Source organism: Eulemur rufifrons, chromosome 7, assembly GCF_041146395.1.
Source record: "Eulemur rufifrons isolate Redbay chromosome 7, OSU_ERuf_1, whole genome shotgun sequence".
NCBI lineage: Eukaryota > Metazoa > Chordata > Mammalia > Primates > Lemuridae > Eulemur > Eulemur rufifrons.
This window is the reverse complement of record NC_090989.1, coordinates 198,147,694-198,291,872: the sequence shown is the minus strand read 5'-3', so window position 1 is coordinate 198,291,872 and position 144,179 is coordinate 198,147,694. Positions and strand designations below refer to the sequence as shown.

At 40.7% G+C, this 144,179-nt stretch overlaps 1 protein-coding gene across 2 annotated transcripts; it reads right to left on the bottom strand.

Moving 5' to 3' along the window:
• Nucleotides 1–44,526: 44,526 nt before the first annotated feature.
• On the bottom strand, nt 44,527–105,946 carry PTPDC1 (protein tyrosine phosphatase domain containing 1). 2 transcript variants are annotated; one of them, XM_069473997.1, is made up of 10 exons: nt 105,741–105,946; nt 78,417–78,504; nt 59,025–59,196; nt 56,931–57,011; nt 56,586–56,704; nt 55,020–55,157; nt 52,015–53,222; nt 48,920–49,105; nt 47,229–47,339; nt 44,527–44,762 (listed from the first exon to the last, which is right to left on the bottom strand). In XM_069473997.1, exons 2-10 carry the CDS (start codon nt 78,496–78,498, stop codon nt 44,646–44,648), a joined length of 2,214 nt encoding a protein of 737 aa, XP_069330098.1. In that variant the 5' UTR covers nt 78,499–78,504; nt 105,741–105,946; the 3' UTR covers nt 44,527–44,645. The 2 variants fall into 2 exon arrangements, with proteins under 2 accessions (XP_069330098.1, XP_069330099.1); XM_069473998.1 differs by lacking the exon at nt 105,741–105,946 and adding an exon at nt 105,711–105,740.
• Nucleotides 105,947–144,179: the final 38,233 nt, after the last annotated feature.

Sequence of the window (144,179 nt, the reverse complement as noted above, 5' to 3'; positions counted from 1 at the left end):
GGAGATCTGGGAAGTGTCTGCGCTGGTGCGGACAGGAGTGAGCGGATGCAGCCGGCGAGGAGGGCTGCTGGGAGCCACGGTGCCCGGAGCTGAGGAGAAAACGAGGAGGAGCGGGTTGGGGGTGGGAGTGGGGAATGTGGACTTGTGTCGTGTTTGAGCTGTCTGAGGACGTGCCGTGGGGATCTCACGCGGAAGCTGTACGGGACCGGAGCTGGAGCTGCGGGCCTTGAGCACGTGGGCGCGTTGAGAGGCAGGCCCGGGGCGGGACGGCTTCCGGGGCGAGGTGTCCAGCTCTGCCAGGGGGCAGGAACGCTGAGAAGTGGCCAGGTTAGCTGTAGAAGGTGAAAAGGACAGAAGAGTCGGGCTCCTCGAGGTCAGGTGGCCATTTTAATCCATTCAAACCCCGCAAGTCGGTCCTGGACGCCGACCGCTACACAGAGTCTGGAAACGGGGTTTCCCGAGGTGGCACGTGTGGGCAGGAAAGAAAGAAGTCAATGCAGAGAAGACCAGTGGCCTTGCTGCATCCTTCACCCACTTGGGTCTTTTAAGATTTTAAATATTTCTTTGTATTTCTTTTGTGTTTTTAATACTAGCTTGGCTGTTTTTTAGCTTCCAAGAAAATTTACAGTTCCGTACTATATAGGAAATATTACAATGCTACAAGTTGTGGATTATTTTACTCTTGTAAAACGATCTATTTTCTGATAAGTAAATGTAAAGTGATCTTCCTCTCTCCCTCTCCCTCTCTCTCCCTCTCTCTACCGTCCAGACCGGGCTCAGGGTCGCTCTGTCGCCCAGGCTGAGAACGATCCTCCCACCTCTGCCTCCTGAGTGACTGGGATTACAGGCTCTCACCACCGCGCCCGGCTAGATGATCCATTTTCTGATAAATGTTTTAGGGCTTTATATAAAGAACAGAGCCACAAATACAAAAATTTTAACATAGACTACAAAAACTTAGTCGTTAGCTTGAATGAGTCATTTAAATTTCTGTTTTTATGATAAAGAATAGATGGCACAGTGAAATTATTTTTGAATAGATTAACTCCCATGGAGAAGTTCACGAAAGAACAAGCTTGTTTATTTCCCCCAGACTTGGGGAGTAAATGTGGTTTTCCTCCATACTCCTCAGTGTATAAGCCGGGTGAGATTAATAATGGTGCCCAAAGCAGAGCCCTCCAGTTCAGAGTATACCATTGGGGCATTTCTCCAAACTATTAGTTTTTGCTCTTCACCACCATTGAACTTTAGCTTAAAACGTTCTCATTCCTTCAATAGAACAAGATACTAATGGTTGACGAATATCTACTGGTCAGACCAAAGCATTTGTAAGCAACAGGAGGAATAAAATTCATTGAGCTGGAACTCTGTCTTGCTCACTGTTGTACCCCCAGTCATCACCACAGAGTCTAGCACTGGACAGGCACCCAAGAAAGATAAATGATGAGTGAGGAAAGTATATACTTTGTTTTCTTATAATACCATGCTTGTTAGAGATCAATACGCCCAATTTTTCAATATCCTTTAAGTTTTTAAAACAACTTTATTGAGTATAATTGATGTACAAAACAGTGTACAATTTGATAAGTTTCGAAACTTAATGTTTTGAAACCAACACCACAGTCAAGACAATGAACATATCTATCCCTCCCAAAAGTTTCTCACATCTCTTCATAACTTCCTCCCTTCCACCATCTCATACATCCCCTCCCCAAGCAATCACTGACCTTCTTTCTCTGATTGTGTATGAGTTTGCATTTTCTAGAATTTTATGTAAATGGATCCTGCTGTTTTTTTGTCTTGTTCTTTCGCTCAGCAATTGTCAGTTGTCTCCAGTTTTTGTCTACTATTTTAAAAAGTTACTTTGAACATTTGTGTATAAATCTTTGTATGCATATCTGTTTCCTATTCTGAAATGTTTTAAAACCTAGGAGTAGAATGATGGACTTAACTTTTTTAAAAAACTGTCAAACTGTTTGCCAAAGTGTTTGCACCATTTTACATTACCAACAGCAGTATATGACCTCCAGTTCCTCCACATCCTTGCCAACACTTGGTATAGGTTAGCCTTTCTAGTAAGGTGGAGTGGTAGCTCATTGTGACTTTATTTGCATTTCCCTAATGACAATCTTTTCATATGCTTGTTTGCCATCTCTGTATAATACTTTGCCCATTCTTTTGAGTTGTTTTCTTATTGTTGAGTTTTGAGAGTTCTTTCTATATTCATCTTTTGTACGTGCTTTGCAAATATTTTCTCCTATATTTTCTTACTTCAGTTTTATTGTTTTAGGTGTTAGGTATAGGTCTGTGATCTATTTAGAGTTAATTTTTACAATATAGTGAGGAGCGGATGCAGATTAATTTCTTTTTCTTTCTTTCTTTCTTTCTTTTTTTTTGCCTATGGATATTCAATTGTTCCAGCACTATTCGCTGAAAAGGTTATTATTCTTTCTCCCCTGCAGTGCCTTTTGCAGCTTTGTCAAATCTCAGCTGTCCATACGTGTGTGGATTTATTTCTAGGTTCTTTATTCTGTTCCACTGTTCTTTTTGTGTATCTTTATGCCATTATCATTTTGTTGTTTTTTATTGTTGTTTTGTTTTTTGTTTTGAGACAGAGTCTCACTCTGTTGCCCAGGCTGGAGTGTAGTGGCCTCATCATAGCTCACTGTAGCATCAAACTCCTGAGCTCAAGTGATCCTCCTGCCTCTGCCTTCTGAGTAGCTGGGACTACAGGTGTGCGCCACCACACTGGCTAATTTTCACGGGATCTTGCTCTTGCTCAGGCTGATCTTGAACTCCTGGCCTCAAATGATCCTCCTTCCTTGGCCTCCCATTATCATTTTGTTTTGATTGCTGTAACTTTATAGTAATTTTTGAAATAAGGTTGTTAGCACTTCAACTTTGTTCTTCTTTTTCAAAATTGTTTTGCCTGTTTTAGAATCCTTGCCTTTCCATCTGAGATTTAGAATCACTTTGTCAATTTAAAAAAAAAAAAAAAGTTTGCTGGGTTGTTAATTGCTTTAAATCTATAAAACAATCTGAGGAAAACTGACATCTCAACAATATTAAGTTTTCCTATGTATGAACAATGTATATCTTGGTTTATTTAGTTCCTCTTTAATTTCACTCAACAATATTTAATAGTTTTCAGGGTACAAATATTACACACCTTTTGTATGACTTATCCATAAAGCATTTCATATTTTTGATGCCATTATATATATATATATATATATATATTTTTTTTTTTTTTTTAGAAATGGGGTCTCACTCTGTCACCTAGGCGAGTGCAGTGGCACGGTCATAGCTCACTGCAACCTCTAACTCCTTCTGCCTCAGCCTCCCAAGTAGCTGGGACTTGCTGCAACACTTGCACACCACCATGCCTGGCTAATTTTTCTTATATTTTGTAGAGATTGGGTCTCACTATGTTGCACAGGCTGGCCTTGAACTCCTGGGCTCAAGCAATCCTCCTGCCTTGGCCTCCCAAAGTGCCAAGATTACAAGTGTCAGCCACTGTGCCTGGCCTATAATGATATTTTTAATTGTTTGTTGATAATATATAGAAATCCAATTGATTTTTGTATCTTCATTTCATAGCCTTCAACATTGCTAAACTCACTTATTAGTTCTGGTAACTTGTAGGTTCCATCAGATTTTTTCAGAGATGATGATATTATCTATGTATAAAGACACTTTTACTCTTCCTTTCCTATTTGGATACTTTTATTTCTAGATGCTTTTATTTCTTTTTCTTGCCTAATTGCACTGGCTAGACCTCCAGTATAATGTTGAACAGCAGTGATAAGAACAGATATTTCTGTCTTGTTTCTCATTTTAGAAGGAAAACATTCAGTGTTTCAAGATTAAGTATGATGTTATTTGTAGATTTTCTTGCTTTATATAGGTTTTATCCTGTTCTATTCTGTGTTATAATGGGAAATATATATTTGGTCTTAACCCCCAGTTTCTGGCATAGAGTGCCTAAAAACTTGGAATTTCTTGAGTGATAGGAGTTGTAGGAGCATCTTTTGTTATTCATAATAAGTTCCTTCCAACCATACCTGAGTTTATGCTAATGAAGTGACTCTTGGTGGGTCATCGATAGCTTCCAGATGAGGGCTTGTCACCAGAAAGAACAAACTATGATTAGCAGGTTGGAACCTTCAGCCCTATCACCCAACTTCTGGGGAGAGGAGAGAGGCTAGAAATTGAGTCAATCACCAATGGCCAAGGATTTGATCAATTATGCCTGTGTAATGAAGCCTTCATACAAACCACTAAATAATAGAGTTTGGGGAGCTTCTGGTTTGGCAAACACATTGATAAGCTGGGAAGGTGGCTGCAATGGACTGAATGTTTATGTCCCCCCAAAATTCATATGTTGAAACCTAGCCCCTGAGGTGATGGTATTAGAAGGTCATTAGCAGAGCTGTCATTATGAGGATTAGTATCCATATAAAAGAGACCCTGGAGAGCTAGCCTGTCCCTTCTACAATGTGAGGACAAAGTAGGAAGGCACTAAGAGGAAGTGGGCCCTCACCAGACACCAAATCTGTCAGAGCCTTAATCTTAGACTTCCCAGCCTCCAGAACTGTAAGAAATAAATTTCCGTTGTTAATAAGCTACCCAGTTTATGATATTTTGTTATAGTAGCCCAAAGAGTCTAAGGCAGAAAATTGGTACTGAGAATCAGGTACTATTATAACAAATACCTAAAAATGTAGAAGTGGCTTTGAAACTGGCTAATGAGTAGAGGCTGAGAGAGTTTTGAAGTTCATGATAGAAAAAGCATACATTGCTGTGAAAGGACCATGAAAGGCAATTCTAGTGAGGGCTCAGAAAGAAAAGAGGAGAGCTATAGAGAAAGCCTTAATCTTCTTAGAGAATATGTAAGTGGACATGAACATAATGTTGGTAGAAATATAAATGTTAAAGGTCATTCTGATGAGGTCTCAGGTAGAACTGAGGAACATGTTATTGGAAACTGGAGGAAAGGTGACCCTTATTATAAAGTGGCAAAAAACTTGGCTGAATTGTGTTTGTGTCCTACGTTTTGTGGAAGGTAGAACTTGTGGGTGATGGAACTGAATATTTAGCTGAAGCTATTTCTAAGGAAATTGTTGAGGGTCTGGCCTGGTTTCCCCGTGACTGCTTATAGTAAAATTTGAGAAGAGAGAAATGACTTAAAGATCGAATTGTTAATCGAAAGGGAGACAGAGCTTAAAGATTGGGAAAATTCTCCGCCTATCCATATTGTAAAAACTGAGAAAGTATGTTCAGGTGAGAACACCAAGGGTGTGGCCAAATGACCATCTGAGAAAGAGATTAGTCAGTCACCTAACAGAAGCCAGGAACTTTGTCCAAGACAATGGAAGAATGACCCTGAGGGCAATTTAGAAATCATCAGGGCTGCCACTCCATCAGGATGCCACCAGAGAGAGCAGAGTCACCACAGAGAGCCCTCATTAGAGCAATGCAGCTGTGGAGGTGGGGCTGCCCCCATGACCCTAGACTGGTAGAGCCAGTGGTTCAGGATTCTAGCCTGGGGCAGCCACAGGTGCACCACCCAGAAACAGAGCTGCCATGGGGGCAGGGCTGCCACCCTATTGTGTCCAGAAGGCAGGACCCACCCCAGTGAACCTGGAGGGCTAAGCAAAGAGCCAAAGGAGATTGATTATTATTGATCTCTAAGATTTAATACTGTTTGCCTTGTTGTGTTTCAGACTTACTCAGGACCTGTTACCCCTTTCTTCTTTGCTCTTTCTCACCATTGTATTTTAGAATCACTTAACATGTTTGATTTCACAGGTTCCCAGCTAGAGAGCAGTTTCTCTCAGATGAATCAAATTTTGAATCTCACCCATACCAGATTTAGATAATATTTAGATGAGACTCTGGACTTTAGACTTTTGAATTGATACTGGAATCAGTTAAGATTTTGGGGGCTATTGGAATGAAATTAATGCGTTTTATTTGTGAAAAGGACATGAATTTTGGGGGCAATGGATGAAATGCAATGGACTATATGTTTATGTTACCCCAAAATTCATATGTTGAAACCTAGCCTCCAAGATGATCATACTAGGAGGGGAGACCTTTGGGAGATAGGTCATAAGGATGGTACCTCATTATTGGTGCTCTTATAAAAGAGATCCCCAGAAAGCTAGCTTGCCCCTTCCACCATGTGAGGACACATCAGGAAGGCACTATCTTTGAGGCAGTGAACCCTTCCTAGACACTGAATGTGCCAGTGCCTTGATCTTAGACTCAGAGCCTCCAGAACTGTGAGAAATAAATTTCTGTTGTTGGAAAGCTTCCCGGTTTATGGTATGTTGTTATAGCAGCCCAAAATGACTAAGACAGTGGCATACCTGGAGAGGGCATGGAAGATTTGTGCCACATTTTATTTTTTCTTTTTGAGACAGGGTCTCACTCTTTTGCCCCAGTGAGAGTACAGTGGCCTCATCATAGCTCATTGCCACCTCAAACTTCTGGGTTCAAATGATCCTCCTGCCTCAGCCTCCCAAGAAGCTGGGACTACAGACACCTGCCACCACATCTGGCTAATTTTTCTATTTTTTTATAGAGACACTATGTTGCTCTTGCTCAGGTTGGTCTCAAACTCTAACTCAGGCTAGTCTCAAAATCCCAAAGTGCTAGGATTACAGGCATAAGCCATCCCTCTCCATACCTTGCCCTGTGCATTTCTTACATTTGGCTGTTTCTGAGTTTTATCCTTAATAATAAACCAGTGAATGCAAGTAAAATGTTTTCCTGTGTTCTGTGAGCTGTTCTAGTGAATTATTGAACCTGAGGAGGGGCTGGTGGGAACCCTCCTCCTGAGTTTATAGCTGCTCAGTCAGAAGTATAGGTGGCAACCTGATACTTGTGACTGGCATCTGAAATTGTGGCAGTCTCACGGGACAGCTCTTTAGCCAGGGGTGGGGAACATGCAGCCTTAAGGCCACATATGGCCTTTTAGGTGCTTAAGTGTGGCCTTTTGACTGAATCCAAATTTTACAGAACAAATACCTTTATTTTTATTAATACATTTCGTTTGTCTTTTATATTTTTATTTTATTTTTAAAATGAACATATTTAAAATACCCAAGAATTAAATAGGTTTCAATGAAATAATCCTCCCAGAATGACCAGCACAATTGGAACACTAGTAAGCCAGAAGGGCTAAATTGACAGCTGCCATGCTTGTGATTTAGTTCTAACTTCCCCTGCCTGACTGGTGCCACTACCGCATGAGGCTGGTTGGTGGGAGTTTATATGTGTCAAGTACGCCCGTCTGTTAACAGTTTTTGACAAGAGTGCACTGTGTTTCTGTTTGAAGTGGAATTTGTAAATAGTTGCACAGCTTGATACTATGTTTTATATAGTTTTGTCTGCTTAACAGCCCATGATGTCAAAGAAGATCAATAGAATTCTGAAGGTAGAAAACAGATTTTTTAATGAGGATTGGGAATTTACAACATTATCTTGTTTCTGCTAAAGGTAAGATGATTTGCTTGTTTTATGATGCTGCAATATCAACATTAAAGAAACTCAATGTTTATCAGCATTATAACACTCCCAAGGACAACAAATATTTTAAATTAGAGGGAGAGGTGTAAAAGGTTGTATTGCAGAAAGTTAAAGATGAAAAGCATCAGCAAAGACAATTCCTTCAAGCAGCAATAAGACCTAGAAATAATGCCTCTGAAACAACTTACAAAGTAGCTTATATACTCAGAATAAAGGGAAGCCACTGAGTGATGTAGAAATTGTGAAGGAATGCATTGTTGAAGTTGTAGGTTGCGTAGACCCCCAATAACATCTCAAAGTACAAACAACTGCCTCTTTCAAGGAGAACTGTAACTGCTCAGCAGCATGAATTAGCCTTCAACTTAACAGACCAACTTCATGCAATATTTCAAAAGGAAAATATATATTATTCAGTCACTTTGGATGAATCAACTGATACTACTGACTCAGCACAGGTTTTATACTTCATTTGGGTCAAAATAAAAGATTTTCTTTGCGAGGAAGAGATACTTGCTTTGGGCACTTTTGAAAACAGAACACAGAGAATAGCTATCTTCAACAACTTTCAAGATAAATGTCATGAAGTTGGACTGAATTTGGTAAATTTAGTGAGTGTATATAAAGACGGTACACCTTCCATGGCAGGAAAACATGAAGGGTTTATTGCACACATAAAGTATTAACAGATACAGATGCTATCGTTTCTTTTCATTGTACCTTGCATCAGAAAACTCTGTGCTAAAGCTACTATTTTAAGTGACACTTTGCAACAAGATATAAGTATTGTTAACTATATTCCTGTAAATGAAACATGACATTGTCAGTTTTGTAACATGCTAAAGTTAAACAATGAGGTATCCAGTGTGGATTTGTCCTATCATTTTATTTTATTTTATTTTTTTTATTTTATTTTTTTTTTTTTGAGACAGAGTCTCACTCTGTTGCCCAGGCTAGAGTGAGTGCCGTGGCGTCAGCCTAGCTCACAGCAACCTCAAACTCCTGGGCTCAAGCGATCCTCCTGTCTCAGCCTCCCGAGTAGCTGGGACTACAGGCATGCACCACCATGCCCGGCTAATTTTTTCTATATATATTTTTAGCTGTCCATATAATTTCTTTCTATTTTTAGAGGTGGGGTCTCGCTCTTGCTCAGGCTGGTCTCGAACTCCTGAGCTCAAACGATCCGCCCACCTCGGCCTCCCAGAGTGCTAGGATTACAGGCGTGAGGCACCGCGCCCGGCCTGTCCTATCATTTTAAAGTGTGTTGGCTATTGCATAGACAGGTATTAGCCAAAATTTTATCTCTGTGAGAACAGAAAGTTAAATTTTATGAAGAACAGAATCAGCAATGTGAATTATTGAAAGAAGATTTCTAAAGCACGCAGCATTTCTGTGTGGTATCATGGCAAATGAAAATGACTTGAATTTTTTTTGCAAGGTAAAACTAAGTCTATACATGATATTTGTCAAAAAAATCTAAGCATTTCAAAAAAAGCTATCTTTTTCCAAAACACTTCTTCTTCAAAAGGAAATTTCAGATGAACATTTTCCCCAGTTAGCAAAGGTCGTTGATGAACAGGATGATATATGAAAATCATTTGAAGAATACACAGATGTTATAGACCTATTAATTGGAGAATGCAATGAAAGATTCACTGACTTTGAGAATCATGACATCACACTCAAATTAGCATTTCAGCCTCACCTAGTTGATATCACCAAGGCACCTAAAGAACTAGACATGGAATTGATTGAGGTCTCAGTAGATGACATTTCAAAGTCATTGTTTGATGCTACGAAAGATACAATTGAAATATGGAAAAACATAGTAGAATACCCACGGCTTTGGCAACATGCCCTAAAAATGCTTTCTGTGAATCTACATTCTCCTACCTAATTCAATTCAAGATGCCCTTAAAGTCACAAATGAGTGATACCCATCTTGAGAATCAACTGAAACTGTGGACCTTCATGCTGCAACCAAATATTCAAATGCTTTCCAACAAAATGCAGACAAAACAATGTCATTAAAATGTTAGTTAACTTTAAAATTGACAAATAGCTTTCATTTTTGAAATTATTAAGTATACAGTAGATTTTTACAGAATAATGTACATTTTTAAGTATATCTAATTAAAGTTTCTTGAATGTGGCCTTATTTGATTACGGCTAAATTCATGTGGCCTTCCAACATGAAAAGTTTCCCCACCCTGCCTTAAGCTATGGGGTCTATGCTTTAACTCCAGATAGTGTCAGAATGGAATTGAACTGTTGAACACCCAGTTGGTTTTGGAGAATCAGAGAATTTGAGATATTCCTAGATTTCTGAGTTTTTTCAAAAATTTTTTTGTATCTATTGAGATGATCATATGATTTTTCTTTTTTAGTTTATTAGGGTAGATTAAACTGATTGTTTTTTGAATGTTAAACCAACCGTATATTCCTGGGATAAATCACTCTTGGTCATGCTATATTAGCCTTCTTGTATATTTTTGGATTTGATTTGCAAACATTTTAAAAGATTTCTTGCATCAGTGTTCCTAAGGGATATTGGTTATAATTTTCTTTGCCTGGTTTTTGTTTCAGAGTAATGCTGATCTTGTAGAATGAGTTGGGAAGTAATACTATATCTTCAGTTTTCTGGGAATTTGTATATATTTGATACTGTTTCTTCCTTAAATGTTTGATAGAATTCACCAGTGAAGCTACCTGGGCCTGGTGCTTTCATTGTGGGAAAATTTTTAACTAAAAATTTAATTTCTTTAATTCTGGTACTGTAATATATTTTTTCTTGGAAGAACTTTGATAGTTTGCATCATTCACAGAATTTAATCTAAGTTGCCAAGTTGCTGGCATAAAGTTGTTTACAATAGTCTCTTATTATCTATTATGTCTTCTTGATTAATTGTCCCCTTTATCAAGATGAAATGAGCTTCTTTACTCCTGGTAACTTATTGGGTCTGAAATCTACTTTGTGTGATGTTACTAGGGCAACTTTAGCTTTCTTTTGATTCATGTTAGTGTGGCATGTCTTTTTCTATTCTTTTACATTTAACGTATTTGTGTACTTATATTTAAAGTTCATTTATGATAGGCAGCATGTAGTTAGGTCTTGATTTTTTTATTCGTTCTGATGATACTCTTTTAATTGGAGTGTTTAAATCATTTTTATTTAGTGTAGTTATTGATATGACTAAGTTTAAGTTTTATCATGCTATTTGTTTCTATTTGTCCAATATGGTTTTTGTTCCTTTTTTCTACCTTCTTTAGGATTAATCAAGTATTTTTTTATGATTTCATTTTATTTCCTTTGCTGGCTTACTAGCTGTAGGTTTTTCTTTGGCTGTGTTAGTTGCTGCTTTCGGGCTCACAGTGCGCATTTCTAGCCCAGCCCAGCCCGCCACGTGGCAGGACACCACTCCACGAGCAGTGGGAACTTCCCTCTTGCTCCTCTTGGCCTTTGTGCTGCTGTCGTCATGCATTTACACGCATTGTACGTTTCACATAAGCTATAAACCCTACACTATAATTTTTAAGCAATTACTTTTTAAAGAGGTTTAAATAATAGTTTAAAAGTCACATCGTTATGTTTATGGCTTCCATTTCTGGTGCTTTTCGTTCTGTTGTGTAGATCCAGATGTTCCTTCTGCCTGAGGGACTTCCTTTAATGTTTTATAGTTCAGGTCTGCTAGTGGCAAATACTCTCAGCTTTTGTTTGTCGGAAAATGTCTTTATTTCATTTTCATTTTTCAAAGATATTTTCACTGGATGTAGAATTCTAGGTTGGCTTTTTTTCTGATTCATACTTTTAAAATTTTTGCTCCATTGTCTTCTTGGTTGGATTGTTGCTAAGGAGAAATCTGATGCTATCCTTATCTTTGTTCCTTTGTATCTAAGATGCCTTTCCCTCTACCTCTGGCTTCTTTTAAGATTTTCTCTTCCCACTGCTTCATTTGACCAGCCTAAAAAAAAAAATTTTTTTTTTCTCTTTATCATTACTTTTCAGCAATTTCACTATGATGTTCTTTGGCATAATTTTCACCTTGCTTTTTGTTCTTGAGGTATGCCGTAATGATGGGTATGAATTTATAGTTTCATCAATTTTGGAAAAATTTTGGCTATTAGTCCTTTAAATAAGAACTGCCCCTTCTCCACCCTATCGTTCCCTTTAGGGGCTCCCTGTACTCATATATTGGGTCATTTGAAGTTGTTCCACAGCTCACCAATGCTCTTTTTCAAAAATTCTTTTTCTCTTTTGTTTTATCATGTAAAATTTCTATTGTTATATCTTCAAGTTCACAAATCTTTTCTTCTACAATGTCTAACCTGCTGTTAATCCCATCTAGTATATTTTTCATGACATTGTAGTTTTCATCTCTAGAAATTCAATTTAAATATTTTTTATATCTTCTGTATCTCTAACTTTTTGAAACATAGAATACAATTATAACTTTTAGTGTCTTTGCTAACTCTAACATCTGCTTCAGTTCTGATTTTATGTTGATTTTGTGACTATTGTCCTCATAATTGATCATATTTTTCTGTTTCTTTGCCTGCCTGGTAACCTTTGATTAGATGCCAGACATTGTGAATTTGCCTTTGTTGTGTGCTGGATATTTTTGTATTCCTATAAATCTTAAATTTTATTCTGGGATGCAGTTGAGTTACTTGGAAATAGTTTTATTCTTTCAGGTCTTGCTTTTATTATTTGTTAGGTGGGTCCAAAGTGATGGTCAGTTTAAGGCTAATTATTCCCCACTATTGAGGCAAGATCTTCGGAGTACTCTTCCCCATGATTTGTGAGTTCTTCCAGTCTTGTTAGTGGGAATAGGCATTGTTCCTTGTCCTGTCTGAGCTTCAGGCATTGTTGCACCAATCTCTTATATGGTTCCTTCCCTGACCTTGGGGAGTTTCTTTATAAACATTTGCTGATCAGTGCACTGCTGAATATTCAAGGAGACCCTCTGCAGGTCTCCGAGTTCTGTCTCTGTGCAGCCCTCTCCTCTGTGGACTCTGTCCTGTGTACTCTAACTGCCCTGGTCTCCCCAGACGCTCGGCTTTATCTTCTGAACCCAGGGACTCTGACACGTTTTGCTTGGGTTCCCTTTTTCTGTGCCATGGCCTGGACACTCTCTCAAGGTGGCAAGGGGGAGCAATTGTACACTTAACTTGTTTGTTTTCTTTCTCTCAGGAATTGTTGAGGTCTTGTGTCTTTAAAACTATTGTTTCATATGTTTTACATTTATTTTATCATTGTTGTTTCAGAAGTGAGGGTAAATCCAGTCCCCTGTTACTCCATCTTCGCCACAAGAGAAAGTAATAAACCTAATTTTAACAAACATTGTTTGGTATTAAGAAGATCTATGAACGTCAACCGTGGTAGACACAGAGGCATTCTGTCCTAACTTCAAGGAAGGACTTGCGCTGCTGCGCTGAGTATCATTAGCCTCCGGCTGTCAGGGCCTTTTGGGCTGCCCTCAGCCGTGCCCTTCCTAGCTAGAGCAGCCCACAGGACTGAGCGAGACGGATCGATAACGGCCTGGCCACTCCAGCCCAGCATGGGGCACTCTGATGGGCAGTGCTGGCTCCAGAGTCCCCACCAGCATGGGCTGCTGCGTGTCGGCCTGTATGGTAGTTCAGCTTCCTCTCTGCTTCATCCTCCTTCTTCCTTTTACAGGTGTTGATTTACATAACTTGCACCCCAAAATCTGTCTCAGCTTCTGCTTCTAGAGAACCCAACTTGTGGTACCAACTGATAGGTGGCTAGTGTGGTCCAGATAATAGTGTTGTACTCCAGGTATCAGTCCCCAGGGGCCTCTGCCCACCATTCTACTGAAATCACTTCTCTACAAGAACTGAATTTGCTCACCACTAGAATTTGTTTCTAAATAAGTATCTAGTTTTTGGCATGTGTCTGTGAGACTTAAAAAATTTTGTTCTTTTCACAAAATGTATCCAGAGGTTAATTTTTTAAATCTATGTTGCAGGGGGAATAAAGTCATGAAATGAGGAAAATAAGCTACAGGAGCTGGGATATATCTTATTTATCTTAGAGGGTGAATGATGTGGCCAATAACTTGCCATTTTTGGAAACCCCAAGAACGGTCAGAACCCACCCATTGCTGCAAGTGCACACTTCGCAACTGGACATGTTTTGGGACAAACTCAAGGAGAACCTGTCTAGGAAAATGCAATGTGTGATTTCTCCCTTGCATTCAAACACTGCCTGTGTCAGCCTGGTGCCCTGAAGAGGAATTACCAAAGCCAGAATGAAATATTGTCCTGTTTGTGTGAGGAAATGGCAGGAACCACACGAGCCCTACCCTCAATGTTTGGGCAGTGCTCTCAGATCTCCTCGGCACCCGCCAAACATCCTCAGCAAAGCCAGCTTTCCTCTCTGTGTAGGCATCAGCAATCTTGGCCACCTGGGGACTTGTGGTCCCCAAAGAGCTTGCAGATTCCTCATATTGGCTCTTCATCGCTTAGGCACATCTGAGTGAGAAAAGAAAAGTCAGTGCAACTTATTTCCCTTTCTGTCCAACCTTACGCACTTGGGGTCGCCATACCCAGGCTGATGACATTCCGAACATATTCTTAAGCAGGTATTAAAAGTCCGCTGCACAGGACACCCTGGTATATGGAGGACAGAGGTGAAGGCAGTACTAGGATGCTCTGGTGGTAATCTAGTAAACATGTATTGTTATTTCATAGAATCTTCATAACAACTCTTTGCTTTAGACAGTATTATGCCTGTATTATGGGCAAGGAAACTCAGAAAGCTCCAAGATAGCAAGTAACTTGCCAGAAAGAGTCAGAAAGGTCTTTCTGACTTCAAGGTCAAAGCTTTTTCCACGTGGCCATGCCATCTGCCCCACAGGGCTGTTGGAAGGATCAAATACAGTGATGCACATACAATGCCTGCTGTGGTGCCCGGCACTTAGAAGACATTAAACACGTGGTGGCCATTGATTCTATTACAAGGATTTCCACAAATGAAGTTGAGCCCCACTATAGGGCTCCAAATAAGCTGGGCATATTTTCAGAAAGAAGGGATCAAGGAGAAGCCATCCCCTTGCCTGTTCCCTCTGAGTGTTCGTTCTTTCCTCTGCCTCCCCTTCCCCACCAAGCTGATGAGCAGCCTCAAATGAGTGCTCTCCTCTTGGAAGGGAAGGCAACCAGCCTTTCTCTCTGGATGACCCAGGGCGGCTGAATTCTCATAAATCTGAGTATGATGTCACTTCACTGTAACTATCCCAGCCCCTTCTACCTGTGGCCCCTGAATCCTGCTGGGAGTTGCATGGCTAAATACCACCCCCCACTGCCATACACACACCCCTACCTCTGGGCTCCATCACTAAGAAGGAAGGATAAAGTCAACACTGATGTGTGAATTATTTGGAAAGTAATCCTCTACTATACTCCTGAGTAAATATCTGGTTTCAACTATGTAAGTTTGCTGAGTAATTTGACAGATTGCACAGCTAGGCAAAATAAAATAAAAAGTATAATTTAATACCAGAGTCATGATTTCTCCATGCTGTTCATACATTTGAGCAAGCTGCTTTTGCTCCTTGGTGTGAAGTGTCTCAAGTGCTTCCTTAAACTTTTCCAATATGTTTTCAGCCAGAACGTTCCTCTGTAACCCATTTGTTCCCCTCCCCTTCAAATACATGACCTGAAACATAGAGATAGCATGAATTTGTGACAAATTCCCCTGGCCAACTATCACTCATATTGGGGGACAGTTGAGACATTTCCCTTCCTGAGCACACAAACACCATCCAGGAGGAGCAGAGAACTCATGTCCCACCCTCGGGAAGGCTTGACAAGACCTTCAAAAGGAAATGACTGAGAGGTCCCTCAATCCCTGCAAAATTACACCTCCAGGCTGGTGCTAGTGTAGACCTGTTGTCAACATCTGTCATGGAAGTCACTACAAACTCCATCAGGTGAAACAGGAACCTGCATTCTTTCACTCTATGGATTTTGCTTAGTACCTGGTGTCTTCCCTAGAAACTTAGCCTATTGGGGAAGGCAAATGCTTACAGTCAATGATGGTACAGTTGAAGGTGCCAGGGGAGCACAGAGAAGGAAAGGCTAAGTCTCTTGGGAGTGACAGAAGAGATTGGGGCCTGGAGTCTCTAGAAGATGACACCTGAACTGGCATTGAAGATCCAGTTGTATTAACCATGTCTTTTATTGTTTATATTTTGATGCTTTGACATCTGGGGCCTTGCTGACTCTGGAAGGACAGCCCCTCCCAGGGTTAGCCAACTTCTAGAGGTGGTAAAGACTATGCCTTTCAAATGCAAACCAATCAAGCCAGATCCCACACACCCAACCACCTCACACTCCGGGCCACCATCTACCTGCCCTTGTCACCCCAGGGCCAGGTACTGGACAACAACGAGGTACAGCCCCTAAGCCCCATAGCCCGCTGAAATGATTCAAACCAGCCCATCCTAAGCCTGCTTATCTTGCCTCACCCGTTCCTTCCTGCGGAAACCATAATAAAGGCTCCTGATCATGGTTCTCCTCCCCCCCAGCCCGCCCACCTCCTGATCAACCCTGGTGCTTCCTGCTTCCTCCTGTGCCCCCACCCCCGCAGCACGCTCTCTCCTCTTGGCAACTGTAACCAGCTTCCTTTCCAATGGAGACCATCTCCTGATCCATTGGCCTCAATAGAAGCAGTGCAGGAGAGTGATTTCTTTTCTACCTGCTCAGAATTTCCCTGGTCCCTTGGAAATAAGAAAAAAACTTCACTCGAGAGGTAGAGGACCTGGGTTTGAATCCCAGCCTAGCACTCACTACAAAGTGCCACTGTTGTGGAAATCTCCTCCAGAATTCAGTGGAATTCCGTGGAAGACAACTTGGTCAGCACCTGGGACTGAGCCTTTTTTCCTTTTCAAAGAAAATCAAGGAACATCGAACAGGTCCCAGATGGCCTACCTTCAGAGCAGCACATGTCTGTGTTTTTCTGCTCTCCTCTCTCAAATCTCCTGCTCTACTCAGTCAAGTGAAGTTTTTCCCACTTACCTAAGCCGCAGGTGCAGCTGGTAGCCCAGCCAGCACTGTCCCTCGGCCCACTGCTCTGTGTCCTGCCAGGGTGGGGCACACCCAGCTATGCCTGCTCAACGCCATCTTCCTCTTGGGACCACACCTGCATGACCCACCCACCCCCAAATCCAAGCTCAACAAAAGACCTCTAGGGAACTCCCTGTGCCCTCTGCAGGCGCCTCCTGGGCTCTCCGAGTCTGAGGGCCTCTGTGTCTGTGTAGGGGGAGGAGGAAAGTCAGAGAGCAGGGCAAGGGACAGGGCAGCCTCGCCTTACAAAGGGAGGAGGCCGGGGTTCTGTTATCTCTAGTCATCGGAAGGAGAAAGTGAAGTTTATGTGCATGACTTAAAATCACTGCAGAGAAACTAACGGGCTGAGGGAGGCACCTGAGAGTGAGATGCTCCATCGGCAGAGAGGACCGAGTGCCAGTATGGCGAAAACTGATGGGGGAAGAAGTCAGCAAGGCGAGTGCATTATCCAGCACTGTCGGGGCAGCCACAGGGAGAACCACGCAGGAAAAGTGCCAGGAGACTGCCCCTGGCAGGCGGGGAGGAGCAGGAGCAGAGAGCGCTGGTTTTCAGTACAAACTCTTTTTTGCAGTTTACCCTTTTAAGCTGGTGTATGGATTTCTTTCATAGGCTTTTAAAATAAATTCACAGATAAGTGAAAATTTCAGGTTGAGAAATAAAATTATCCACCCAAGCATCTGGTGTCTTTGAACTGCTGCCCCTCGCTCTGCCATCTCCTCACTGGCACCCGCCTGCCCTCCTCGCCCCCGCCAGCGCCCTCTGGATCCTCTTCCTGCAACCTACTCATTGTGTACTTTCTCCCTTCCAAAGGGCCTGGAGAAACAGCAATCACAGTTCCCACATTCCAGCTGGGAAAAGAAATGCTATGCAAGTCGTGACACAAGAAGTTCCTATGAGAAGATGCCATGTATATCATGGTGCCCTTTCAGAAGTCATGCTATGACTCTCCAGGTTAAACATTTTTTCTGGCTCCCCATTGCTTATAGGAGAAAGTGCAACGCCCTTTGCCTGATGTGCAAGGCCTCCTTGAATCTGCCCTCTCCTCCCCTCTGGTAGGCACCCTAATCCCCAGGTGTCTCCCCAGGACCCTGCACTCCAGCCTTCCTTACCTACTGGCTGGTCCTGCAAGCACCTCCTATCCCGGACCTCTTCCTTGGCCCTTAGTATCTGCTACTCTCTCTTCCTGAGTTGCCTTCCCATCCTCGTCTGCCCTGCTCTGTAGTTTCTACCCAGCAGTCTCCCACTCTGAAGCTTTCCTGTCCCCGTGCACGCCTCAGACATGCACTGTGGGACATCTCACCTTGAAGCCTGGAAGTTAAGTCCTCATCAGTTCTGTTTCCCTGGTGTCCTACCACAATGACAAGGCGCCTAGCAAGTGCTAATAAATGCAGCCCTATGCCAGTGGATACAGGATGAGTGAAAGTTAGCATAATCTCTCAGCCATTCTCGGAGAACATTCTCTCCAAACTTAAGCCACAGTGCACGTCCTCCTGTAGCTCCTCCCCATTGGTGCTGCTGTGTCTTCTAAGCCTAAAGGAGATGGCTGCTCCCACCATCCCCCTACAACTCTTTAGGCCTTCATTCTGGGGACCAGCATCCCTAGTTCTTCCATGGGCCAGGGCCTGAGGAGTGCTGACCAGGAAGAAGTCTGCTACCTCATGTAGCAGAAGGGCCCTGAATCTCCTTACTTGCCCACACACTGGACAACAGAACTGCCCCTGGACAGAAGCTGCGGGAGCAGGAGAGCAGCAGCAGGGGGCGAGCAGCTCCGTGCACACGGGGCAGCACCGTGCTGCACCCAGCGCCTCCATGGCTTTCAGGCTGCTGCCCGCCAGGCTTCTAGAACAAGCCAGGAATTTGCTCCAGGAGCCAGGTCACAATAGAGCCATGACCAGCCTGGCGTTCCTCAGCGGGGAAGAAGCAAGGAAGCTCTCTGGGCGCCTCAGTGCATGTCGGGGAGCCAGCTGGCCAAATCCGGCCACAGCTCCTTTCTGTACAGCTCGCGAGCCAAGAATGCCTTTTTACATTTTTAAGAGACTCTAAAAAACAAAAAGCAAAAACAACAAAAACAGGGATATGCCACAGAGACCATTTACAGTCCACAAAGTCTCAAATATTTACTTTCCTGCTTTTTACTGAGTTTGTAGTCCCCTGTGATCTAGAAGATAAACATAACTGGAGTCCTGCCTCCTCCTGGGCACAGCTGGCTCAGCCTTGGGACTCAGAGGCTGGGGGATCAGGGGAGCAGGGACAGCAGGCTGGGCCACCCCACCATGCCACCTCACGACGTCCCCACTGGACCATCTGGGCAGGTGGCCTCTGGCCCCTCCTGCTCTTTACACACAGCATGTTGAACGAGGTCATCTAGGACCCCTGTGCACATCTCTGTGCACATGGCGGCATGTCACATAACCTCTCCTGGCCCCCAGAGTGTATGTCTTCCCAGAGCCATCTGGGAGTTCCTCAGGTAGTCTAACCAAGAGCACAGATTGAGCACTTACATTGTCATGTGTCCCTCTCATTTCATCTCCACAGCCCTAAGAGGCTCGAGGGATCAGCTTTCACTTGAGCCAAGGGAACCAAGGCACAGAGAGGCAGAATGCCTTGTGCAAGGCGCGACGTGTGCTGTTCCATGTGGCTCTTCTTGCTCCTACCAGGCTGTTACCTCCCAGATGAGATCATCCTATAGATGTGAAGGTTCTGGGTCAAATGTGTGGCTGTGTCACACTGCTGCAAGTGCTGACAAGACCATAGATGGCAGGGAGGAAGGAGCAAAAACCTGAGCCTGATACACTCAGCTCACATTCTAAACATACGCATCCAGCATCAAATGCGTTCAGCAAACAAGAAGGGCTGTGGGGGGGCTTAGGGTACTACTGCAGGTGCTCAGTGTTGACGACAGTGACGGCCACTCTGAGGGCTGATCACATGAGCCATGAGAGATAAGAAGCTGCAAGAATTTAGAGAATACATGATCATTTGCAACTAAGGACAAATAGGATTATGGAAGGCGTAGCAGACACTGTGTGTCACTCACTCCACTAGAGATGATCCCTTCTGTCTTGCTGAGTGAAACCCGACTGCTCTCTGGACTCCCAAGTGCCCCATCCTGAGACGAGTCCCTAGCTGGGACAAGACCATCCACACCCTCCATCACTACCCACCCTCGGCCAGACACCATCCCAGTCACTGAACATTTAAGACAGGCTTGGCTACCTGGCCCAGTTCTCACCAATGAGATGTCAGGGAAATTTTGCTAGAAGGTTTACTAGAAATGTTTCTCTCTGTAATAAAAAGGAACATCTCCCATCCTTTTTTTCACATGCTCCCTCTGCTTCCTCCTGCCTTGAATGTATTTGTGCCAAGATGTAATCTACAACAGCCATCTTACAATCAAGAAGCAAAGCCCCAAAGATCAGCAGAGATGCAGACTCAGACTGTTGACATTGCCATCAGTGAGCTGATGAAAGAATCCTGGAACTGCCTCACTTGGAACTTCTTGTAAGTAAAGATAAACGTCTTCATTACTGAAGCCACTGTCAGCTGGGTGTTCTGTTGCTTACTCTTGCCTTGTGCACAAGCCTTTCTGGAGGACTTGGCATTTGACCGGAGGCTTGAAGGATGGATCATGTTCGGATATGCATGGGTTGAGAAGAGGCGTATTTCAGAAAAGGAACTGTTTTGAGCCAAGGTGTGGAGATGGAAAACACAAAATATGTGATGGAGAGAATGAGTAGTTTGGTTTAACAATAGTGTTAATAGTTTACTGGCACTGAGGAAATGCAGCGTGTGTTTGATGGTTTGCAGGAAAGAGAGATGGGAGGCTGGGGGCTGGGCTGAGGGCTGGCAGCAGCTCTGGAGGTGGGACCTGCAAAGGGGAGCAGGCGGGGGCCACAGATGGCTCTTTGCCACAGCGAAGACCCAGCCCCTTCACGGGAGCAGAGTCTCCCTGGGGAGTCCTGCAGAGGAGGAACCCAGGTTCAGATCTACCTCGTGGTAGACCCTCCTTGTCACCCACTAGCCAACAACTGTATGGTCAGTCTGGTCTTAGGACACGGAGCAGCCTAGGGTTCCAGTCCTGTGGGAGTTCAAACAAGAAGCAGCTACTGTCAGTTAAGCCACTGAGATTTAGAAATTGATCTGTTGTTGTGGCATAGCCTAGCTCGGACTTCTTAAACTACGGTAAAGGGCCAGTTCTTTTTAAAAATTTCTAATATAGCACAAGTCAGTACTTTCATAAAATAAAAATAAATTACTGGGAAAATGAAAAAAAGAAGCCATCCAAAATACAAACTGAACTTTTTAATTATTCTGTTCATCAGACACGGTCAGACTGGCATAGAGTTCCAGACCCTCACTCTCACTCTCCGCACACCGTGTTCCAAGTGGGGGCCACCCTTGGAGCTGCCTGGTGGCCCGGCCGCCCCACTTGCTCCCAGGTCAGGCCCATGTGTGTGGTGCCCACTGACTGGCGAGTGGAGTGAGACTCGCAGGCTGTGCTCTAGGCTGTGTCAGCCCTGGGGACACTTCCCGCTCATTTGCTCCAAGGTGAGGTACTGCACGTTTTAAGTGGCGGTGTCCAGCAGGGAACTGGACATCTGTGACTGAAGACCTAGAGACAACTTAGGGGTCCCTTATTGACCTATTACTGTTACAGATGCCGGGAGTTGCGCTCAGGCTTCCGCATGTATCGTTCTATTTTATCAGTGAGATAACTATGCAAAGCAGGCACTATGTGCCACTGCTTTTTCCTTCATTTTTAAAAATTTTACAATTAGTAAAATATACATAACTAAATTTGCCATCTTAGCCATTTTTAAGCATCCAGTTCAGTGGCATTCAGTACATTCTCATTATTGTGCAACCATCACCACCATATACATCTCCAGAACTCTTTTTAACACTCCAGACTGAAACTTTGTCCCCATTAAACAAAACCCTGGCAACCACCATTCTTGGAACCGAAACAGAGAGGGTGCAGGAGCGCCAGGCCTTCATCCCGGTGGGTGCCACGTGCTCAGCTCTGGGTGGCGAGTGTGGCTCAGGAGCCACAGTGGCTGGAAGGGGTGAGCACAGTGGGGTGACCGCTCCCGAGCAAGAGTGAGGGTCGTGGGCAGCACCGACACTCGTGGGCAAGAGAAGGAACAGAACCCAGAAAAGGGTCCGGAGCAGCAGGAGGTGCCGGGGCAGGAGAGCGGGTACTCGGAGGGGGCGGAGGTTTGGAGGTTCAGACCTCACCCATGACCTTCAAGAGAGAGCAGAACCCAGCGGGGGCTCGCGGCGTGGGGCCGGGCGCTGGGATTCCAGGGGGAGGGCAGAGGGCGAGGGAGCCACCAGCGGGTGGGAGGCTACTCAGGGCACCCCCACTTTGCTCCTGTGTAGAGGCTGCCCCGACTTACACGGAGGTGGGCCCCTTTCTGACTCTGTCTAACCTGCGCTGCTCCCGCCTGCACTTCCTGATCGTAATGTAGTTTTCTCTACTCGCCCCCTTCTGGGAGCAGATTCTCCTCCTCCTCCGACCCCTTGGACACCTCTAGACGCTCTGTTGGTCTGGGAATGAAATCTCAATCGGAAGCCACCCCTGCCTTCCAGGAACCTGCAGTGTGGGGCCGGAGCGCGCTCATGACCCCAAACCCCACCTCAGGGACGGAGCACTCCTTGAGGAGGAGGATTTGCCACGTTCCCTAAAGCCCAAAGAGAGGGTCACTGGCCTGGGGTCTAGGGAAGCTGTGCAAAGTGAAGGTCCTCCGAGGTGGGCTCAGGAGGACAGATGTCACGGGGCGAAGGGTAGAAACACGGCAGGAGTAGCGGCTGAGAGGTGAAGGGACTACACCAGTGCAGGATGCAGGACAGCGGCCCTCACTGGTGGGGACAAGCTGGGCTCTGGCTGGGGCCCGTTTTAGTATGTGTCAGGCCAAGGAGACCAGGGGACTCTGAAGCAGGGAATGGATGTGATGAAGAAGGCCGTTAGACAGGCCGTGAGCAGTGTGGAGGGAAGTGAAAAGGGACCCAGGAATTGGCCTGGCAGGTGGAGATGGAGCTGAGAGATGTTTGCCCAAGAATTTGTAGACAAATTGGACGGGTAATTTACAAAGAGAAATATAAAAGCAATTTCCTTGGGATCAAGAGAGAGTCTCAAATTAGAAGGCAAGTCTCTGAACTCCTGGAACCCGATCACCAGGATGTGTGCGGTTGCAAACCTCAGACAGAACCATCCACCGTTCATCGTGGAACGGGCACTGGCTTGATGCTGGGGTCTTGCTCTTACCGCCTGGCTGGGCTGGAGAGCAGCCCTCTGTGTGCTTTGGAAAGGCAGGCCTCCAGGGACAATTCTATACTTTAAGGAGAAAACACACACATGTTCCAGCCTTGCCAGAGGTCCCTGCCCTGAGGTACAATATCTCAATGGCCCAGGCTCCTGGGAAGTGGAGCACAGGGCCCCGCCCCACATCTAGGGCTACAGATGGTCCCGGAATATTGGCACGTTCTTGGAGGCCCAGAATGACTGAGATCAGATATTTCAGCACCGGCCTGGAGAAAGATGGGGTTTGGAGTTAATGCTAAGTTGATTTAAAGAAAGTAAAGAAATGTGGTATTTCTTGTCCACCTGTATTTGTGGACTTAAAAATACTGTGTGGGGCGGGGAGGTCTTTGAAATTTGTCACCAGAATGACCTTCCCACTTTATTTCTACCCCAACCCTCTCCTTAAAATCCAGGGACAAAGAATTATTGGGTCTTTTCAGAACAAAAGGCCAGAAGTGCTAATACATAGTTTCTTTGTTTAGAATTTCTGTACCTCTGTTTTCTGCATACTAATCCACAAGGCATGTCCCCTCTCTGTGGAGTTGTCTCCATCTTCCCAAAGGGATCTTGGCCCCACAAGACCTGAATGTCCCACGGTAAGAACTCATTCTACTTGGGGCTGCCGTGGGTCCCAGAGTTCACCTCGGTCCTCAGCTGTGAGCTGCCTCCGGGCAGAGGAGGGACTCGGAAGACACTCCTAAGCGCAGGACTGAATGAGGAGTGCCAGAGGGAAGGAATTCAGATGGCGCCATATTTCATTCAAATCTCTAATCTGTGGCTCCGATACAGTCCTTTCTAAAGTAGCATTTCTCATTTGCCTGAAGGTTTATCTCCCACGCGCGTTTCTTCCCGACGCGGCTCCGGGCGGCGGCCAGAGGGCGCTGTGGTCGGGATCGCGGGGGAGGCCGCGGCGCCCCTCGCCTCCGCCCTGCCCTGCGGGATCGGCCGGAAACCCTCCCTGAGCTCGCAACTGTAATCCAGACTTTCGTGCCTTCAAATTAGCTTGTTAATGCTGACTGTCAAAATTTTAAATTGTCGACAAAAAATAATTACGTTGATATGACAGCTAAAGCTCCTCTGTAACTTTTAAATATAGAAAGCAGGAAGGCAAACATCTGGTAATAAAGTCTGTGCACGGAAGGGGCGGTGGCCAAACCCCTCTTCCCCCCTCCAAAAAGCATTAGTCAGAGTCTAGAAAAATAGTGTTTTACTTTTACCAAGTAATATTTAGAGACAGAACTGAAGAGGGAATGGAAGACATCTGTTAAAGCAGATTTTTCCAAACACGGCCCTTTAGAAATTGTCAGGAAAAAAAAATTCTAAATAAGAAATAAATTTCAATTCATCTGAAGATATTTTAGATTGTGAAAACAGAGTTCCTTACTACAACTCATAGAGGGTCACCGAAGATTCAGAATCAACAAACATCAGAGTTCAGTTGTGAGCTGGACATGTTTTTTAACTTAAAAACACAGTTAATATATGGGCACATTTGTGTCATAAAAAATCCAATGATACATTTAAAAGCTCAGTGTCCATTGTACATAACAGCCCATCCCAATCCCCTCCCCAGAGAAAAGCACCGTGACTACTTCAATGCTCCTGCTTCCAGTTTTTTCCTCATTTACAAATACGGTTTTTCTTTATTTTAACAGCTTTATTGAGGTAAAATTGACATACAATATTTGAAGTGCACAATTTGATAAATTTTGATATATGTATATACTCATGAAACCAATACCACAATCAATATAGTGAATGTCTCCATCACCCCTTTGTAATGCCTCCCTCCCAGCCCTCCCTCCACCCCCAGGCAACCCCAGATCTGCTTTCTGTCACTACAGATTGCTCTGCATTTTCTAGAGTTTTCTATAAATGGAGTCATATAATATATACTCTTTTTTTGTCTGGCTTCTTTCACTCCCCATAGCTAGGTTGAGACTCATTTCTGCCGTTGTATGTATCAACGGCTTATTCCTTTTCATTGCTGAATAGTATTTCATGTGTGGCTATAAACACAATTTGCTTATGTATTCACTTGTTCACAGACATCTGTGGTGTTTCCAGTTGTGGGCTACTCCAAATAAAGCTGCTATGGGCGGGGTGCGGTGCCTCACACCTCTAATCCCAGCACTTTGGCAGGCTGAGGCGGGAGGATCACTTGAGGACAAGAGTTCGAGGTTACTATGATTGCACACGCACTCCAGCCTGGGTGACAGAGCAAGACCCTGTCTCAAACAAAACAAAACAAAAATCAAAGCTGCTATGGATGCTATGAACACTTATGTACAAGTCTTTATAGGGGACATATGTCTTTTTTTCTCTTGGGTAAACGCCTACAAGTGGAATGGCTGGGTCGTATCCAACTATTTCCCAAAGCGATTGAGCCATTTTATATCCCCATTGGCAGTGTGTGAGTGTTTCAGTTGGTATGGTCAGTCTTTTACATTTTAGCCATTTTTAAAGTGTGTAGTTGTATTTCATTGTGGTTTTAATTTGCATTTCTCTAATGACATAATGCTTAGTATCTTTTCATGTGTTTATTTGCCCACATCTTTGGCGGTCTATTCAAACCTTTTGCACTTTTTAAAGTTTGGGCTTTTTTTTCTTATTGTTGAGTTTTGAGAGGTTTTATATAGTCTCGATGCATGTCCTTTATCAGATACATGCTTTGCAAAGATTCTCTCCTAGTCTGTGCCTGTCTTTTCAATCTCTTAATAGTGTCTTTTGAGGAGCAAAAGTTTTAAATTTTGATATTTGATTTACTAATCTGTTCTTCTGTGGATTGTACTTTTGGTGTCGTATCTAACAAATCTCTGGTCAACACAAGGTCACGCATATTTTCTCTTATGTTTTCTTCTAGAAATTTTACAGTTTTAGATTTTACATTTAGGTCTATGATCCATTTTGAGTTGATTTTTAAAATATGATGCGAGATATGGATCCAAGTTCTTTTTTTTTTTTTTTTACATATAAATATCCAATTGTCGCAGCACCATTTGTTGAAAGTCTATCCTTTTCTCCACCACATTACCTTTGCACCTTTGTCAAAAATCAAGTGTCCATACATGTGTAGGTCTATTTCTAGACTTTGTATTGTGTTCCATTAATCTATTTGTCTATCTTTACACTGATAACACTCAGTTTTGATTACTGTAGCTTTATAATAGTTCTTGAAGTCAGGTAGTGTTAGCCCTCCAACTTTGTTCTATTTCAAAGTTGTTTTGGCTGTTCTAGGTCCTTTGCCTTTTCACATGGACTTTAGAATCAGCTTGTCAATCAAGCTGATTTGCTTGGATTTTGATTAGCATTGCAATGAATATAGATAAATTTTGAGGGGATGGTGATTGAAATGTTAACAATCTTTAGTCCCCTAACTCACAAAGTGCATCTCTCCATTAATTTAGGTATGTTTAATTCCCCTCCCCAATATTTTGTAGTTTTCAGCGTGCAGTGTAATGAGTTGAATCATGCTCCCAACCAAAGATATGTCCATGTCCTAGTCCGCAGGGCCTGAGAGTGTGACCCTTTTTTGGAAAAAAGATCTCTGCAGATGTAACTAAGGGTTTCAAGATGAGGAGATCATCTGGGTTATCCAGATGGACCCTAAATCCAAAGGCAAGTGTTCTTATAAGAGACACACAGAGGAGAAACAGGGAGGAAGGAGAGGAGACAACGTAAAGGTGGAGGCAGGTTGGAGTGATGCAGCCATGTGCCAACAAACATCAAGGAACATCTGAAGCCAACAGAGGCAGAAAGAGGCAAAGAAAAGATTGTTCCTTTTGAAAGGACTGCAGCCCTACCAACACCTTGGTGTCAGACTTCTGGGCCCCAGAACTGTGAGAGAATAAACTTTTGTTGTTTTAAGCCACTAAATTTATTATAATTTGTTGTGGCTGCCACAGGAAACTAACACAACAGTTCTTTCACATTTTCTGGCAGATTTATTTCTTAGTATCTTACCTTTTTGACACTATGGTAAGTAGCATTGTTTTTCAATTTCAATTTTGGATTGTTCATTGCCAGTACATAGAAATATAATCAATTTTGTATGTTGATATTGTATCCCTCTCCTTTGCTAAACTCACTCATTAGTTCCAGTAGCTTTATTTTTGTAGATTCCATCAGATTTTCTACATACACAATCATGTCTGAAAATAAAAATGGCTTTACTTTCTACCTTCCGTGCTTTTTCTTTTTCTTGACTGATTGCACTGGCCAGAACCTCCAGTACAAGGTTGAATAGGAACAGCAAGGGTGTATGTATCGGATTTGTTCCTGATCCCGTGGGATAGAATTAAGTCTTTCATCATTGTGTACGATGGTATCTTTTTGTTGATGCCCTTTACCAGGTTGAGAAACTTTCTTTCTATTATTAGTTTGCTGAGAGTTGGTTTTGGTTTTTTTTTTTTTTTTTTGAGACAGAGTCTCGTTCTTTTGCCCAGGCTAGAGTGCCGTGGCGTCAGCCTAGCTCACAGCAACCTCAAATTCCTGGGCTCAAGCAATCCTTTTGCCTCAGCCTCCCAAGTAGCTGGGACTACAGGCATGCACCACCATGCTCAGCTAATTTTTTTTTCTATATATATATTTTTAGTTGTCCATATAATTTCTTTCTATTTTTAGTAGAGACGGGGTCTCACTCTTGGTCAGGCTGGTCTTGAACTCCTGACCTTGAGTGATCCTTCCGCCTCGGCCTCCCAGAGTGCTAGGATTACAGGTGTGAGCCACCGTGCCCGGCCAGCTGAGAGTTTTTTATGAAGAATGGTTGTTGGATTTTGTCAAATGCCTTCTCTGTGTCTCAAGATTATAGCATGATTTCTCTGCTAATATGGTTATTTCCTCATTAGTGATCAGTGATCAGCTGAACACTCCAGGGTGTCCCTTTGCAGATCTCTGGGGCTTTCTGTCTGTGCATCTTCTCCTCCCAGACTCTGTCCCATCAGCTGGAGCTGCCTCGGTCTCCCAGACTCTTAGCTGCATCTCCTTAAGACAGGGGATCTGGCAGGCTCTGGCTTTGTTCCTTGTCCCTTTGCTACAGTCTAGAAACTCTGAAAGTAGTAAACTGTGGCAGCTGTGCAGCTCATGATGTTTGTTTCCCATCTGTTAAGGATCACTGTCTTTCATTGTTTGAGGTGATGTGTCTTACATACTGTTATTGTTGTGTTGGGTCACTTCAGAGAGGGTAAATTTGGTTCCTGTTACTTTATTTTAACTGGCTAGAAGGAGAAGTCATATGTTGTTGAGGTTTAAAAAAAAAATTATGCTATACATATTGCTTATTTTAGCTTTGTATTATGGAATATTTCAAATGTATACAACATAGAGAAAATAGATCCCCATATATCCATCACCCAGCTTTAACAATGATTAATTTATGACCAAGTTTTTCTACCTATAACAATGCTCACTTCTCTGCCTGTGTCCTGATCTTATGAGTACACTTTTCCCCTACTAAATAATTATGACACTAATTAGAGACATTGCATCTTTTTATTTGTAAATACCTCAGTTTGTATCTCTAAAATATAGGATTCTTTTAAAAACATAAATGGTCATTCCATAATATCATCAAATACCTAGCTGCTGTCATTTGCTGGTTTGAAATAATTTATTCACATCAGAATCCTGACCAGGTCCCCACATTGTATTTGGTGGATAGGTCCTTTTTAACCTATAGATTCCTCCCTAATATTTTTCCTTGTGATTTATTTAAGAATGCAGGTCATTTGTCTTATATAGTTTCCCAGAAAATGGATATTCTGGTTGCATACTGCCCGCATGCCGTCTTCAACATGACTCTGTCCCCTGTTAAACTTATAGCTAGGTGTGATTCAGGTTCCAGTTTTTGGCAAATATTTCAAAAGCTTTGGTGTATAGTAGTAACATCATGAATTCATAATGTCTACTGTCCCTCTTTTGTGGTGTTCTAGTAGCCTCCTGTGCACACTCCTACCACATGGTACAGCCATGCACCTTGTGTTTAGTCAGCTCAGGCTGATAACAAATCACCGTAGGCTGAGTGGCTCAACAATAGAAATTCATTTTCTCACAGTTCTAGAGGCTGAAAGTTCCAATCAAGGTCTGGCAGGGTTAGTTCCTGGTGGGGGCTCTCTTCTTGCCTTGTAGATGGCTGCCTTCTTGCTGTGTCTTCACATGGTGTGGAAAGCTCTGGTGTCTCTTCCTCTTTTTATAAAGGCACCAGTCCTATCAGATTGCTCTCCCCCACCACCGCCTTATGACCTCATTTAACACTTACCACTTCTTCACAGGTCCCATCTTCGAATACAGTCACATGAAGTTTAGGGCTTCCACATATGAATTTTGAGAGACCCAAAGATTCAGTCTATAATATACCTTAAAATTGTCTGTCTTAAAAATAATCTTTTTTAAAGAATAGTTTTAGTTTAACAGAAAAATTGCAAAGATAGTACAGAGAGTTCCTGTATATCCTTGACCCATTTTCACTATTGTTAATATTCTATATCACCGAGAAACCTTTATCACAACTAAGAAATCAACATTGGTACTTTGCTATTAACTCTATCCTTGATGCTTTATTTTCATTTCATCAATTTTTCCTCAATGTCCTTTTCCCGTTCCAGGATCCAGTCCAGGATGGCAGGTTACATCTAGTAATCGCGTCTCCTTAGGCTTCTCTGCTCTGTGACAGTTCCTCAGACTTCCCTTGTTCTTCATCACTTCGACAGTTTGGAGGAGCACTTTCCAGGTTTTTATTGCAGAATGTCCCTCAATTTGGGTTTGCTTGATGTTTTTCTCATAGTCAGTGTGGGGTTATAGGATTTTTGAGAGGCAGACTGCAGAGGTGAAGTGTCATTCTCATCTTAGCGTGTTATGGATACATGCTATCAACGTGGCTCATACTGACGAGGCTCAGCCTGATCGCCTAGCGGAGGTAGGCTTTGTCAGGTTTTTCCACTGTAAAGTTATTTTCCACCCCACTACCCCTTCCATGCTCTTCTTTTTGGAAGTAAGTTACTGCGTGAATCCCACGTTTAAGTGGGGAAGAGAGAAGAATCTACACAGATTAATTTGGAATTCTTCCCTACAGATTTATCTCATCTCCCTCACTTTTTATTGTTCAAGCATTTATTTATATCTATATGGGTATGTATTTTATGCCTGTTATATGGGTCATGCACCATATAAAAACAAGTGGTTGGCTGGATTTGGCCTGTAGGCCACAGTTTTATGATTCCTAGTCTAGAATTCTTCTCAGGAAGGACTCATATATATATATATAATATTCCCTGAGTTATTCTATTTGTATACAAGTTTGTGGTCTTTATATACAAAAGTTGCATTGGACCAGGTGTGGTGGCTCACGCCTGAAATCCCAGCACTTTGGGAGGTTGAGGTGGGAGAATGGCTTGAGGCCGGAGTATAAGACCAGCCTGGGCAACACAGCGAGACACCATCTCTACAAAAAATTAAAAAACATTAGCTGGGCGCGGTGGCATGTGCCTGTAGTCCCAGCTATTTTGGAAGCTGAGGCAGGAGGATCACTTGAGCCCAGGAGTTTGAGGCTGCAGTGAGCTATGATTGTACCACTGCACTCCAGCCTGGACAACAGAGCAAGACCCTGTCTCTTAAAAAAAAGTTTCATTGGCTGGATAGAAAATGCTTTTTCCATTTCTGTAAAGAAAGGCTGTTGAAATTTTGATAGGAATTGCATCAAATCTGTAGATCACTTAGCGTAATACTGACATCTTCACAAAAAAATCACTTGAGTATCTTACGTAAATCATTGCCATTTGGCAAAGTGTTGCTTTTGAAAAGTCTAATGTCAATCTGGTATTATTTCCCTTATAAATAACTTGGTCTTTTTGTCTGATTGTCCAAAAGGATTTTTCTTTTCTCTTTAAAATCCAGCAGTTTTACTAGAATATTTCTCATTGTTGGCCAGCTGGGTTGATTTTCCCATGTAAATGGAGTGACTTTTCAGTATGTAGCTTTAAGTCTTTCATTGAAAAATACATTTTTGTGTGTGTGTGTTATAGTTTTTTAATAGTTCTTTTTTTTCCATTTTCCTTCCTTCCTTCCTTCCTTCCTTCCTTCCTTTCTTCTTTTTTATATGTATGTATTTTTATTTCAGCATATTATGGGGGTAAATATTTAGGTTATGTATATTACCTTTGCCCCACCTGAGTCAGAGCTTTAAGCATGTCCATCCCCCAGACGGTGCGCACCCATCCCCTCCCCCCCCACCCGACCTGCCTGACACCAGATGAGTGTTACTACTATATGTGCATATAAGTGTTGATCAGTTAATACCAATTTGATGGTGAGTCCATGTGGTGCTTGTTTTTCCATTCTTGTGATACTTCACTTAGTGGAATGGGCTCCAGCTCTATCCAGGATAATACAAGAGGTGCTAGATCACCATTGTTTTTTGTGGCTGAGTAGAACTCCAGGGTATACATGTACCACATTTTATCAATCCACTCATGTATTGATGGGCACTTGGGTTGTTTCCACATCTTTGCAATTGTGAATTGTGCTGCTATAAACATTCTAGTGCAGATTTTTTTTTCCTTTGGGTAGATGCTCAGTAATGGGATTGCTGGATCAAATGGTAGTTCTACTTGTAACTCTTTGAGGTATCTCCATATTATTTTCCACACAGGTTGTGCTAGTTTGCAGTCCCACCAGCAGTGTATGAGTGTTCCTATCTCTCTGCATCCATGCCAACATTTATTGTTTTGGGACTTTTTGATAAAAGCCATTCTCACTGGAGTTAAGTGATATCTCATTGTGGTTTTGATTTGCATTTCCCTGATGATGAGAGAAGACCCCACATAGCAAAAGCAATCCTTAGCAAAAAGAACAAATTGGGAGGCATCAAATTTACCTGACTTCAAGCCATACTACAAGGCTATAGTAACTAAAATAGCATGGTACTGGCACAAGAACAGAGACATAGACCAGTGGAACAAAACTGAGAACCCAGATATAAAATCATCCTCATATAGCCATCTAATCTTTGACAATGCAGACAAAAACATACACTGGGGAAGAGAATCCTTATTTAATAAATGGTGCTGGGAAAATTAGATAGCCACATGTAGAAGACTGAAACAGGATCTGCACCTCTTACCTCTCACAAAAATCAACTCACAGTGGATAACAGATCTAAACCTAAGGCATGAAACTACAAGAATTCTAGAAGAAAATGTTGGCAAACTCTTATAGACATTGGCCTAGGGAAAGAATTTATGAAGAAGACCCCAAAGGCAATCACAGAAACAACAAAAATAAATAAATGGGAACTGATCAAATTAAAAAGCTTCTGCACAGCCAAGGAAACTATCATGAGAACAAACAGACAGCCTACAGAATGGGAGAAAATATTTGCATATTACACATCCAATAATGGGCTGATAACTGAAATCTATATAGAACTCAGGCAAATCAGCAAGAAAAATCAAATAACCCCATTAAAAAGTGGGTAAAGGACATAAACAGAAACTTCAAAAGAAGACAAACTAATGGCCAAGAAACATATGAAAAAATGCTCAACATCTCTAATCATCAGGGAAATGCAAACATTTTCTTTTTTGGATATTCCTATTTTACTTATTTTGATTCTTCTTTGCCTATCTTCTACATCTATTACGTTTTCTCAAATCTTTTTCATCTTTCTTTATTTTTAAAAAATTTGGTTTGTTTTTCTCCTTCCCGCCTCTTGGTTTTCTTGAAGACATTTCTCTTGAAGACTTATTTGCTCTTGTGTTCCATCTAGTTTAATCTTTAGTTTCTGAAAGTTTCTCCCTTCATTTCTAATTCTTTCTTGAGTTCATCATCTTTTTTTCAGAACTGCCTTTTATCCAATCATCTTATTTTTGAGTTTTTCAAATTCTAAATTTTGCTGTTCAATTATAACTTCTATAATTTGCTTAATTTTTAGAAGGCTAGAAAGTCTGGGGTAAGAAAGTAACCACTTGAACTAAAGCCAACCCAATTTTCTTAATTTTTAGAGTTCATTTTGAAATGTTAGGTCCTTATTTAGTGAGTACGTATTTCTGGCATACTTTTATTATTCATAGTGAAGTTATTCTGCACATTAATCCATTAATTTTTTTGTTCTTTTAATAATTTTTATATGGGATTAATTGTGGTCCTCTACTATTGTCCATGCTATTTGAATTGGGGCAGGACTGATTTCCTAATTTCATGGCTTAAGGGCTTCTTTCTCTGCAGTTTCGAAAAATGACCCCAAAAAAGAACTTTCTGTTTCTCTTCCTACTTTTAACTAGACTTTCTTTTTCCTTTTCCCCAAATTTCTCCTTCTTCATTAAATTGAATTCTATTTCCAGCAGCATCTTCTTAGTGGGAGGCTTTTCTGGGAAGGAGTTTTGGTTGTTCATTAGTCTTGAGAATTTATAGAGCGAGTACCATATCAGGGATACTTGGGAGACCTGAAACCCTTTCAAGGTATCTGAAAGGTTAAAACTATTTTCATTATAATAGTAAGATGTTATGTGCATTTTTGACTCATGAATGTACAGTGGAAATTTCCATAGGCTATATAATGTGTGATGCTATAACAGATTATATGCAGAGGCAGCTATAAGAATCCAGTTGTCTTCTATTAAGTCAGACCTTAAAGAGACTTGTAAAAATTTAAAACAATGCCACTCCTCTCACTGATTTTTTGAATATGTATTTTCCATAAAGATATTTATGTTAACTAGTCCTAAGTTTATTATATTCCTTTAAAATGAGTTATTACTTCAGAAATTTCCATTTTAGTTTCTAATATGTATGTATCAACAGATATAATACACATAAGCAAAACTTCTTTGAGGAACTTAATAATCTTTAGATAAGCAAAGGGGTCCTGAAACAAAAAGGTCAGGATTGCTACAGCAGCAGCCATTGTGCTATGTGTGTACATTTCAGTTCTTCTATATCTCTGCTGATTTGTCTAGCAGTTCTATCAGTCGCTGAGAGTTGAGTGCCGAAATTTCCAGCTATACTTGTGAATTTGTCTATTTCTCTGTTCAGATCTATCAGTTTTTGCTTCATGTATGTTGAAACTCTGTGACTTGGTGTGTACATATTTAGGATTGTTATGTGTCCCTAATGAAGTGATCCTTTTATCACTGTGTACTGTCTAGTAATTTTCTTTGCTCTAAATTCTACTTTATCTAATACTAATATGTTTTTAAAAAATTAATGTTTGCATGATATCTTTTTCTATCCTTTCACTTTTAACCTGCTTATGACATGATGTTTCAGTGAGCTTTGAAGACAGCACATGGACTCACATTTTTATGCATTATGTCAGGTTTTTAATTGGTATATTTAGACCATTTGAATTTAAATTATTTATCTATATGTTAGTGCTTAAGTTAGACATCTTATAGTGTTCTGCTTGTGTCAAAACAGAAAAAATGAAAACTGTGTAAAATAATTTAAATTTGTTCTGAGCCAAACAGTGACTGCAGCCCGGGGAACATATGTCAAGAGATCCTAAGAAAATGCACCCAAGGCAGCCAGGTTACAGTTTAGTTTTACACACTTTAGGGAGATAGGAATTGCAGGTAAAATCATAGATCAATGCATGCAAGGTATATATCGGTTTGGCCTGAAAAGGCAGGACATCCTGAAGCAGAGGCTTACAGGTTATAAGTGGGTTCAGAGATTCTTTGACTTGTAATTGGGTAAAGAAGTAAAACTTTGTCTAGAGGCTTGGAATCTGTAGAAAGGAATGCTTTAGGATAAGGAAATCTGTTAATCAGAGAGCAAGCTACAATATACAGACTCAAAGTGATGCACTGTAGACGTGACTTAACCTTTGACTTTCATGGGCTTAGGTCCTGTTTGAAATTAGTTTAAACTCCAAAAGGGAGGACGCATAAGGAGGTACCTCTGACCTCCTTTCCCTTCATGGCTGAGAACTCAGTTTTAAAGTTTTTCTGAGGCGATATCCATTCAATTGTCAAGGAGCTTAGAATTTTATTTTTAGTTTACACTTGCTTTCTGTGTTTTTCATTCCTCTGTTTCTTTTCTTAATTTCCTATGGGTTATTTGAATATTTTCTAGAAGTTCCATCTTGACTTATTTTAGTTTTTGAGTGTATCGTTTGGTATAGTTTTCTTAGTGATTACTCTAAGTATTGCACATATCCAAATGTAACTTAGCACAGTCGATGTAACTTAGTTGGTGTCGATGTTTTACTACTTTGAATGAAGTAGAGAAACCTCATACCCTCCATAGTCCTCATGTCCTCCCTAGTCCTATAATGTCCTCATAACCCTCCCTAGTTCTTAAATATAATCACCTTAGGTATTTCCTCTATATGCATTGAACATCACATCAAATGGTGCTATAATTTTCAACAATTAAATATAACTGAATAAACTCATAGGGATAGTCCATTATATTTACTCATTCCAATGTCCTTTTTTCTTTTCTGAAGTTTGAAGCCTTCTTCTGTTATCCTTTGCTTCTGTTTAATTACCTTTAGCCATTCTTTGGGCACTCTATTATGAATATTTATACAAAAATTCTTGACAGAATGCTACAAACCAAATTCAGCAGCATTTTGAAAGGACCATACACCATGATCAAATAGGATGTATTCCAGGAATACAAGGATGGTTCAACATATGAAACTTAATCAGTTTAATAGACCACATTATAGAATAAATAAAAATACCTGTATGATCATCTCAATTTTTGCAGAAAAAGCATTTGACAAGATAATAAAAATACTAAACAAACTAGGGATAGAAGGAAACTACCTCAACAAAATAAAAACCATACATGAAAAACCCACAGTGAACATTATACTCAATGGTGAAAAACTGAAAGCTTTTCCTCTAATATCAGGAAAAAGACAAGAATGCCTGCTTCTGCCACTTCTGTTCAACATAGTACTGGAAATTTTATCCATAGAAATTAGGCAAAATAAATAAATAAAAGGCATCCAAATTGGATAGGAAGAAGTAAAATTATCTCTGCAGATGATATGATCTTACATATAGAAAACCCTAAAGATTCTGCAAAAAACTTCTTAGAAGTTTCAGAAGTATTCAGCAAAGTGGCAGGATACAAAGTCAACACATAAAAATCCATTTCATTTTTTATACACTAACAATGAACAATCTAAAAAGGAAATTACAAAAACAATTCCATTTACAACACCATTAAAAAGAGTAAAATACTTAGAATTAACTTATCCAAAGAAGTGAAAGACTTCTACAGTAAAAACTAAAATACATTGCTGAATAAGCCCTTGAGAGAAGAAACACAAATGTCTCAAAACATTTAATAAGGTAACACATTGAGATACTATCTTACACCATCTGAGTCCAGCAAAAATCAAGATGTCAGACAATACTAAGTATTGACAACAATTCAGAGCAGTGGGAACTCTCATTTACCGCTATTGGGAGTATAAACTGGCACACTTCGTCATTGCATAGAAAATTGAACCCTAAAGCTCATAAATTCCACTCTTACCTACATGGCCTAGAGAAATTCTTGCCCATGTGCACCCAGAGACATATGCAAATATAAACAAGCCAAATGTCCATCACAAGTAAAGGGAATAATTTCTAGAGTATCCGCACCATGGAATGCTATGCAGCAGTGAACACAAACGAATTACAACTTTTCACATCAATATGAATGTGAATAGAATGTTAAACAAAAAAACCAAGTCAGAGGAGAATATGCCCTGTAATTTTTGATTTGTGTAAAGTTTTAAAATACTTTACAAAACCAAGCATTATGTTGTTTAAGATAGAATTATAAAGGTATAGTGGAAACACTGAGGAGAAGCAGGGAATTTTGTCTTCTGTATTAGTTTGCTAGAGCCACCACAACAAAGTATCATGGAATGGGTAGCTTAAACAACAGAAATTTATCGTCTCACAGTTCTGAGGCCAGAGGTCTGAGGTATCAAGGTGTCACTAGGATTAGTTCCTTCTGAGACCTCTCTCCTTGGCTTACAAATGGCTGTCTTCTCCCTGTGTCTTCACTTATTCTTCCCTCTCTCCATGTCTTTGTCCTCATTTCCTCTTATAAAAACACCAGTCAGATTGGAATGGGGAACACATCAATGACTTCATTTCATCTTAATTATCTCTTTAAAGACCCTATTTCCAAAGACAATCACATTCCAAGGTGATGGGGGTTAGAATGTCACCATATGAATTCTGTAGGGGAGACATACAGTACATAACACCTCCCCATCTCTTTGACCTGTGGGGTAGTTAGGTAGCTGAATTTAATTATATTTAACCAAAAGTTAATTAGCACATGTTCTGTTTCAAGGAAACAGAGCTGAGTTTTGAAGGACATTTAGAATTAACTGGATGATAAAGTGTTCAGTATTATTGTTTCAGCATTGTATAGAAAGAATTAAAGTGTGGACTGAAGGAGGTATCTAGGTGGTAGACAATGCAGAATTAATTAGGGTGACAAAAGAGGTACAAAAGATGGCACGGACAAGCACTAGACTTGTAGATATGGATACACACCAGACTTGTGTCTTAGTCTGTTTTGTGCTGCTATAATAGAATACCTGAGGCTGGGTAGCTTATAAACAACAAACATATATTTCTCATAGTTCTGGAGACTGGGAAGGCCAAGATCAAGGCACTGACATCTAGTGAGGGCTGCTCTCTGCTTCCAAAATGGTGCCCTGAATGCTGCATCCTCTGGAGGGGAGGTATCCTGTGGCCTTACATGGCAGAAGGTGGAAGGGCAAAAAAGTACCAAACCCTGTCTGTCAAGCCCTTTTATAATGGCACTCATCCATTCGTGAGGGCAGAGCCTTCATGACCTAAACACCTCCTAAAAGGCTGCACCTCCCTACACTGTCACATTGGAGATTAAGTTTCCAACACGTGAATTTGGGGGAACACATTCAGACCATAACATTCTGCCCCTGACTCCCCAAATTTATGTCCTTATGTGAACTAAAATAAAATTTTAAGCACCCCCCCCAGCTGACTGAATGGTCTCCCTCTTGGCCAATGGGACCCCAGAAAAACCTTAAAACTGAGTTGCCAGTCAGTCATGAGGAGAAGGGAAGTCAGAGATGCCAAGTTACGCCCCCTCCGTTCTAGAGTTACTCTTTGTAACAATAAGATAGTAAGGCCTGTACGGCAAAGGTTAAACCATAACAGCGGGTCATCAATTCACTTAATAGATCTCATGAGTCTATGTCCAGTGACTTGTCTCTGATTAACAGACTTCCTCATCTTAACTTACAACATTCCAAGCTGTTAGACAAAGCTTCATTTCTGTAACCAATTATAAATCCAAGAATCTTTAAACCCACCTATAACCTGTAAGCCCTCTGCTTCGAGATATCCTGCTGGGCCGAACCAATGTGTTCCTTCCATGTATTGATTTATGATTTTATGTGTCATTCCTGTCTCCCTAAAACGTATAAAACCGAACCGTAACCCAACCACAGCAGGACCACTTGCTCAAGGCTTCTTGGGCATGGCTCTCCAAGCCATGGTCACACATATTCAGCTCAGAATAAACCTCTTTAAATTATTTTACAGAGTTTGGGTTCTTTTCTGTTGACATATCTCACAAGCAAAATACATTCATTCCATCCCAGTAGCCCCAAAAGTCTTAACCTGTTCCAGCACCAACTCATAAGTCTCATCTAAATCAGTTACGAGTGAGACTCAAAGTATGATTCATCCTGAGGCAAACTGCTCTCCAGCCTGTGAAATCGAATAAGTTATATAATTCCAAAATAGAGTGGTGGGGCAGGTATTGGATAAATATTCCTATTCCAAAAAGGAGCAATAGGAAAGAATTAAGGCATAATAGGTCCTAACTAAGTCTAAAACCCAGCAGGACAAACAACATTAAATCTTGACGCCACGTCCTACCTTCCAGACACACTGGAGGGGGAGGTTAGGTCCCCACAGCTGCAGGCAGCACCCCACACAGCTTTGCTGGGGCACAGCCAAGGCTTCTGGTCTCACACATTGCAATCACGAGCCTGCAGCCTTCCCAGACTGGCCCTGCATGCTGGTGGCTCTACACTTCTGGAGTCTCAGGGGCAGCCCTGCTCCAATGGCTCCACTAGGAACTGCCTAGTGGGGGCTTTCTGCAGTGGCTCTGCTTCTGTAGCAGCTCTGCCTGGGCCCTGAAGCTCTATGAGGCACCCTGTGAAATCTAGGTGAAGGAAGCCGTGTCTCCACAGCTCTTGCACTCTGCACACCTGCCGAATTAGCACCACGTGGACCCTGCCAAGGCTCACTTCTTGTGCCTGCCAGAGTGGTGGCCTGAGCCACACCCAGGCCTGCTGGAGTCAGTGCGGGGGTGGCCACGTAGCACTGTTTCAGAATGCAGGGAGCAGAGACCCTCGGCAGCCCTCAGCAGTGAGAGCTGAGGTCCCATTGGCACCCTGGGCCCCTCCTCAAAATAGTTCTGCCCCCAAGTCTGCAGCACTCTGGGACTTTGATGGGTGTGGCTGCCCCCTTCCCCCAGTCTCTGAAATGCCTTTGGGGTCATTCTCCCAATGTCTTGATGAATAGTACCTGGCTTTCTTCTATCCACACTGATTTCCTTATCAAATGGTAGCTTGGCCACATCCTTGGTGTTCTCTCCTAAACACACTTTTAATTCTTCACATGGCTAGGCTGAGACTTTTCCAAATCTTTATGTTCTGCTTTCCATTTTATCATAAATTCTGTTTTAAAATCATTTCTCTTCTCTCATTTTACTATAAAGAGTTAAGAGAAGCCACTTAGCATGCTGAACACTTTGCTGCCTAGAAATGTTTTCTGCCAAATATCCTAGTCCATTGCTTATAAGTTCTGCCTCTTACAAAATCCAACAAAAGAGACATAATTCAGCCAAACTCTTTGCCACTTTTTAATAACGGTGGCCTTTCCCCCAATTTCCAATAAAATATTTCTCATTTCTGTCTATGAGCTAATCAGAACAGCCTTTACTATCCATGCTTCTACCAACCTTCTGTTCACAACCACTTACATATTAATAATTACTAATAATTTCTAAAAAGAATGAAATTTTCCCTACAGCTTTCCTCTTCTTCTGGGCCCTCACCAGAATCACCCTAATGCTCCACTCTTGGTAATATAAGCTTTTTCCAGCATTCATTTCAAAACTGTTCCAGGGTCTGCCCATTACCCAGTTCCAAAGTCACTCCCACATTTTTTGGTATTTGTTGTGGCAACACCCCACTCCTCTGGTACCAATTTGTGTTTTAGTCCATTTCGTACCGCTGTGACAGAATACCTTAGACTGGGTAGCTTATAAACAACAGACATTTACTTTTCACAGACCTGGAGGGCTGGGAGGGCCAAGATCAAGGTACTGCCGTCTGGTGAGGGTTGCTCTCTGCTTCCAAGATGGTGCCTTGAGCGCTGTGTCCTCCAGAGCAGAGGAATCCCGTGTCCTCACATGGCAGAAGATGGAAGGGCAGATAAGGACTAGACTCCCTACATCAGGCCCTTTTATGACCTAAACACCTCCCAAAAGGCTGCAGCTCCCTACACCATTCATTGCATTGGGAATTTTCTATCACATGAATTTTGGGGGACACATTCAGATCACAGCAACTTATCTCCTAGATGGAAGGATGAATGACTGAATAAATGAATAAATGATTCCTGTGTGTCCCCAGATTCCGGAGAGAGCCAAGCAGAATAGGCACAAATCTGTTGCTGAGAGAATGAGTTTCATATTGGTCTCTTGTATTGGAACTCTAGTGTGAGCAGGCAGGATAGTCTTAAAAAATAATTATCTAATCTAGACCTTACCAAAATTAATTCAGGAAATGTCACCTACCAGGCCAAGGAAAATTAAGTTTAATATTAGATTGAACCATATGAAATGGCCACTACATATGGTTCAAACTAAATCAAAACCTGAGTAGTTTGTTTTTAAGAAGAGGAAAAAAAAAATGATAAAGCAATCCACTAAATCAAAACCAGAGGGTATTGGCACAGACTGCAACCTAATGGTCAGGTATAAGTAGGAATCCATCCCCAAAATGAAACTTCTCCCCTAAACAGGCAATCTTATGAGTAAAATATTTTTCCATTTTAATCAAGAAATCCAGGAGGCAAGAAGGGCTTGGCAGCCTTCTCTCACTATATAAATTATAGTGGATATATGAAACTTTTATTTTCACTGCAAAGGTTTCAAGACATTAAAGTCTTATTGGGACATTACTTTTAATGACTGGATGGCTGAGAACAAAGGCTCGTCAGGTGCCACTACTGAATGGCTGCATCGTGATTACTTATAAATCAGTTTTATTGTCAGGTGTTCGGCTAATCAGAGATCAGCTCATGCCTGAAAGCATAACTAAAAAAATAATGCACCACTAAGGAGCAGGATTTTGTTGAATTTTTCTTCTGCCACTTCATCTGTAGACAATTTTCAACCATCGCGTGTTGAGAAGGGCTCCCTTAGGTAACATACTATTCTTGGGGCCACATTCGTAAAAATAAAAAGTACCAAAGGGAGTGTCATTCTCAATTTACCTGTTCTGAAAATATATTAATCCTTGTTAATTTGGAACAACAACAATAAAGATCCTATGAGGAAGTTGTCACTTTTCATCAACCCTCAAAATAAATATTTGAGGGCTGTCAATAGTAAAAAACTTGGGGCATGCACTCCGCTACAATACACTGTCCCTGAATATTTTTTTCAGACATCTGGAGAACAGTCTGAAATAGTACCTGAGAATATTAGCAAGTATTCTCCATTCAAGAGAAAAGAGAAACTGTTATCTATCTCTTAAATTATGATATATGGTCATTTTCAAGAATATCAGCAAGTATTCTCCATTTAAGAGAAAAAAGAAACTGTTATCTATCTCTTAAATTATGATATATGGTCATTTTCATGGAATCCAGAGTGAGGAAGCAAATACTCTTTCTCAGATAAAACTGGGAAGCTGGTTGAAGAAATGACTAAGTAAATCAGCACAGAATTTGAGGTATGCAAACGAATGAAACAAGCTCTCCACCAGCAGCAGCACCACCTCTCGGCAGGCAGCAGGCGTTAGCAAGCTCCCTGAGGCAGGAAGAAATTACGCACTTCCTCTAAGTGTGATAGGCTAGAGATCATCACATGACAGTGACACAGCAAACTCAGTCTTTTGCAGAGGACAGATGTGTGATGGTTTCACTGAAGTGATGGACAGCATGGTGCTCTCTAACACCGTCCTGAAATCTTGTGCTAAAAGGATCTCAAGGTCCCTGAGGGTGTTCTGCACTGGGCAGCTCCACCTGGTTGAGTCCCACAGGCAGGCAGCATGAGCAGGGAGGAGGGCACAGAGTGGAATCCATCAGACTTGGCATCCTTTGTCACACGGGTATGATTAAGATGTCTCTCTTGGTCTGTCAAGAATTCAGTGGGGTAACAGATATGGTTGGCCCATGTAAGTTCTTAGTATGTGTGTGCTCTTGACACTTCCATTTCTGTTGAACTGAATTTTGCAACTTGTAATGTCTCCTAATACATGAGATTTCTGTCCTCTGGGCTACAAAAACTCCTCCTCCATTCAAATAAAGGACGGCAGGAATCTTGACAGCTTAGAGATTTTCTTCAATCACTCCTCTTAGGACTTGTCCATGCTGGTCTCCTCCATCTTTGGTCATTCTGAACCAACAGAAGGAGCTGGCACTAACTAGAGCTTGGCTGGCTGACTGCTCAGCCCTCAATCTGCCCACCAGGACAATCAAAGAGCAAAACCTTGTCTTTACCATCAGAGTATGCATGATGCCCAAGGGTATCAAAGTAAAGAAGTACAAGACTAGGGCTTTTTTTTTCACTTTTATTCAAATAAATACAATACTTGTACATAGCCTGATTCATTTCCCCTCTCTTATCTCTTTTTCAGGCTCATGTGCTTAGATTTTTAGACATGCAGTGCTGTGGTTACATCATGACTGTTCCCTAATTTGAAACGTGTTTCAGATGCACAGGCAAACAAACAGTTGGCTTGTCAAAAGCTGTCATGTCACTTGCCTATGTGAGGCTGACTGAAAACAAACTTTTTTGGGGGGGTAAAAACCCTATTTGTATAATGTACCTTTGGGTGAAATGTAACCGTTTCCTCCCTTCTTTCCCAGGCCAGGCACTTGAAAATAAGGCATTTCAGGAGTGGGCAACCCAGTTCATTAACTTGGATTTGATTTCCCAAGAAAATTCAAACAGTGTGGAAGAACACTGCATTTAACGTTTGCCTTTAGAGTTAGTTAGACTGATCATGACTAAAATATTTTTGATGTGCTACGTCTTAATTCAGAAATGTAGGAGTTGGAGGAATTTTATTTGTTCTAAATTATTCTTATTTCCCCTGAAATTCCATCTTTAAGATTAAGTATTTATAGTAGCTTCTTCAGTTTGAAATTGGTCTGATTAGTATCACATTTATTGGGAAAAACTACTATCCTCTCCATTCAATGGCCTCTTGTATCACCACATATTAATTTAAACAAAAGTCATGGCTTCAATTGCTGATTGACAGTTTGGTCTGTAACGAACTAGTTTAGGTAGGTACCTTTCCTTATCTGATGCCAGTTAGGGTGAAAGTAACCTGCATAGGGTCAAATTCAGTTTAAAAATTTTAATTCTCATGGTAAAAGAGCAGCAAAAGATAGAGCCCTGAGGCAAGTGGGTCTTTGCAGTGGCAGATTTGGGAGTGTGGGGCCGGGGCCAATCTGCTCATGCTAATACACCATCGGCGCGAGCAGTGGCCCAGCCCTTACTTCTTCCAGCTCCAACAGTTGCCTCTGCAGAGTGCTACAGCACCCTGATAAAGCGGGCTGGCACAGAGCCCTGGCCCCCGCAAGACTGTCCCTGTGGAGTCCCTGGGAAAACAGAGGCAAGTCCTGCTTCTTAGCAACTTCCCACACTGCCCCCCTCTGATCTGCCTTTGCAAAGACACCGCTGTTTAGCTCAGCAGCAGCCCGAGGGAGTGGGAATAAGGCTTGGTGTGTTGAAAACTGCTCCTGCCTCCTCGTGACAGCCAAGGCTGGTGAAGTTGTCTGGAAGCCTGACAAAGAGCAAGTCTACTTACTACAAGTAAAAAATCCCAACCACTTTGCAGTCACTCCATTAAAGTAAAAATTAAAGCACTTTGAAAAATAACACACTTCGAAACCCTTGGTCACATTTGTAAGATGAAAAAGAAAAACAAGTAATTTCAAAGGAAGTTTTTTTAAAATCCTTTAAAAAAATTGTATCAATAGCCTTCTTAGTAACAAATATAAAACAGTTTAAGACACTTGGTGACTTTCTTAGGTCATGTGTCGGGGGGACAGATACACAGTGAGGTTTTACTACTGAAATTATCTATTTGGTAAAAACTCCAGGAAGAGTTCTGTCAAGAAAATGGTTGTTTTGGAAAGATGAGTTACAACTTTTTCCAAAACGTCAAAAAGAATAAGAACGTAAACACCACACATTTAAAATGTTAACACAACAATATAAATTCAGTCAAATAAATAAAAGAAAGTGGCACCAACTTTATGGCAATTTTCCAAAACAAAAATGTAGCTCAAGGATACTTAAAAATAAATAATTGCTCCAACGAGGAACGATCGTTGTCAGCACAGACGACAGCATTCAAAAGTAAAGTGCTATGGGAAAAAGTAGCTCCACAAACTTCAATTTATTCACATATGAACTGGATATTTAGGTCAGAAATAGTCATCATGAGGGAAAATCAGCTTCACTAGAGGCCAGGCTTAGGACCGTCTTTTGTCATTTTTCTTTTTTCTTCCAGAGTGTGCTTAAATATTTTCTTCAAGGTGCTGTAAACTATTGGTCCATTTTCACAATCACAATTAACCTGGTGACAAAGAAATTTATATTCAGGACACTATAACAAGAATTTTAACCAGTCTCTATTTGGGAGAAAAAGAAGGTGGTAGAGAAGAAACTAAGTCTTATAAAAATAAATATATATAATTTAAAAAATACATAATAAATTTTACACATTTTAATTGAAAGACTGTATTAGAACTGCCAACCATACCAATACCAAACTTATGAATGAAAACTCAAAAATTAAATCTAGTGCCTAGATATTTAGTATAATCACATATACCTATAGTCATGAAGCAAGTCAATAGTGAGTGTGAAGTAAGTTTTTAATTCAGAGACTAATCACTGATGGTATAAGGGAAAAGTATTCCTCATTAGAACAAAGCACATCAGCCATAAGTGTCCCCTTAAGAGGCCCTGTGGCCACTCTGGGGCAGAGTCAGAGCGACATGAACAGAAAGCCTGGCTCTCTACCTGCCAGCTGTGCGTCCTCACCTCACACCCAGCCGCTCTGGGCCTCAAGTTCATCTTCTGTAAAACAGAGATCACAATATCCTTTTCCTTAGGATTTTGTATCTATGAGAGTCTAACATAAGTTTGGCATATAAAAATACTCAATAAAAGTTAGTTTCTTTCCCCTTGATGCAAAGGTATCACGTACACGTTTGGATTCTTTGCCCTAGTTTACCATACTCTGGGTTAGGAGTGCGGGCAGGACAGAGAACCAGAGTAAGTACTCCAGTCCCCTACCCCACCCCATCCCCAGAATGTGTGACTCACTGAGAAAGAATCAGGATCACACAATCACTGCCTCTCCCCTTCTGGAATTTCTCCTTCTCCGATAAATTTTGACAAAGGGAAGGTTGTTCCTTTGTCAATAACTATAAAAGATCTGAGATTTTACCCTGCTTAGCTTGATGGTATTACACTGGGACGAGATACAAGGCTCCTGGGTCAAAGACAAACAGCTTTATTCCTCATGGCTGCACGTGCTTCATACTGACAGGGGTTCCTCTGGCCTCCCACGTCCTGTGGGGGAGCAATGTGGAGGGGCCCAGCTGGAGGCTGCACAAGCAGAGGCTTTGCAGCATAGCTGAGGAGCCCCAAGTTTAAGAAATCCCCATGTTTTATAAGGAGGCTGCAAGGAAAGCTGCCAACCTTTGCTCTGAAGGGTAATATCACGATTACCTGGGTAGGCAGAACCACGTGCCTTGTGCCCTACAGGTAGAGCTATACAGACTTCCATGACAAGCCCGTCCCCAAAGAGAGCTGTCAGTACATCTGCTCATCAGACTGTGCAGAGACATGAGAGACCCAACGAGAACTGCCTTGTAACATTTTTATAGACAGATTTTGAACAACTGGTTATCTAACTTTTCATTAGTATCCCCTTAAAAGGCTAACAATAGTCGTAAAGAATTCCCATCACTTTCACAGACACCAATAGGAAGGATTTTTTGTTCAAATTCAGAGATTTAATTTTATCTTGACCACTACATTGTCTATTTACAAAAACTCCTTATTAACATTAATAATGGTTTGAATTGCTTACTTTCTTAAACATCAAACCACAACCCCTCTCACATGGTAGATAGCCTCTTAGTCTATGAAAACATAAATATAGATGCAAACGATCACGTGATCTGGATTAGAGACCACTGACTGTGGACACTGTGGAGAACAGACTGAAAAGATGTCAGATGGTTAATGCCATAAAATCCAGACAAGGACAAGGAAGACTGCAAGGAAGAAACACTGGAGGAGAAGGAGATTGGACAAATGTTAAAATGAAAGAATCTTCAAAGTTGGGAATGAGTATAAATGATAACTGCTATTATCATTAATGTTACCACAGATACTGTCATTCAAAATCTGGGTTCTTTGTTTAATGGCATTTTCATATCATATATGAGAGATACCAAATAAATTAGCTGAAGAGGTGAGGGGAACCTTTGCTCTTGGCATGAACCTGGCTTTTTATTTCAAGTAGGAAAAACTGCTATAAGCCAAAAGGATGTGCTTTTAGAAAGGAAACATTTTTTTACTCTTTCCTTAGGATATGCCAACCAGGACACCGTACCAAATTGGCAACGTTGGATGTTTAATTCTCAGTAGATGGTTTTTTGTTTAAATCCAAGGTAGAACTTGCTCAGCAAGCAAAGATTCTCTGACTCCTACGAGGCACATGATTTAAAATTATGTACTCAACACCCAATTGTTACTCTTCTCCATTATAAAAGCTCTTTGTTTCAGTGTTCTCCTTTAAAAATCCCTCAATTCAGCTCTTCCTAATATCACTGTTTGGAAAATTTTTTTTTTTTTTTTTTTGAGGGGGGAATTCTGCAACAACTTCAAGAAATGTCAAAGACATTTCCATAAAGCGGAACACAGCTGAAAGTTTTATTTTAGAGGAGGATGGTGACCTCTGGATTCTGATTTATAAAGATGCTGCTGATCTGTGGTACGGAAGGAGAAAAAGAATGTGACCCACCTTAGTGAAAGCTTTAATGGCATGAACAAGGAAAGCTTCCTCCACGTCCACCGGCACCGTCTGCAGGCTCACGATGCAATGTAACACACAGAGAATAGTCTGGTGTTTTCCCTGTTTTTACAGAAATCAAAATCAAAACAGTTTTTTGAAAAATGCCTTAAGAAATCTATTCAAAACAATTGTAGAGTTGAGAATTAGTTTGTGACTAAGTATGCATAATCTCAAATGCTAAAATATCTATCAAGAGCTCTACCAAATGTTTATTGTTATATGTTAATATAATCTGAAAAGCTTTCAGGAGATAAAATCAAAGCTGGTTAGTTAGTGCACAATGTACAACTGAATCTAAAGATCAGTACAATTTTAAACCAGATGTTTCTCTTGCAGTGAACAGGATTGATTTTTCTATTCTTGTTATTTCTGTATACAATCATTTTGGTTCAGCTAGTACATGCTGACGTGTCACGGTAATGTGTGGACTAACCAGTCAGGCACTGAGCGGTCAGTACCTGTGTACTAGCCCATTGCAGACGCTATGGAGGGACGTGGTTAGATGAAAGTGACAGCCCCAGGCTCCAAGGGTTGGTCCACAGCCACCTAACAAGGGTTAATCTTCTCCCTTATCATACTCTCCTGTTTTATCTCTGTGATTTAATTTCTGAGAAAATATTCTAAGAAAAGAACTCCAGATACGGGAAAAATCTTTTCTTAAAAAAGATGTGTATTGCACAACTGTGGTGTGTGTTTATGTGTGTGAGGCTGTTTCTGTATGCACATGTGTGTGAGCATGTGTGTGTGTGTCTGGTGTGTTTGTGTATAATTTTAGGAAATTTTTAATGAAAATTTGAAAACAATGAGGAGATGCTTATATTACAGCACAGTAGGTAACTCAAGGCTGATTATTAGATAGCATTGTTTCCTAAAACAAGAACAAGCCTATTTTTAAAAGAAAATTTAGTACCTTTATATGGTTAAAAATACTAAACTATATAAAAGGATTCATACAATTTCCCGCCCTCCTTCCTAGATCCATTGTCTCTTAGTATCTTTCCCTAAAGGTGACCACTATTACCAGTTTCTTATTTTTCCTTCTATATTCTTCTGCATTTTATACATATACAAATTAAATACATATATGTATATGTGTGACATCCCTTTTTAAAAATATAAATGAGTACTTACTCCAACCTACTTCTTAAGTTTTGCCGGATGTATGCTCATAGTAAGTAACTAGGAACAAATACCCAACAGTGACGAAGCAGTTAATTATGGCATAGGCCCATGTTAGAGTATCATGTGTCCATTCCACTCAGTATTTATGAAAAGCTTATAACAACTATTCATGGGAAAATACCTATGTTATAATTTTAAACAAAAACAAAATATAAAGTTGTATGTTAACATAATTTTTACTAAGGTAATATATGTACTGATAATATTAAAAGAAAAATTGAAAATGTTTATAGTGGCTCTCCCAAGATTATGGATATTTTCCCTTTTTATTTTTATATTTTCTAGATGTTTCTACTGGGTATCAATTTCTTCTCTTATCTTAGAAAAACTATTAAATTAGACCTAGATATGGGATTCAGTATGAATTCCCTTCTTTATAATGGGTTTCTTTTTTAGTGTGTGAAATTTATACTGAGGGCCTTAGTTAAAGTCATTAACTAGTCCAACGGCAACTTTACCTTCTCTAACAAAAACAGTGCTTCTGTGGCATCTGCCTGTCTGTCAACCAACATGTCCACATCTTCCTTGGTGATTACGGGTTCCTTCAGTTGCTCCACCCAAGACCACATCAAACTGCACAGGACAAAAGGGTCCCTCTCGCCACATATTCTTTCCCAAGCTCCATCTCGGGAATTTAGTTCTTTCTAAAAAGGAAAAGAAAGAGAGACAGAGATAGGCAGAAGAGAGGGGGACACCGACTGACACCGGTGATCCTTGGGCTGCCTTTGAGAGTGAAAGCTCAAGCTAGGGTACGGATCTGGGACTCCTCCCACCAGGACACTGGCCTAAGACACTGAACTTCTTGAAGATGTAGTTTCCCTCTAGGAAGCTCACCCCCTGCCTCCCAAGGTGCTGGGCTAACGGGCTGAGATAAGGTCTATTAAAGCACACAGAGAAGGGGCTGAGTTAACCCAAGTTCTCTCCTTCATTCAGAAACCACAGAAACGGTTCATGAAGACTGAATCTTCCTTTTCAGGCTTCTGGTAAACAAAACAGAAATATTTACTGCAAAGAAGTAGGATGGTATAGGAGAAGTATAAATAAGGGAACATTTGTAGATCAACCTAGGATTTAAGGAAATGCTTGTAACTGAAACTCTGAAGTACGCAAAGTTGGTAAAGTTGAAAGTTGGCAAATGGGGTATATGTATTTCTTCAAATGCCTCTTTAGAATCCTCTGTAGAACTTAACAGATAACAAGCCCTGCATCCTGAAATTTGATAGGGTGAAAATAACTAAAAGGTCTTGTAAATACTCCAAATACCTGGAGACAATTTAAACATGAGATTTTGAAACTTCACCTCACAGAGAGAAGGGGAAAGTGAATTTTAGTTAATTTTTGACAGGGTTCAGATTTATGTTTTAGTGAATCAAATATATTTTTGCAACAGTAATAAGTGTAATAATTGCTACCATTTATTCATTCACCCATCCAATATTTATAGCATGCATACAGTGGGACAGAAACTATTACACATGACTTATCTCTGACTGTCATAGCACCCAGCAGGGAGGCCCCTCACAAATAAATATACTGGGGCTCAAGAAAGATGAAATTACTTGCCTGGGAGCCCCAAGCTAGAAAATAGCAAAGGGAGTCTTCACACCCAGTTCTGCCGTACTGCAGGGTCTGCGCTGTCTCTGCCATACCACAAGGACCCTCCGCTATTGGGTTTCTCTTTTTTATCTTATAAATAAGCCAGTGCTTTTACTTTTTCACATTCCCTCCCATCCCACAGATCATGTACATAACAGAGTAGCTTTTTATTCAATTTTATGCAGCCAGTAAGGAGACAAGCAGGGCAGGACTGATACTACTCAAAAACTCTCTTCCCAAAAAGACTATCACGATGTTCCCTGAGGCTTTCCAGTGATGTTAGGAAAGACATCCTGGGATAACAGAAAGTGTTAAACCCATGAGCTATACATGCCCTAGTTCTGTCACATACATGTGATATTGAGCAAGTCACTTAACCTCTGTCACCCTTAGTTTCCTCATCTGTGATATCGAATTCATAAGATTAACAAAGAATACGTAAATAGTATCATCTGCCTCCAGGGACTATTATGAAAATCACAAGAAATAACATATGTGAAAGGGTACAGTACAGGTACAGGCAGCATTATACTATTGAAGTAATGTTCATTTTACTCTCTTCTGGAATTCACTGGATTTTTAAAATTATTATTAGTACTACAAGGCCTAAAATAAAATCTAGAAAGAAAAAAAAGGCAAAAATATCCCCATTTAAGGTTCACCTCCAAAAATGCTTTCATACATGCTACATATTCAAACAGTCTGCCCCAAACCAAGTCCTGACCTCATCATCAGCACAAGCAGAGCTCACGTGGTCACTCAGCTGAGGGCAGTCAGGGCTGACCCAGGAGTGAGGGTACGAGATGTTCCACCAGAAGCGGAAGACCCTCTTGCTTGCTAACTCTTGACACACAGTAATGCACAGGAAATATTTGCTGACTGAATGGAAGACTTTTTCAGTTTAGAGTAGTAAATAAGCAACTCATCTTGGAAGAATGCAATACACTTAACTACTCATTAGGCAAAACACTACAATTCTGATGAACAAAGCTTTCATCAAAAGTTCTCTCCGCCCATCATGCAGTTGGAAGTTAGTGTAAAGCTCAGAACTTAAATTTCACACTTTGGCATCTGAAGAGATACTGGCACTCTTAGAAATTTTATATGCCTTAACAGTACACTATGGAAAAGAGCTATGAAAATAATTCATAGAAGAAAATGGGCTGAAAAGTCAATATTTCACTGAGTCAGGGCTCGCTGAGTCAGCCCCCTTTTGGGGCTGTTTGCCTGTTTCTGGTAACTAGGTTTACAGGCCTGTCTTTCCCCTATACCCGGTGCTCATCTGGGGCAAAGAGAGTGCAGCTGACTTAAGACTGTCTTCCTAGTAAAAGTACAACACAAGAAGGGCTTAAAATTTAAAACTTCACATTCTAATTTAAGTAAAAGCCAAGAAATGTACCTAGAAGACCTCATCTCAGATGAAACTAATGGCACAACGGCAGTCTGTGCTTCCTCCCACTTGCTCTCCTGATTCCCACAGTGGCCCTACTGGAGCAGGGTCAGCAAGTCTGAAGGAGGCATGCAGAGGAGACAGCAGCACTCTTCTCATCTCAACACTGGTGTTGGTGAGCTTTGGAAAACAACTTTATTTATGTCTCTAGGTCAGTAGTTCTCAAAGTGTGGCTCCCCATGCCAGGCCTCGGATTAGAGATAGGTCAGTTTCTAACGCTGTCCTCTGTGGGCAGGTTGCCCCCACAAACCCAGCAAGAAAGAAGGAAGCTACCAACGTCAATGCCTTGCACAGGTCAAACATCATGCTAAGTGCTTTCTCGCACATGGAGATTTAAATGAAACCACAAAAACACCCCCTTATGTTATTACATCAGGCTCACATCATCACTGAATCCTGAAGTTCAAAAGTTAAGTGTCACGCAAACATATCTTCATATTTCTGTAACAAATAAACCTGGGAAAATGCATTATACTTTTGCTCTGACATAAATGAAATTAAAAGTACCTGCCACATTTCTACCTTCCTTTTCACTTCCTCCTTTTCTGCAAACTCATTTAAATTTGCCAGGGCTTTGGCTGCCAGTATTCTCCTTGCTTCCACACTCAATCCAGACAGCAAAGCAGAGTGTGGAGGTGCTTCAGACAGATCTTTGTTGCCCTGGGTTTCATGTCCAGCTGACAGCTGTGCTTTGGGACTGGAGCCACAGTCCAGAGGGCTTTGGTGAGTCCCGCTGTCCTCCTTGACAGAGCCAGGGCCCCAATTACCATGAGTTTCACACCGACAGTGGGCTACTTGCTGGTGAGAAGGGTTTAGATCCTTATGGGCATTTGGAAAGTTGGGTGAAACTGCTTCCCCTGGGCTGTCTGAGCCTGAAACACCTTCAGAGAAAGCTCTACCTTGCTGTGCTTCCTTTGGAATGTTACTCATGTGGAAAAGTGAGGACCCATTATCTTCCTTGTGTAAATCTTCTTTGCATAAATCTAGTCCTGGAGACTGTGGGACGTAACAATGGCTAACAGGCTTCTGCTGCCTGGGGTTGCGGCAAAGCAAGACCTGGGCAGGCACCGTCTGTGGGGTCTCCCCTTGTTCCAGGAGGGACTCAGCCCTCTTTAAATCTGAGTCACTGTAGCTGAGACATTTTTTCAGACGAGTCAGGGGTTGAAGGCACTCAACATTCCGCCTCTTCCAAAGGGGGTCAAACTCTTGCTCATTGGAAAGAATCACATCCTGATTCTCAAAATCTGCCACCACTGCAGTGGGGTTAATCGAGTCGGATGCATCACTGTCGTGCCTCAGTAACTCTTTGTCCATCTGCATTGTGACCATCTCAGACACGGTCTTTTCAATTTCAGCAGAGAGACCAGGTCCTTCAAACACATCCTTCATTACCACTGGTCTGTTTTCAGCTAAGTCCAGCAGCAATTTGCAAATGAGGTAGATAATTTTTGGCACATGTTTCAGAAGTCGTGCCTCATAACCATGAAGTAGATGACGCTGGCGAATTAGATATTGAGCTAAGGTGACAGCATGAGCTTTGGGATCACAACAAGAGAATATATTGCGGAGAGGGGTCAGAAACTGAGTAAATTCCCTTATACAGAGTAGCTGTCCTCTGGTTTGTATGGAATTGGGTCGCTTTGCCCGCACGAATATAATTGCTTGGTCAGCAGTCATTCTTGTTGCAAAAACTAAGTAACAGGCTATTAAAACACCTAAAAAAGTGAAGGAGAGAAGATTGGTATGAGAAAAGCTTATATTTTTATTTATTTATTTATCATTCTTTGATGATTTAAAAGTTGAATATGTGTTAAGAAACCATATAAATTAGAGGCACATTTTAAGGACAATTATGATGATTACTTTGTAACTTTTTGTACAGGTGTTGATTATTGCACACCCCTTATTGTGTAGAACTTTACCTATCTGCATGGCATCCCATCCCCTTGACTGAGCCATCTTGGGAGCCCAGAGATGGGCTAACACAAGCACTGGCACAGTACAAGTGAGTGTGCAGGAGGGAAGGGAGACTGAGTGACCTGCACATCTGGCCCATCTAGCCTCCTAATTCTACCCAGCTGTATCAGAGAAGAAAGAAAATCCTGTTTCTATTTTCTATTCTAAATACCTCTTTAGAATTTCCATATAATCAATCCATCTGCTTTGTGCATGGAACCTCCCACCCTGCCATCTTCGCCATCAACTGCTGGTACATCCAGGCCTGGTACTCTCCCTGCTTGGGCGGTTTCTTCTTTGGGAATTATTCACATTCACAGCCTATTTTTCTTCCTGACAATTCTTCCACACTTGTATCTATGCTATTATGTGTTTTTCTTTGGACCACGATATGGAAAATTAAGCGATATTAAGGAAGCCAGCCTTAACAGTGTAACATTATGTAGTCTTCTTAACATCTAATTAAAATGAGTAGCTAGAGAAAAGGTAATAATTTATCAATTAATTGAAATATAATAGTCAATATTAAAGTAAAAGGGAAATAAAATACACTTGTATGATTCACAAGTTTGTGAATATCTTGTTATATATGAAAATCAGAACCTCTGAAAACAGCATGTTCTCCAGTTCATAGTAGGGAAGAACATATCTTTCTCACCAGGACATGGGAGATTTAGTATAAGAGTAAAATATCTGCAGAGCTATCATGCTAATGCCCAGGAACAGAGAGACTTTGGCTTGACCCTAAGAGCTAACAGTCTCTAGCAGAATTGAGTCCCATCCCTGAGGAAAGGCTCTCAGGCAGGTGACAGATCCCTGGGCAGTTGTACAGGTACACTATGCTGAGCTGCAGGTGCTTGGCTGGACCAGATGACAATGAAGATTACAACCCTAAGACCTTTATTTTTACCCTAATACTAGCACTGTAAGGAGATTCTGCTAAGTTTTTAAGTAAAATCACTAATTTTTATGTCGAATTCTAGGCACAGATAGACTCTCCTTCACAAACAAAATCTTTACACTTCTGAAAGGACAAAGCAGATTAGCTTTGGAGTCAGACAGCCATGGATTTAAATCTTGGCCCTGGAACGCATTAAATGTAGCAAATCACTTAACTTTTCTCAAACTGTAGTTTCTTCAACTCACATTGTTAGTAAAGATTTTAAAAGACAGAGCATAGTAGATGAAACAACTTGCTATTTTCACTGTTATTTTGGTTAAGGAAAATTGCATTTTTCAAAGACATTATATGTATTAAAATGAAGTGTTGATTTTTTTCCTTTAAATAAGAAAATCAGAAAGCAGTGTGGTCAGTTAGCTCATTTTAGCAACCCATCTGTTTACTAAATATGATGAGTTATTCAAATATACTCTCATCAACATTTGGTCATTGTAATTACCTGTTTAAGATATTTCAAATATCTTTTATTCACTTCTACTTGACTCCAAAGCTTTGATAGGATTCTGAAAAATATTTATCCTTAGAATTAGGAAATCGTATTCCTTTTGTGTTTAAATATGCCTACAAGACAATAAAACCACCTCTTAGAATTTACCTGTTCGACCAAGCCCTGCATGACAATGGACAGCTAGTTTTCCTTCCTGTAAGGCAAATGTCATCACCTTCACCATATCTAGGATGGTGGTAAGAGACGCCACACCATAATCCTTCCACCCGAAATTGTAGAAATAAACTAGGCAATGAAAAAGAGAAAGGGGAAAAAAAAATCAACACATAGGAAAAATACTTGCAAAGACATTTGAAGAAAATCAGTGAATTCATGAAAAGTATAAAGATGTAAGGTGTGTGGATCTCATTGGATATACAGGCCTAAAATAATAGGCTTTTTACATTTCCAGTAAGTTTATTGTTAACATTTCCTCACAATGCACCTTCTATATTACTTAAGACATTTCCTGCTGAAACTCAGCTGGAAAAAATTATGAAAAAGTAGAATTACAAATTAATAAAGTCAATGATCTACACTAAAGTTACTCAGCTATGGAGAGAAAGCATACAATCTTGTTTAAGCAGGGAAAAAAATGACTGATGAATGGCTAAAGATATTACTAGTATACACAGATTTTCTACCCAGTGTAAAAAGGAAAGCAAGACACAAGCTTCTTAAAAACTAGTTTCAAGACTGCACATGTTTATGTTTTCCAGGCTGGTTGGAAGGACACATGTTGAGGCAGGGCACGGTGGCTCACGCCTGTAATCCTAGCACTCTGGGAGGCCGAGGCAGGAGGATCGCTGGAGGTCAGGAGTTTGAGACCAGCCTGAGCAAGACTGAGACCCTGTCTCTACTAAATATAGAAAGAAATTATATGGACAACTAAAAATATATAGAAAAAATTAGCTGGGCATGGTGGTGCATGCCTGTAGTCCCAGCTACTTGGGAGGCTGAGACAGAAGGATTGCTTGAGCCCAGGAGTTTGAGGTTGCTGTGAGCTAGGCTGGTGCCATGGTACTCTAGCCTGGGCACAGAGTGAGACTCTGCCTCAAATAAAATAAAATAAAATAATAAAAAAATAATTAAAAAAAAAAAAAAGAAGAAAGACACATGTTGAGTACATTCCATCCCAAAGCTTCTTTGACTGAGCAGCTTCCGGGATTGTCACACAAGAGGAACCCTGGGTATCCTTCCGGGGGCAGGCCTGGGTGGCAATAAAAAAAAGCATGAGCACATTTAGGTTCCAATCCTAACTGCCATTTCTAAGCTGTGTGGCCTCGTTCAAATCAGTAACCCTTCAAACCCCTGTGGCCTCATGTGTAACACAACAATACCAACTATGTTACACAGCTGCTTTAAGGAATAAATGAGATAATAGCATCTGGCATACTGCAGGCAGTAACTGCATGTTAACCATTAATACTACAGGGTCTTCTCCCAAAATCCCTCTCCCACGGAAAACAAAACCCTGTACTTTCAACAGCAACATCAAAGAAGAACGACGGCATTATGTAAAGTCAAAGTTAGCTCATCTTCACTTCTCATGAGCCCTACTACTATGCAGGAGGTGTTTACTGCCATCACCTTTCAACCTAAGGGCCAAGCAGACAACAGTCTCTGAGAGCTGTCCTTGATAATTCATGGAGAGGAGGGTGGGAAGGAACTTACTGCCAGCCTCCATGAAAGCTTCAGGAAGGTATGTGAAACCACTTTCTTGTTCCAGAGGGTTCCCACAGCTAGCATGCTCACCAGGGCGCTGCAGGTTGATTATTGTTTTTATGCCATGGCTTAAAGGAAAAAGAGCAATTAATCATATTGGAAGTTAGCATTTAAAAAAATTAGCCATTTATTATAAATTATTCTCAAAACCTTAATTTCTTATTTGAAATAAGCTCTTCACTGTCTACTTGTCTACTGTTAAAATGAAAGCACTTTTTCACTTGAAGACAAAAGCAAGAAAGAAGAAAACCCATGAGTCTGCTCACTCCAGTGTGTGAAGGACACAGCATTTACCTGAGGAACTGCTCAATGATGTGGTACTTCTCCAGTAGCTCAGAGGATGGGCGGGCCATGGCCAGGATATTATCAGTGACCCTGCAGATGGAGAGAGGATCTGGTGAGATGCACAGAACCTAGAATGTTCCATCTTGAAGGACTGAGACATGATTTTTTCTGTGATTTCAACAACTGTGTAAGAATATTCTTAGACAAATCTGGTTTCAATTTTGTATCATGATTAGAGCTCTAAGAAACCCCAGCTTTTAAAATACCTGCAAAAAATCCAGGACATAAATTAATTTTGGACTCAACAAAATGTTTTCAAGGACCCTCAAGACATTCTAGTGGACATGCTGGAGAAACCTGAGGGGGCGGCAAAGGCGACAGTCTGGATTAGTTATCCAATGGTCAGTGACTAAATGAGGAGGGCCACTGGGAGGCATTTTTAGTTACTCAACTATCTGAACCTGTAACCTAAGGTGTTAAATAGGGATAAAAATGCCTGCCTCACAGGGTAGGTGTGAGAATTCAATACGATGTGGGTGTAAAGTCTTTAGCACAAATCCTGGCACATGGTTATAAATAAATGCTGAGTTACTGTAATTTTGCAACAAACACAGGCTCTGGAGTCAGTTGGGCCTGGTTTCAAATACTTGCTTTTTTACTTTCTAGTTGGTAGCAATTTACCTAGTCTTTCTAAAACTCAATTCCTTCATCAATAAAGTGGCATTAACAACTCACAAGAGTTTTATGAAGATGAGAGATAATAATTTGAAAGCATCTAGCATAGTGCCTGGCCTTTAGCCAAATCAATGTTTACTGAATGAATGAATGTACAGAGATCCAATAAATAGCTGTTACTCCTATTAGGCCTCTGGGCTCTGGCTTTACTCTGTTCTGTTCAAATTTCTCATCAGTGGCCTGGTTAAAGATACACAAGGCAGGCTATTGGAAGTTGTGGGTCACAGGAATTTCAGAGGAATAACAGAGACATTAGATTAGCAGGGCAGGATCCAAAAAGCATCTCCCCCTCTGGAACAATGCATGAAATTTTACATGGACCCCAAAGGTTTAGGGCCCTCCAAATTTAATGATACTTAGTATACAATGAGGGGACATGTGACAGCAAAGCAGCAGAGGTGAAAAAGACTCAAATTGTTCAGTCAACAATAAAACAAAAATATTAATGTGACCTTAAGCTAATCAAAAATTTTCTTGTCTGACTATGCCTCAGGATTGATGTTTACTTCTCCATATCACTAGTGTGATAGTGAGAGACCAGCACATGCTCTGTGGAGAATAATGATAGTAGACCCCAGATGGATCACTACAGATGTACACAGCAAATCTGATAGGAAACAGTACAGGCTGCAAGTTAGATAAGCTGGCTGACAAGTATCTAATTAAAAATAGATTCTTGCTGTATAAAATAATTCACTGCTAGAATTCTTTAAACAGTGATTTCCTTTAAGTGTGTTTCAATATGATCTGATTTGATTAACAGAATTTTTCGGATGTCACCATATCAAGAAAGGTATACCTGGCCAGTTTACTGTTACTACTAACAAGTAGTATGATTCAAGAATGATATTAATTGCACTTACACACCATAAACAATTAAAGCATCTTATGCTATCTACTGAGCTGACAACTTGTAACACTTCTATCAAGGTTTTTGTGTGAAAATGTGTCCTTTCATACAGAATAAAGGAACAACATAAAAGCGAGGCTAAAATTTACCTGCATGAAATGGAAAACCTACATAGGTATCTCATAATTTTCTCAAACTTATAGCTGAATATTTCTAGCAGTTTCTGAATAATTTAAGAGCTAATTACCTGTTTTTTTAAAGATGCTTTACATACATAATTTCACTTAATTAAAAAAATTCTATGGTTTTGGTTTTATTATCTCTATTTTACAGATGGAGAGGCTTAGGTTCAAGAGGACAAGATCACACAGGTGGTTCCGGGCAAAGCCAGACCTGACTGGCAAGGTGAGGTCCTGACTGCAAAGCCACTGCCCCTTCCATGTGGCATGGCTCTCAGCTCACACACAGTGTCCTTCCTTTATCTTACAGAGCTATGCAAGGCGGCCAGGGCCACTCACCAGGAGGAGTAAACCCCCTCAATGGCTTGCTCCTCCTCGCTCCAGCGGGCTGGGTTCTCATACTTGCATGCTCTACCACCGCACGCCATGGAACACGCCACATGTCCAGGAATGACATGCCGTAAACACTCTCCTACTTTTGTGTACTTTGGTGTTGGACGTTCTGAATTTCCTAGAACATAAACAGGGAAGGGAAGAGTCACAATTCCACTCTCCAAATGAAACAGCAACATGGGAAACAGCTTCCATTTTATATCAGGATGGCAGATGACAAGCTGGAGCTAAATCCCCTTCAGTTTGTTAAGAAAACAAAACCATTTCCTTTTCATCTAAATGCCTATCTCTTAATATTAAAAAAGCTTTCACATATAATAATGTCCACACATATCAATAATGAGAGGAAGAAACTGTAAAGGCAGATCTTTTACAAGGGAATGAGTTTTGTTCAAAACTACGTTTTCATTAAAAAACCACAAAACATGCCATCATTTTATCTCCTCTTACGTATCCACTAAAGTACTTAGCATAACAGACAATAAAACGTATAACATAGAATTAATCGCCAATATTTACAAAGGTATAAACACAACATAGCCTATTCACATTCCTTAAATTTAGATACAAAGGTGTGGCAATCGATAAGAAAGAGAGCTTTACTTTTTCTCTTGGGGAAAGTTGGGTTCCCCTCGGCACAGGAGAGTGAACACAGAGCCTCCATCACCTGGAGAGAACATGAGCACAAGAGCTTCGTGGCAGAGCTGGAGCCAGAGACGCGCCGGGCCTGCTGCAGCTGCAGGACGGTCCGGGGAAGAACGCCGGAGGCCCTGGAGGAAGGGCCTCGGGGGTGCGTCTGGCACCTGCATGGCACTGGGCTCCGGGGAGGCTAGAGCTGAGGCAGGGAGAAGTCAGCTCCAGCTTACTCAGTCAGGAAGTCAGGCTGAGACACGAGCATTGTTCTGTGTGATCTAAGAGCCATTCCCGATAGGCTGACTGGTTTCCATGGTGACAAACAAAGAAACTACTCATGGATTTCCACTTAGATCTCAACAGGAAAAACCCTATATACACAGATTGTATTTTGGACACATTGTTCAAATATAGGGATGAATGATATGCATTTTAAATAGCTAATTGCTAAATCAAGACTACTTTGTTTCTCAAACACATTTCAAAGATCTGATCACTCAAAGAATTACCTCCTCAATATTGTAATAAATTTAGAAAAAATGTCTTCATGATGCAAACACTATCTTTTACACATGTATTAAAAGGTTTAAATTCTTTTATTCCTTTCACAGCTATTCTCTGGATATTTTGAAAAAAAATTCTCTTTCTACTCCTCTCTGGAACAGGGTAAAGAGTGGGATATATGGGACCCTTACAACATTATCAAAATATTCAATTTTCATAACCAACCCCCTCCACATTTTCTTAAAAGAACTATTAAAGAAACACTTGGATAGAACAAATAAAGACATTTTTTAGAGCTGATATATTATCAGAAGACATTTAATTTCATATTTTTAGTTTCAAGAATATGAAAACCCGATTCTTGGTTGTGCCTCTATTGGATAGTTATAGTAGCCAGGCCTCTCAAAAGCTCAGAAACACTATTCTCTGCCTTTTGTTGTAGTGGGGAAAAAAGAAGCTTCAATAATGTCCTGGCAGAGGCATATGAAGAAAATTCATTATCACATTTTTTTAAGGAACTGGATGGGGGGCAGGTTGGAGCTTGAGGATAAAGGATGTAAAGAAAACAGAAAGTGCAACAACCGCCAATGCGCTCATTGTCCGCCTCCTCCCTGGTTAATGTCAGGCTGCCGGCACGCTCGCTCGCTGTCTCTTTGCACAAACGGTATTTCAGTCGCGTGTGCACAGAAACAAACTACTGTGCTGCCACAGATAAGGCTCTTCTGTTTTGTTTTAATGATTACTAAGGCTATAAGCAAGCTCGTTTTTAAATGCTACCCTCATCTTCCCAACAATATGCACTTTTGTCAAATAACACAGAGGCACAGAATCCCAATTTGGTGCCCAAATTCCTACTCCATGTGTAGTATCATGCCCTTGTTATTTAGAATGTGGCAATGGAAAAAAAATCTTTTTAACATCACCAATCCAGGAAGCACAGCTTTCCTGTTGGAGGAATGGTCTGAGGAATATTCTAGGCAAGGCCCTCAGGACCCTCAGGGAAACACGGGAACAGCAGTTGCACAGAGGTTTGTAGGAGAGGAAAGTGAACCTGACGGCAGGAGGCCCTAAATGCTCAAACTAAGGAGTTGTGCGTTGCTGTCTGGGTAACGGGGAGTCTCAGAAGGTTTCTGGGCAAGTCTCTGTGCTTCCAAGTGGGTGGCACATAAACATTGTCTTGGAGAGAGATAAGACCACGTGGTGGCCTGTGGACAGGCATGGCCAGCGGTCACATAGGTGGGGTATATCTCAGAGGCAGACTGCCATGGTGCTGGAGGACAGGGAGCTGGACGTGATGTCCGACTCCAGCTTCAGTGAGTGGTGAGATTCTGCAGGCAGTTGAAACAGGCGCCCACGTGCAGAAGGTGGGAGAGAAATCAGCATGCTCCATTTGAGATGCAAAGTCTTAGTCAGTGAGTTATGCCTGGAGAAATGGCATTTAAGGACATCTACAGAGGAAACTCAAAAGTGACCCTGCTTTCAACTGTACTGAAAATGAAAACGAATTTCATTAGATAAGGGGGTAGGACTTATTTCAATCAAGTTAAGGAAGGGATGGCTTATACACCACCTGAAGAATAATTTCTGAGCGAACCTCAAATAAACACAGAACAACTGAGCTAACCCAAGTTACTACACAGTGACCCTGTGTCAGTAGCTAAGGAAGTCAAGCCTAATGCCAACAGGAATCTGCAAGGTGTAAGCAGCCCTGTAGGCATGTTTGCTCAGTATCCCGACAATGGGGTGCTGGGAATACACCTTGCATTGATCTGGCAGGTGAAGTGAAATCTGCCTGGACATGAGAGATGAGCGCATCAACCGCCCCACTTGTCTGAAAGGCTGCTCCAAAACTATTCCTTGGCAAAATGTCCAATTCACTGCACAATCTACTTTGTAAAACTAGTTTTATCTACGACACAAATAGCTTTACAATAGGAAAATGTACCTTGAGTCCCTGCCCAACACTCTCTCCTGATCCTCTTCCTGTCCTTGTCCACATACATATGGATTTTCTATTTATCTGTAATCATATTGCAAATACATTTTTTTCCTGTTTTTTTCTTTTTCTCTAATCAGTATAGGAACATTTCCTCATTTGGCTTTTGTCTTCTCACAATTTTCATTTAATGGAAGCACAATGATTACGACACATCAACTGATGCATCATAATTTACCTAATGAGTTCTTAGCTATTGGACATTTAGGCTATTATCAATGATTTTTATTTAAAAATAAGACACCACACATTTTCAGGACAAGAACTTTTTATATCTGTGTTTCTTCTTCAATAAATTCCGAGGGATGATATGACTGGTGAGGAAAATTAATTTTGAAAGCTTATATTTTCCAGTTGTGTCTACATGTTTTAAGAACCAAGTATGAAGAAGCTAAAAGGAAGAACAGTTTTAGCAACTCAATGAATGTTTTTTTCTGAAGTAAGAGAGAAATACAGCATTAAAATAAACATAAAGAAGATATCATCTTGGATAAGTTTGTGAGCCAACTGTCTTTAACTCCAGAAATTCCATTATCTCCATCACGTGTTGTCTTGTAAGCACACATTTTTATTCATAGCATGTTGCCAAAAAGCAATCATGAGAACAACTTTAAAGGAGTTATTTCCTAATTCTTAGTTAGAATAAACAATTTTATACTTGTATCAAACTGGTTTCTCTTTTTATATTCTTTTCAAAATAATTAATGTTGTGAGTCAATTTTGTTAATTATAGCTACACTTGTGACTTCACACATCTATAAGAAAACATATTTATTCAACCACTTAAAAACTGATTAAAAAATTTAAATTGGGATGAATTATAAATTGCTAATGATGAATTGTTTAGACTCTCAGAAATTACATTTGAATTTTTATTTAAAATCACCTACAGAAAAAAATAGAAGGCTTACCTTTATACAAACAGGAATAGCACGACTATTTTAATTTCCATTTTATGTTTTATATGAAATGGAAAGTTTTAGAGTGAGAATAATTTTATGAAGTACCATGCTTTCAACAGACATACAAAGGTAAAGAATTTTCTTTATGGAGGCCACAGACAGCATCCTTAGAACTTCACTGACTTAAACTGTGTTCATGTCTGGGAGCTCCTTTTCTCCTTTCTCCATGGTTATAACTTGTCGGTCACAAAAACCAACACTATTCTTGTTTTCCCACTTACCTGCTAATAACTGATCTATTTTTTCCTCCTCTGACAATGTATTTTCCTAAATACATAAGAAGAAAATTTTCAGTTTTCTATATTTCATAAGCATAAAGTCACAGGGACCATACCTCAGTTATTGTCTTACTTTTCTCCCCATTTCAAATATGTTATCTCTAGGAAAAAAGCATGCTCCAAGAAAAAGTGCGAAAATAGTACAAAAGGTAAGCTGCATGGCTAACCCTGCACTCCCCCGAGCTCCTGGAATCATCACCACCTACCTCACAGGCCTTTCTTGAAGTGGAAACCTAACAGGTACTGTGCTTGAGTCTCCAGACCATAAGTAACACTTTTGTGGCCATTGGACTGTTTGCTGATGGGCCATCAGACAGAACCAAATTCAGAATAATATTTAAGGAAACAAATGAGATATTGGTCACGACAAACGCAAAATTAGCCACACTTGTGATAAGCACAGGAAACACAACAAAGAAACCCACTAAACGGTACCAAAGATTACTCAGCCTTTTCCCCTTTAATTTCTACAAGTGGGTGGTTAAAACACTGAAAAGCCTAAGCAGATCTGGAACACCAAGAACTTATTTCCTTCTATACTCAAGATTTCAGAAAGAGCTCATTATTTCCTATTCAAACAAACTCATACAACAACAGACCAGGAATGTAGCGGGCGTCCAGTGGGAGCGGGAGGGCCGTCTATTTGCATTCTTAGGTCTGCAGGAGTTGCTTTCAGGAATTTGCTGCACAGTTGACTTTCCAGCCTCGTGTTCTCCACTTTTCGTGATGGGAGGTTCACTTCTCACAAGGCAACTGACTATTCAACTGTTAGCTCAAAATACTTTCTTTTCTTTCTTTTTTCTTCTTTTATTTTTTTTTAAGAGACGGGGTCTCATTCTGTTGCCTAGCCTGGTATGCAGTGGCTCAATCATAGCTCACTGCAACCTCAAACTCCTGGGCTCGAGTGATCCTCCTGCTTCAGCCTCCCGGGTAGCTGGGACTACAGGCGTGCGCCACCATGCCCAGCCTCAAAATGTTTTCTAATGTTGAGTCAAAATCCATTTCTCTATAAACATTGGTTCTAGTGCTTCCCTCTGAAAATAAAAAATAAGAATCTTTTTTACCTGTAAGGTTTTTAAAGACAGACTTCTCCAAAACTTTCCCTATGTGTACTAAATCTCAGTTTTTCAAACATTCCTAGTATATGTCATTATTTCTCGATCTTTTACCGTAATTCCTCTCCTTCTAAGGGCACTTCTTCTCTTCTCTAACCAAAGGTGACTGCATTTGCTGTCTCCACTTCTCAACTGTCTCATTCTCAGCCTATTCAGCTCTGTTGTTTGCCAAGGTCTCCAGTGACCTGTTTCAAGGTGGCCTCTTTCTAGTTCTCACCTTCCTTGGGTGCTCAGCAGCCATGCAACACAGCTGAAAGCTTTGGTTTTAGTTTTTAAATATTTTTGAGGGGATTTTATTTTTTCCTTTGAATCAATCTCAAACTTAGAGAAAAGTTACTAGTACAAAGAATATTTTTTCTTGAATGGTTTGAAAGTTACAGACATACTGCCCTATTAATCCAAGTAATTTAGTATATATTTCCCACAAAGACAATCTCCACAATTTCCTCATTACAATTGAGACATTACTGTTTGCCCTCTATTCCTCAGATCTCATTCAAGCTTCACAGATCACTCCAAAAATGTTGCTTACAGTAAAAGGGTCCATTGCAGAACCACATTATATCTAGTTGTCCTGTCTCTTTTACCTTTTCACACTAGAACAAATTCCACAGTCTTTCCTCGACTTTGATGACCTTGAAGTTTTTGAAGAGTACAGGTCAGTTATTTCGTAGAGTATCTCTCAATCTGGGCATTTGTGTTTCCTCATGATTAGATCCAAGAAGCCCTGATATTTATTAGCAAAGAATGGTGTCTTGAAACCAATTATCTGCTTGTTAGGTATGTATGCTCATTGCTATTACGGTGTTATTGCTACCAGGCCCTCTTGGTGAACAGAACTAAAGAACACATGTATTATACACAGGCATACACACTACCACACATTTACATTTATTTTTATGTATGTATACATACATATTGAAAACCAAGAGTTTACCCTGATACTACCAATTCTAACCCAGCACCACAGGGTTCCTTCTAATTTCCCCTCTTTCTACAACTATACCTATAACGATGACTCAGTGAGACTGCTGACTACCATTACCCCTAATGTATTTACCTATCTGACCAAGCGTCCGAAGTGTAAGTGATCTCCATCACTGTCATTGCTCCCTCCTCTATGTAGATACCTCCCTCACCCCATTTGGACTCTTAACACCTGAGCCAGGCTGCTGTTGCCACCCACCCTGCTGTGGATGCTTTCCTCACCCTGGCTATGTTCTACTATCCCATGCAGGGTCATCCTGACATGCAGGAGCCCTTCTAACCTGACCTGAGCTCTGAGCCTCTGGAATGTTCTAACACTCTGGCCAGGTGACCCTCCCACACAGACGTTATCCTGCTCAGGCATCATCACCGCTGGGTGAGCTGCCTTTCCATGTGGATTCCCTCCTCATCCTACTTGGCTTCTCCCAACTGCCCTCATTCCACTTCATTTGTAGGTCAGAGATTCCACACTCAGGCCAGCCAAGAAGACCAGAAGCTACCATCTCTGCTCAGCTTGCAAGTCAGGGATATCACTCAGAAGCAAGTGGGCTGCTCTCCCTGCTCCAAGCTCCAGAGCCAAGGCTAGGACATTTTGGCTACAGGGAAAAGCAAGCCTTAAAAACAGATAACTCTAATGCTCCCCCCAAAGAAAGTATCTTTATCTGAAACATAATATGGGGGAGTTCAAGCCTAAAGATATTTTCAAAAACAATGGAGGCTTTGGTTTTATGCAATTAAGAGGCTCCTGGTAGCTTCATGACAGCAAGAAGCTAAACTGTAGACTAGCTGGCTTACCAGAGAGAATTGGGGAAAGAGACAACTAAGAAGTACTCTTTGGAATAAGAACAAACCTCAAAGACTGACCTCAAAAACTACCACTGCCCAAATTTAATTGGATCAGACTATGGGGCAACAGATGCTCCAGGGCTTTGTCACAAACAACAGAATAATCAGTGGGCAATCAGTGGAACCCAACAGCTGGTATGCTAACAGTTGAGAGAGACAGATTGGCCAAAAGATTAGTGAAAGAAACAGAGACAGAAAGCCCTGCTAAAATCACTGTCATCTCAGGGTCACCGTGCTTGCTTGGCCAAGGCCATAAAAGGCTTCAAACTATGACGAAAACAAACTTCACTAAGATGGTCTAGTCAAGTTTCTGAGCAAACAGACAAGCAAACAACAACAAAAAGCCTGGAGATGGGAGAGGGGAATCAGCATCTAGAGTTGCTAAAATATATTACCTAAAATTTCCAATTTTCAACAACAACAACAAAACTGAGATATGGAAAGGAACAGGGAAGTGTGACCCATACAGAGGAAAAAAGAACAGTCAATAGAAACTACCTGAGAGGGCCCAGACAACAGATCTACCAAAGACTTCAAAGCAGCCATTATTAATATGTTCAAAGAATTAAAAGGAAACCATGCTTAAAGAAGTAAAGGAAGCTAATATGACAGTGTCTCATCAGATAGAGAATATTAATAAAGAGACAATGAAAAATTCACTAGAGGGGCTCAAGAGCAGATTTGAAACAGTAGAATAATTAGAGAACTTGATGACAGACTGACAGAAATTATGTACTCTGAAGAACACAGAGAATAAAAAATGAAGAAAATGAACAGACCTCAGAGAAATGTGGGTGTGGGATACCACTGAATGTACCAACATACACTTCATCAACGTACCATAAGAAGAGTAGAAAAAAGGAGTAGAAAAAATATTAGAAGATATTAGAAAAAATAATGGCTTAAAACTTCCCAAATGTAAGGAAAAACATTAATTTACATCTCAGAAGTTCAACAAATTTCAAGTAAGATATACATAAAGAGATCCACACCAAGACATATCATAGTAAAAATACTCAAAGAAAAAAATGACTCCTCATGTACAAGGAAACCTCAGTAAGATTAACAGCTGATTTCTCATCAGAAACAATGAAGACCAAAAAGCAGAGAGATGACATACTCAAAGCGCAAAAAATAAAACATTGCCCACCAAGAATCATGCATCCAGCAAGATTGTCTTTCAAAATGAAGGGGAAATAAAGGCATTCCCAAATAAACAAAAACCAGAGAATTTGTTGCTAGCAGAATCACTTTATAAGAAATACTAAAGGAAGTCCTTCGGGTTAAAAGCAAGTTACCCAAGACTAATGTGAATCTTCATGAAAGAAAGGACACTGGTAAATTATAGAAGACAGTATGTATTTATATTAAATATCCTGAAGAGGTAAATCCATAGGGACAGAAAGTACACTACTGACTTCCAGAGACTAGGAAGAGGGTGGAATGGGAATTAACTGCTATGATATTGTGAAATATTATCTATCTGGTTTTTGTCCCTGCTTCTGACATACAACTTCTAAAATCCTTGGAATCTTCCATAACAAGTATCTTTTCGTATGCTAATGAATTGACTGGCAGCTGACAGCCCTTAGGTAGCTTCAGGATAGGGGCTGGTCATCAGAAAGACCAAGGCAGGATTAGAGAGTTGGGACTTTCACCAACTCCCAACCTCTGGGGAGGGGAAAGGGGCTGAAGGTTAAGTTGATCATCAATGGATAATGGTTTAATCAATCATGCCTACATAATGAAGTCTCCATAAAAACCCAAAAGGACAGAGTTTAAAGAACTTCCAGATGCTGAGCATGTGGAGGTTGCTGGAGGGTGTGGTGTGCCCAGAGAGGGCACGGAAGCTCTGTGCCCCTTTTTCCCTACTTCACTCTATGCATCTCTTCATTTGTATCCTTTGTAACAGCCTTTATAATAAGCTGATAAATATAAGTGTTTTCCTGAATCCTGTGAGCTGCTCCAGCAAATTAATCAAACCCAAGGAGGGGGTTGTGGGAACACTGATTTATAGCCAGTAGGTCAGAAGCACAGGTAAAACAACCTAGGGCTTGCTATTGGTATCAAAAATGGAGGTGCGGTGGGGCAGTCTTGTGGGACTGAGCCCTCGACCTGTGGGATCTGACGCTACCTCTAAGTAGATAGTGTTGGAATTGAATTGGAAGATATGCAGTTGGTGTCTGCTGCACAATTGACTGCTTGCTTGGTGTGGGGGGAACAACCTCCTCCCCGCCGCATACATCTGGCATCAGAAACATGGTGTGAGAGTACAGTATGAGAAACTGAGTTTGTTTATTCTTTTCTATTCTTTTTTCTTAACTAATAATTGGTACAAGATTTCTTTTTGGTCTGATGAAAATGTTCTCAATTTAGATAGTGGGGATGATTGCACAGCCTTGTGTATACTGGTAAAAGCACTAACTACTTTAAAAGGGTGAATTTTATGGTATTTGAATTATATCTCAACAATAATAAATGCGCAAGTGATTTGAATGGGAATTTCTCCAAAAAAGATATAGTAATGGTCAATAAACACATGTAAAGAGGCTCACCTTCCTAGTCCTTAGGGAAATGCATATTAAAACCACAATGAGATACTACTTCACACCTACTAGGATGGTTATAATCAAAAAGTCAGATAATAACAAGTATCAGTGAAAATGTAAAGAAATGAGAGCCCTCATACACTGCTGGTGGGTATGTAAAATGGAGCAAACACTTTAGAAAACAGTCTGGCAGTTACTCAAATGATTAAACAAAGAATTACCATATGACTCAGCCTTCTTCTCCTAGGTATATGCCCAAGAAAAATGAAAACATATGTTCACACAAAAACTTACACACAAATTTTCAAAACAGTATTACTCTTAATAGCCAAAAAGTGAAAACAACTCAAATGCCCATCACCTGATGAATGGATACACAAGAATGTGGTATATCTATACAATGGAAAATAATTCAATCATAAAAAGGAAGAAGCACTGACACATGCCACAACATGAATGAACCTTGAAAACACTACGCTAAGTGAAAAAAGCCAATCAAAAAAGACCATATATTGTGTGATTCCATTTAAATGAAATGTCCAGAAAAAGGAAATCTGCAGAGACAGAAATTAGACTGGTGGTTCCTGGGGCTAGTGGTGAAGGGGAGGATGAATGGGGGCTGGAGATTGCTAAAGAGTACAGGGTTTCTTTCTGGGGTGATAATAATGCTCTAAAATTGATTATTATGTTGGTTGCCTAGCTCTGTGAATATACTAAAAACTTTGGATTGATATTTTAAATGGGTGAATTACATCTCAAAGAAGTTAAATGGAATTTTCCCTTCCTCCTGTGCTCCCTTTAAGAGATAAATCAAATGTCACTAGGCAGACTTCTGGTTCTGTCAAGATAGAGTAGCCTTATTTCTCCTAGTTTCTACATCTTACAACTAAAAAGCTTTTGGACACAATAGAGCAAACAAACACAGGAAGACTCTGAGTGGGGGAGCTGTCTAGGGACCTCAAGACTTGAGGAAAGATATGGTTGTGAGCTCCCTGAGATTCCTTTTTGTTTCCCATATATCCCAAACAGGGTGCTGCAGAAGCCTTCAACCCAGAACAAACTGTAAGAAAAGACTGTTCCCTGAAAATATGTTTGGCAATATCCATGCTACTCCAGTAAAACACCAATAAAAATGCCACATCATCTTCCACCCCACAGTTTCAGAGGGGATGAACAGGGATCTGATCATCTACCAAATGCTCCTGCTCTGCAGAAGAGAAAGTGGACTCTACTTCTCCCATTAGATGGTGTTAGAGGGATAAACAGGAAGCTCTACATTCTCCCATTCACACTCTCATCATTCCCTGCCCCTCCTCAACCCACTGCAACCTGGAGAGCAGTTTAAGTTGAGAATTTGGTGGGCAGCCTCCTCTTTCCAGCTGGCATGTGCTCCAGCCTGAGGTTCCCACAGAGAGTGGGGCCCACGCCTTTCCCGTTGAGGACCTGCAGTGGACCTGGGATGCCTGATTTGGGAGCTCCCTGGCTGCTGGTGTTTCTCAGAGACATACGCCAGTGGGTCACACATGCAGGCCGGATCCCATGCTCCCAGGACTCAAGCGCATTGCTAGGGGACACAGGGCGGGGGAGGCTTGAGAGCTGGACTCGGGAGGTGAGGGAGCCCACGTGGGTGGAACTGACAGGAGAATAATGTGTGGGTCTGAGATGCAAGGATTTGGGAGCCTGCCCATCCCGGCCCAAGCCACTGTTGGACTAGGACAGGGAAGATCTCAGCCCTTAGCACCACTGCAACCAAGCTCGGTATGTTCAGGCACCTGGGCTATCCATGAATTGTGGCCCTGCCCTCACGAGCAGCCTTCCTGGTCTGGAGAACCTGCCTTAACCTCCTCACAGTAGCTTTTCCCTAGCAGCCCAGAAAACAACTTTGGAGCCCTGCTGAGGCTCAAAGCAGTGCTGTAGCTGTTAGACTAGGGATGTTCCCCAATGGGGAAGATCTCGCACCATGGCACCACAGCAACAGAGTGCACACTCCTGGGTTGTTGGGGAATTACAGCTCCTTCAGGAGCAGGCTTTCTGGTCTGGAGAGCCTGCCTTAACCTTGCTCCCAGCGTCTCCCCCTAGAAGGGAGAAAAAAAACCTCTAAGCCCTGCTGAGGCTTTGCAAAGCCTTCCAGGCTCCCACAACCTAACCATGCCCAACCTCACTCCTCTACCCATCTCTGCTGTGGTGGAAATCATGCAACCCCTTGGGAACTACAAGGCTCCTCCCAAAGCCTGGGGCATTCAAGTACCCCACCTGAAGGACTAGAGTTTACCACAGGCACAAGAGAACATCTCAGCAGTTGGCTCTTTCCTCAGGCATCAACCACTAACAGGGAGAACAACTCTATACTTCATTATAATATCTACCAACTCAAGCAAATAGGGTGTGGCTGATTCTTATTCACAAGCATCATCCACCATCCCAGAGATTAAGCTGGGGATCACAATACAATTCACACTGCTAGGAAGACGTGAAGACAGCAGAACAGAGGCAAGCCAAGGGGATACTGTTTTTGGGGAGAGAAACAAAAGTTCCAGGCAGCTCAATCTGTGGGGGGTCTCCCTCTTCCACTGCAGACCTCTGGGCTGACTGGGGAGCTGCTCAGAGTCTGTGGAGAGACATTCCACTGGAGAGCAGGTGCATCAGAGATCTAGTGCCCGCCAATCCCAGATTTCTGCAACTGATGACATCCTGATCGCTCTGGTGCACAGAGCCACGTCTGCTTGGGACCCAGAGCCTTACAGCAGTAGCCTTTGCATCACCCGCTCTGGGCCAGGGAGGGAACAGATGCTCCTCTGTCATGTCCTGTGACTGGGGACCAAGCATACCTCTTCCTCCTCTGAGGAGGAGCCTCAGAGGCAACAGGCAGCACTTGGGAAGCCTGGGGCAAATGCCTCAGTGGGTCCTAGGTGTGGGGAGAGAACCTTGGCTGACCATCAGCTCCGGCCCGCCTATGTAGACCCTGGGCTGCTGAGACAAAAACCCTGACTGTGCAATTGGGCATCAGCAGTCCCCACGCTGGGGGAACAGCCCCTCATATGGGCAGCTCTGAGCCAGTTGGGAAGCTCTTGCTGTGCCTGAGTCCAAGGCTCTGCCCCTGTAGCTCCTGGGCCCCATTGGGCCTGCGATTCTACCCCTGAGACTCCAGGGTTGTGCCAGGTCCCCAAGACCCCACTACTGAGTCCCCACCACTACCGCTGGGCTGGAAGAACCTCCCTGAGGTCCAACACTTCACTCAAGAAGCCCCATCCCTGAGGAGCTGTCATTCCTAGACTAGGTTTGAGAGAGTCTCCAGCAAAGGAAACAGATGCTTTGCAATTCTATTAACACAGAGATGAGAGAAGATGAAAAGAAACTAGCAAAAGAACCCTGGAAACATGAAAAAAACAAAATAGCTTGACACCCACAAGGGAACACAATGGAGCTATAGTAGTGGGCACTACCCACAAGGAAATTGCCAAAATGACAGAAATGGAATTCAGAATATGTATGACAAATAAGATGAATGGAATTGAAGAGAAAGTTGAAAACCAACAAAAAGAAGCCAAAAAAGAAATTTCAGGAAATCAACGAAAAAATGAAAAAGTTACTAGAGAGCTAGACAACATAAGAAAGGATATAATACAACTTAAAGAAATGAAAGAGTCATTTAGGGAATTTCAAAACACAGCAGACAGTTTTAACAACAGGCTAAATCAAGGAGAACAAAGACTCTCAGAGCTTGAATACAACGCTTTCAAGATAATCCATTCAAAGAGGCAAAGAAGAGTATAAAAAAGTCTGAGCAATCACTGAGAGATATGAGACTATGTGAAGCAAACTAACATTCAAATTATAGGTATCCCTGAGGGCAAAGAATAAAGAGCTAAAAAGATGGAAAACTTATTTGAGAAAATTATTGAGAAAACTTCCCTGGTATTGCCAGAAATTCAGACATACAGATACAAAAAGGACATTGAACACTAGGAATATTCATAGCAAACAGGCTATCTCCAAGACACATAGTAATAAACCTGGCCAAAGTGAAAATGAAGGAGAAAATTCTGCAAGCAGATAGATGAAAGGATTAAATAATCTACAAAGGAAAAGCCATCAGGCTAACTGCAGACTTTTCAGTGGAAACATTACAAGCCAAAAGGGATTGACCTAAACAGAACAACTCCCAGTCTAGAATTTCGTATCCTGCAAGACTTAGTTTCACAATAGATGGAGAAATTAAGTCTTTGCCAGACGAGCAAACACTGAGGGAGTTTGTCATGACCAGATCTGTTCTGCATGAAATACTCAGAAGAGCAGTATACACAAATCAGCACAAGATTCCTACCAGTGTAAATTCACCTTTAAAAAGCCCAAAACTCACAACTCTTACAGAACAATGGAACAAGAGGTAAAACAAAGCAAAAAGGGAGTACCTTACAGGATGAACAGACTAACATCCCACATGTCAATGCTATCAATGAATGTTAATGGACTGAATGCTCCTCTCAAAGGACATAGGCTGGCTGAGCAGATGAAAAAACACAACCCAAGTATCTTCTGTCTCCAGGAAACACATCTAAACCATAAGGATGCACATAGACTCAACGTGAAAGGATGGAAAAAAATATTCCATGCAAATGGAAATAAAAAAGAGCAGGTGTAGCCATTCTTATATTAGATAAAATTGATTTTAAACCAACAAAGGTAAAGAAAGACAAAGAGGGTCATTATATAATGGTCAAAGGGGCAATTCAACAAGAAGACATAGCAATCCTAAATATATATGCACACAACATAGGAGCTCCCAGATACATAAAGCAAATTTTACTAGAGCTAAGCAAAGAAAGAAATAGCACCATTGTAATTGCTGGGGGCCTCAACACCCCACCGTCAGAGCTTGACAAATCATCAAAGCAGAAAATAAATAAACCAACAATGGACTTAAACCAAACTCTAAATCAAATGGATCTAACAGACATTTAAAGAACATTCTACCCTACAGCTACAAAATACACATTCTTTTCAGCAGCACATGGTACATTCTCCAAGAATGATCATATCTCAGGACAAAACAGGACTCAACAAATTCAAAAAAATAAAAATCATACCATGTATATATAATCATCTTTTTTCCTTGATTATATATACATCTTTAATCAAAGTATTGAGATAATTGTACATTCACATGCAGGTAAGAATTAAACCTATAAGTGATTTGAAGAGATTGCTGGATTATTTTTTTGATGTGCTGTTGAATTTGGTTTGCTAGTATTTTATTGAGGATTTTTACATGTATATTCATAAGGGATATTGGTCTGTAGTTTTCTTTTTTTGTTGTGTCGTTTCCTGGCTTTGGTATCAAGATGATACTGGCTTGGTAGAACCAAGGAGTTGTGGTTCCTTTTAGTGGAAAATGGTACATAGAAACCAAGATCTGGGCATGCTCACTACTGGCGCAATGAGTGGTTGCCAAGCCCTCTCAGGGGACAAATCTAGGAAATATGTGTTCATACATATACATATGTACCTACCCACTTTTACTTCTGTAGTCAGCCTTTAGAAACTCATGGATCTGCACAGTTCAAACCCGTGTTGTTCACGGGTCACCTGTTTATTTCTGTTTCTATCTATATACATTGAAAACCGTGAGTTCACATTGTTACTTCCAATTCTAATCCAACATTATACCATTATAGCTTTTCTGTTTTTTATAATTCTCTCCTCCAAGAATGAGAAACTTGGTTCTTATTGTCCCTAGTATATTTACTTATTTATTCAGCCCTCCTTTTCTCAATCAGTCTCCCAACTCTGCCTGACCGTTACCCAACTAAGCAAGTGCAGGCAAGGATCATCTAAGAGAGGTCAGGGCCAAGGCAGGGAAGGCAACTAGTAGGGTGTATGGTATAGGGCCTGGCAGGGTATGAGCCTCAAGTGAAGAAAAGAGCTGAGTTGGGTAACGGTCAGGCAGAGTTGGGAACCACAACTCCTTGGAAAAATGGCTGGTTTCAGGGCCAGGTCAGAGAAAGAATAAGATGAGCTGGAAGATCTTGCTGTGCTAGAGGAATGCAGGAATGGTGTGGACATGTCAAAGGGACATTGGAAATAGCCGGCCAAATATAAGACAACTGAAGCATCAAAATAAGTGACAGTATAAGATTACACTCCATTGAATTCATGCTGAATAAATAAATAATCAAGGCTGGGTGAGATGGCTCACACCTGTAATCCCAGCACTTTGGGAGGCCAAGACAGGAGGACTGCTTGAGCCTAGGAGTTCAAGACCTGTCTGGGCAACATAGTGAGACTCTGTCTCTACAGAAAATTTTAACAAAAAATTTAAAAAAACGATAATTGAATGAATAAATGAGAAGAGAAATTCTTCCTTACAGTAGAAGGTCAACTAATAAATACAGTATGAATGATGGAATTAGAAAATCTCCATTTGGTTATCTATCATACTAATAATTCAGGCAAGAAACAGCAATGGATGCTAAAACTGCTGGGCAACAGTTGGATGAGGATATTTATATAGTCTCAAAGCATCTCTCCATAAAATGTTAATTATAAATGGAAAATAATTTATCATGAATAAATCCTGCAGACACCACTTTAATGATGTGATCAAATTTAACATCACTAGTAATGGAGCAAAACAACATCTCATGCTACCTGATGAGATGCAGTGAGAAAAGTATAGAATTACTTTTATGCGGTTTCAACCAAAAATGCATAATCTCAATCTTAGCATGAGGAAACGGCAGACAAACCCAAATTGAGGAACATGCTACAAAATAACTAGCCTGTAATCTTAAAAAAAAATCTGAAGATCATAAAGGTCAAGAAAGGGTATTACTGGAACAGTTGACAAAACTTGAGTGAGAGTCTCTGAGTGAATAGTATATACGAGGTTTTTTGTGTGCTTTTCTTACAATTTTTCTGTAAGTTTGAAATTATTTCAAAATAAAAAAATTAACATGACAAAAAGCAAGACAACTAGACAGCCTGGGCATCCTGAGGGAGGATCCTGAGCATCACCCAAGAAATATTCTTGCCAATTAAAAAAAAATAATCTGACTGGGCTCTACATCCATTTACCGATTTATAGGAAATACTATGTAGATATAATCAGCAAAATATAGGCTGTGGCAATCTCTACAGGGCAAAAAACCTGGATTTCTTCAACAAATAAACTGTAAGGAAAAAGAGACAGACAGAAACTCAAGTTTAAAAGAGATTTCAGATACACAGCAACCAATTACAATGTATTGACCTTTTTGGATCCCAATTCAAACAAATATATATATAAATGTTACATGTAAATATATCTATGAAATATATCTATGAGATAATTAGAAATTGTAACACTATTTAGGTATTTGATATAAACAATTATTATTAATTATTTTAGGTATGGTAATATGATGTGGTTATTTAATGAATAAAATGATGTGATGCCTTGAGTTTGTTTCAGAGTAATATGGATGCAGGGAACTGGGCAGAGGCAGTGAATGACTGAAATTGTTAACGCTGTGTGATGGTACATATCTGAGCAATGGTGCATACATGGGGGTGGTGCATAACATGGGGGATGATACATATATGGGGATCTTTATTTTATTCTATATACTTTTGTAAATGTTTGATATTTTCCGTAATAAAAGTTTTTTTAAAGCAGTATAACCAAGATTTAAATCTAGGTCTGTCTCACTGCAAAGCTAGTTCTTGATGAGTTTCTATTTTCCTTTAAAAATAAATTAAATACTTTATGTACCCCCCTATTAAAATTTCCTATAATTCATTAGCTAATATTTAAAAAATTCTTCCCATTCCCAAACCTAACAAGGTATAACTGACTACCTTTATATGAGATATACTTTAATAAAGTTAGATATGAAGTAAATTTCATTTTTCCAGATTTTTTCCTAATTAAAAATTAGCTACATTTATATCAAAAGGAAAATTTAATTAAAAAAGTGTTTTAGAAAGGTAAAAATCAGCTTACCTAGTGGATCACAACAGAGGTGGTATAACCTTCCTGGGGGTCTTTGGAAATATGCAGGGTTTTTTTCATTGTCACTGGAAGCTGGGGATACTACTGAATTTAGTGGGTAGGCCAGGGATGGTAAATGTCTGCAAGTGCTCTGGGCTCTCCTGTACAATGAAGAGTTGTCCCATTCCAAAAGCCAATAGAACCCCATTGAGAAACACCAACTAAGAGGTAATATTCCAACAGAAGAAAGAATAGCGCACCCTTTGATAGCTCAGCTGGTAGAGCGGAGGACTGTAGACTGGACAGAAGAAAGAATAGGGAAAAAGGTTCGTCTGACTCTTAGATTTGTTAGCTGGAGAGTTACTTAGGGGGGAATAACATTATTTTATAAGGGAAGCTGCCAGGAGACATCATTATTGTGTTTATTTTAGACAGCACTTCTTTCTAAGACCAGGAAAACTAACACAGAGTAAGTCTGGCACACAGAAGCTGTCCACAAATGGTAGTTACCAGTAGGGTTAGCACCTCTAGAGTTGGACACAGCAAAGAAGGATGAAGGAGGGTCTACAAGGATCTGGAGTTTAGACAAGATCAGAAGCAGGAAACATGGATTTTCTTGATGAAAGAGAACTCCCCCTGGTGGCATGGTCAGAGTCCAACAAGAACTCAATCAACTTAGAGAACTGACTGTTCCCAGCAAGTGCTGAACTCAATACCTTTTTAGGTAGACCCTTACTCCTTTACTCTTTCTTCTATCATCTAATCCACACTAAGGGACCAAATCCTCCAAAGCTTCCTATACAGTAGGGCTAAAGTGAACTTGGGCAAAACCCAGAGAGGGGAGTTAGAAAATACTGCCAGGAGAAATTACTCAACATCTCTCTTGGTTAATTGCTGGTGGTGGCAGCAAGACTAACAACATCAAAGCAGAATCAGAGTGCCTCCCAGCTCAGAGCTTTCGACAGAAAGAGTGAGGGGCCAGTATGGCTGTAAGTAAGAGTTCAAGTCACAGTACTTGTCCTTGCCTGGGGTGCCATATAAAAACCAAAAAGGGATAGGAGAAAAAACACTGGGAGCAGTAGGGCTAGAATGCTTCTGAATGTGCTTCATTAGTGACACTCGTAAGTAAGGAAAGACGAAAGAAACGAAAGCTTGATTCACAAGTGGATGTTTCATGATAGGAACAAATGCATAATCTCAGTCTGCGATTATAACCCAGGAGACAAACATTGTTTGGAACACTCCTTCTTAAAAAGCCAAGATCATTATTCAGGATGTCAAACAGGAATTCCAACAGGCCAAAAACGGTAAGGCAGAAATAAACAAAGGGCCGTAAGTAATGCCTGCAACTTGGGTCTCCAATATGAAGACAAGAGCCTTTTCTTTAATTTCCATTCACATAACTACTTTTAATAATTAGTAACAGTGTTATTAAAAGTAATTCATACTAGTTAATTACTTTGCACAGAGAGACAAAAAGTACACTAAAGAGATACTACCTTTCATGTCTGCAGCATGTCCGCTGTTAATCACCAAAGTAGAATATGGTTGTTCATCCTGAGGCAAAACTCCTGCAGCCATGGTAGTCTGTTGGAAAAAAATTATTTTTTGAAATTTTGCCCTGGGATATTCATTTACTAATCACTCATAATGTGCTAGACCTTTGCTGTCCAATATGGCAGTCATTAGCTATGTGGCGACTGATACCTGAAATGTGGCTAGTCCAGGTTGAGACGCACTGTAAGTATAAAATACACACAAGATTCTGAAGACAATGTCCAAAAAAAAAGAATGTCAAATATCTCACTAATAATTTTTTACATTGAATACACATTGAAATAATGATTTTTTGATATATTAGGTTAAATAAATACATTATTAAAATTAATTTCCCCTGATTCTTTTTATCTTACTGCATTTATAGGACATTAATCTGTACTTAACAGTCTCCATCAAGCTCATGCTAAATTATATGGCTAAGTGAGTGCTATATTGCCCAATTGGTACAGTTTCCATTGAGGAAAGTTAATTAAATCTTTTTATTTGTCAAAACCCCAAAATTATCACCTCTCTTAAGTTTTTACTATGTGCTAGACACAAATATTAAATCACTTTTTTCTAACAAAAACTGTACAAAATAGCTATTGTCCCCTCTTAAAGCTGTAGAAGTCGTTTCAGTACACTTAACATGCACACTAAGTGGCATGGTGGCAGTTAATCCCATCTTTCGGTTTCAAGTTCGTTTTTTTTCCGACTAGTGCACAGTTGCAAATGACAGAAATCCTAAGAAAGATGATGTCAACATTTTTGAGCTTCCAGAAAAACAAATGTGTAATTTAACTCCATAGTCACAGACTAACTGTACCTCAATTGACATACTGATGAAAACAAAGAAAAATGAGTTGTGGAATTTTATAAACTACAAAATTATTTTCATAAGATGCAAGCACATAACCCAGAAAAGTTTATGGAGTTGACCACCATACAAGAGAATTCTAAGGTTTTTTTCTAAATGATAATTTTAATATTTTTCTTTGCAAAATAATGTTTAATATTTCAGCATTAATGACTGGGAGGTCAAACACTGTAATTTTATTAGCTTAATAAATGGTTATGAATTTTTTAAAAGGACTTAAAAACTTGTTGAAACTTCTTATACCAATAAATTAATAGTGATAATTATATTCAGCCCTAATTAATATTTTTCATTGGAGCATTTTATTACTGTGAGAAAAAAGTCACTTCACAAATCTCAGTGATTCTTTCAGAATTTCAAGTTCACTAAAATTTTACTTCTAAAATCAATTTTTATATGCTCAAAAGGCACAAAATTTAAAATCTAATGTCCTATTTGATGAATCTGTATTCCCTCAAAAGAAATATAAGAATTAAAATCACAGGGGTGATTTAAAATGAAATAAGAAAGAACGCTTCCTGAAATATTAGTAATGCCACAAACTGGGTGTCATACTAATTAATAAAAAATTTTATCAATGTCCATAACATTTCAAATAAATGTTACATAAAGACATGAAGTAAAAGGACTAATGGAACAGCTGTTCCAAGACACTCATTAGCAAAAACTTAATTTGAAAGGATATCCACTAAGATTAGACTTAGAGGAAACATTTTTACCATGTTATTTTTCATAATCTGGACTATTTTCTAAAAACATACTTTGTCAAGGAAAACAATTAACACCATATTAGAATTAAAAATTTTGGAGCAACTGAGAAGTTATGAACCATGTCCCAGAGAAAGTTCCTGCTTTGTCCCAGATGTTCCAGCATGTAAAGTGACAGCGTGTTGATGACAAGCTCAGACCAGTCATCAATTTCTTTGTGAAGTTTTCCCTATTCCCACCCTTCACTCTTCAGCTGCAACGTAATGAAACAAGTCTACTTTACCATTTCCCCTGTAAACCATGGGGTCAGGAGAGGAGGAGCCATGATTGGTTCATGTTTATGTCTCTAGAGAAGAGGAAGGCCTGTATGGGACATAGTCATGACATATCTGCTGAACTGAAATGGACCAACTAGATTGAGTTCCTTGGATCTATTCATGTCTTATTTATCTCTATCTCCTAAAGCCTATTAAAAAAGTGTGAGAATTAATCATACCTTTTTGGGTCACAAAGAGTACAAGTATGATTATGAACTATCTTAAAAATTTCTTTCTAACTATCCCCTCAGAAACTCAAAGTTGTAAGGAACCTCAGAAGTCCTCTAGTACTGCAGCCTGCATTTACAGATGCTCCCCATCACTTGTATCACCACATAAGCTCCGCCTCCCGTCAGATCAGTGGGGACATTAGATTCTCAGAGGAGCATGAACCCTACTCTAAACTGTGCATGGAGGGATCTAGGTTGGGCTCCTTATGAGAATCTAATGCCTGATGCTCTGAGGTGGAGCTGAGGCGGTGATGCTGGGGAGCGGCTGCAAATACAGATTATCTATCATTAGCAGAGAGGTTTGACTGCACAATAAATGTAATTGCTTGAATCATCCCCAAACCATTCCCCCAATACCTTCCCTGGGTCTGTGGAAAAATTGTCTTCCATGAAAGTGGTCCCTGGTGCCAAAAAGGTGGGGACTGCTGCTCTAGCAGAATTCTAACCAAACGTGAGCATACTCTCTACAATATCATTGTTTGAACAGTAACAGTGACATCATTACACAGCTCTGATAGTTAGAAAGCTCTTTATAATGCTGCCTCTCTGTAATTTCTACCCACTGGTCCTATTTCTGTACACACATAACAATACATCCTTTTTCCATGTAAAGCTGATGATCATGTTCCCTTCACTCTAATTTCTATTTTCCCATATGATACATCAGCAGTTCCCTTTACCCTTCTTCAAATGGTGCTAGACCACCTCACCATTTTGGTGTCCTTTTCTATTTACACTCTATGGTTATTAATATTCTAGTGCCCAGAACTAAAGTCTATTCCCCAGAGGTGGTCTGATAATCAAAAATAAAACAAAAACAGTCACCTCCCTTGTCTGAATAGTATATGTGGCCTATGATCACATCAGTATTTTCAGCAGTCTCAAAACACATCAGGATATATCAACAGTCAAAGAAAAAAGTTGGCCCAAAATTGATTTGTAATATATTTTGAGGTTAAAAAATAGATACTCACTAAAGATAATTAAACATACATAAAAGTTTAAAGTGAATAAGCAGTACAGAATGAAAAGTGAAAGTCTCTACCTCCTATCCCCCAAGCCAATTCTTATTCCTCAGAGGTAAACAATTTAAATGTTCCCTTTAGTTATTCTAGGGGGTAATCCTTACACTTAGATCTCTGGTCCTTATGCTACCATCTTTAAACCACAGTATTGAAATCCAGGTATAAAAGATGAGGAAATTGGCTCTTACACCCTACCTTGCACCATGTCAAACCTTCCCCCATTTAATACAACACAATATTTTAGAGTCTTCTGATCATTTTGCAATTTTAAATTTGGATTATCTTTGCACATTTTAAATTTTAAAAGGTTAACATCCTTTAGCCATCTTTTATTCTATCAACTTTCAATAGTATCTTGATTCCTTCTTTGTAAAATAAGTAAATTAGTTTACCTGTACTACTGCCCATTCTCTCTTCCCCTCTACTTTCACGTTCTGCCCATTTCTTTTATATTAAGATTTTTAACTTTTAAGTTTCAGTTAAATAAATCTATAATTTTCTCATGCTTGTCTATAGGCTTATTCTAAAATGTGAGACATAACACAATGTAATTATTATATATAATTATATTATATATTATACACACACTTTTTTTTAAACCAAGTATTACACTTGGATCCATATAATAAAGAAAGAAGTATAATCTGGTATCGCCAAATCTGTGCTGCTCAAAGTAAAACATTCCAAGCATCAGTATCAAATGGATTATCTTTTCTTTCATTCCACCAGGTGCTTAAAACAAAGGCATATTTTCTTTTGCTGCAAATTTGGACAATACATTTCTGATACAGACTTCCCTCTGGTTTTTAATCGCTTTTTTCTTACTGACAAAAGTAACATAAATCTTCACTAAATTTTTATCTATCTGCTTTTTGAAGATTTTTTTCCTGAGAGCTTTGAATTCCTACTCTAATGAGGGCCAAAGTTTCCTAGGCCTACTACATGGCTGTCAGCCTGGGGTTTCTTTTAATTGCACCCCTGAGTTGAGGCCCTCTTGTTTCTTGGATTCTGCTTTGGCTTGCTGATTGATTTTCAAGTAATTTTTTTTTTTCATAAAGAGTGAATGGAAGTTAAACTTTCTAAGTCTTTTCATTCTGAAAATATCTTTATTTTATCCACATACTCAGCTGATAATTTGGCTACTTACAGAATTCTAGGTTGAAAGCCATGCCATATCAGAATTTTGAAAGTATTGTTCTACTGCGTTCTAGCAAACAATATTGCTGATGAGAAATTTGATGTCAATCTGAGACTTGTAACAGGTAAACTTTTCAGGTAGGATCTTTTACTTTGGTGTTCTGAAATTATACAAGGCTGTGTATTGGGAGCAGCCCTTTTCCACTCCCCTTGATTAGTTTCCTTCAGCAGCTAAAATTGACTGTGCACGTGTACCATGATTTACATTAAGTGCTTTACTTTACAAAATTCCTATCATTCTCATAGAATCACTCTGTAAGGTATGCACTATGATTATCTCCATTTTCTTAGATGGGAAACCTTGTCTGAGATCACGTGAATCTAGCCTACAAAGCTGGTGTTCTTACACCAATCCACTGTGCCCCACAGAAAGATTAGACCAATTTACAACTTATTAAAAGGTGTGTCTTTTCTCTCTCCCTCACTAATGCTGGGCATTTTAAATCTTCTTAACAGAATTACCTCTTATTGTTTTATTCTGCATTTCTTTACTTAGTAGTATAGGTTTTCAGAGGTTTTTCTTAGGAATTTCTTATTAATAAAGTGCCTGCTTCAGAGCTCTGTCCTTTTTCCTGCTGCGGTATTTGCCCCTTCCTTCATCATACACTTTGTTTCTTATGTCACCATATAATATCGACATCATTTATGTCAATTTTTCATCATATATATTGCAAACCTTTTTTTTAAATCAGTTTATCATGTCTTAATTACGTTATGTTATGACTAGCAGTCTTACTTTTCCATGTAGTCCAACCCGTAAGATTTTTCTTTTAACTTTTCTGGCCCTAGTGCCACATACAATAAGAAAGGGCTTCTCCAATTTAAAATGTAAATACCAATTGAATGTCTCTGACTTTGAGGTGATATATATTGTCCTTTTGTTGCAGGTTGGCAATAATATTGCTAAAATTTAATAGTTAATTTACATATTTAACGATGGTCCACCCTCAAAGAATGTCATGTATTTCCTAATGTTATTACAAAATTAGTCTTTAAAAAGAGGAAAAAAATTCTTTATGTGTAAATTATCTACATTTGTGAAGCTTCAATACTATGTTTCTACTAAACAACATGAATGAATGCTTTTTATGAAAAAAATAATTCTTCCATCCTAGTAAAAAGTAAAAGAATGGAAAATTTTCTTTAATGGTCTAATTACCCATGTTACTATATATGCTTACAGTTAAACTGCCAATTTTCAAAGGTCTGAGCTACATAATAAAACATTAGTTTGAGAAATGGAGACTATTCTCAAAGTCTAAGAGTTATAATATAAAATCAGCTCTAACTGTATCTGTATACTCCTCAAGAGTATTTGTAAAGATTCTTTTGTTCATTCTTCTTGCCGTTGCCAATCACCTGCCTTCATCTAAAAATCTAGTTGCCTCAGTTTCACCGCTTTACAAATTAAACAGCCATCCTCTTTGCCCAAACACCGGTGGTAACATTCTTTCTTTTTACCTTACTTAATTCTTTTCAGTCTACCTTGCTCAAGGAAATCCCCATAATTTAACAGGTCTCAACTACTAACTCCTTTTTCCTGTCTTATTAGACTAGTTAATAATCAGTCGGATCCTTTCAAGGTCTGTTTTTTAAATTTTGTTAAGGCAGCTCCTGAGCAGCCTTTAGGCTAATTTAGACCCACTGCTAAGGTAACACCTTTCTGAAGAGTCTACCTGCTCCTCTGGATATTAGGCATTCCTCTTGTGGCTCTTGGGAACGGGAACCACTGTCAGTCCTCTGAGAACCCAGGGAATTTTTCTATTTCTTTCCTGTGTCTTTTCCTGGCCTTAGTTAGTTCGGGCAGATCAGTACTCAACCAACACCTCGGGCCAGCAAAGCCTTGGGGGCCCTCTGCACACTTTTGGGCTCCCTGTGCTGCTCCCTTCTCTACAGAACCCTACTCTGCAAATTCTAGCTGCCTTGGCCACACTGAACTCTGCTCTCTGCACATCTCTGGGAAGGGTCTGTCTGGGTCCCCTGGAAACTGCCCCCAGGGAGACAGCTGGTGCAATGCTTGTTTCTATTTTCTCAGAAATGGAGGTCCTGAGCTGCCTGCTTTCCAACATGTGAAAACCATTTTTTCTGTATGTTGTCTGGCATATATATTGTCTGGTTTTCTAGTTTAAGACAGGAAGCTAAATTTGGTCTCTCATTTTTCATCTTGGTTGGAAGTAGAAATCCTCCCTGGCCATCTTCAAATAACTCAAATCCAGGGGAACTCTGAAACAGTGCCCACTATGCATTGCTTTTGCATAAAAACATTAATTTATAGTCCAATTGTATATAATTGCTGATGAAAATTATAGTTTAGGTATGTTAAACTATATTTCAGAGTCAAAAGTTCTGTTGGGTGTATTTAAGTCTTCACTCTGTTCATTGTCAGATATATGAACGGTGCTGAGCTTCAATTTCTTCTTCTGTAAAAAGAGGATCCTAGTGTCTACTTTCCTAGGTTGTTATGAGAATGAAGGAAGATTGTGTATGCATGCACGTGTTTCTAGCACAAAGTGTGACATATAGGTATTCAACAATTACTTGTTATTTTAACTTGCAAACCAAGAGCTGTACTATCTTTTTGTTTCCTTCCCTTCTTAGTCTGTATTCACTTTACTTTCCTCTTATTTTTATAAGAATTTGTAAAAAAACTCTATTCATTATCTGTCCAAAATTCCTGCTAGTAGTTAGTAATGGTTGAGCTCCTCAAGAAGAATTATGAAAACATTCTCTCCATTCACAACTGTATTCATTTCATAACCCTGGTTGTAAAGTGAGGAGAAGAAGGGTTTGAATAATAATCCTGTCATTTCACTACATAGTCACATATTATTTCATTTCATTTCCTGGTGTCAATGACAGATATTTTGCTCACTCTATCCTACAGTTTGCTTTTATCCTTAAAAGCCCTCAAAATGACTCAACTGTTTAGAATTAGTCATACGCTTACTAATTAGTACCTAATATACTTAAAACTTATGTGTATCGATGGACTATTACTCATACTGCTAAGAGTAGTCACGAAGAGTTTGACATATAAGGAAGGTTGTACTTCATAAAAAAGTCATTTCGCACAAGAGACTGGGTTCTGAAATGGACTGAAGAATTCTTAGGTCACTACTTTCCCTTCTATTTTCCAGGCACATGGTGTTCTGCCAAAATCGACATGTATTTTTTGGACAGAATTTGTGGGGAACTATATTAAGCAGTGCCTGGGAGGTCATAAGTGGTATAATCCTTCACAGACTCTCACAGCACTAGCTCTCCAACTTTGGAAGGCACTGTAGTATTGCCTTGGGTGCTTGTGGAAATGCAAATTCCTTGGCCCCAACCTCAAAACATCTGAGTTAGTAAATCTGCAAGAGTATTACCAATTTACACTCCAGGTCATTCTGATGTAGGAAGCCCTCTGCCCACACTTTAAGAAATATTGTCAATAAGATTAGATTCTAGACAGCAATCATAGCGGAAGAATTTGAGGCTAAAAATCGTAAGCTTGCAAGGCAAAAAAATAGGGATGGAATAGGGATACTCAAGTACCTGAGTAAACCTATGAAAGCTATTTAAACATTTTTATGTTCCTTAATTACATAATGATAATAACTAAATCATGTAAACTAAATCAAGTAAACTTACTCCATGCCAGATACTGTTCCAAGTGCTTTATATATCTTATCTAATTCTTACCATACACTATTTAGTACCACTTTTATTCCCATTTGTTTTTTAAATAGACTATTTTTTAGAGCAGTTTTAGATTCACAGCAAAATTGAGGGTAAGGTACAGAAGCTTCGCATAATGCCCTTGTCCCTGCCACAGCCTCCCCCACGGTGAACACTAAGGTATAATGACATGTATCCACCATCATAGTATCATACAGAGTAGGTTCACAGCTCTAAAAATCTTCTGTGCTCCAACTATTCATCTCTCCCTGCTATAGTTTGGATGTTGTCCCCCCCAAATCTCATGTTGAAATTTGATACCCAACATGGTGGTGTTGGAGGTGGGGCATGGTGGGAGGTATCTGGATCATGGGGGTGGACCCTCATGAATGGCTTGGTGCTATTCTTGGAAGAGTGAGTTCTCACTCTTAGTTCCCAAGAGAACTGGTTGTTGAAGAGTCTGGTACCCCCCCACCCCTTCTCTTGCTGCTTCTCTCTCCACGTGATGCCTGCTCCCCTTTGCCTCCCACCTTGGAATCAGTCTGAGACCCTCACCAGAAGCAGATGCTAGCACCATGCTTCTCATACAGCCTGTAGAGCTGTGGGCCAACCTCTTTTCTTTATAAATTACCCAGCCTCAGGTTTTCCTTTATAGCAACACAAACAGACTAAGACACTCCCTCTCCCTGAAGCCCTGGAAGCCAATGATCTTTTTATTGTCTCCATGGTTTTGTTTTTTCCAGAACGTCACAGGTTGTAATCATATACTATGCAGCCTTTTCAAATTGGCTCTTTCACTTAGTACTATGCATTTAAGGTTCCTCCATATCTTTCCCTCGCTTGATAACTCATTTCTTTTTGGCACTACATAATATTCCATAGTCTAGATATATCAGAATTTATCCATTCACCTATTGAAACACGTCTTGGTTGCTTCCAAGTTTAGGCAAGGATGAATAAAGTTTCCATAAACATTCATGTGCAGATTTTTGTGTGGACCTTTCAGCTCATTTCAATAAATATCAAGTATCATGATTGCTAGATCATATGGCAAACATATGTTTAATTCTGTATATTATCCCCATTTACAGATGAGGAAACTAAGACAAAGAAAGATAATAATTTGCCTAAAGTCACACAGCTATTAAGAAAGAGAGCTAGGATTTGAAATCACACAGTTCAGCTCTGGCGTTTGTGCTCTTAACCACTATACATATAGCTTCTCAACAATAAAGACCTGTCAATGAATAAAATTTCAATACATGGGGTTTTAAAGATCTAACTGGCTTTTATTAGCAATTCATGAACCAGACAGCATCCAGTCTACAAAACAGGAAGGCGCTCTGTTGGGTGTGGCAGAACAATCAGATTTTATAAGGCAGCTCGCAGCAGAAAAAAAGGAAACAGCTCAGTACAGATAGATTGGTTATTATCAGGTTACTTTCCCTGTATGAGTTTAAGCAGAGGGGATTTCCCTGTTATGCCAGCCAGCTTGACTAGGTCCCTTTTGATTGGTTACTACAAGTCTCCTAGTTTGGCCTGTTCTGGGATTTCCTGGGTTTTGTTTTTAAGTTTCTGTTTAATTACATGGCATATGGCATGAGTCACTTCATACTGATTTGGATTGTTGGGGACTAGTGCAGAAATTCAGTCCAAATCAATGGGCTTCCACAGATTTTATTTAACAAATACCACACTAAATAATGGGGAATTTCATTGTTATTCTATGAATTTTAAATCGGCTACACTGGATTCTGCATTGTTAATTTACATTTATAATTCCTTTGCTCACATGAAACTTTGCAGATCCTGAGATCCACAGTGAGATTTACAAATTTGTTTTGCTTTGTGCACATAATTTACTGATTCTTCACCCAAATCTTCATTCACTGCTGTTCCAAAGACAAATGTCAGGAATACAGCCCCTTTCAGCCTCCACCCTCCTAACAGAAACAGGAATACAGCTGGTATAAACGTCAGATTTTAAAAGCCAAACACATTTTCAATATAGTAGTTGGCACTTACTAGCTTTGTGGTCTTAGATACGCTTATTAACATATCTGAGACTACTACCTACCCTACTGGGTCACTGTGAAGACTACCGAACTCCATGCCTGACACATTGTTCAGTCTATGCTCAGTACTGCAGCCACAGAGATCTTGTGAACCTCAGTCAGCCATGTCACCCCTCTTCAACACTCCCCAAAACACTTTATTTAAAATTTAAATCACTCCCCATTTAATTTTTCTCCATAGCACTGGTGAAGAAAACATGTCTAATGTATTATATAATTTCTTTATTTATCCTATTTATTGTCTGCCTTCCCCTACAAGAATGTAAGCTTCATGATGGCATAGATTTTGTCTGCTTTGTCAATTGCTTTTTCTCCAAAGCCTACAAGGCCTGGCACACGGGAGGTACTCAATATTTGTTGGATGAATACATGAATAAACATTCAAGAAAAGGTAGCTGCCCCCCCCATCATTTAATCTCTCTCAAGTTAAGCTTTTTCATCTGTAAACTAGGAATAATAATCATGCCTTACTCATCTCAGGGTTATTGCTAAGAGCATATAATTATGTGCCAATACTAAACAAATACAAAGAATAGCATTATCCTCATTTAGTCTTCCTGATCACATTTATATTTCTAACTTCTTGTCCAACTTTTACCTGACAGATTTATGTTCTTTCTACTCTGAGGAGTGAATCTGTTTTCTTTTCAAAAACATATGCATGAAGACACTAACTTCAACCCTCAGCCAAATTTTCTTTCCTTTAGGATGTCTTCCGTTATAGTAATTGCATATTTTATTCACATTCCCGCATCATATAGGGCTGAGTGAAGATTTATCTAGGTCTATGTGGCTCACATGCTATAAAAACAGCCTCCTAATACTACGGTAGTATTTTGTTCTTAAAGAATTAAAGCACTTATGATTCCTTACGTAGTAAAATAAAATAACAACAAACTTCTTTTAAACTGAAATGTCCTCACCTTTGAATTTGTAACCTAAAAAAAAAAAAACAAAAAAAGAAGACAGAACTATATAAAATCCTCTTTCTTTTCAAATCACCCCACAGGCAGGCAGGCAACATTTAAAAAATACCTTTTCTTTTTTTATTCACTGTAACATTTCTAACAAGGTTAGTCCTCAGGGATAGGACTAACAGCCACCTTGAAAATACATTATATCTGGCAGTTCACTATAAATTTCCCTGGCTTCTGTGATCTCATACCTGAAATACACCTTAGAGAAGGCTGCAAGGCTCTCAGGAGATTAGTCACAGATCCGGGAAAAACAATGCTTCGGCAGGAACCATGCTATTTCATCATTTAAAGAAATATGCTGCTTGATTAAGATTTTTGAGAAAACACATTATGATAAAGCAACTGTGTTAAATGTTAACAATTACAACCAAGGTTTCCTATTCCCTATCCTTTTCCCACAAGCAGCCACACATGGCTAGTTATTTCTACAGTTTGAAATAACCTCAAAGCAAAGATACAAGCACAGATACTTCTAAGCTCATCAATAGCTTAACAATTCCTAATTTAGCAATCATCAGAATCACCTGGAGGGCTCTTTTGAAAACGCAGAGTGCTGGGCCAAACCTTCAGAGTTTTGAGACTGGGTAGATCTAGGGTGGGACTAAGAATCTGCATTTCTAACTAGTGTCCATGTGATGCTGACGCTTTCAGAACCCCTGCCTACGCAAGCAGTTTGCATTTTCCTAACAGCAGGTATTCATATTCATATAGGTTCTTGTGAAGGTGTTTCCTGGGTTCTGTTTCATTGTCAAGCATTAAAAACCTTCTTTTTACAGTTCCTGAGCCAATGAAATACATTAAGAAGCCCCACATCATCAACCAGATCTAGAAAGAGACTCATATTCATCGATGAGACCTGGCTGCCAAAATTCTGTTTTAAACCAAACACATCACCTGAAATCAGGGCATTGCTACACAGGTAGTATCAACAAGATCAAAGACTACCCACAACGTTAGCCATTTTCTGGTGAAGTGCCACACTGTTTTGTACACCATAATTTGAATTCTTAATCAATGTATGTTCATTATGTTAATAGCCTTTTTTAATAACTATATAAATATTGTGGATATATAATTATGTTTACCTTCAAATACATATTTTATGACATTGCTTAAAATTTTTTTCAATTAATAATTTCAGCTAGTTCAACATGAAAACCTGAAAATACTAGGTAAAGCAGAGTTTGTTATTCACTTTACTATTCTGATTTACATATAGACAAGGAAGGATAACAAGATTTCTATCTCTTCAATTCTCGCATTATTTCTCTAAGAAAAAACTATTATTTTGTGAAACATATTTCAGGTGCCTGGGTGACTTAAAACACAGGCCGGTGTAAGGCTCCTGGAAATTCACAGGCTTAGATAAGATCTTCCATGGCAGGATACATAGGATGTCTGGTTTAAGTAGTGATTGGGCTCATGCATTGGGCTAAGACTGTTACAGAAATTTTAAAAAGAATAAGCCCACAGAGCAGGAGTGGGTTATCAATAGATTAGCTATCTCAGTAAGCTTTTGGAAGACAGAAAGCCCATGAAAGTGAAGAGGCAACTAAAACTGAGTGAGGGAAGCTGTAGTCCAGAATATGACCATAAAGATGGTCATACCATAAAGATGCTACGTAGGTACCTCCTCCGTAACATAGATGATTGTGTCTCACCAGAAAAATGGAAGTCAGAAGAGAGTGAGATGACCACTTCTTCAAAGTACTGAAAGAAATTGATGGTCAACCAGGAATTTTATATCCAGCTAAACTCTCCAAAAATAAAACAAAACCAAACCTGAGAGAATTTGTTGCTAGCAGACCTGTTCAACAAGAAATACTAAAGGGAATCCTTTAGGCTGGCATGGAAGAATATTCAATGGTAACTCTCACATCCACACAAAGAAATAAGGAACAACAATAAAGGTACCTAAATAGGTATTATAAAAATACACATACACAAAACTCTTTTCTTGATATGTTTTAAAAGATACCTGCATAAGGCAATAATTATAAAAATGTGTTGATGAGCTCAACCTCTCATACCACGTACAAAAATTAACTCAAAATTAATCATACACCCAAATGCAAAAACTAAAAATATAAACTCATAAACATAAGGCAAAAACAAAAGAGAAGTAGACAAATCCACTATTTATAATTGGAGGCTTCAACATCCTTCTGTTAGTAAATGATAAATCAAGCAGGCAAAAAATCAGTAGTGCTGAAGAGCACTACTAATCAACTTGAACCAATGGATATTTATAGAACATTCCATTCAACAACAGAAATGCACATGGAACATGCACCGAGACAGACTACATTCTGGGACATAAAACAAACCTTAACAATGTAAAAGAAGAAGGCATGGCATGATGGCTAACAACTGTAATTCCAACACTTTGAGAGGCCAAGGCAGGAGGATTGCTTGAGCCCAGAAGTTCGAGACCAACCTGAGCAACACAGTAAAACCCTGTCTCTACAAAAAACAGAAAAATGAGCTGGGCATGGTGGCACACATATGTAGTCCTAGCTACTCAGGAGGCTGAGGCAGGAGGATCACTTGAACCCAGGAGTTTGAGGTTGCAGTGAGCTATGATGATGCCACTGCACTCTAGCTCAGACAACAGAGCTTGTCTCAAAAACAAAAAACAAAACTCCAAACAAATGTAAAAGAATAGAAATCATACAATATCATAATTAAACTGAAATCAGTAACTGAAAGACAGCTGGGTAATTAGAAATATTTGAAAATTAAATCACATACTTCTAGATAACACAAAGTCTTAAGAGAAATTAAAAAATATTTTGAACTAAATAAAAGTGAAAATATAACTTATCTTGCACAACAATGTGAATGTACATAATACACTGAAGTGTACACTTAAAATGGGTAAGATGGTAAATTTTATGTTATATGTATTTCACCACAATTAAAAATAATTTTTTAAAAATACCACATCAAAATTTATGAGATGTGGCTAGAGTACTGCTTTAAGGGAAACATAGTATTAAAGGCACATTTTAGAAAAGAAGAAAGATCTAAAATCAATAATCTAAGCTTCCACCTTAAGAAACTAGATAAAGAAAACCAAATCAAACCTAAAGCAAGCAAAAAGAAGGAAATGATAAACCACTAACCAAGAAAAAAAGAAAAGACATAAATTACTAGTATCAGGAATAAAAATGGGTCATCATTACTAATCCCATGGACATCAAAAAGATAATAAAGGAATACTACAAACAAATCTAAACCCATAAATTTGATAATTTTGATAAAATGGACCAATTCCTTGAAGGGCACAAACTACCAAAACCCACTCAAAGAAATACAGATACATGAATAGCCCTACATCTACAAAAGAAATTGAATTAGTAAAAAAATCTTCCAAAAACCAAAAAGACCAGACTCAGATGGTTTCACCAGTGAATTGTCACCAAACATTTAAGGAAGAAATAATACCAATTCTACAATCTATTCCAGACAACAGAAGAGTAGGGATAATTTCCCAATTCATTCTGCAAGGCCAGGATTGACCTAACACCAAAGCTAGATAAAGAACTTCCTTACCCTAATAAAGACTAATTTTTTTTAAAAAATCACAGTTAACATCATGCTTAATAGTGAGAGACTTGATGGTCCTAGCTAAGTTAATGAGACAAGAAAAAAAAAGAGAGAGAGAGAGAGAGAGGTATACAGACTAGAAAGGAAGAAATAAAGCTGCTTGTATTCATAGACATGATAGTCTACCATGATTGTCTATGCATGTAGAAAACCCTAAAGAATCTACCAAATAACTCCTGCACATAATAAGTGAGTTGAGCAAGATTTCAAGATACAAAGTCAATACAAAATAGTCAATAGCTTTCCTATATAGTGGCAATGAATACTTGGAATTTGAAATTAGAAAATGATACATATATAATAGCATCCTCCAAAGATGAAGTAAGTAAGTATAAAGCTAACACAATATGTACATAAAACTACAAATCATTGATCAAAGAAATCAAAGAAAAACCTAAATAAATGGAGAGAGATTTTGTGTTCTTGATTGGAGATTCCAACGTAGTAGAGATGTCAATTCTCCCCAAACCAATATATGGGTTTAATGAAATTCATATCAAAATCCCAGCCAGGTTTTAGGTAGACACACATGAGCTTATTCTAAAACTGATATGAAAAGGGAAAGGTACTAGAATAGCCCATTCAATTATGGAAAAGAAGAACCAAGTTGCAGAATTCATATTACCTGATTTCAAGAGTCACCGTAAAGCTTCAGTAATGGATATAGAGGGGCAAAAGAATAAACACATCAATCAATGAGAAATAACAGAGAGATCTCAAATAGACCTAGAAAAATATAGTTAATTAATTTTTGACAAAGGTGCAAAGACAATCCAACAGAGAAAGAAGAATCTTTTCAACAAATGATGCAACATATTTGGAAGTCCATATGCAACAAACTGAACCTCACATCTTACATAAAAATTAACTCAAAATGCATCATAGACCTAAAAGTAAATGCAGAAACTATAAAACTTCTAGAAGAACATATAGGAGAAAATCTACATGACTTTGGATTTGCTGATGAGTTTTAAAATACATTATCAAAAGCAAAATTCATGAAAAAAAATTTTAAGTTGAACTTAATTAAAATTAAAAACTTATTCTGCAAAAGACATTGTTAAGAAAATGAAAAGACAAGCCACAGACTAGGAGAAAATATCAGCAAATCACATAACTTATCAGGACATGAATCCAGCATATATAAGCAACTCAACTCAAAAAGGGGCAAACAGCAAGAGAGAGAAAGGAAGCAAAGATTTCAAGATTGAGAGAAAATGACAACATTCCCAAGAAGTCTGCTACTCTTTTCTCTGTTGACATATTGGTAAATTATAGATATTACAGATATCTATATATTGTATTTTTAAGTAAAAACCTAAAGTGCACATGTCCTAAGGTCATTAGGATGTGTAAAGTGTGTGTGCTGTAGTACTTTTTGTTGCAGAAAAGATACTGGTAATAATTTCAATATTTTTGAGTAAGAAATGGTTGAGCAAATTATAGCATATATTTCTCATGGAAAATAAACCAGTTATATTTTTCTTCTTTTTTTTTTTTTTTGAGACAGAGTCTCACTGTGTTGCCCAGGCTAGAGTGAGTGCCGTGGCGTCAGCCTAGCTCACAGCAACCTCAAACTCCTGAGCTCAAAGGATCCGCCTGCCTCAGCCTCCCGAGTAGCTGGGACTACAGGCATGCACCACCATGCCCGGCTAATTTTTTCTATATATATATATATATTTTTTTTTTAGCTGTCCATATAATTTCTTTCTGTTTTTAGTAGAGATGGGGTCTCGCTCTTGCTCAGGCTGGTTTCGAACTCCTGAGCTCCAACGATCCGCCCACCTCGGCCTCCCAGAGTGCTAGGATTACAGGCGTGAGCCACCGCGCCCGGCCTCCAGTTATATTTTTAACAAGTTAGATTTATATGTAGTGATCTGGAAAGTTGACTAATATAGTGATAAATTTAAAAAGTAAAAGGAAGTTTCAGAGTAACAATTCTAGTGTAGTCAAATCTATGTGTAAAAACTTTCAAAAAGATAGAAAAATGCATTTGTTTACTAGAAGGATGGGGAAAAACTGGCAGCATATGTGTCAAATGACTTTAACAGCAGTCATTTTCAGAGATCTAGGATTGGAGGGAGAGTATATCTCTCATAGATGACTTTGAGGGGGTTCAAGACTTCGATAAAGGAACTGCAGATGTGGTGGAAATAGAACGAGAACCAGAATTAGAAGTGGAGCCCGAAGACGTGACTGAAATGTTGCGATGTCATGATAGAACTTGAATGGCTGAAGAGTTGCTTCCTGTGGATGCGCAAAGAAAGTGGTTTTTTGAGATGGAATCTACTGCTGGTGAAGAAGCTGCAAACACTGTTGAAATGACAACAATGAAGTATTTAGAAAACTACATAAACTTAGTTAAGAAAGCAGTAACAGGGTTTGAGAGGACTAACTCTATTTTTGAAAGAAGTTCTATTGTGGATAAAATGCTATCAAATGGCATCATATGCTACAGAGAAATCTTTTGTGAAAGGGTTAACTGATGCAGCAAACTTCAGTGTTGTCTTACTTTAGGAAACTACCACAGGCACCCTAAGCTTCAGCAGCCACCAGCCTGATCAGTCAGCAGTCATCAACACTGAGGCAAGACTCTCCACCAACAAAATGATTATGACTTGCTGAAGGCTCAGTTGATTGCTAGTCTTTTTTAGCAATGAAGTATTTTTAAATTAACACATGGTCATTTTTCTAGACATAATGCTATTGCACACTTAATAGACTACAGCACAATGTAAACATAACTTTGATAGGCACTGAGAAACCAAAATATTTGTGTGTGTCACTTTATTGCCATATTCACTTCATTGTAGTGGTCTGGAACCAAACCCACAATATCTACAAGGTATGCTTGTACAGCATACTTCACTGAAGGGGATGGGGAGAATGAGGTGTAAGTAACTTTGCTAAGCACTGTAATGTAGTTAGTTAGCAATGTTGTTTCTTACAGTGATATGGGTTAACAATTCTGATACTGCTGAACATATATTGTGGGACTGCAAAATGAGTAAAAGAGACAGTGAATGGCAGGAGCCAGGTTTCTCACTGTGGACTGGGAGAAAGGCTAGAATGAACCATGTAGTTTTGAGTTAGGTTCTAAGACATCAGGATGATCTGCTGTTTCGCTTAATACAGACACTGATGAGTAAAAGTAGAATACAGATATTTATGCATACACTTGTTAATCTACATACATATATTTCCTAGTTCAGGTTAATCTATATACATATATTTCTTAGCTGACAAGGCCTAAAAGCAATGACACCCCAGTAGTGATGAGCACATCAGAGCACATCTGGTTTCTAATACTATTTTCCAAAAAAAGGAACCAGGGACGCCTGTTTAAATGATTGATTTTAGGGCTGGAGCAAGGAATATACAAGACAAGCTTGGAGCATCCTGTAGTGCCAGAAAGTAGGAAAGTGCTCAAAATACAGACTGATGGGAATGTCAAAGAGATACAGAAGCCAACTGAAAGAGTCCTCAATGGCAAAAGCTGAAAAAATTTGAGTAACAAAATAAATAATGCAGTATTCAGTTGTAACTGGCCAGCAAAAGAAAACCTTGACATGCTCAACAGTAATAAAACTAAGTCATCTCTGATATTTTTCCAACTTTTAATCATATAAAAGTGTGTCACTGGGCAGGTATGTTTGTTCAAGGTAGGAAGACAGAATATACCAGGAACAGAACTTAAAAGGGACACAAACTGGAGCATGTTCAGAGGAGCAGAGACCAGGTTAGGGCTCACACTAACAATAGTCTAATCCAATCTAATCAGTAGTTGAGCCCCTATTGGGTACCAAGAACTATGAGAGGCATAGAGGAATACACGGATAAATAAAATAGCTCCTGAAGGACTACTTTAAAAGCTAACTCTTTAGTAGAAAGGCTGAAAGAATACAGCCAGAGAGTAATGAATCCAAATATATAAAGGACTGTTGTATGGAAAAAGAATCAGATTTGTTCAGTATAATTTGAGGGACAGACTTAAAATGAAGGATAAGTTCTCCAACAGGCAGAGTGGGGCTACATGTCTGGCACAAAGTAAGTGATTGATATAAGATCTCTTCCCCAAATGCCCAACATAAGATTCACTCTGCTGAAACCAATATGTTTCACCAAAATTTATGTAACAAAAAGATATTACTTCCATTCTATATTGTGATAGTCACCTAGAAAAGTTAATTTTTAAAAAGTATAAAAACATAAAAGTCTAAAGTTTAATATAAAGAAAAATAGTTCAATTTTATTGCCATCTGTACTAATTTGAGGGTTTTTTAAGTGGATTTGTCTGTCAAGGTCTACCACTGAGCCAAGTGGTAATCATTTATAAAACAGAATTTGGAAGATATGGGCTAAAAGTATAATTATTCTATAATCTCTTTATAAAAATTTAAACCATTAATGACATTCACACTTTATAAATCCACAAATAATTAGTAGAATTGTTTTCCCTGTTTTGAGCTATCTAATCAGTTGCATCAGATGGAAGAGAAGAAAATGATCTAAATGAGAATACTTTTCCCATGTGCATCAGGGAACACACACAACTAATCACAGAGAGAAGAAAGCCTCCCCTGTGGCCATTTCTGTTTTCAAATAGCTTTTGGTCATAGGAAAGAAAACACCGAACCAGAGTTAGTTGATTTTGTACAGCCTTTTTACTAGCAAAACAAGGCAGGCTAAGTTGGAAGCATGCTAGGACTTTTGCAAAATAGGCATATAGAATGGAGGAAAATGTGGACATCAGTCAGCACTGGGACTAAGAGCATTAACTCAGCTATGGGGTAAAAAGAAAGAGCAGTCCAATAATAGCAATAATTAGGGCATGGTGAAGGTATGCTTATTCAGATAAGCCACTGATAGAAAGTACCTAAGAAGCATACTTTATATTTATATAAGAAATGATAGCAATGATGATAGTGAATATTATAAATTATCCAAGTCAGGATGGTCAGCATATAGGAGATTTCAAGCAGGCGGAGACTGCAGGAGACTTCAGATTGGAGGAGTGGGAAAGACAGGTGCTGATATTAGATGTAGTACATTATTTCAACAATATATTAAATATTAAAAATCAATTTATAAATGGTAAAAATTTCTATAATTTAAAGGAAGTCAAATACAAAATTGTGTATAAGTACGTAAAAATAAATATGCATAGAAAAGGGACTTGAAAGAGACTGACCAAAGTGCTGCTGATGAGAGAATGGCTGACTTTTCCTGCATACGTTTCAATATTTTCCGTTATATTACTTTCTTATTTTGTTACTGTTTTATTATTATTCAAATGACTAAAACAAACTTAAAAGGTTAGTTTACTCGTACCTTTCCCTAAAGACATTATAGCCCAGATGTCTATAGATATCCAGGGCAAGTCAACCTGTAATTAAAAATCTGCTGTAGTTTATATACAAGGTAGATAAAAAATTCTGACCTTAAAAAGGAATAAGACCATACATTCATGGAATAAGTTAAAATAAATACTTAGTGTATACATATCCAATTCTAATAAAGAAGGAGTTAAATAAAAATTATCACAGGCCATTGTTTAGGACTGAGTTGCTCCACTAGATTCAACAGACAGCCTAGACCAAACCAGAATGGAGGCACCCATGAACCTAATCATACCAAACTTTGAAACAAGCCAATTTTGAAAAAGAAACAAGAGATTTGCAGCAACCAATCAGAAAGGGCAGAGTTCACCTGAGATGTCATAATAAAGAATTCTCCTCTGTTTTAACACTATAAGGAAAGTAACTTTGTTTACTGCCAATCAGCTTTTTGTTGCTTTTTGTTTCCTTCAGCCTTTTTCTGCCTATAAAGTCCACCTCCTCTGCTCAGCTCATTAGGGTGGCTTTCGAAATCTTTAGATGGGATGCTGCCCAATTCATAAATCCCTAATAAATCTTTAAACTAAATTTGTTGAAATTTTATTTTTAACAAGGGTCAAAAAACACTCATAGAAGAGCTGTCATTTGATATTACTATTATGAATAGAATCTACCATAGATTAAGAAAGAGAAAGATTAGCTTAGTAAACTGATGAATAATAGTAGTGGGATTGTAAGTGGATTTTTTTTCTTTTTGGCTTATTGCTATTTCCCAAATTTTCATATTCAATATTTTACTTCTATAGGAATAAAAATGCAATTTTCAAATGACTATACTTGCATTGGTTACTATTATATACATTTTTAGGAACACACTTTCATGTTACATTTTAAAATATTAATACATCCCTACCATTGTTTTAAATACCTAGTATAAATTTAATCTGTGGCCTGAGTCATTTATAGACAATTTCTCATAGAAGATTCTAAAGACATTTAGAATGAAGACAAAAATACTAAGTATTTTTTGACTAAGTATGTCAAAACAGGGATAATTTAACAGTCAAATATATTTGTATACTAGCAGTAGATTGTAACAAAATTGCTAGAAAGTTTGAGGCCATATACAAAAGGCAAAGTGGAATTTTGAAATCAGGCCATTTGGAATATAAAAATTTAAAACTTGAATATTTCTAACCTTCCCATAGTGCTCCAAATCCTCTTAACTTCATTCTTGAAGCTTTGCCTGTAGCAGCAATAGAGTAAAAATATAAACATTCTGAAAAGTTGGCTGAAAAGCTTTGCAAAAAAGAAAACTTAAAGTGTTAACTATATGTCTAACTAGATAAACCTTCCTTCAGAGAGGCTCCTCCAGTGGAACCCGCCTATGTTGGGGTTGGGAGTTGGGGTGGAACAGGAACGAGGGAAGGAAAGGAGCAGAGAAGTAGATTCTGTTCTTGGGTCATAGTGTGGGTTTCTGAATTTATCCTGTATAGTAATTTATTAACAGGATTCTTCTGGTCCCAATTCTAGCAAAAAAAAAAAATCTGTTTAAAAAGAATTGAAATCATGTGAGTAAAAAGTGTACTTATTACCATATATTATTAAATAAAAAATACAAGCTACAAAATAGAACAGAGTTATGATCTCATATTTATAAAAGAAATATATATATTAAAAAATGTACATAGACTAAAAACTGGAAGAATACACACCAAAATATTAACAGGGTAGATTATGGGTGGTTTTTGTTTTCTGATTATTTTCTAAATTTGACACTTAATACATATTACAGAGAAAGAAAAAAAGTATTATTTTTAAAAGACAATTATAGAATATTGCAAACTTCTTGGGAAGCAGTATTGGGAACAGAATAAAATAAAAACACAGTCATAACACTAAGTAAACAAACACAGGCAATTTAATTCCTAAAACAGAAGAAAATGAAAAAAATGTAAATTCTCTAGAACATTTTCCACCTGGAGTTGAATTAGTCTTTATAAGGTATAAAAGTAACATATTAAGATTGACTTTGCAAAGGCATGACTCTAAATAAAAAAATGTTTCATGAATAGCTAAGGTTGCATGCCTCTTCTTAAGCATACAGGAATCTGCCATGGAATCTCCTAGTAGATCCATTTAAACCATTACTACAATGCCTGCCACATAGTAAGTGCTCAAAATTTTTTGATGAAACAATGTCCTGAGTTCATATATAGGGCAAGGCAACTTTCCTTTTGAAGGGTAGAATGCTATAAATTACTGGATAAAATAGGTGTCAGCAGAACAAACGGTGCTGCTTGAACTGTAATGAACAGAAATGACTCTCAGAAATGAAAAAACATGACTTTGTTTTCCTCATGTAATTATTTGTGAGAATTCTCCTAACCATCCTCCACCTTTAGTGGCCAGCTCCCTGTACTAAAAATACTGGAACGTCCAGACAGGGAAGTCTGATCCAGAGATCGATATTAATATTTATTCATCCCTACACAGAAACAACAAAGAGAGGAAGTATTATTTTGTAGCAGCCAGAATCAGGCTAGGTGATGGCCTTGTGATAGAAACTGCCACTCAAAAGGTTATGAATTAAAATTATGAGGTTTACCACCTAAGAGGACTAATTTTAGGTTTTAAACCATGACAAAAAGCAATCTAAATAAATCTATGCATTTATGGTCAACTAATATTTGACAACGGTGCAAAGAATACACAATGAGGAAAGGATAGTCTCTTCAATAAATGGTGTTGGGGAAACTAGATATCTACATGCAAAACAAAAACAAAACTGGACCCTTATCTTATACCACCTATAAAAATTAATTCAAAATGATTAAAGATTTAAATGTAAGAGTTAACACTGTAAAAGTCCTAAAAGAAGACAGAGGGAGAAAGTTCCTTGACATTAGTTTTGGCAATGATTTTTTGGATATGGCACCAAAAGCATAGGCAACAAAAGCAAAAATAAACAAGGAAGCCTATAATAAACTAAAAAGTTTTTGCAGAGCAAAGGAAACCACCAACAAAATGAAAAGGCAATCTACAGAATAGGAGAGAATATTTGCAAACCATATGTCTGATAAAAGGTTAATATCTCAAATATATCAGGAACTCATACAACTCAATAGCAAAAAAAGAAAAAGAAAAAACCATAACCCCCAGATAATCCAATTAAAATGGGCAAAAAAAAAAAACCTGAATAGACATTTTTCCAAATAAGACATACAGATGGCCAACAGGTACATGACAACAGGTGCTCAATATCACTAATCATGAGGGAAACATAAATCAAAACCACAAGGAGATATCACCTCATAACTGTTAGGATGGCCACTATCACAAAGTCAAAAGATAAGTGTTTTGACTTATTGAGGATGTGGAGAAAAGGGAACCCTTGTGCACTGTCGGTAGGCATGTATATTAGTACAGCCATTATGGAAAACAGCATAGGTGCCTCAAAAAATTAAAACTACCCTATGATACAGCCATCAATCCCACTTCTGAGTATGTATCCAAAAGATTTAAAATCAGTCCAAGAGATGTCTGCACGCCCATGTTCAATGCAGCGCTATTCACAACAGCCAAGTTAGGGAATCACCTAAATGTCCATTAACAGATGAATGGATAAAGAAAATATGGTTTATATACACAATTGAACACTATTAAGCCTTTAAAAAGAAGGAAGTTTTGTCATTTTCAATAACATGATGGATTTAGAAAACATTAAGCAAAGTGAAATAAGCCAAGAACAGAAATACAAATACTGCATGTTCTCACATGAGGAATCCGAAATACTTGAACTCATAGAAGCAGAGAATAAAATGGTGGGGTCACCAGAGGCTGAGGTTGTGCGGAAGGAGGAGATGATGATCTAAGAGTACAAAGCCTCAGTTAGAAAGGACAAATAAGTTGTGTTTGAAATCAATTGCACAGCATGGTGAATGTGGTTAATGATAGTTTATTGTACATTTCAAAATTACTAAAATTTCAAATGTCCTCACCACAACAAGTATTTGAGGCGATGGATATGTTAATCAGCTTGATTTAATTATTCCACATTGTATTCATAAATCATAGCATCACTTTGTACCCCATATATATATACAATTATAAATTGGCAATTTGCAATAAAATTTTTAAAATTCAGGGAAACCACTGAGAAAGAATTTTTTTGGACACAATTTTCTAACAAAATAGGTGCCTGTACTAAATGTTATTAAAGGAAATGATTTCCAAAAAGAAAAAAAAAGTATAACTTCTTAGAAGTTAAGCAAAAGAATTATGAAAACATTGACATTATAATCAAAGAAATGTAAATTACATCTCCTGGATCAATTGTAAAACATTTCAGACCTGGGCAATCTTTAACTGTGCTTCCATTTATTTTCCTTAAATCTGGTTTTCTGACACACAATTTAATTTCACAATCTTAATTGAGACTTCAGAGTTCAAGCGATTTTCCTAATATTTTGTCACAAAATTTAAACTCGTAAGGAGCACATTCTTTTCTCCATGTTAACTTCACTGACATTGTTTATAGTCTTACTGTTTAAGCATTTATCATAATCTGTAATTATCTTGTTTTATGTGCTTACTGTCTTTTTCATATATGATTTCTATCAAATCAGGGACCTTGTCACCTACATCTATATAGTGCTGGGTACATAATAAGTGTTCATAAATATTTGATGAATTAACAAATGGTTAATTTTGGTCACAGAGAGCAAAACATGAAAAAGAGCTAGAGTCACTGTGTCCTTAGTTTTCTCAGCAAATGTTTTTAAAAGATGTTTCATTTTCTTTTACAGAATTTTTTGTCTCATATATAGTAAATCCTCCCCTAAAATGTACCTTTTATGAAAATGAAAATGATCTTAAATATTACAGCAGGCCCAGAACTCACAAATTTGCTCTAAAGAGAGTGAAACAGAACTAACAATAGAAAAACAGTTGTGCTTAGCACTCTACCAGGACATCTTATCTCATGTAATTTTCATAACCTTGGAGGCCTGTTCCCATCTTAAAGATTAGGAAAGTGAGAATAAGAAAGAGGAAGTCACTGGCCAAAGGTCATACACTAGAAAGTCACGGAATTGGAATGAGAACACCAGTTCTTCTTTAAACCAAACTCCACTTTATTTCCTCTACTTTATGTTGCCTCCACAAGAACCAGAAGAACGAAGTGTACCTTTTTCAGTAACAATACATTAAGTACATTAAATGATCCAGATAATACTTGCAAATAAATGTTTTGATTATTCAACTTATTTTTAGAACAGCAAATATGTCAGTAAATTAAATAAATTTATCTTTTGGTGAGGTTGAAGTGATACGGGAAACAACAGATAAAGTCACAAAAAAAGATGATTCCGAAGAAACATTTCAATGTATACATTTTCACATCCACTATACTCTTTAATTTGGAACAAAAGAAAATATTCAGATTCTAGGGCAGTTTTTGGTTTTGAAAAAGGATGAGATGTGCCTTTAAAAGTACTGTGATTTACGGTTTAGTCTCAGGATAATTTTCAGATTTCCAGATGGAATTTCAAAGTTCAATCCTGTCTCTTAGATGAATTTTCTAAATTTGTGAGCCTGAACAATCTAAGTGATTAACAACAGGGAGATCATTAATTAATTAATAGCATAGCAATACAACAGAACATGAATTATTGTTAGATTGGTGGCATTAAGGGTCAATTATGGCTTTTAAACTTTTTTCACGGTGATTAAAAGTTTAATATTAAGGAGGATCAGAATAGCATTGAAAAAAGCTCATATTAAAAAAAAAAAAAAGCAAAGCAAAATTGTCAGGACTTTCTCCAAATGAGAGCGGGTCTACAGTGCCAGGTGCTGTCTCATAAACTTTTGCTTCTTCCAACAAAGAATTTCCTTCCAGAACTGGATAGTCACCTCTCTGGAACTGGAGATGGCATGTTTGCTTGGGAATTTGAGTCCTTTGGGTACAACCTCATGAAGACATTGAGATTGGGTGGGAAATTAGACTAGAGCACTTCTTCTCAAAATGGTCCCTGGATCACCAAAGTGGGAATCACCCAGGGTGGTTGTTAAAACACAGATTCTTAGGCCCAGTCCCAGATATTGAATTCACATTTCTGGAGTGGGGGCTGGGAATTTGCATTTTTAAAAAGCCACAAGTTGAAATACTTGTGCACAAAGAGGTTTGGACACAACTGGACTGGAGGCTGGGAGACAACATGATGAATGAGTGGTTTTGGAGTCATAAAAACTTGGGTTAAATCACACTTCTTCTATTTAATAGCTCTGACTGTAGCAAGTCATCCAAACCCTGAGCTTGTTTTCTCGCATAGAAAACGGAATGACATTTACTTTGTTGTGGAGATCAAATAAAATTGTGTGGTTATATGTACGTGTGTATATGTATGTACATGTAAGCATACTGGCTAACATACCTGGCATGAAACTTTTATATGACCTCTCAGGTTCTTCCAGCTCTGAGTCTATGAATGGTCTATGGTGGTTTGTCTTAATCCTTTAACATCTATTAATGTAACTGTCACAGAACACCTGCTTATCTATTTCCCTAAAGCAGTGTTTCTCAACCTGTTTTTCATTTTCCTCCTCTCTTCCTAGACTTTTTAGATATTTTCTTTCCTAATCTACTGCCCCATAAAATTTCAATGCCACAGATATACTGTTCATGTTTGTTTTCTGGCCCTTTGGAAGGCCACAAAGCATCATATTATTTAAGATCTTTTTGCCCCCCAAGAACATGAGCAATATCACCGATGTTGAGAATGCATGTCGGAGAGAGAAGCGACGTGGTCAAGGTCGTGTGACTAATTTACTGGCAGAATTAGGTCTAAATTAGAGATCACAGACTGGAACCAGCTTATAAATGTCTTTTGTTTGGCTCGCAGGTTTTTTGAGTTTTTTTAATTGGTTGCCAACTTTTAAAAATCAGATTTCACATAAAAATTCAGATATTCAACTTCTCATAAAAAAAAAAATCAAAAGATCAGATCATTAAGCAGCAGCTGAAGGGCGTTCCCCTTCCCAGAGCGGGGGGGGGGTTCTCCCAGCACCCGCCTTCCCCCTCCCCCCGCCGCCGCAGCCCCGCCTGGCCCCTGCAGTTATTTGAATGCGAGACTCTCAAAGCCACGATCTTTACACTATAGCTCACGACCCTCAATGATTTGCCTCCAAGTACGCATCACTTAATAATTAGACGTTTAAAAATACAAATCTTTAAAAGCCGTACGCAGTGTGCCGCTAACTGCAGATTCCGAACCTTTTCCCGCTCCGGATTCCGAGCTCTCCAGCCGGCGGGACACGCTGTCCGTCTGGCACGTCGCCTGGGGCAGGCGGGCGCAGGCTGACTAGGGCGCAGCCTGCACGGAGGCGCTACCCTGCGGAGGGTCTGCGGGTACCAGGCCCAGCTGCAGCCCCCGCGCGCCCTCACTGCTCGGCCCCGGCTCCCGACGCGCCCGCGGGGCAGGAGGGGGTCCCCGCCCCGCCCCGCCCGCCGCACAACGTCTGCCCCTGGCGCGCGCTTCGGCCACTCCCCGCGGCCGGCGCTCCCGCAGAGGCCTAGTCCCCGGCACTGCCCTCCGCGAGCCTGCTCGCCACCAATGGCAGCCGCCGCCCGCCGCACGTGATACTCGCCGGCCAATGGAGGCCCGAAGTGGCCAATTACGGGACCGGCGGCTCCGGGTGCTTTCAAACCCGCGCAGGCGACGAGGGGAGGATGAGGGAATGGCGCGGGGACAGCGAGGCACCTAGCGTGAGGGCACTGCCATGAGACTCGGCTTGAGGTGATGGCGCGAAGACGGTGAGGGGACGGCGCTGGCCATGAGAGGTCTGTGCGGGGATGGCAGCTGCGAGCCCGCTGTGCCTGGCAGCGGGGACCGACTTCGGCGGCGCTGGCTTCTGGCGCTCCCCGGATGCAGACTGTGTAGGTGAGTGAAGGAGGAAGAGCATGGAGAGCTTTGGAGCATCGCTGACAGAACCAGCCTGACCTCATCAGCCCCTAGCGCGCTTCGCTTCCCACCTCTTGCTCCTGGCCTCCTCTTGGCTCCGGGTAGTCCAGAGAAATCCAAGGAGTAGAGTCCGTGGATGAGAACAAGCCCGGCAGTTAACAGAGTGGTTGACTGGGTTCGCCTGTGTGTCACGGAAACCCCAGATTCTGGTGTCCTAAACTCATAAGGGTATTTTCCCTCCCATAAAAGAAAGTGTTAGGTAGGTACCCCCAGGGACTCAAACTTGTTCTGCTCTGTCATTCTTGCAGCTTGTTCCCTGCACAAATTTACCTCATGGGCCAAAGTCGTAGTTGGAACTCCAGCCATCAGTCCTTATTTTAGAAAGGGCCCTTCCAGAAGCCCCGCCCAACAACTTCTACCTACGTCTTGTAGATTGGAATTTAGCAACATGGCCTCACCTAGCTGGGAAATGTCTTAACTAGGCACATTGCTGCCCTTAATTAAATCCCCTTTCAAAGAATACAGAAAGAATGAATTTGCAAGTGGTCCTGTATCTCACACAGCTCAATAGAAATAAGTCCTCCTGAGTGTGCAGAACAACTTACTAGGCAAATATTTAATATATAACTCTGTGGCAGACCCTATGCTAGATGCTTTATATCTTCCTATTTAATTCTGCAAGACAGGAATTATTAGCCTCATGCAGATGACACTGGAGGATATAAATGGTGACAAACTACAATGCAGAGAGGCTTTTAGATATATCAAGTGGCCTGATAGGAGTTGGCTGCATGGTGTTGCAAGCATATGGACCTAAGGAATATAATTTTCTGTACTAAGTCACAAAGACCACTCTGTCTAAAGCTGACAAGAAGCGACAAACAAGATGAGGATAAGACACTGCCCCGTAGCTCAGGAAGCAGGCCCTATGTAATATACACCAATGCAAAAATATTGTTGCATCTAAACACCAATATGGTAATGTGAAACAAAACATTTTTAGTAAACAGTGGTGTAAAAGAGATTTGAAAAAGTTTTCGATATTTCTCAGCACTATCCAATGAAGAACAGTGCCCATACTTGGTTTTATTAACAAGTAATGGGATTGGCTTTGTGCATTTAATAAACAATGCTTATTGTGTAATTGCGCTGCCCTAAGCATCAACAGTTAATAAGGTGAATCAGACATTGCCCTGCACATAGTCTATGGGGAGACAGACAATTTCAACATATCATGATAACTGTATTTGGAGCACATGAGAAGGGCATCCAACCTGGAGGGGAGGAGAGGAAAAAAGAGGGACTTGTTAGACAAGACTTTCTAAAGAAATGATGCCTGAGCTGAGTCTTGAAAATCAAGCTTGAGAAGACCAAACTAAGTAAGGGGAATGGTGATCCAAGCAAAGGAATCAGATAGTACAAAAGTATGTTGAAGGGAAAGAAGGTAGCATATTTGACTGCTGGGTGTGAAGAAAGAAGGGGTAGCAGAGCATACTGAAGAATTAAGCAGTGTCCTGTCATGATGGATCATATATGCCATGCCAGGGAGTTTGCATCCACTGGCCACTAGCATCCCTTCTTTCTCTTGCTTGGGGGAATTAGTTCTCCACCTTGTGTGTAGTCTTGTTGATATTATTAAGATGCCCTATGTTCCCCAAACCAACAGATGGATGTGTGACTCTAGTTAGGCCAATTGGATTATTGCCAAGAGAGAGAGGAAAAGTAGTGGGATAGAGAGTTGAGGAGAAAGTTTAAATATCCCCACTATGGACGGGGTGGGAGAATTCCCTTTGAATCCATGAAAAGATTATAAGATTGGATGGAGAACACAATCAAGGACAGAAGCCATATGTGATGTTTCCTTTAGCAAACTCACTCTTGTTACTTCTTTTTCACATCTTGCAAATGGATATAAATATTGTGTTTCAGTCACTTGAAAGGTATATTCTGTAGTTATTGGGATCATATTTTGTAACCAAAAATTAAATAACTTAGTATTTTAAATTAGCACTGTTATGGGAAATCTGGTCTATGTAGACCTTATTTCTCTCCTGCAATGTGAATGGGTATTCCAGCAAAAATTTGATTAATATGTGCAAAACCCTATTCAACTTTACTTCATTCCATGTTTACCTAACAACCTTCTTGGAGTTTCAACTGAATAACAAGGTTTCCCAGTGAAAAAAAATGATTGCTGTATTATTTATGTTATACATAAATTCTTTAATTTTCTAAATTTCTAAAGGCTTAAAACTCTTACATCATCATGACATGAAAATGACACCATTGCAGATAAACTCTTCTCCCAAGGTTTTGAATATATATTTTTTAACAATGGGATATGTCTATCTTTAATTATAAAATACATGTTCATTGAAAATAGATTTCAAGAAAGGCAGAAAACTATGAAGAATATACATAGTGGTTTATATTGTCCAAAACATTTTTCTATGTATATTTATTCAAACATAAGTGTATTTTTAAATAAGATCATATCATAAATACTCTTTCATAATCTATTTTTTACTTATACCTTAGACAGCTTTGCATAGCACATCACCACTGGCTTAATGGCTTAAAACACTCTATATTTATTATCTCAGTTTCTGTGGGTCGTAAGTCCTGTCACAGTTTCTGTCTCCAGACTACAAGTCAGATATTGGCTGGGGCTACAGTCTTATCAGAGGCTTAACTGGGAAAAGATCTACTTCACATTCCCTCAGGTTATTGGCAGAATTCATACTGGGTCCCCATTTTCTTGCTGTCTATGAACAGGGAGCTGCTCTCAGCTCCTCAAGGCCTCTCTCAGTTCTTTGCCTTGGAGTCCTCTCCATAGACCTCACAACATGGCAGATTACTTCTTTAAATCCAAGAGGGAAGAGAGAATCATTATAATTTTAATGGTAGCATAATATGCCACTGTATAGTTATAACATAGTTTATTTAACTAGCCTCTATAGATGTTAGGTTGTTTCAAATTTTTCTTTATTATAGTGTTATAGTGAATATCCTTATGCATACACCTTTGTGACTTCTCCATTGCTGAATCAAATGGTGTATACTTTTTAAATCTTTTTTTTTTTTTTACATATTGCAAAATAGCCATCTAGAAAACTAAGCTCACTTACATTTCTAAAAATATATGAAGATGCTGGTTTGTATATATAACTTGTCAACATTGGCATTGCCCATAAATTTAATATTTGCCAATATACTGGGTGAAAAATTATTTCTCATTGTTTTAATTTATATTTGTTTGATTAGTGAACTCATAATTCATCATACGGTTCTCTAAGGACTTCTTTCCCAGTAATGCCTACTTTTTTCTGAAGTTTTATGAAAGTGTGTCACTTGTGCTGTAATAGCATTATATGAGAGGACTTATTTGAGACAAATTGACAACAGAGACTAAATTAGCACAATTGGCCAGGAGGACATGGGACAGGGACCAAACCATGAAAGACCTTAATTAAGAGGGCAGGATGATCTTGCCACAACACAAAGCAATAAAATTAAGGCTAAGGGCACTGAGGCTTCTACTGAGGAAGTGGAGTCATTCATCACTGCAAATGGGCAACTGGAGACAGGGAGGAGTAAGAAGCTGAGACAGCTCAGCCAGGCTGGAATATAAAACAAATCTCTGAGGTACACTCTTCTGCTCTAGTGAGATTCAGAGAAGAGAGTCCAGTAACCAGAAAGCCACAGGAGCTTTTATGACCTGAATGTTTCTTAAAGAATGAATGTGTGAAATGAAAAATCAGAAGCATATTCCCCACAAATATATAGTAACAAGTTACTCATTTTTAAAACAGGTCTAGAGTTATCTATCCTAGAATAACTCAGTTTTAAAAGAAACCTTGTCACAGTTACCACAGCCATGATTTTATTTTACAACACAATAATTCTAGAACAACTAAAATGTAAATGTAAGATAAAACCATGAGAATTTTAGAACAAAAATGAGTGAAAAGTTTTATATCCTTAGGTGAGAAAGATTTCTAAGCATGACATCAAAGGCAAAAATTATGTCATAACTACTGTTTCATGATCTATTTTTTACTTATTATACCTTAGACAGCTTTGCATAGTAAATCACCACTGGCTTAATGGCTTAAAACACTGCAAATATTTTTCAGAAAAACATTTAAAACTTCTCTGTGGCCAAAAATTCCCCATAAACAAAATTATTTCCTGAAAACAAAATAAAAACTGGCTTGATGAGGGGGTACACGCCTGTAGTCCCAGCTACTTGGGAGTCTGAGGTAGGAGGTTTGCTTGAACCCAGGAGTTCTATGCTGCAGTGAGCTATGATCGTACCATTGCACTCCAGCCTGGGTAACAGTGAGACCCTGTCTCTTAAAAAAAAAAAAAAAAAAGTAAATATTAACAGACATAAATAAATTAGGAAAAATATTTGCAATCAACAAAGAGCACTTAACAAAGTACTTTCACAATTTGCGAAATGGGCAAAAGTCATGACAATTTACAAAACAATGTCCAGTAAATACATGAAAATACGTTTGGGTTCAAATGCTGTGACTTACTGTCTGGGATTCCTAACATACACTGCAGGGCCTACTTCAGTATGGGTTCTCAATAAATGTTAATTTCTTCCCCCTTTCTTCTGACCCATCTTCTTTGTTGTCTCAATCTTAATCACCCGGTGCAGTTACTGGTGTATATAAGTCAGTGCTTATGGGATGGTTTCACAACCTTTAATTTCAGTACCATGGGTAGTTTGAAGAAGTAAATGTGTAGGTATTCAAGAAGGAGTTTAGTTATTTACCAATAATCACAGCCCATTGAATGCCTATTCTGTACTAAGCACTTTGCATGCTTAGTTCATTTAATCTTCATGATAGCCCTGTAAGGTATAACTATTTTTATTACTCCCATTTTATAAGTGAAAAAACAGAGGTTCAGAGGGGTAAAAGGAACCAAAGTTACCCAGTTAATAAGTGGAGGAATCAAGGTTTGAAACCCTGAACTACAAAGGCCTGACTACAAAGGCCAAGTAGTTTTCCACTATGCCTTTATAGCCTCTAAAAAGTTCACAAATCACTACCTCAAGAGAACTCTAGTCATTGTATAGGCATGTGCATGCCCGAGACATTTCAAGTGTGTTTATCTTCTAAAATGGATGAGACCCAGACCCACAGATTGTGCAAGGCCACATGAGCCAGAGAGAGCTCATTAATCTCCTTGAATTCCTTCAACTCAGCTCCCCAGAGAAGAAAGGCAGCAGATGGTCAGTGTGGCTGCTCACTTCCTCAGCTGCACAGCTATTTTCTGGAGACAGTTTCAACTTGACAGGCTGGCTTGAAATTTCTAGGGGCCTTTGGAGCTAGCACATTTAAATTTAGCTGGAACCTTAATACCTGCTTATTAAATCTGTTAAGAAGGCACTCACCAGGCTAGTATGGTGGGAAGCAGAGTGATGTACTAGAAAGAGTGGTGGATAGGGAGAGCGTAGAGCTGAGTTCCAGCTCACTGGTTTGTTTTGTTCACTCAGACATTCAGCAAAGCTTTTTGAGCTATTTGCCATGTGCCAGGTTCTGTGCTACATTCTGTGTATTTAGCAAGAAAGGGTTTAGGGAGACATCACATAATGATTTCTCCTACTTACAGGGAAATAGGGTTAATGTACTATGATCAGTATTGTTAAGCAAGTTGCATCATGGTCTTTGTGCTCCTTTCTCAGAAACTAAGCCACACTGAAGGAAGAGAAAAATGGGGCTCCAAGAGATGCTTATGCTGGGCTGCCTTGGGTGGTTCTTTCAGACAGTAGAACCCTCAGTGTTCTAAATTAAGAGTTATGATTAGACGTTATCGTAACTCCCAATTTCTGCCCTAAGGAATGTTCAGAAGCAGGGAGGGGTAGACATGCTGTGTTCCTTGCTGAAACACTGGCCTGGTCATCTCTGCAGTGCCTTGCTCTAATCTGTAGGACAGTCCTCTGAGTTAGTCCCCAGCTGTACCAGGTGAGCCATGCCAGCTTGGGAGTTCAGGGCTGAAGAAATCCCACCTTCAGCTGAGGGCCAGAAGCACTCCAGATATATCTGAATGTGGCTTGGCATTATCTTGGATAGGAAACAAATGGCCATTTGAAACCCTTTATCTGCTCTGTGTTTCTTGGTGTCCTAAACTTCCATCTTATTGTGACTTCCATCTATAGTAAGGCTCACACCACAGGGAAGGCAGCCCCTGATTTTGTCACGTTGAAAGAAACATAGCCTCAAATCTTAAGCAACTTTTAGTCTGGTGATGCCATACACTTGCACATATTACATCAATTAGACTCTGCTAGGTAGTGCCTCATACCTTAAAAACACTTTTGCATCCATGTTCTCATTGACCCTTACAAAAACGCAGTGATGTATTTTTTTTTTTTTTAGAGTTGGGGCCTCACTATGTTGCCCAGGCTGGCCTTGAGCTCCTGGGCTCAAGCAATTGTCTCCCAAGTATTGGGACTACAGGCACATGCCACTGCACCCTGCATGGGTATTTATTATTCTCATCCTAAAGATGAAGAAACACAGGCTTAGTGAAATTTAATGATTTGCCCAATTGCAGACATGGTGAGTGGTAAAGCTGCCATCAAATCCATGTCTATGATTTCAAAATCCTTGTGTGGTAGGCAGGATTCTGTGTCTTCTAAGACTTCCCTCCCCGCCACCCCTATGTGCTACAACGTCCTCTATAATCCTTGGGACTGTGAATTTGATGGATTTTACTGCCATGATTACATGGCAGTAAATGTTACATGGCACAGTTGATGTTAGGAGAGTATATGGGTGGGCCTAAGCTAATCACATGAGACCTTTAAAAGCAGAGAGTTCTCTCTGGCCAGCAGCAGCAGCAGCAGAAGTCAGAGAGATTTGAAGAATGCGAAGAGTTTAATGCATTGTTTTGCCTTGGTGGAGCAGACCACACGGAGCTGAGAGCCATCCCTAGCCAGTGGACAGCAGGGAAATGGGATCTTTGTCCTGCAACTGAAGGGAACTGAATCTGTGAACAAGAATGAGTTTGGGAGCAGGTGCTTCCCTAGAACCTCCAGAGGAGAACTCAGCCCAGCTGACATCTTGCTTCAGCTTTGTGAGACCCCAACGCTGCGCTGACTTAGAAACTACAGAACTGTGAGCTAATAAATTGGTGTTGTTTTAAGCCTCTATTTGTGGTAATTTGTTATGCAGCCATAGAAAACTAATACACCTTGCTTTTCTTGCAAAATCTTAGGACTTGAGACAAGTCATAACTTTTCTGGCCTTAATTTTCATTTGAAAGAGGGTTAGATGTGATCTTTTTTTTGTTGTTGTTGAGACAGAGTCTCACTTTGTTGCCCAGGCTAGGGTGAGTGCCGTGGCGTCAGCTTAGCTCACAGCAACCTCAGACTCCTCGGCTTAAGCGATCCTACTGCCTCAGCCTCCCGAGTAGCTGGGACTACAGGCATGCGCCACTATGCCCGGCTAATTTTTTCTATATAGATTTTTAGTTGTTCGTATAATGTCTTTCTATTTTTAGTAGAGACGGGGTCTCGCTCTTGCTCAGGCTGGTCTCGAACTCCTGACCTCGAGCGATCCACCCGCCTTGGCCTCCCAGAGTGCTAGGATTACAGGCGTGAGCCACCGCGCCCGGCCTAGATGTGATCTTTAAGGTCTCTTCCAGCTCTGATGATTCTAAGATTCTTAAAACAGTTTTTGTAAGAGTTGAAAGAAAACAATGCACCTAAAAGCACTTTGATATTAAGAAAACAGTATACAAATGAAAGAGAATAATATTCAATCTAATATTTCTAGTCATCTCATGGCTTCTTGAGATCCTGTAGGACAGTTTATCATTATAAGTAATCTGTATTTTAGGGCCATAGCTATGAATATGTTGGGAAGATAAAGAATTTCTGACTCCTGATTTGCAAGGGCTCCCACCTCATCTGTGGAAGATGTAGAGCACATGGAGGGAATGATGCCCTTCGATGTCCTGAGGCCCTAGCTAGAACTTGGAAGTACTGTAGGAATGAGCCAAGGTGCCTACCCTTACAGTCTGGGGCAGGGTCAGCGTCCATACAAACAAGCAGTGACTGCAAAGTGAACATAGAAGCCCCAGGGGAGAAGGGAGGCTTCACTGGAGGACTTAAAGCTTGGGCTGGGTTTTGAAGCTAGGTGGTTTATCAAGCCTTTGGTACTGGAGCTGCCCAAACAGGCAACAGCAAATGGGAAGGCACAAGATGTGAGAGAAACTGACAGTATGAATTGTACTTGCTAATTCTAAAGCCCAGGATGGTATTCATTAATGCGAACTGTTAGCAAGTAGATTATTGCTGGAGTATTTGGAGTGGTGAAACTGAAGAGAGGATTTTGTGAACAGGATACCTCTGTGCTCAACACATTGTACATCAGAGTCTGATACCACCTTTCTCATTTTAAATGCAGGTAATCAATATTTACTCAGCCTTTAATCTTGTGCATATCTCCACTGAAGAATAGTTTTTTTGAGCTTTACTTTCTGTAGTTAGAATGATAAAATCAATAAGAACATATTAAATATACCCTTCTCAGTGACTTTATGACTTCCCCCAGCTCCCACCTGCCACCTAACACAAGATCCTATTAGGTTCTCCTGAGGATTAAGAATCACTTTCCAAAATATAACCTTAATGTGAATTATAGAATCACAGTGTTAAAATAAGAATTACCAGATTGCAAACTTCTTGAGGACAAGAGTCCTGCCATTCATGCCTTGATATCGCAGTGGTCCCCAACCTTTTTGGCACCAGGGACCATTTTCATGGAAGACAATTTTTCCATGGACTGGGGATGGGGGGATGGTTTTGGGATGATTCAAGTGCATTACATTTATTGTGCACCTCATTTCTATTATTATTACATTGTAATACATAATGAAATAATTATATAACTCACCCTAGGTTAGGGACCCATAACCTAAAGCACTCAGCACAGCTTCCTGCACACAGCAGGTGCTTTGTGTTGAATTAAATTTAATTTGAGAATATTGAAATTAGCACACAAATGAAAAAGCAGAGATCATATTAAAAGCTTCCTGATGGATTTTGGGCAGGCTTCTTGGACACACCAAACTGGAGTGGCTTGAAAGCACAGAGCAGCTCCAGCACATTTCTCCAGGCGAATGCCACATTTCAGGCCTCTGCTCCAGGAGAAAAGCCATTCAGCTGCCAGAGGGTGGCTGCCAGGAAGAAACGCCCTCTCCACACTAGATCTAAGCTGTTCTCATCCTCCACTAGAGACTCAGTTGTTATTACTCTAAGATGACTGCTCCATGGTTGATGGTTAAATTACATTAACAATTAGGGATAATAGTGTGACACTTAATAGTTTGTAAGCATTGCTAATCTCTCACCATTATACAGACCGAATATGATAGAGACTTGGTAGCTGTAGATTGATCTTTTGTTTATTTTTGATGGGAAGATTTTTTTTTTACGCTAAAATCTTTTAAGTTTGAGTCTGGAAGCAACCTTAGAGGTTATCTATTTCTCTGCCATTTAGTCTACCACTAATTTATTCACTGAAAAAATGTTTATTGAATACCTACTGTGACTTAAACACTGGGCTGGCCTCTAGGTTTGAACTGCAAATAAGATTAATATAGTTCCTTACCCTTATATGAAACTTAAAATCTAGAAGTTAGAAATTCAAGAATATGAAATATTATGATGGCTAAGGGAAAGATGCTCTGGGAGTGTGTGCTTGGGGAACAAACCTAGTCTAGGGAGGTGAGATTCTCTAAAAAAATGTTTTAGGTGATACTAAAGGTGAATGTGACTGAGCAAGGGGTTGGAGGGAAGAAAGAGTGAGAGAGATTCCAGGCCAAAGGAATAATCACATTCGTGTAAGCTAGTTCTTATTAAATTGAAAAATAAAGACTGAATTTTTAAAAGAAAAAGTATATTCTAAGTGGAGAAAGCAAAAGTGAGATTTCAGACTTGGACCAACCTCATTTCTTTTACTGAGAATTGTGCCATCTTATGGCAGCTGGCTGTCAGTGCATATATTATGTAAACAGGTTTTCTTTGAAGCCTAGTGCTTTTGAACTGGAAGGTCCCTGCTTTAGAAAATATCTATTCCAGTGGCTCTCAGTTTTTATCAACTGATTATCTGCCTCCCCCTCTGGACTTATGTTTTGAAAGTTATCTGTCAAACAAGAATACACTTTTTTCCTTTATTTTTTTCTAACTGGATTTTCTTAGTTACATTATTGAATTTATATAATTCCATTTAAAAGCAAGGAAAGTTGGTTTGTGGCCAGGTGTGGTGGCTCATGCATAATCCCAGAACTTTGGAGGCTGAGGCAGGAGGATCGCCTGAGGCCAGGAGTTCAAGACCAGCCTAAGCAACATAGTGAGACCCCATCTCTACAAAAATGAACCGCCTCCCTCCCAAAATAGAAAGTTGGTTTTGTGTTTTATTTAGCCTTGTTAACTCTAGCTCTGCCTTAGTAAAGCCATCTTACCTCTTTGTGGGACTATTTCCTTTTCTGCTAATGGAAATGATAAAATAGTTGTAACAACAACTACTTTTAAGTAACTATGAGGAAAAATGAGCCTGTTAAGTGGGTACTTAGTAAATGTTTATTCCTTGTCTGGCCTTTCCATGGGGAAATGTTTGGTTTTCTTAAGCTTACTGATCCACATTCATATCATTGAGGGCCCCTGGGAATCCGGGGATCCCAACCTTAGAGTTTAACCCCAATCTAGTTCTCCTTTCTTATTTGACAGATGAAGAAAGAAGAAGGAAGTGATCTTATTTCTGTCCTTGATCTTAAATTGTGTATCAGCTTATTTGCTGTCATTATAAAGATACAGTTAATGAAAATAATGCCTGGTGCCTCCTAGAAATGGAAAGAAGCCCAATGTGACAGAAGAGTGGGCAAGAGGGAGAAGGCTGGTCAATTAGGTTTGAAAAGGCAGGCTGAGCCCACACCATGCAGGGCCTTCTGGGCCATTTAAACTATGTTGGTCCTGGCCGGGTGCAGTGGCTCATGCCTCTAATCCCAGAACTTTGGGAAGCTGAGGAGGGAGGATTGCTTGAGGCCAGGAGTTCAAGACTGGCCTGGGCAATATAGCAAGACCCTGTCTTTACAAAAACAATTTTTAAAAATTAGCCATGAGTGGTGGCACATGCCTGTGCTCCTAGCTACTTGGAAGGCTGAGGTGGGAGGATCACTTGAGCCTAGGAGTTTGAGGTTACAGTGAACTATAATCATGCCACTGCACTCTAGCCTGAGCAACAGAGCAAGACCCTGTCGCTAAAATAACAACAATAATAATAATGATAATTTGGTTCCTATTCTAGGAGCGTAGGAAACCTATAAAGAATGTTAATTGGTTGAAATTTAGAAACAATGGCATTTTTAATTTGTCATCCATATGTTTGGAATAGTCAAATCACAGGTTTAAGGTTGTAAAGTATTATTGTCTAAGCCAACAGCAAGAAACTACTCTATTTCCAATGAGGACTCAAACCAAAACAATGGGTTTAATTAGACAAAAGAGATTTCTGTTGGATGTGGAGGGAAATTCTTGCCTCAGTGTTGTGCCACACTGGCCACATTACTAAGGATTCTCCATCCTGGAAAAGCTTACATAGGCAACAGTATTCCTAGGGTAGATTGTTATGAATCTGAGGGTCTTTAAACCATGATCCATGTAAGATGAAGATTTAAACTGTCTAAAGAACCTTTAAAATATATTTTAGATATTGGGGTTCCCTGTTTGATTTCCTTTAAAAAAATCCTGTGGAATAGGGTTGCAGAGTTTGAAAAACTACTGAATCTAGCATATCTTTCATACTAGTTGTAAGTCAGTGATCCCAACAACAAAATACTGTCTTCTTTATATTTATCCATCCCACATCTCTCTCCTGTGCTTAACACCCTATATTTAACAGTCTGTTAAACATCTCTACTTCTTACCCCACAGATTTATCATTCTAAAACTCAATTTACTCTTTTTCCTCCAAACTGCTTCTTCTAGGTAAGTGAATGTAACCGTGTATCCATTAGCTCAAATCAGAAACTGGGGCGTCACCTTCTATGCTTTCCTTTACCTCTAAGCTCACTGGCCATTCATTTTGTGGATTTCACCTTCTCAGAACCACTGGATTAATAGCTCTTCCTTTCCCCTTCTGTCACGATTGCTGTAACTTAGGTCCTCTGCAGCGTTACTATACCTGCCTCCTGAGTGATGTCTTTGCCTAGTCTTGACCATTTCCAGTCCATCTTCTGTGCTGCCTCCTAACTGAGCTTTCGAAATACAAATCTGATCACATCACTCCCTCTTCAAGTGCTTTCATTGTTTTCCACATCCCTTGAAAGTCCCGACTCCTTAGGATGGTGTGCAAAGTGTTTCATGATGTCGCCCTGTCGCCCTTTTCCCACCCACATTTCCCTCAGTCTTTAAACGTAGCTCTGCAAACTTTGGGCACTTTGTCAGATGTGACAAGCCCTTATCACTTTTGCCATGCTGCTTTCTTGACCCAGAATGTACCCTGTTTTCTTTTCTCATCCTTCATGATTCAACTCAGTTATTAGTTCTTCCAGAAAGCCTTCCCCCATCCTCCCTACCCCCACCTGAATTAAATGCCCATCCTGTAAAAAGGACTATATAATTGTACTTTGCAGTTTACAGAGTGCTTTTACATACATAATCCTTTGTCTTTTCAAAAAGCTAGATCAGGTAGATTTATATCCACTTTATAGACGAGGCTCAAGGGCATTGACGTGCAAGGTCAGGCAACTGGTTGGTGACAGAGCTGGGTTATAGTCAGGGACTAAAACCTTGGTCTTCTCACTTGGAGTGCAGTGCTCTTTTCCTTTTGCCCCGTGGAAATGGAATCCAAGAGCAGAGGGTGCGTACTTTAGACTGTGACAAACTGCCACAGAAACAGAAATCATCCTGCCTACTTCCGTCTCCCACTGTGCACTCAGATCTGGCCTAGCAGGAAAACTTTTTATATAGTACAGCATTTCAGGGTGGGGAACGCATTTTTAAACTCTGAAAAATGTCATTTCTCCTGACATTTCTGGAAGTACTTCCAAAAATGAAAGCCAGTTAACCAGTGACTTTGTTGATTAATTCATTACCTAATTAATGTTGGGAGGACACTTAGAAATAGTCAGATGAAAGACGCTGGACCTTTTCCTGATGTTCTAGGCTCCATGGCTTGGGGCCAGGGGTAAAGCATAGATTCAGAACAGAAAATGGATTCATAGATTCTCTGAAAACAGATATTAGTGTTCTGCTTGAGGTGGCAACATGAAAGCCTGTGGGGGAATGAAGACGGGGAAAACTCACATCTCCACCCAAGGTTTTCCCTATGGACTGAATTGTGTCCCAATCCATAAGTTGAAGACCTAACCCACTATGTGACTATATTGGAGATAGGGCATTTAGAGGTAATTAAGGTTAAGTGAGGTCAGAAGGAACAGATGAGATGTGTAGGGAAAGATTCTAAATGAGGATGGAATATACTATTAACTTAGAAAAATTTTACCAGTATTACATGCCAGTTCCTGAGATTCTGGGTTAAATGTTTAGCTCCACCAATGAGGAGTGACTCTACTGTTTGTTTGCCTGATCAACTAAAACCTCAGCCTAATAGTGAACTACAGTCAATAAAATTGAATATAGTAATAACATTCATCGGGTGTCGGGCAGATGCTGGGGGAGGAGGGGATAGGTATATACACACCTAATGGGTGTGGTGCGCACCATCTGGGGGATGGACACGCTTGAAGCTCTGACTCGGGTGGGGGAAGGGCAATATATGTAACCTAAACATTTGTACCACCGTAATATGCTGAAATAAAAAAAAATTAAAAAAAATTGAGATGCCAAAAGATCACTAGTATAATCTACATTATAAAGAATCTGAGAGCTTCCAGAGGTAGGAATTAGAGAGTGCATTTTTTGTGATCCACTGCTATGGACTGAATGGTAATCACCCTTCCCCTCCAATTCATATGTTGAAGTAATAACCCCAAATATAACTGTATTTGGAATAAGGGAGTAATTAAGGTTAAATGAAGTCATAAGGGTGGCGCCCTGCTCTGAAAGGATTAGTGTCCTTATAAGAGGAGACACAGGAGAAGTCACTCTCTCCACCATGTGAGGGCACAGTGAGGAGGCTGTCTGTAAACCAAGGAAGAGAGCCCTCTCTAGAAATTGAGTGGGCTGGCACTTTGATCTTAGACTTCCAGACTTCAGAACTGTAGAACTAAATTTCTGTTTATGGTATTGTGTTGTGTCATCCTGAGCTAAGTTAACCACTGCGTCTGGAATGTGGCTCTCTCCCATTTCAAGCGTTGACAGATTTCTATCCACATTTAATTTTCAGTAAATATATTGAACTCTCTCACCTGTTGATATTTATTTGTCCCTCTTGTTCTTTTTGCTATTTGGGTTGATAAGTTTCAGAAATGTCCACACTTTTATATTAGGTAGGTTCTGGGAGATAAAGAAATTGAACATATGTTTTCTATCTGCCATCTTGACCAGACCCCAATTTTTGATACTGTGAGTCATAATTAGTCATGATCCAGTCAAGAAAACAGAAACCACACTACATATTTAAACAGAGAGAAATGTATATATCGGGAATTGGTTACAACTGAGTTGAAAGTGCTGGAAGAGCCAAAAGGAAAGCGTGATACCCAGGAATCCAGAAGCTACTCCCACTCCTATGCTACAGGTGCCAGGACTGCAGAAGTGGCCTTGTCGTTGCCTGGGCCACAGGAGTTCAGCATGCTCCTCTCCACTACTGCTAAGTACTACTTGCTGTCTGAGCCAAGAGCAAAAAGTGTTTTCTCTTCCTCAGTTCTGATCTCCTGCCAGTGCCTCCTGCTGTCAGGATCTGACTCAAAGCCAGGCTCTCAAGATATCTAGGAAATGTAGATTTCAGACTCCCAGCTCCAGTAATAGAAAGCAAAGAACAAAAAGGTAAATATGAAGCTAGGTCACAACATATATATAACTCACAGTTTACTCCTTTGGCAACTAACTCACCATTGCTACATGCCTCACTAGCTACATTTAAAATTGTGCACAGCAAAAATGACAAAACTTCATGCTCCTTCCAACATGATGTTACCATACTTGGGGGGCAGGAGTTGCTCTCATTCTCACCCCTAAAAGGAGAAAGACAAAGTCCTAGTAGTCACCGCAACAATGTCTGGATAGTAATCCTTTTCTGATTCAATTAAAATTCCACCTGGAAATTCTATGACCCCAAAACTAGTGAAAATTACTACCAAAACTGCTTAATAAATAATAAGAAAGAGAAAGAAGGGAAACTTATTTTATAGACACCAGAAAAACAAGAAAATGCTTAGCTTTTACAGTTTCCGTTTATACAACTGGTCTTAAAGTTATAGTCAATATTAGTGATTTTCTTCCTTCACTATCCTTTTCCATGTTCTCTGTGCTATCAGCCAGCACCTCAGCTGGTTGAAATACTAAACCTAGTGGTGACCCAAACCTTTAATGATGAAGGTTTAACTTCTTAATGGTCCTGCTATTATTGAGAGGCTGTGTTTTCCATGAACTTTATTGAGGTGTAATTTATGTAAATAATATGCACTTATTTTAGTGTAGAGCTCTGAAATTTAAAAAATGCATACACCCATGTAACCACCACCATGACAATCAAAATACAGAACACTTCCATCACTCCAGAAAATTCCTCATGCGCCTTTGCAGTGATTCTTCACCCAAGTCACAGCCAACTGCTGGATTTCCTATTAAAGTTTTTCGTATAAATAGAACCACATAGTACGTACTGTTTGGGACCTGGCTTCTTATGTTCAGCAAAATGTTTTTAAGATGCATTTATGTTGATATGTGTATAGTACGTTCCTTTTTTATTGCCCAGTAGTATTCCATTGTACAGATGTACAACAATTTGTTTATCCATTCACCGTTCACCCGCTGATAAACTCTGTGTTGTTTCTACTTTGGGTCACATGCCGGTTGTCAACTTATTGCCTCTTAACTTTAGATTTGCCCTAAGAATACCTCCCATCTTTTCCATGATTGACCTGGATATCTCCTTTACAGTGAGAAAGATATTAAGCCCAACAGCAGAAGGCGCTGAAGAGACATTGCATGAGAAAGAGGGCTCTTCCTCTTGATACCCATGTGCTGTTTTCTGCTTTTTCTTCCCTTTGCTGCACCCTCTGTAGCCACCCAGTGGCACTGTGCCCCAGCCACACACCAGAGTTTGTGGTCCCTCAGCAACTTCGCGGCTTTGGCATAGGCCTAGTGGCCACTCTGCTGCAGCCCTCCCAACATGGACAATGTGCACCAGAGACTGTGTAAGTCCTGTTTCCTGCTGCCCTGGGACTGCTGACAGCACTGACAAAGCAAAATCCTGTGCTGTCCCAGTGGGCCACAACCACACCTCCAACAACAATGTCCAAACCCCAACTTGGGAAAGGGGGCCCTTTCCAACTTTGTTCTTCTTCATATATACCCCATACAAGATTACATATATATTACATATATTATGTGTATCACTGTTTATCTTACCCAGCCATAAGCTACCCTCAGAGTCCTCTTTACATCTTTATAGTTACCTCCCTAATCGCAATTTAATAATTCTGTATACAATACTTCCCATGTTTACTGTATGGTTTCTTTTTCTTGCTTGGATCCGAACTGATATAGAATTGGTTCTGGGACTGATCCCAGGAAATAGACCTGTAAAATTGGAATTTGAGGATGAGTTTGGTCATGTCCTTGAGCTTGTATGCAGTGCAGAGCTCCTTGCCAATGGCAAATGGGAGGCTAGAAACCCATGACACCCAGCAGTGTCACAGTGGTTGCTCATGAGCCAAGTGGCTGCTGCACTTGACCACCGTGGCAATAATGATAACTATAAGGGCGGTGGTGTAGAATGAATTCTTTTGCGTGCACTGGAGGTCTTGCAGAGAGAAAATGAGAAACTCAGGTCTGTTAGCTCTCAGTTCAAGTCAATTCTGACAACCAGGGAGCTTCTATGACAGCCTCTCAAAGTCTCTTATTTCTTGTAGCCACAGGCTGATACTGCTGCAGATAAAACACAAAAATTAGTTGTGTGAGTTCCTGAGTTATGATGACAGTTAAATTCACAGTCCTGCCATGTTTCTCATGTGAAAGCTAGGGTAACGATAGGGAAAGAATGGGATCTTGAAACTTGGAATGGAGAAATCTGGTTGGACCCAGATGAAACCTAAAATATTGAACGCCCAAATCATTCTGAGCCTCCCTCACCAGGGGAAGTGGCTTGCCTTCTGTTGTCCAAGGAGACAGCTGCTTCTGCTTAAAAACTCTGTGACAACTTCGCCTGGGGCAGATGCCTCAGAAAGGGATAGTTTGAGGACCATCAAGCTATTTCAAGACCCACGACAAGCTCTCCCTGTTGTCACTAGATCTATATGTAAGGTCAGAGCTCAGCATGATCTTTGGGAATAGGTACACACTATGACTCAGGAGGATATAGCTCAAACACCAAAAGATTTTCAAGACTTCACTAATATGTATCAGTATAAACCTGGGGAACACATGTGGAAATGGTTTCTAAGGGTGTTAGACCAAGGAAGATGGCACATAGCACTAGATCAGGTTGAATTCATTGATAAGGGTATACTTACTAGGAAGTCTGACTTTAATATATTAGCTGGAGGTGGCTCTAAAAGCTTACCTGGTTGATTGACTGAAATGTGGGCTCAGCAATGGCTCACATTGAATGAGATGGAAATACCAGTGCTTCCTTGGCATGACATGAAAGAGGAAATCCAAAGGCTTAGGGAGACAGAAATGTTGGACTGGATTTATCAGGTGCAACCTGCACACCTGCTTCCCAACTATGTTCCACCAAAGGGCCCGGAAGACACTCCCTTCACTACAATATTGGGAAAGACACAAGTGTGAGGGGAACTCCTGCACCTTGAAAAGTGCATTGTGGTGGTTCTGCTTTGTAGACCAGGTATGACTCCAGTGAATTCTTATTGCATGGACTCCCTTATTTTGATAGGGATGATGAGATTCTGGACTAGAAGAGGACATGTGACAGCACCTGACCATGTAAAACAAGGCAGGGGTGAGAGGAGCTGAAACCCCGAATAAGATGGAAGCCGAAGGGGTGGAAAGTAATGGACAGACATTAGAAGTATGTGACACACACACGTGCTGGGCTATTACGATTTGGGGAAAGGGAGGAGTGGAGGACAACTCCCAGGTTTCTAGAATCATGGCAACTGGGTGGATGGCATCATTCATTTAGAAAATATTGAAAAAGAAGGTTTATGAAGGATAACATTGAGCTCAGTTTTGGGCTTATTGAAGTTTGAAAAGCTAGGAGACTTCCAAAGAGAAATTCCGGTTGGCAGTTCAATGTATGGGTGTGGATCTCAGATGGCAGATCTTGGTTTAAGATGTAGATTTGAATGTTTAAAACAGTAATAGTGTGAAAAGTGAGAAAAAGAGAGAAAGGATTATGAGAGAACAAACAGCAACATTTAAATTTCAGACAGAGGAAGAGGACGCCAGGTAAAAAGTCTTGGACTACAGGGTTGTTTCTTAGTATTTGCTCTTCATATCTTTGTTAATGTATTCCCATAACATAATCACTTTCAGAAACATAAGACATCAGTGGCTCATTTAGAAAACAATTGCAAATTCTTTTTGTTTTCTTTTAAAATACTTCTGGAGAGTCTTTCCTTATTTTAGAGCTTTGTTGTTGAAAACTGAATTGTATATTGTACTTTTGCTTTTTTCTTATTGAAAAGTAATCCTACTTTGTTGATTCTTTTGTAAGGTCTTGAGGTAATTTAAAATTCTAACTCTATCCACTAGGGAGACAGGAAGTTACGTCTCTTTTATTCACTGCTATACCACTAGTGCCTAGAAAAATGACTGGCACATAGTAGGTGCTTAATAAATATTTTGAATAAATTAATATGAAGCATTGATAAATTCACTCAATGCTTTCTTCAAATTTAATGACAATCGTCATTTATTTAGATCATTGATAAGTAATTCAGAGAAATCATAAATTCAGAAGAAAAAGACCAGTAAAAAAAGGAGAATAGGAAGAAATGGGGAGGGGAAGAGAACAAAAAGGAAAATTTAAAACTCCTTTTAACTCCCCAGAAATATTTATTTTATTCCCGATTGTTTAAAAAGTGAACCACCTAACTCTTCATAAGCCTTGTAGTGAACGTGTATGGGAGCATATGAATGAGACAGCATTTTAAAGGAAACTTGTGTAAGCATTATAGTGGGCATTTGGCATGTCTACAGCCTCTCAGAGTCCTTCGACCACTCTTCTAAATGTCAGTAATTTCCCACAGTGTGAATTCCAGCTCTGCAAGCTGAAGTCTACAAATCTCACCTTCCCAGTATCTCTCACATCTCAGACACCAGCATGTGCCCTGGATTCTGCGTTGCTACATTCACGCAAGTTTTGACTCCGAGGAGAACATTGTGAGGAGAGAGGACTGGGCAGCATCCATCAGGAGTGCACGGTCTGGCCAGAAGGCACAAGTTCTTACTTTCCCAGTTGCCTGCCGAGAGCATCGGAGGCAAAGGTCCTGGTGGTAGGGTCTATGCTCCTAGAGGCTCTGTGGACAGTCTCATGGTGGCTTGGGGGACTCTTTCAAGAAGCATTTGCCTCTGCACATGATTGGCCCTTTTCTGTTAAAACTGGCTGTTAAAACTGGCTAGAGTGAGTTAGCTCTGTTGTTTGTAACAGAAAGCCCTAACTAGTACAACCATTTACAAAATAAATTCACAATGATGATTTTTAATGTTTTATAAACCCAACCCATTAATATAAGTGAGTTCCTGAAGGCAGAGGTTAGCCAGTGGTGGCACATCCATGGGATACACAGAAATTACAGTGTAGTTACATTTGTTTTCTCCCCCTAGCCATCTACCTGCAGGTCTATACCATTGCATTTCCATAATTAAATCAATTAATGCACAGGCCTGAGATTAAAATACAAAGTGCTGCATATGCACAAAGTAAAAAACACACTGAAAAAAAAACCAAGGTGGGTATATTTGCCATAAGAGGCAGCAGAGATGTGATGTAGCAATAATCAGAATGCTTTGACCTGCAGAACCATTGGTCATGGCTAATTGATCTCGGTGAGTGTGGGAGCAAAACAGACGGGCAGCCTACTAGAGTATGGCCTGATCTATTGAAAAGGGAAAACTCTAAGTCTAGTGGACAAAAACGTGACTTGAGGGGCCACAGTGAAAAACATGGCCTCTTACCTAGTTTCCAAACTTAGTTTCAAACTTAGTTTCCAAAGTCAGTTCACAGACCCCAAGTCCCTTGATTGAAGGGAAGACTTGCTTCCCTTGAGAAAATACAACTATTGCTCCAGGTTTACACTATACATCTTCCTCCAAGCCTTCCCCAAAGGGACTTGTCACCATTTACTAAAGTGACTGTACATTGGAGAAAAAGAAATGCCCAGAGCTTTTAGGGAGGGCTGGAAACTGGCTCTGAATTAATGCTAATTCCTAGGGACTCAAAATGCCACTGTGGTCAGACAAAGTAGAGGCTTATGGTGGTAAGATGGTGGAGTCTTACATCTCACTCCCAGTGGGCCTCATTGGTCCACAGACCCACTCTGGTTATTTCCCCAGTTCCTAAATGTACAACTGCAGTAGCCCTACATGGCAGCTGGCACATTCCCCACACTGCTGCTCTGAGCCATGGAGTGAAGGTCATGACGGTAGGAAAGGCTAAATGTGAGTGCCTGAACTTCCCTTCCCTAACAGGACGGTAAACCAGAAGCAGTGCTGCACTCCTAGGAGAGCTACGGAAATTAAAGCCACCATCAAAGACTTGAAAGAAGCAGAGGTGGTGACGCCTATATCTCCCATTTATTGTCTCTTGAAGAATGACTGTGCATTGTCATAAATGTAATTAGACGAGGACTCCAATTTCAGCTGCGGTCCCAGATGCAGTATCTTTACCAGGGCAAATCAACACAGCCTCTGACACTTGGTATACAGCTATTGACCTGGCTAATGCCTTTTCCTCCATACCAATTTGCAAGGACCATAATAAGTAGTTTACTGTTACCCAACGGTGCCAATAGGGCCAATGCCATCACAGTGTTGCCACAGGCTATGTTAGTTCTCCTCCTTTCTGCCTTAGTCCAGTCTGAAGTGATCTTGATTTTCTTGACATTCCACAAAACATCACATTGGCTCACTCTATTGATGACATTATGCTGATTGGATCTGATGAGCAAGAAGTAGCAAGTACTTTACGTGCCTTAGTAAGGCATATACACGCTGCAGGGTGAGACATACAATCTACAGAAATTCATGGCATACCACATCAGTGAAATTTCTGGGAATCCATTAATCTGAAGCATGTTGAGATATCCCTTCTCTGGTAAAAGACGAGTTGCTACACCTTGCACCAATTACCACACACACACACACACAAAAGGAGGCACTATGACAGATAATTACATGTCAACTTGACTAGGATGCCCAGACATTTGGTTAGACATTATTCTGAGTGTGTCTGTGAGGGTGTTTCTGGATGAGATTAGCAATTGAACTGGTGGACTCATTAAGGCAGATTGCCCTCTCAGTGTGGGTGTCCACATCCCATCCACTGAAGGCCTGAATAGGACAGAAGCCTGTAGAAGAAAAGAATTCTCTCTGCCTGACCACCTTTGAGCTATGACATAGGTCTCTTCCTGCCCTTGGACTCAGATTCAGACTTGGGCTGGAACATACACCATCAACTCTCCTTGTTCTCAGGCCTTCAGACTCCAACTGGAGCTACACCACCAGCCCTCACGGGTCTGTAGCTTACAGAGGCCAGATCATGATCTCTCAGCTTCCATAATTGTGTGAGCTAATTCCTTATAGTAAATCTGTATATCTACTTATCTATCTGTCTATATTTAACCTATTGATTCTGTTTCTCTGGAGAACCCGTAATACAAGTACCCCTAATACAAGTATCACTTAATTCCCTATCACCACATGCCTCACAGCACTGTGTCTGGTCTTTGGGGATTTTGGAGGCAATATATATCACATTTAAGTGTGCCGTTTTGACCTGTCTACACAGGCCATCATACAAAAGGCTGCCAGTTTCAAGTGGGGCCCAGGACAAGAGAAGGCTCTGCAGCAAGTTAGGCTTGCTTAGTCCTATGACCCAGCAGAGCCTGAGAGTTGAAGGGTCAGTGCCAAATAGAATTGCTGTGTGAAACCTCTGGCAAGCACCAGTAGGACACCCACAGAGTGAAGGCTCCAGGATTTTAGAGTAAATCTATGCCCTCTCCTGCAGATAATTATTCTTTTTTTGAGAAACACTTTCTGACTAGCTACTGGGCCTTCATAGAGGCTGAATGCCTAACCATGGAACATAAAGTGACCATGGGACCTGACCTTTCCATCATGACTTTGGTGTTGTCTGACCTACCTAGTCATAAGATGTAGTGTACAGAGCAGCATTCTATCATCAAATGGAAATGCTATGTCGGAAACCAAGCTCAGGCAATTCTGGAAAGTACAAGTAAGTGGTATGAACAGGTGGCTCAGACTCCTTCAATATCAACTGCTATTGCATTGTTTTCTCTCCCTCAACACATGCCTTTGGCCTCCCATAATGTTTCTTACAACCAGTTAAATGAGGAAGAATTCGAGCTCAGTTCACCAACCACAAGTGAATAGCCGCACCCCATTCAAGAGGGACCACAAAAGACAGCTGTAAAGGAAAATTCTCCCAGTAAGCAGAACTTCGAGCAGTGAATTTGATTATGTGTGTGAGAGAGAGATTTGGCCAGAAATACACATCTAAACTGATTCATGATCAGTTGATACTCAGGGACTTGGAAAAAACAGGATTGGAAGATTGGTACTAAGGAAGTTAAGGGGAAAGGTATATGAATAGAGCCCTCTGAACAGGCAATAGATGTGGAGATACGTTTGCGTGCCATGTGAATGACTGCCAAAGGGAGCTCCTGCAGAGGCGGCTGCTATTCTAGTGGGCAAAATGACTTGTTCTGCAGATGTCAGGCAGCCTCTTTCCCAAGCCACCTCAGTGCTTGCTCAGTGGCCCATAAACAAAGTTGCCACAAGGGCAGGAGTGGAGACTATGTATGGGCTCAACAATGTGGACTTGCCCTCACCGAGGTCACCTGACCTGGCCGACTCTACTGCTGAGTGCCTCATCTTCCAGCAGAGGAAACCAGCACTGAGCCCTGATGAGGCTCCCGGGCCATCTGGTGACAGGTTAATCACAGAAGACCTCTGTGAAGGGACAGAGATTTCTTCTCACTGGAATAGACAACATGTTCTGGATATAGATTTGCTTTCCTTACCCATAATGCCAGCACCACCATCCATAAACTCACAGAATACTTTGTTCCCTGTTACGACATGCCTCACAGCATTGTGTCTGGTCAGTGCACTAATTTCACAGCAAAGAAAATGCCCATGGAATTAACTTCCACACACCCCATCACCCAGAAGCAGTTCTTCTAATTGAAAAGTGGGGTAACTTATTGAAGACTCATTTTTAATGCCAGTTTGGAAACAACACCCTAAAAAAGGAAGGGGTGCTGTTTTGCAGGATGTGGCTTTAAATCAGAGACTACTGTCATATATGGTACTGTCTCTCCCATAGCCAAAACACATGGGTCTGGGTATCAAGAGGTGGAAATGGGGGTGGCTTCTCTCACTATTATACCAAATAAAACAACCACTCACAGCCTTTTTGTTTCCTGTCCCAGAAATTTTAAACTCTGCTGTATTGGAGCTCGTAGTCGGCGAGAGGGGAATGCTTCCGTTAGGGGACACAATAATTCCATTGGTTTGGAAAATGGGACTGCCACTGGGCCACTTTGAGCTCTTTGTGCCTCTGAATCAATAGACATAAAGGAATTAAACTTCTGATGAGTGATTGACTGCAATCACTTTACAAAATGGTGATTATGTAGGGGAAACTGGGTTACTTCCACACGATAGAGGCAAGAACTATGTCTGGAACCCATGAGATTTTCTAGGGGTCTTCTTCATACTTCCATGCACATCATAAAGTTGAGGACTCAGACCCCTTGGGAATAAAAGTTTGAGTCACTGTGCAAGGTGAATGGAGAGGAGCTGCAGTTCTTGCTGAGAAAAGGGGAAATATGGAACGGGTAGTTGAAGAAGGAAGCCGTAGATATCAACTACAACCTCATGACCAATTATGGAAATGAGGACTGTGGTTGCTTTGAATATTTTCTCTCTGTTTAGCAAATGCTTATTTTTATTTGTATAGATACCAACCATTTTTCACTCCCCTTCCCATTTTTATGTTATATTCAAGTTGTTTAAGGTTAACTTTACGTTTTAGTCTTTAGGTAGCAGAATATTCAGTGGAATCTAAATGAAATTGAGGAGTAATTAATATGATTGGCAATGGATACAATGACTTTTGGGAATGAGTCTTCTTATTTGGGGGAAGGATGAGAACTTGCAAGAAGGATAACTGTATTTTTTTAAGTAGTAGTGTAGAGTTGTTTCGTTGCTGTGCAGGAGTTCAAATGTGTATAGAGGATGCCTATGGAATTTGAGTAGCCGAAGAGGTAGATGGTGACAATTACTAATTTATTACTTCTCAGCTGAAATTCACCCTTCAATATCTGCTGTGCAATAATGGCCTGAACTCTATCAGTATTTCTCTTTTACAGTGAACATGATGTTAATTAAGCTTTGTGCATAGAGGTTGCTGGAAGGCCATTGCAGGAAGAAGGGGGCTTCTCTTCCTGATACTGACATGCTATATTTTGCCCTTTCTCACTCTTGCTGTATGGTCTCAGCAGTGTGTGTATGTGATGGAGAGGGGGAGGCAGGCAGGATCCTACGGTGCTTTGCCTCAGCCATGGGATCTGAGTATTCATTCCCTCAGCAACCTCACAGCCCTGGCTAGGCCCAGCGACCACCTGACCTCGGCCTTCCTCTGTACTCTGGCACGGTGTCATTGTTGTGCCCACAGGGGTGCCCTGACCCCTCTGCACATCTGTCCACCAGCCTCAGCTGGTCTGTGCCACAGAGAGTTGCTGCCAGCTGCCCAGGAACTATGGACCAGCTCTGGTCCAGGCAGCCAATCAAAATTCTGCCCCATCCAGCAGCCTTGTAATCACCCCTTCTCCAACAAAGGTCGGAATCTAAGGGAAGAGTTCCCCTTTCCAAGTTTAATCCTTCTTTGAGTATTCTTCTTCAGCTATAGGGCACATTTTGGAGTTCTTTTAACATCATATAGTTACTCCCTTATCGTGGTTTAGTAATTCTCAATGTTAAACTTCTATATTCAAATTACCATGTGGTTTATGTCTCTTGATTGTGCATAACTAGTACAGGGCTATTATGAATAAAGCTGTTATGAACATTCATGTAAAAGTCTTCATGTGGACTTATGTTTTCATTTCTCTTGGGTAATTATCTAGAAGTGGAATTGGTGGGTCATATAGTAAATCTACGTTTCTTTATAAGAAGCTACGAAATTGTTTTCCAAAGTGGCTGTACTATTTTATACTGCTATTAGCAATGTATGAGAGTTCTTGGTCCTCTGCATCCTGTCCAACACTTGACATTGCCAGTATTTTTAAATCTTAGCTATTTTGGTGTATATGGTATCTCATTGTAGTTTTTAATTGAATTTCCCTGATGTTCAGTGTCTTTTCATGCAATTATTGTATATTTATATATTTTCTTCTTTCAAATGTCTGTTTAAATCGTTTTTATTGCACTTTCATATTTATTAATGACTTATAAGAGTTCTTTATATATTATGGGTACATGCCCTTTATTTTACATATATATGTATAAGTATATATGTATATATATTTCAAATTTTACTCTTTTCCTATGACTTATCTTTTCATTTTCTATGGGAAATTTAAAGTTTTCATTTTGATGAATATTAATTGATCAATATTTTATTTTGTGGTTTATGCTGTTTGTGTTGAATCTAAAAAATCTTTGCTCAACCCAAGGTCAAAAATATATTTTCTTTGCTTTCTTCTAGAACAAAGACTTGCAAACTACAGCCCACAGTTTAGTAAACAAAGTTTTACTTGAATTCCACCTATTTTTGTAAATAAAGTTTTATTGGAACACAGCTACACCCATTCATTTGTGCATTGTTGATGGCTGTTTTAGTGCTACAATGGCAGAGTCGAGTAGTTACAAGAGACCTATTGGCCTACAAGGTATAAAATACTTTACAGAAAAAATTTGCAACCCCTGTTCTATAAGTGTTATAGCTTCAGCTCTTACATTGAGAACTACCAACTATTTACAATTATTTTTGTGTATGGTTCAGATAAAATTTGAGGTTTACTTTTTCCTATATGGGTATTCCTTTATTCTAGAATGATTTATTGAAAAAAACTAACCTTTCCCTCATTGAATTGATATATACATCTGGATTCTCTGTTCAGTTTTATTGATCTATATTTCTATCCCTGTGCCAATAACACATTGTCTTTTTTGTGTGTGTGTGTGACAGGGTCTTGTTGTGTTGCCCAGGCTGGAGTGCAGTGGTGTCATCATAGCTCAATGCAGCCTCAAACTCCTGGGCTCAAGCAATTCTCCTGTCTCAGGCTTCCAAGTAGCTGGGACTATAGGCACATGCTACCACGCCTGGCTAATTTTTCTATTTTTTGTAGAAACAAGGTCTTGCTCTTGCTCAGGCTGGTCTCAAACTCCTGGCCTCAAGCAATTCTCCCATCTTGTCCTCCCAACGTGCTAGGATTACAGGTGTGAGCCACTGCACCCAGCCTTCTAATCTGCTTTTAATCCCATCCAGTGTATTTTTCATCTCAGTGTCATTTTCCATCTTAAAAGTTCCACTTGAGCCACTTTTCTCCACATCATGTTCATATTTTCCTTTATAGAATTTACCATATTTATAAGATTTTTATTAGTGATTTTAATGTCCTGTCTGTTAGTTCTATTATTTGTGTCATTTCTCAGTCTGCTGTTATTGACTGATTTTTTTTCCTGGTCATGGGTCATATTTTCTTGCTTCTCTACATGTCTGCTAGTTTGTGATTGGAGGCTGAATATTTTATGTATCACATTGTTCGGTTCTGAATATTGTTGTATTATTATTATTTTTTTAGACAGAGTCTCTCTCTGTTGCCCAGGCTAGAGTGCCGTGGCGTCAGCCTAGCTCACAGCAACCTCAAACTCCTGGGCTCAAGCAATCCTTCTGCCTCAGCCTCCCGAGTAGCTGGGACTACAGGCATGGGCCTCCATGCCCGGCTCATTTTTCTACGTATATTTATAGCTGTCCATATGATTTCTTTCTATTTTTAGTAGGGACGGGGTCTCGCTCTTGCTCAGGCTGGTCTCAAACTCCTGAGCTCAAACAATCCACCCGCTTTGGCTTCCCAGAGTGCTAGGATTACAGGCATGAGCCACCGCGCCCGGCCGTTGTATTATTAATATTTAAAAGGGCATTGCATTTTGTTCTGGCTGCAGTTAAATTGCTTGCAGATCAATTTGATGGTTTAGACATTTGATATTAATATTAAGGTTTATTAAAGTTATTCCAGAGCAGCTCTGATTCTAGAGATAATTTAGTCCTACTGCTGGGCATGGCCCTTATGAGCATTCTACCCAATACCCCATACATTACAAGGCCTCTCAATTTTGATTTGTAGGAACACAAACTTTTCTCAAACCTATCTATAGCTACAGAAATTGTTCTGCCTACAGTTTTCTAGGATTTCTTTCCTTGATCTTGGAGAGTTTCCTCCCAAATATGCACAGATTCAATGGGATGCCTCTGCAAGTTTTCTGGACTGTCTGTCTGCAACACCATCTTTTTCTGTATTCTTTCCTAAAATTTTCAGCCTTCTTGAGCATGCCAGCTCAGTATGGAGAATAGTGGCCCCCCAAAATGTCCACATTCTCACCCATGGAACCTGTGAATATGTTACTTTATGTGGCAAACAGGACTGTGTAGATGTGGTTGAGTTGGGGTTTTGAGATGAGAGATAATCCTGGATTATCTGTGTGGGCTCCTTGTAATCACAAAGTTCTTTACAATTTGGAGGCAGGAGAGTCAGAGAAGCAGACATGACAATGGAGCAAAGGTCAGAACCATGCGGGGCCACCAGCCAAGGGATGCATGTGGCCTCTAGAAGCTGGAAAAAGCTGGGAATGGACTCTCCCTGCTGGCACCTTGACTATTGCCCAGGGAGATTGATTTCACACTTCTGCCCTTCAAAACTGTGAGACAATTCATTTGTGTTGTTTAAGTCACTAAGTTTGTGGTAATTTGTTACCAGCTAGAGGAAACTAGCAATAGCCAGGACAGGACTTAGCACCTGGCCTCCCTGTGGGCTAAAGGAGCAGTTGCCCATTTTTCTTAAACCACAGCTCTGCACCAGGTGTCTTTGGAAAGGCTGATGCAGTGTCTGCTGAATTCAGTCAACAGCCAGCATGTCCAATGTTCAAAATATATGCTCCTCCACAGGTTCAGTATGGTGACCAGCTAACTCCTCCTGCCCCAGAAACACCTTGGAAAGCCATTTTCATGCCTGTGAACAGTCTCACCTATGAATGATCTTGTCTCGATGTGAAAGTGAGTGAAAAACCTGCCAGGTGTACACTCAGCTGGAAAAGACGGTGCCATCCTCCCGACATGCCGAGCCTCGGGCGCTGGGCCAGCTGTGCAGTAGGCTGCATACGTGGTTGCCGGCCTCTCACGTCTGCCTACCAGTGAAGGATGCAAGTGGCTCAGACTGGCCTATTCATTTTTGTTAAGCAAAAAGTTGCAGGCGTCACCGTAGAAAATGTGAAATGCTAAAACGTTAAACAGCCCAGTTGCAACTGAATTTCCTGAGTGATATGTGGTCGTCACTGGGGGAGTTACTTATCTCAGGATCATCTATACTGGGGGTTCTCAAAATGTGGTCCCTGGGCCATCTGAGAACGTGATAGAAATGCAGATTCTCGGCCCCACCCTAGATACACAGCGATCTGTGTTTCAACAAGCCCCCCACCTGGACGCAGATGCACGCTCATGCTGGAACCACTGATGGGCACTGTTCCCTCCTCGCCTCGTCCCGCTGAGTAGTGCAACATACAGGCCTCCAGTGCCGGAGCGCTGCCTCCTGAGGCTGCCCATTCTGTTACGTTTGCTTGTCAAAAGCTCTTCCTTGTATTGAATCAAAATCTGTCACTTGTCCCCCAAACTCAGCAGTCTCTATTCTGCCCCAGGAGGCACTTAAAAATCAATCTGTTCTATCTGATGCCATTCCTCTGGCCACACCCCTCTGAGGGTGTTCCGTGGCGCGGCTGCCTCTCTTATACTAACGGAACACACTGGGAGGTCTGAGCGGCCCAGAGGAGAGAAGCTGGCCAGTCTGGGTCCAGGACCTCTGTCAAGGCAGCCAGAGGCTCCAAGCATGGATGCTGTGCACGTTTCCTGCCTCTCTGCCTGAGGACACCACTGCCCTCTGGGAAGTGGACAACGTGTCAGAGCAGACACACAGGGTCACCAGAGATGGCCATCTGCTCCTATTACTAGAACTCGAGAAAGCCCGGTCCGGCCCCTTTGGAGGATGTGGCTGGGCTATGCCCTGGCCCTGCTGCCACTCACTCTTTCTCGCTGGGGTTGGCGTGTGTGGGCGGCTCCCGGAGTCGCACCCTCCCATACCTGCCAGGGTTTTATTTTGCTTGGGTCCTCGGCTTAGGGCTCCATCTCAGTCACCTGTTGTTCTGTGACCAGCTCCCTCAGCATTGCCTCCAGCTGTGCTGGCTGTTCTCGCCCGGAAGAAGATGCTGAAAGAAGATGATCTTTCTTTACATCAGCAGTTCATGACTGGCCCTTCCAGTTGCTGGAAGTTCACACCCCTCGCCCCCCAAACCTCTGTGGGGTGACCCACACCAGTGAGCATCAGGTGTCTGTGACACTTACTAGACTTGAGCCTCACAGCAGCTCCATGAAGTAGATTTTCTTAGTAACGCCATTTCACAGATCAGAAAGCAGGCATAGAGAAGTCACATAATTTGCTCGAAATCAGCCAAACCAGAAAGTGGCATTGCAGACATTTTACAGCCAAGGTTGTCTGAATTTTCATCCTGATTCTACCACTTACCAGCTATATAAACACTGCGTTCGTTTCCTGTGGCTGCTGTGACAAAGTGCCACAAGTTGGGTAGCTCAGAACAACATAATTAATTCTCTTACAGTTCTAAAGGCTGGGAATCTGAAATCAGTGTCAGCAGGGCCGTGCTCCCTCTAAGGGTTCTAGGGGAGAATACATTCCAGTCTTTTCTCTTAGGTCTTGTGGTTGCTGGCGATCCTTGGCATGCATTAGCTTGCAGCTTCACACAATCTCCGCCTCCTTGTCACATGGCATTTTTCTCTTTTTATAAGGATATCATTCATGTTGGATTAGGGCCCACCCTAATGTCCTCATCTTAACTTGATTATACCTGCAAAGACCCTGTTTCTAAATAAGGTCACACTCACAGGTACCAGGAGTTAGGACGTCAACATATCTTTTTGGCAGACACAATTCAGCCTATAGCACGCACTACATAGCCTTGATCATGTGACTGCCCCTCTCTAAATTTCATATCACTCATTTGTACACTATTCACTCAGCCACTACTTGGGGTGCTTCCTGTGGCCAGACCTCCCATAGTAAGTGCCAGGGGACCCGACAGACAGCAGTGCAGTCCCTGCCTCTGTAGGGTTCTGGTCAAATGTGGAGGATGCACTTAGACAAGTAGCGCTCATAGAAACATGCACATGCAGGTCATGGTTTATGCTGTGCAGGAATAAGAGTGGGGAAGAGACTCCATCCCTTAGGATTGGGGACCGGGAAGGCTGGCCTGAGGAGCTCATGTTCCAGCTGAGCCCCACTGGCCCAGCCAAGGGAGAAATGCAGCCCTCAGGGAGGGAAAGAGCTGCCGACTCAAGGGATAGAAGGGCCTGGGTGGCTGGAGCCCCAGGACAGGTGCAGCAGGGGAGGCAGGCAGGCCCGCCCGCAGCCAGCCGGACCGTGTTTGGAAGCTACAGGAGGCTTTCTAATTTGGAGCAACAGGATCCGGGTCAGGATTTAGGGTGGGAAATGGGGTGGAGGAGCAGAGTGGAGATGAGGGTAAGTGGGTGCCTGTGGGGGCTGCAGGAGTGGTGGGAAGGGTAGGCCCTGACAGTAGAGCGAGCGTGGGGGCCAGGAGGAGGACGATGTGACCAAGAGGGGAGTAGCCAGGAGGAGCACCCTGGGGGTCATTGGGATGCCCAGTAAGCACTTGATAAGTGGTCATCCCTTTTCAGCTCTGACACCAGTGAGCTGGGGGCCCCAGTCAAGGGACTGAACCTCACGAGGCTGAGTTCTACCGTCTGTCACACCACTTTGCACTGGGCCTGGCATTGGGGGCGTCCCCATGCCTGCTGCACCCACCTGCCCTCAGTACCACCACCAGACGGCCTCCATCAGGCTGTGGGTCACATGCATGGTGGGCGGGGGCTGGGCCGTCCTGAGCCCTTGCCCCGACACCTCACTCGTGGGACACTCCTCCCTATTCCTTGAGGCCAGTGCTATCCACACTTGTCTGATTATAAACATCACTCCGGCTGCTTGTGGGAAATAGACTCTCGAGAGGTTCTGAGTCAGAAGGTCTAGAAATTCACATGTCTAAACAGCATCTTGGGGGTTCTCGCAAGGAGGACTTCTCCTAGCCTGGGCTGGCCTTGCAGCCACATGAGGTGATCTCCCATGGTGACACTCACTGTGGCCGACGCCAAGTGATCATTTAGGTGGCTGGTGATTCGATGTGTCTTTCTGACCAACTGTCCACCCTGGGTGTGGGGGTGGCCCCACCCTGCTGGCTTACTTGTGTGTCCCAGTGCCTGCAGATGAATCCGTGAGAGCAGGAGCGAAGGAATGAATGATTCCCAGAGGAGTATGTCTTTCAGGGCAGGGTGAGGAGGAGAGGCAGGGACAGTGGGCTCAGGACCAGGAGGGGGCTGAGCTGGGTGGATGCTGTCAGGAACAATGTCATAAATACTGGGATCTGGAGAAGCCTTAAAGCAGTGTTGCTCAGGCTTGTGGTGTGCACCATTCGGCATCCGTCAGGCAGAGGAGCCCTGTGATAAAGCAGAGTCCTCTGGAGCATGGAAAGCCTTCTGCCTGGGTTGGCCCAGGGCATGTGGGAGCAGCTTGAGACAGGTACATCCTGGAAGGCTCAGGAAGAATTTTCCAAGTGAAAACGTGTGGGATGGGCATTGCTCTGGCCCAGGGAACAGTGTGACCAAAAGTTCAGAGGAGGGAAGGAAAGAGCATGACATATTTAGGAAACCTCAGCTCATTCTTTGGTAAGACTGGGACACCTTCTGTTCTTTTTGCTTTTTATTATGGAAATTTTCAAACAGAAAAGTGAAAAGAGTAGTACCATGAGTATTCATATCTACCTAGGTTCAACAATTGTTAATAGTTGGCTTTGTCTTTTTATCTATTTTAAAGCAGAGCTACTTTAGCAGAGCTATTTTAAAGTATAATCAATTATAGACATTGAAACCTTTCACCCTTGGCCAGGTGCAGTGGCTCATGCCTGTAATCCTAGCACTTTGGGAGGATCACTTGAGGCCGGAGTTTGAGACCAACCTGAGCAACACAGCAAGACCCCATCTCTACTAAAAAAAAAAAAAAAAAATTAGCTGGGCATGGTGGTGCATGCCTAAAGTCCTAGCTACTAGTCAGGAGGCTGAGGTGGGAGGATGGTTTGAGCCCAGGAGCCAGCAGTTATAATGAGCTGTGATCATACCACTGCACTCTAGCCAGGGCAACAGAGCATGACTCCATCTCTAAAAAAAAAAAAAAAAGAAAGAAAGAAAGAAAACTTCCACCCTTAAATGTATCCCCCATTATCACACCAAAGAAAATTAGCCATAAAATCTTAAGAGCATTAATACCCACTTCTTTCCATTGTGTCTGGTGGGAAGCAGGTGGTCTGCTTGAGCTGTGCAGTCAGTGAGAGACAGTAAAGGACAAGTGACAAGGATGGACCATTAGGGAAACAGCTGTCAGTCACAGCTCTGTGCCCGTAGGGCAGGAGAGAAAGCCGTCTGGAACCCAGAGAAGTAGCTTGCTGGAGCCAGCCAGCCTCTGGCCTTTGGTGGAGGCACAAAACTCACGTGAGCACTTGCGAGGAGAGGGAATAAATCCCCATCCTCCCCCTCTCCCTGTGACTGCCCTCCTCTGGTGTGTCCCCATTGGCCAAACCTGCTGGAAATGAGGATTTTGCTAACCAAGGTTGAACTGTGGTGACCAATCCCAGCGTCTCAGTGGCTCCCAGCAGCCTCCTCTATTCTTGCTCGGGGTTCCACGCTGGCTGTGGGTTGGAGCAGCCCTCCTGTCCGGGACACGCCACGTCCCACCCCGAGGGGCTTAAGGTTCAAAGCAAGTCACATGACCAAGCCAGCTGTCAGCAGGGCCAGAAGTATGATCTTTCCACACGGGACTAGGTAGACATGTAGACTCCAGTCATGAGAAGGAGAGGCGAATGTTTGGAAAATACCAACTGGCCAGAGAGCGTGCCTGCTGACGTGTCGTACTGAGGACAGCCCCTCACAGAGTGGGAAGGAGGAGCAGAGTGCTCCCATGGGCAGGCAGCACCCAGCACACTGGGCCACTTTCAGATCCCCTCAGAGCTCCTCTTTTTTAGCCGATCTGCTAAAGCCAGGCTCCAGTCAGGGACCATGAATCGTATTTAGCTGTTATTTCTGTGAGGTCTTTTAGTCTAAAATAGTGCACCCCTTTTCCATACCAGTGACTTGTGGAAGAAACAGGGCCAGTTGCCACAGAGAATGCCGCCCACTCTAGGTGTCTGATTGTTCCATACCTCTGTCCAGCTGCAAGAGGTGAGTAGAGAAGGCGTCAGGAAGTGATGATAACATTCTCAGCTCCTGATCTGCCTCTGACTCACCTGACACAGGTCACACCTGAGATCCCATCACCCTGGAGCGAAGTTGCGTGGCAGACAAGGACAGTTGTCCCCCAACATTGGGCTTCCCTTGCCACAGTGTGAGTTGCTGGGAAGCAGCTGCCAGCCCCCGTGAGTCCCTGCTTGTCCCTGTGACTGAATGTGGACCGTGGAATGTGAGCAGAAGTGAGGTGCGTCCCCTCGGGGAGGAGTGGCGCTCACTCCATGTTCCCCACCCGCAATGTCAGTTTACTGTGGCTGCCGGAACAGGTGCCACAGGCCGTGCGGCTTAAACGACAGACAGTTATTCTCTCACAGTCTGAAGGCCAGAAGTCTGCGATCAAAGTGTCCGCAGGGTTGGTTTCTCCTGAGGCCTCTCTCCTAGGCTTGCAGATGGCATCTTCTCCCTGTGTCCTCACGTGGCCGTCCCTCTGTGCCTGTCAGTGTCCTCATCTCCTTTTCTGAGAAGGACGCCAGTCATTTTGGATTAGGGCTCACCCTAAGGGCCTCATTTTATGGCAGCCGCCTCTGTAAAGGCCCTTTCTCCAAAGGCAGTCACATTCTGAGGTACTTGGAGTTAGGGCTTCAGTATGAATTTGGGGGGAACACGATTCAGCCGTCACAGCCTCCCACCACCTAGACACAGGGGACTCCGAGGCCCCAGAAGATGGGGGAGCTGTGGGTCGTAAGAGGCCTGGATCCCCAAGTCCCTGCTTGCCGAAACACCCTCCGGCAGCATCCGAGTCAGACGAGATGTAAATGAAACATAAGTGGCTATTGGGTTAAGCCATAGGACTCTTGAGGTTTATTTGTTAAAGCAACTGGCCATACTCTAACCATTATAAATAGGTCATTTTCGAAACCGCTGACTGAACATGGGGTGTAGGATCAGACACAGGAGGGGAAGACACTGCCCAGGAAACGGGAGAACGGGCTGAGGAAGGAAGCGGGATCCTGGGCCCAGGGTCAGACATTTGCGGAAGGACACCAACCCCAGAGTGGTGAGACACCCAGTGAGGAGGGGGCACGGGGCCTCCCTGGGGCCCCCCCAGGACTATCAAGTGCCCGAAACTTACGGGGCCTGGGGCCGGCGCTGCTGGGGAGGCCCCGCCCCAGGCTGTGGTGCTGTGAAAAGCTCAGTGTGGGATCGGGGTTTGGCATCTCCAGATGGAAGGAACGTGTAAGGTCGCCTTGGAGTCATGGTTTTTGTTGAGCACATGGCCAGGTGAAGCTCGCAGTGGGACCGCTCCTGTGAGCGCCCCAGGGGTCACCCCACCCTTCTCCCTGCTCAAGAAAGCATATTGGAAGGCAAGCGGTTGAAGATGGTGTACACACAGGCACAACCCTGGAGTTTCACTCATCCATATTAAAATATAAATTATAAGCTTAATTATATCAATATAAATAATTCACAAATCACGAAGAACGAATTATTTGGGGCACCTTGCAAGACTGGAGAAACATACTGCTAAGGTGCCACTGTGGAGACCCGCAGGTCTTGGCCAGTCCTCCTGCCCCTACAACTTGCTGGCAGCCGCGCGGCGGTGACAGGGAGCTCAGCACCACCGAGGCGTTCCATTTCATCGGCAGACACGACTGTTAGAAAGTTCTTTCTCCTATTGATCTGAGCTCGCTCCTGTAACTCCCACCCGACCCAGTCCTCTGTAGCTGCCACGTCTGAGCCCCGCCCTCCAAGCTAGGAGGTGTGGCCGCCACCTGCAGAGCGGCCTGGAGCTTGGCCCACATGCATCCACAGCGGACCCCTTAAACTCATGTAGTTCTGAGCCGTTTTGAAAGCCCTTCCACTCTCTCAGTTTGGCCTTACTACAACTTCATTTTACAGGCAGGGAAACCAGAGCCCAGGAAGTCACACACCCGCAGGTGGCAGAGCCAGCCTGAAGCTCTGCAGATGGCATTGTTCTTTTCATTTCATCACTCCTTTCTCGAGGCCTAATTTTCCTGTGTCCCTCCTCACCTCCTGCCTTCCCGGGCTCAGTCCCGCCTTCACCTGGGCTCTGCCTTGTCGTCAGGCCTTAAGCCTTGATGGGCAGAGCCAGGCGATGCACCTGGGGGCCCAGAACCTCCCAGGGCTGGGCCTACAGCCCCCTGAGCTCCACCTGTGTCCCAGGCACTCCTGCTGGCCATGACCCCACCCCCGGAGATTGGGGCAGAGACCGCCCCAGTAGAGGCAGGGTAGACTGGTCATTAGAGGGGTTCTGAACACATACTCCGATTGGAGCCCCAGCCCTGCCACAGGCTGCAGAGTGAGCCAGGCAAATTATCTGACCTCTCTTAGTTGGGTAAGTTCCCTCATCTGTCACGGGGAGTAATAATGCCCCCTCCTGGGATGGTTGTGGGATAAGTGAGCTCATGGATTGAGTAACTGCCTGAACAAATAGGTGCTCAATCAATGAGAGCCAGGCTGAAAATAATGTCAGAGCTAGCAGGGACCTTGAAAACCGATGAACCCAGCCTTCCTGTGACAGATGGGGAAACCGAGGCCCAGCCATGAGTGGCTTTCCTAAGGCCACAAAGCCTCAAAAGGGCATCCACGGCTCTAGGGCTTGTGTGGCCCTGACTTTGTCATATGTGGAATGAGACCAGCGACATGTATCTGCAGTAATGTCAGTGCAGGGAAACAAGGAGCATGGGCCCACAGAGGGAACAGCATGTGCCAAGCACCAGCTGTTGTGTCCAGGGCTGCTCCCAGGGTTCCTGCCGGCCGGCCTGGCCCAGGCCTGGTGGTTCTGGCCCAAGTGGCTTCTCCCACATGTTATGGGTCCCAAATCATCTAAAGTTACCTCTTTAGGCTGTGTCTAGTGGCTCATGTCTGTAATCCGAGCACTTTGGGAGGCCGAGGCAGGAGGATCACTTGAGGCCAGGAGTTAGAGACCAGCCTGAGCAACATAGCCAGACCCTGTCTCTACAAAAATAAAAACAATAGCTGGTTGTGATGGCATGAGCCTGTAGTCTCAGCTACTTGGGAGGCTGAGGCAGGAGGATCACTTGAGCCCAGGAGTTGAGGTTGCAGTGAGCTGTGATCGTGCCACTGCACTCTAGCTTGGGTGACAGAGTGAGACCCTGTCTCAAAAATAAATAAGTAAATATAAATTAAAAAAACAAAGTTACCACTTCACGCACGAGGACTGTTCAATTTTCTTCTTTAGGGGGTAATGCTTTCTAGAACGTGTTTCCTTTCTAAGAATGAAATGCAGAGCGACTCTTTTCCTGATGACCCTCGGCCACGAGGGGCCCCCATGTTTTTACCACTCAGGGAAGTGTCCTGGGCAGAACCAGGCTCAGACCCTGGTGCCAGAGATTATTCTGGTTAGCAGGGTTAATTGTGGCCAGTGTTGTACCTGGCACATCGGACAGCTTGAGTGGATCAATATCCACCCTCCCTTCAGGACACAGCAAAATGAGTTCAAGAATAATCATGAAATGACACGAATAACAATCATGATCAATAACAGCAAGAAATGAACTCAGTAAACTTTTATTAACTCCATATCAGTAAAATAAGTAAATAAAATTATTAGAGAACAAATACAAAAGAGGCTAATGGATTGGTACTTTTAATTTATATTAATAGTCATGTACTTTTTAAAGGGGGGAAAACTTCAACCTATATATTGGTCTATTATGGTTTAATAACAAATAAAACTTCAATAAGCAGTATCATTTTAAAAGAATCATAAACTTCAATTTCAAAGATTTCAAATTTAGTAAAACATTTCATGTGCAAAATAAATTTGTACTT

Coding starts and splice junctions, on each gene's coding strand:
- PTPDC1 (XM_069473997.1), bottom strand. CDS start 78,498: ATGGCTGCAGGAGTTTTGCCTCAGGATGAACAACCATATTCTACTTTG. Junction 57,012..59,024: donor GAGGGGGTTTACTCCTCCTG/GTGAGTGGCCCT, acceptor CTCCATCTGCAG/GGTCACTGATAATATCCTGG. Junction 53,223..55,019: donor TGCAGGGCTTGGTCGAACAG/GTAAATTCTAAG, acceptor TCACTTTTTTAG/GTGTTTTAATAGCCTGTTAC.